Source organism: Beta vulgaris, chromosome 4 (assembly GCF_026745355.1).
Source record: "Beta vulgaris subsp. vulgaris cultivar EL10 chromosome 4, EL10.2, whole genome shotgun sequence".
NCBI lineage: Eukaryota > Viridiplantae > Streptophyta > Magnoliopsida > Caryophyllales > Amaranthaceae > Beta > Beta vulgaris.
In genome coordinates, this window is record NC_079205.1 from 25,114,784 (window position 1) to 25,258,962 (window position 144,179).

Consider the following 144,179-nt stretch of genomic DNA (forward strand, 5'->3'; position numbering starts at 1 on the left):
GTATTTGTTAATTGTACAATAGATTGGATTGTAAATTGTTATTGTTGTCATTGTTTGGTTGTGTTATGATTGAATACTTGAATTAATTTGTTGTTGTTCATGAATTTCCTGTAAACTTAGGAATTTTCTGGGTTTTTTCCGCTCTTGTTCTTCATTTTCAGATTGCATGATTTAGTGACATTTTAGTTCATATGTGGAAAATTAGATGCAAAATGCTACATTTTGTGTGTGTTTGTGTGTTGGGTTCACCTAGAATATCCCATCTCTTTATGCGAAAATTAGCAGCTTTGTTCTTTAGTTAGTCGATTTGTTCCTTATCAAAGTAGAATTTTGTATATGAACTCTTCGAAGTTTACTAAAAAGAGACTAATATCCCTGAAAATATATGGGTTTCGGATGCTTTACGGGCATGCTGGGCACATTATAAGACACTGTTATGTCTTTAGGGTGGCTGGATTGCTAGAAGCCTAGAACTTAACAAGAATTGGCCAAGTGAAGATATTGGGTTTAAACTTGAAAGAGCATAATTGTAAGGGCTTTTGTTATACAAAAATCATTAACAATCTCACCTAAAGTTACCAGTTACTATGACAGACTTGATAGAGAAAATGAGGTGCAAGTCACTAAGATATAAGCGGGTGCAAATCATCTAGATATATAGATTTTTATTAACCTCACTAGTAGATTACATTGCCAAAAATCATCCTACCTTTACAAGGCCACTAGTCAATATGTTAGGAAGGGTAAAAAAAGGGGAATTAGGATTAATTTGTTATTCCTGGCATTATGTCAGCTGGAATTGGAAAAATATGTTAGAAGGAATATGTTTGTTATGTTGCTTGTGAAGGAAGTTGTAATAGCCTATAGATAATCAGCCAAGAGAAGAGAAGGGCAGGATATAGTCTGATAGTAATCTAAGCTCTTGGGTAAGGATTGTAACTGCTAGCTTTATCCGTTTTTCAATACAATATCTATCCCCTTTGTTCTGTTCTTTACTTACTGCCTTAGCTAGCCTTAATTACTAGGTCTCCAGCATACATGAAGTCATCTCTGTATTAGAGTTAAAAGTCATAATGGAAAAAGGAACTAAAACTACCTTCTCTAATAATTTGAAAGTCATAATGGGTCCCCTACAATATTTACAAAATCTTTAGGGTGACAAAGATCTCCTGATTGTAACAACACCTAAAAACAAGTACAGAAATACACACACAATTGACAATATAAGCTTTGTAAATATTGTAGGGGACCCATTTAAAAGCCCTCTGTACCATTTGATTTAAATCAGATGGTTACCATGCCTTCCAGTTAACAACGGGGGTGTATTGGACCATCGTTTGTGGGGATACATCTTAATCTGTTCCCAAACATCAAAGCTCTGAAACATGGTTGACAAACTCATCCTTGCTCCTCTAGTACATGTATTGCTTCCTTTCTTTATAATGGAAATCTTTTTCCTATATTCAGAAATGGGCTATGTTCATGGATTCCTGTGTCATATATCAATTGATTTGTAGCTTATGAATAATGATAAATGTGTTGTAAGTTCACCGTTATTTAACTTCCAAGATAAATAGTTCATTTTGCAGGTGGTCTACTAGAGGAGATCCTTGATGAGTCAAACTTTGAAACTTCAGCAAACATATATATTTTGTTCATATTAGCTTCGATTTTCTTTGGACGCTCAACTATTTCGCATTGATAGTCTTGAATTTTCTTGAGGTGATTAGTTTATATTTTCTATTCTCATATCGTTTGCTCTTTAGAACTTTTGAAATAGGATTGCGAGAGACCAACTTAGTCAATATAAAAGTGCTTTTCTGTGAATGGTGAGGATTTTTTGTTCTGAAATCTGGTTTCTCTAGTGTCCAAAACCTCTGAAACCTTTGTGGTGCAGAAAATACAATGAACACTCTTGTAATGATGAGATTTGTTTTACCTTGGTGAACTACCATACTTAAATGGTGTTGAATCTCTTATATACGAGGTATGGAATCTCATCTTTCTTATATTTTTTTCTTTGGAGATTTATTTTATGAGGATGTTTTTCTCTCCACTTCTGTCTGTTGACTTTTTATTAGCATTTCTACTCATAGACAAAAGCATTGAGTGGACAGTTTTTGTTGAATATTATTGTTCATCTCATAGAGAGAAATCAATGCCTTTAGCCACCATTTAAACTTTGAGCTATCATTGTTGCAAGACTTTTTTTAATACTGGTTGTGGTTGAATGCCAAAATTTCTCCACTTACTTTTTGCAATCGCAACTCTAGTCTTGAATAGTTAGTTTTATTTTTATGTTCTATGATATAATGGAAACTTAGAGCATCATATAACATGTCAAAGGTATGCTTGACAATTTTTTTTAGAAGGAACTCTGAAAATTAGCGTTATTCATCTCTAGATGTAGGATTTGCATGCTTATATTAGTGCGTATTTTAATGATTTGTGGCTTTGAAAGTTTTGCTTTCTTTATGAATTTAATTTTCTTGTAATTTTCTGTCTTTTGTCCACATTTTATTTCCACTTGTGTATGAAGGTTCACATATTTACTGGAAGAAGTCCCTAAATAAATTAGAGGTATGTATGCTTCACTATTTTCATGTTGCTATTTGTGCTTGTTGCTTTTATGTCTCTCCTTGTTCACGAGTGGATGATTAATTATAATGTTTAAATACTTTCAAGTTTATATATATGTATGAATACTTATTTTGTAATTACCTTTATTGTAGTACTATCAAGGCACCCGTCCAACCTATTCTCGGGGGAAAATTGATGAACTTAGGGAGTTGTGGATTACATATGTCGGAGATTAACACGAAGCACAAATGATGAACGAGTTCTAACTTTCTGCCTAATTTTTTTTTACCTTACTCCACTTTTGGACATACATTATATTTTTGGATTTGGATATTGATATCATGTGGATGTGGCTATAGGCTATATTTTATCTTGTTTATGATTTAGATTTATATTGATATGTATATATAGTAGTTTTTTTTAGAAGTTTAGAATTATGAATATTAGTTGAATTATTTTGTGATATAAAGAATTTTGGAAGTTTGGAAAATCATATTCAATTTATTGGTTGTAAGATCTTATGGGTTGAGTATTAGTTATACAACAGATACAAGTATTATACTGTCCTGTAAAAAAAGGAATTGTACTGCGTGCTGCAACGCTTACTGTCAATATATGTGTGAAATGATAATTTGATTATTTTTTTAAAAAAATATCTTAGATAACAGTTATAGGTAATATATGTTATAGGAAAACATAACAGTTATTCAAGATAAGTGTTAAATTTCCTTCTTTCAATTTGTCATATAAATAGCAAACATAACACCTATTTACAAAATATGTTATCTAGCGGTATAACGTGTATTATAAATGATTTTTATGTTTTATCTGGCAAACATAACACTTTCGTCAGGTGTTATGTTTACTTTACATTACATTGACTTGGATAACACCTCAAAACTGTTATGTAAAGCCTTATTTAACAGTTATCTTTGGCCTTTTTTGTAGTAGTGTCCCACAACAATTTCAGATCTTAAAAGAGTGGGTCAAAATACAGATCTATGTCGTTTCCAGGTTGCTTAGGACCCGAAATAAGAAGCGATAACATAATAAATTTACGCTTCATACATAACCAAGGAGGAAGATTATAAATGGTTAATAGAACCGACTAAGTGCTATGTTGGGTACATAGTGTGCCAAATGGATTCATAACATTTGTATAAAGTCCAAGCCTAAGATTTCGAGGTTCTTCACCGAAATCGGAAAACTTTCGGTCGATATTTCTCCATTGCAGAGAATCGGCCGGACGTCTAAGCATCCCATCTTTCTTCCTCTTGTCCGCATGCCACCTTAATAATTTAGCATTATTTTCATCCGAAAATAAACGCCTAAATCTCGGAATGATTGGAAGATACCAATGAACCTTCGCCGGAGTTTCTTTCTCACCCCCTCATCATTCTCCTTTATCTTGTATCTAGACTTTCCACACCTAGGAGACTCACGCAAATCCTTGTGCTCATTTTGATACAACACACAATCATTTTGACAGGCATGTATCTTCTCATATTCCATGCTTAATGGACACAACAATTTCTTGTCTCGTAGGTAGAGTTGGGAATTTCATTCCCTTCAAGTAGCAATTCTTGTAAAGAAGTAAACAACTCACTTAGACTTTTATTTGTCCAACTATGCTTCGATTTCATATTGAAAAATGTGAGGATGCCAAAAAGTTTAGTGAAATTCTTACACCCCGGATACATAGGTTTGTCCGCTGCACTTAGAATACTATCATACATATGCGAACGATCGGTTCCTTCATCCTCTAAATTGTGCAACATCTCGTCTACCCCGTCATTCTCATCATCTACCCCATCATTCTCATTATCATCCTCCCCTTCAACCTCAACCTCGTCATCAATATGATCAACATGCAAATCATCACACAAGTTAGTGGGGCTCATACCCTGATCATAAAACTCTCCATGCCATGTCCACCTAGTATAGTTACTCTCAAACCCACAACGTATCAAATGATCTTTAATTTGATCCACATCATGATACCCCCTTGAGTTATTGTTGTAACACCCCCAAAATCCATACACGTCTACAACTACGTCGCATCGACTATGGGAGTGTTACCACCGCGATGGAACGCAAGGCATAAATAGAAAAACGGTAACTCAAATCATTGTCTCAAAAACTAAAATGCAGCGGAATTAAAAATGTAAATACAACTCGGGAATCATCGACGACCCCTTTTATTCAAACCACAAACCATTTAAGTTCTAGAAAATCCAATAGTACTTAATTCAAAATGCTTAAATTTAAAAACTAAAGACTAGCCCCCGTATGCTTGATATCATGCAGCAGCACCAGCACACCTAGTCTGCTCCCCATTGTAGCGTCAATGGTTCATCACAGGTCAACAAACACATAATAACACACAATCAGCTATGTTGAGTACGTAATGAACCATTGAATACGGATAAGCATAAATAATGCACGCATGAACAATCCTAAGCATGATACTATGTTATGTTACATCCTTTAATCTTTATTTATTTGGCATCGAACGGGCACCGTCATCTTACTAGAATCATACGGGCTACTGAATTCTTAATAGACAACTTGGTCTATTAGATGAAATGCAAATACGGTTTCGTTCCGTCTCACACCCATCACCTTAGTATGCATACCCCCGAGATCGTACGGAACCTTCCGCCTACTTGAGTTATCAAAAATATAAGGACACTACTGTCGTCACAGTAAGCCTACGTAGGAGTGTAGGACGAGTCCTACACTCCCCCTATTGTTCATCACTTGTAGGGAGTCCAACCACAATTTATTGCCATAATTCACTTTTCAATACTGTCTATTCTATTCATAACCACATAGAGTCATTTACATGTTCCCTTAGTCACAGTACTCAAATCGTATCTCTTGTAACACTCTTGTTATACTATGGATCAGATTAATAAGAATACAATGCTCATGTTCATAAAACGATAAAATTACGCAATCCAATGCAACATATCGACTTCAAATTACAAACATATTACCAAACAATCTCAATCAAACGTTCCCTATCATGCTTCTAGGTTCCAATAGAATGAATTGCAACCTAATCATGATACTAATACTTGGAATTAAATTGGTACGCGTACGTACCTTGTAACGGAGAATTTTCGCTGTCTTTGATCGAACGTTCCGCTTATGAAATTGGGACATAACCTGTTAAATAAATATTTTAGTGCTACGTCCTTGATAACAATATCAACTAATACGTAACTAAGACTATAACGATCTAATAATTCGAAATAACCGATAGCTAAACTCCTTGTTCATGAACTTCTGTTACTTTTCTATTCGAATGAGTTTAGTTTCTTTAAGGAGTCAAAGTTAGTGAGCAAACTAAACTTACTTAGTGTAATTAGTCCACTATCTTTACCAAACCAATCATGTCATATGTCCAAAAGTCTTATTTCCGAAAGTCAGGTCTTATGTCCAAAAGTCTTATATCCAAAAGTCAGGTCTTATGTCCAAAAGTCCGGTTCGCATAATAAGATGGTACCTCCAACCAATAACAATAATATAATATTTCTACTTCCCATCTTACTTAATTACAAAGCTAAACCAGATTCTTAACTTAAAATCAGAATAATAAATTAGAACTAATTATATAGTCTAATTAATTACTAATTAACTTGAATTACCAATTAACTAATTACAACTTAACGTAATATGAAACCAGAAAAATATAATTAAACTAATATAATATACTTTATGCATATTAGGTTTTATACCGCTAAACTTGCCGGCGAAAATCACCGGCAACCGACTTCCGGCACTGACGCAACTAGCCTCGAGTATCGAACCACAATCGCGCGCCCACAGCTAAACCTCGTCGCACAACCCTCCCGCACAGCGCCTTCGAGCCACGTCGAAGGTTCGCACCACACAATGTCCGCACAACAGCCTCGCAAGGCTTCGCACACCCTCGTCCGACCCTCGTCGCTGCACTCGAACACACGATGACGCACCGACGGAGCGCTCGAACTCCGCGCTCACACACTCGACGATCTCGTCGGAGCGCCCGAACTCCACGCTCGCTCGCACCCCTAGACTCCCTCAACTTCACTTACTCGCACAGCACTCGCCTCTCACACACTAACCCTCGAACTCCTCACACAAAATCCTCGAACTCCCTCGCTTGCAGCGATGGCGAACCTCACACACACACACAAAGGAATGATGAGGAAGGAGAGAGAGACTGAGAAACCGGCTGGGAGAGAGAAAAGAGAGAAAAAGAAAACAGCTGGGGAGAGGAGAAGAAAGTTAGGGTTTTCTTTTTCTGATTTTTCCCTTCTTCTTTTCCTTTTATACTCCCCTAATTATAAAGTGGCGACCCTAGGTCAAGTGAACTCGGTTTAATCCTTTCTAAACTCCGAAATTTACTAAACCAACTCATATTATTATTATTATTCTATTCTTATTATTCTGTGAATAATACTAAAATACCTTTTTATTAACTTCTTTACATTTTCTTAATTATTACGAAATAACTCCAAAATAAGGAGTATTACAATTGCAATCACAACAAGGACACAAGACTAACTTTGACCCATTCTGCGATTGATGTTCTAATGCAACCTTGATAAATTCATCAACCCTTGTAGAAATATCGCCGAAATTCGATTACCATACATCCAGTTTCGATCCATATACATACACTAGAGACACCAAACAAGAACACAATCGATCACATCATTCAAAGTGGCTTATCAAATGCAGTCATGACCATTTGGGTCCTTATCACTCCAACCTAACCCATCCTTGAGTTTCTCATCTCACTAGTGAATGAACATTTGGTTTTCAATTCTAAGAAAAATCTGGCATCACTTCCCTACAGTTCTCCAAGTACACGATGAACATAATAGTTAAACTATGAACATACATACCTAAAGAACGATTAAGGAATTGAGCGGGATCTTTCTTAGAACCGAAAACTAAATATTCATTCACATCCTAAGTGAGATAAGAAACTCAAAGACAATCCCAAACCGGGGAGTATTCAAGACTTACTCCTAATGAGTAAGCCTCGAACGGGTATCTAGACAAATGATGCACATTGCAATTAAACAACACAAACCAATCCATTCTTTAGATTTAATTGCCCTCCCCACCCCAATAAGGTATGTCCATATAGGTTTGGTTATAATTCAACATATACTTTCCCAATCACATAACCAAACAATTCACATATACTTTCCCAATCATATAACCAAATCTTAGATTTCCCGACTATAACACCCTGGTCCTCAATCACAATTAATAAAAACCTTAATATAATATGCTCATAAATTGACTCGAAATTTCGGCAGCGTTTTCTCAGAAATTTGGACAACCCAAAGTGGGAAACAATTTAAACCTGTTTACAAACTCAAATAAAACATAATATTCTCAATCTCGAAACCTAAACCGTCAACGCTTTCGCGGAAACAACCTCAAGAGAGAATCAAACCCAATGGAACTAATCAGTATTACAAACTAATTTATGAATTCTTCAATCAAAACCTCAACAAGAATAAGATAACCAATACATATTTAAACCCAAGTACAATTTACATTTGAAAGTCTTCGAATATAAAGTTCCTCTATGAATTTCCGTTCTCAGCTTAAACCTCGCGAATCCAACAAGAAACCCGCTCTAGTATGAACTGATCACCATTATACAAAGTATATGGATCATTACAGGTTCAACCCCAAAGGGAAAGAACAACACAAACAAACACAAATACAACACTCGTCAGCAAAAGCTGAGTACCAACACTCACCCTAAGCAAAACAAGAAAGTAACAAAAGATATACTTCAAAAGATAAAAGTAAAACTCAAATTCTCATTATATTTTTATTCGAAGTTTCCCCTTTATAAACTTCTATGTCAATCTATATCCATTCAAAGCCAAAGGATTCGCATCTCAAAACTACATTAATAATACTCAATGTTCATAATCCTAAACTTCCAAAACAAGTTACATGCTCATGATAAGTAAAAGAACTATGTAAATCATGTAGACCAGAATAAAGTCAAATAAAACTACCAAAGGTTTTATCCCTGAAATTGCAAAGTAAGCGAGTGACAAGTTATGAAGGTCATAACATTTGAGTATCTTAACATATTATTAACGATTCATTGAGTCCACGTTCACGAGTAATTCATCTTTGATAATCAAATACAAGACATGGAGTAAATATCAATTATTATTAAGTCTAAAGATCATTCCATTAAACAAGAGTTATCAAATAATCCAAAGATAAAGTCAGAGTGGATCCGGGATCCCCGACCGACCCACTTAATAGCAAATGATAGACACGGGAGTCCCGGCCGGTCTATGATAATGTAAACCCAGGAGCCCCGGCCGGTTTACCAATAATATCAATGGCCAAGAACCTATAGTGTGCACACCCCTCAACTCAAGCTTTTATGTGACCCGGGAGCCCCGACCGACCACGCTAGAGAAGAGGACGGTTGAATATCTTGCCACATGCGGTGCATATCATTCAATCCAATATCTTCCCAATTCGGGCGAAGATAATATAACATAACATCTCTATTTTTGATAGTTAATCCATGTAGTCTTTCATTTTCGATGATTAATATCTTTTCAGAAATCAAGAACAACAAAGATGTAATCTTTCTTTCACAATGATCAAATAACCAATAACCTTCTCGTGTATCATTCAAATCAGACAATATTATCAAGATTCTAGAATCACAAGAGTTAATCAATCTATTAAATAACATTATAGAATCACAATATATATTTCAATCCAAATCAAATCTATACAAATCCATATACGTTCTAAGTAAATGAGAACTAGCCATAATCCATAACATACCCACTCTTGTGAGTCTATTAACCAATATAATTCATATGTTCAACCTCATTAAACATAAAAAAGAACTCGAAACTAATTCTCATAATAGTCGTTAATGTACCTTTCATAGGTTTTTTACTCGTTATTGCGTTGATGATATGTATAGTAAAAAAGACCGAATAATGGATCACATACTATAGTATCTCTAAGTCAACGTGTCATCTCAATTCGAATAGGTAAATATTCTAAAGTCAATCACTCTAATTCAGGGATACATGAATATAAATTCTATGACTTTTCATGCTTATTTTAAGTAAGTCAAGGTATCCAACAATAATATGTTCTACAGTACTATACATAATGAACTTATAACTTATGAGTTCTGAAAATATTCTTTTTACACTCTAGAACTAACAAAATACATCTCTCCATAGAAACTCGTTGAGAGCTTTTAGTAAGGACCACAAAATCTCATCAGGACTAAGTAACTTCTCATAGTCCATCATTACCAATAATATTACACAATAACCCCATAGTTAAACAAAGCTTCATATATAGGGTTTAGTTTTAGTGTAGCAAAATCCTCATGAAATTTGTAATAGAATTCAATTTATCATAGTAGTAAAGAGTTAAATTAATACCAAATTCAGTTTAACTACCCAATCTATCCATCATAATCCAAACACCAATTTCCAATTCCTCACAAGGTAGACATTTTACACTCCGAACATACTATAATCAATCAATTCTTTCAAGTTGATTCAAGATAATATCTCAAAATCTAACAAACCAAATACTTATTGTAATTTAATTTATCAATCATCAAACTTTAACAATTAAGGCCCACAATTTCTATAATATCAAACTAACAACCAACTCAAAGTTGAAGGAAGGAAAAATGTGGCGCAGTTTCAATTTTTCAATCATGATCAAACAAGAACTAATATACCCACTCTTGACTAAAGTTGTCACCAAAACTTAGGCTAACAACTTATATTATCCATCTTAACCCATAACGAAGTTCCAATTCCTCAAAGAATAACATTATACGCTTAGAGAATTACAATACTCAATGAAAACTTTCAAACGATTTAAGGTGATAACTAAAATTTAACTTAATTAAATGCTCTATGAAATTCAATAACTAAAATATGAACATCTTGCACACAAAACCAGATGCTCACCTAGCATTATTAAATACCACTACTCAAAGAAAGATTAATTATATAAAGGTTATACATGCATCCATTTCTTGCTAACACTAGAGGAAAAAAAAAAGAAGGGCTGCGTTTTCTTTAAAACGCAACCCATCTTGTATGAAGGATTGCGGTTTTTGGGCTAACCGCAACCGTAATAGTGAAGGGCTGCAGTTATTTAAAAACTGCAGCCCTCTAAGTAATAAAGGGCTGCGTTTATTTAAAAAACGCAGCCTTTTATTACTTAGAGGGCTGCGATTTTTTAAAAATGCAGCCCTTTAGGTAATAAAGGAATGCATTTTTTAAATAAACGCAACCCTTTATGGGCAGCTTTTTTTTTTAATAACTTTATTTAAAAAAATTGTTGGGACTTTAAGGGTTTCTCACAAACTCATTTCACTCTCCTCATTTCTCTCTCCTCATTTCGCCCTATCTTCTCCCTCCTCTCATCTTCACGCCTAGCTTCTCTCTCCCTCCTCTCATCTTCTCTGTTAACTCTCCTCATAGTTTTGATGCAAATTTGAGTCTTCCTCTTTCGCCGGTCTTCTGCCGTCGTCGTCAAGCGAACCTAGTAAACCCAAGCGAACGAACGCCAAGCGAAGTCGCACAGTCTCGATTAATTTCATTATTAATCTGCAAACTTTTTTGGGAGTGCGTTCGTTTTAACCGGCTATTATTCTTCTGCAAACCCAGATTCCACGCCAAGCGAAAGGTATCGCATCCAGATCTACTCTCTCTCCCTTCTCTTCATCTCCTCGTCTTCACCGGCGTTCGTATCCACCAGCGTCCGTTCGTTTTCACCGGCGTTCGTTCGTCTCCACCGGCGCCGTCGTGTTGGCCATTGTTCGTGTTGCCAGTCCACACCAACATTTCATAAGTTAGGGTTTCAAGATCTAATGCCATTTTCTCATTTTTTTTTTTATTTTTTATTAATTCTATGTATCTCTAATGTATTTTTGTATATTTATTTCTTTTATCCTTTTCATATAAGATTTCAGTTTTTCTTATTAGCTCTATTTTCATTTTTTTTATATTTTGTAATTAAGATTTGTAAAATATTATTTTTATTGAATATATGATGGTTCGAGGTTCAAAATACTTAGAAATTTGATTATGAGAAGTTAACTTCATAATGAAGTAGTTTTTGTTATTATATATAAATGTCAGTTTGTGATTTTGTTATAATTTTATCAGTTTGGAATTGATTTTGTGTCAATTTGACATAAAAAAGCAAAAAAATATATTTCTTTTTATTTATTTTTTTTTGGTCTAAAAGGGTTGCGTTTTTGAACTAAAAACGCAGCCCTTCACTTGAAGAAGGGCTGCGTTTTTGGACAGGGTTGCGTTTTTGAACTAAAAACGCAGCCCTTCACTTGAAGAAGGGTTGCGTTTTTAGTCCAAAAACGCAGCCCTTTTAGACCAAAAGGGTTGTGTTTGTGTGTAAAACCGCAACCCTTCCTTTATGTTGAAGGGCTGCTATGGAAAGGGCTGCTGTCAAAAAACACAGCCCTAAGGGCCTTTTTAACCGCAACCCTTCCTTATTTTTCCACTAGTGTAACACACAAATCAATTAGTCATTAATAATCTTAACAAACAACAATTTATAAATTCAAAACACATATATTAACATTCAACATTTTAAACTTCAACATAATTCACATGAAAGATAAGAACACAGGTAAAAACGATGAGTGTGGCACCTTAAGATAGGTCACAATAGAATGACAGCACCCCACGACAGCGGTGGCGGTGGAGGAGCAGACAACCACGACAGCAAAACCGCCAATTCGCAACAACACCAACAACAACAAATCGAGCAAAGGAGAGAGAGAAATCATAGAGCAGCGCCGCTAGCTTGCGATGATAAACGAAGAAGCTCCGGCGAGTTGCGAAAGACGTTGGCGAAGAACCAGCCAGAAGGGAGAGGCACGAAGTGCGAGAGAGAGATGCGAGGGAGATAGAGAGATGAGGGTTTGAGGTTTGGGCAAAATGAAACACAAGAGAGAAAGATGACGACCTTTTGGTTTGGGGTTTTTCAATGAACCAACATTGAGGGGGTGGCTTTGGTTTATTAACCGACTAAAACAACAAGAGGGGTAGTGTTTATGATTTTCGTGTTTTCTTTTCTATTCACATCTAAAATGCCTACAACACAACTTACTAACTTAGTATTGTAAATGTTTGTAACTATGATAAAGTAACATATAACGATATTATCCTATTGAACTGTAAGTTATTCAAACTCGTTTTCAGAAATATACTAGTAGATTAAACGCTTCTAAAGTATTGTTTAATTAACATATAATATCAAGAATAATAAACTACTAAAATAACGTTAATTAAAATATAAACTTCATATTCCAACATAAATATGATAAGAAGATCTATTATATATAATTTTGGATAATAATGATAATTAAAACACTCTTAAAAATCTGGATTGTTACACCGACCCCCACCCCATATAGGTTTGGTCATAATTCAACATCATAGAGACAATTAAAACAAATCCACAAATCCAAACTAATGGTCAAATTAACATAAATCAGAAAATAACAAAAGGTATAATACATACCTCTGCTCTCAAGGAGCAGCGAAGACAAGCACTCCGACATGAGCTTGGTGAACCGACAAACTGCAATTGAAGTACAATGTAAATGAGTGGCCAAGTGAGAGAATGCATGATTAATGTAAATTAATACATAAAAAATTAAAAAACAACATAACAAATTACATACATTGCCGGTGTTGGAGCATGAGTGTGCGGCAAGTGGGAGAATAAGAGTGCGGCGACACGACCGTAAGGTTTCGTCGACGAAGTGGGCGACAACCGAGAATGAGAGTGAGGACCGCGAATGAGAGAGAGAGCAAGTGAGAGTGCAATCTGAGAACAATGAAAATCGAGTGAGAGGGGTTGAGAATTCGCCGGAGAAGTGAAGGTCGTTGGCAAGAGTGAGGGAGCACCGACGAGCGTGAGCGAGGGTGAGTTTTGTCGCAGGAGAGAGAAAGAGAGAGTGCAGTGTTTTGAGTTTATGTTAGGGCTCGAAAATAATGTCGTTATTGGATGAAAATAATATGTGGCCCAAGAGATATGTGTCGGATGGGTCTAGGGGTCCGACGCAAATCAGCCTTTTGCAACGCACCCTCAATATGAGCAACGCAGATAGTGCTTCAATGTTTTTCACCAGGATGCAGCGATGTGCGTCATACCCTCATGATATGCGACGCATATGGACCATATGCGTCGCACGTCATAAGGGTCTGACGCACATCGCTCGTATCTGGTGTTTGTGCATTGTTGTTTTGCGTCGCACTCTAGTACGCATACCACGCAAATTTGGTTTTTGCGTCGTTCCCCTTGTAGTGTGACGTACTTGGGGGGGCGCAAATCGTCCTTTTTCTACTAGTGCATCTTTAGGGAAAATGGAGACTTATGATCATAACAGTCTCATCACTTAAACTAACAACAAGTTAAAAGAAGTCAACAACTACAATAACCATCTATACTTACTAATATATTAAAAGGCGTTCCTAAGAACATATATGTGCCACTTGTCACCATCCCTCATTCAATAACATTTTATCCACAGTAAAAAAATTAAAGGATTATTGACGTGAAGATTTGAACCCACAACCTCAAGTATGAAAGAAAGAGATTCAACCATTACTACACCATATCATTATTGTTTTTTCAATTAAAATTAATGATGATACATGGATGGAAAAACTTTTGAAATCCATATAATAAATGAGATAACTTTTTTAAATAAGTATAAGATGACTTATTTAACTACTCCTAAATTATTCCCCTCAAAAAAAAAAAAAAAAAAACTACTCCTAAATTATAGTACAGATAAAACCCTGGACTCCGGGCCTAAATACTAGTTAATAATTATTGAAAGTATACAACAGCTACTCCCGCCGAACCAGCCACATTGTGGTGCGTCGAGGAAAATTGCCGGCCACGTTTAGAATTCTGTTTACAACCGAATTCATATAGTAGTGGTACCGTTACAGAAGTAAAGCTGAAAAAGGGGGACTGAAGAATTCAATCGACAAAACAATGGAAAATCGAGAAGATTTGAGATCAATTCTTCCATATCTCCCTCTGAAACTAAATTCATGCACTCTTTCATGGCCAAACCAAGTAATCGAAGCTCTAAAATCGCTCTCTAAAGGACCGAGTCACAGCCGAGTCGCCTCAGGAGAAGTCCTCTTTCTCGCCATTTCTGATCTCAGAAACTCTCTTTCTCTCTCCTCTCATCCCTTCGCTAACTCCGCCGCCGACGGATACGCCCTCTTCTTCGATGAGGTGAATTGTTTTTATGATTTTTGGTGGAAGTTTGAGCAATTTTTAAGCACGAATTTAATGTAAGTTAGTTTACCTACTGGTGTCATTGCTCTTTTTGTTTCTGTGAAATTTTCTTAATTTGATCGTTTTTTGTTGTTGAATGTTGTATTGACATGCATATGTGTTTATGATGCTTCAATTGATCAGGGTTTTTTTTATAGGTAGAGGGGATATTTTTGAATTTATTTGGGAGAAAGTATATATGTGAGATACAATGCTTTACCCAAATCAGAATTGTTCTATATTTTTCTTGTTCAGATTATCAAGAATAGCAGTATATCTAGTGAAATGTAGTATACTTAAATCAATAAAGTAGTATATATACCTATAATCATGTCATATGTTGAGTTTTTAAATACTCCATTTTTTTCAATATTAATATACTACCTTTTGTAATAAGTTTACTATCGTTTTTGCTGAATTTACCACCAAAAATTGTCTGAACTAAAAAATGTAAAGGACAGTTCCGATTTAGGAGTTTCTTGTGACATTCAATAAGAATTTTAGTACTAGTGTTGTCAGGAAGAATATGATATTTTATGACTGAAATTTTACAGTTTTTGAGACATTTAGGCTATGTTCAGTTCACCTGAAATTTTCTGATCTGAACTTATCTGATCTGATCTGATCTGAACTTATTTTTTCTGATCTGATCTGATCTGAACTTATTTTTTCTGATCTGATCTGATCTGAACTTATTTTTTCTGATCTGATCTGATCTGATCTGATCTGAACTTATTTTTTCAACAAGATCTTATCTTTTATAAAATATATTATTACTATTATATTATTACTTTGTAAATCATTATTATGCAATACATTATAAGATATTCTTTATAGTGTTACTATTATTATCATTTTATTTCTATTACAACTTTTATACAACTTTTATTATTAATAATAATTATTATTATTATCATTATTATAAGAACAACAATAATAATTATAATCATAATTATTATTATTACTAAAAATAATTATATAACTCAAGTCATTATTTTATAAGAGCACTTATACAATGTTTCACACTTTCCCTTAAAAAAAAGTTTCACACTTGAGAAGTCGGCAAACTGAACTTTTTTTTTCCATATAAAATAGAACAAGATATACAAACAACTATGACTTGAGCAAAAAATAAATAAATATCGTGCAACTTCAAATAGCTAGAGAGATTTGAAATTCGGTAGGAAGAGGTATACCGAATCTAAATTTATAATTTGTATCTCACACTTAGCTTATTTTGAAATGTAATCCGAACATAGTAGTTTCGTTATCATGAATTTGAGATATCATATTTTATATATTTCTTATTTTTGCGTCAATCTTATGTTCTTAACACGTGGCTTTTAATTTTCTATTATTTAATAACAACAAAATAACTTAAATAATAATAACAATGACATTTATAATGGTAACAAAAGATTAATAATAATTACCAATATTAATAATTAATAAGTACAACAACAACAATAATAATAATTCTTTTGAACAAATGTACTAGTAAATAATAATACCCCTTTGTATTTTTTTTATCTTTGTCACTTAGAATCTTGACACTATTCACAATAAGAGATAATCTTTTAGATTTTTCTCAATATATAAGAAAAAATATAGTCATGTGGGGTCTTGTTTGATTCGTCTCAATGAGTACTTTATTAATATTCAATTATTATAATTTTTATTAATATGTAGGGATGGCAATTGCGCGGGGCGGGTGCGGAGGATGGTACCCCCACACCCGCACCCGCATTAAATTCTCACCCCCATCCCCGCCCCACCACCCATTGCGGGGAAAGATTCCATCCCCATCCCCGCCCCACCACCCATTGCGGGGGGGAATTCTAGACCCACCCCCGCCCCACCTCCGCACCCGCGTCGTACCCGCGTCTTACCCACTTTCATCCCGCAAAAATCCACCAAAAAATCTACCATAAGCCCATATAGTTGTCTACTTCACAAAATCACAATATAATATAGTAAAAGAAAAGTTAAAATACATTAACAAAGGCAAATGTTTTATTACATTTCAAAAGTGTCTTCAAATACGTTAGTAATATATGTATATAAATAGAATTTTAATAATAAATATGCGGGGCGGGGGTGGAGAAGGCGGGGTGGGGCGGGGCGGGTGGGGGTGGGGAGGGGCGGGAGGGGTTGGGGCGGGGCGGGGCGGGGCGGGCGGGGATGGGGCGGGTATAACATAAAATCCACACCGCTCCACCACCCATTGCGGGTACAATTTTAATCCCCATCCCCGCCCCATCCCCGCCAAACTTAGACCCATCCCCGCCCCAATTGGGCGGGGATGAGGCGGGTCTCCTACTTGACCCGCCCCACTGTCATCCCTATTAATATGTAGTGAAAGATATTTAATAATAATAAGTTTTTAAATATAAGCATGATATGATCTGAACTGATCTGATCTGATCTGATCTGATCTGATCTGGTCTGATCTGATCTGATCTGATCTGATCTGATCTGATCTGATCTGATCTGAACTTATTTTTTCTGATCTGATCTGATCTGAACTTATTTTTTCTGATCTGATCTGATCTGATCTGATTAGATCTGAAATAAGCAAAAATAAGGTGAACTGAACATAGCCTTAGGCTATGTTCAGTTCACCTGAAATTTTCTGATCTGAACTTATCTGATCTGATCTGATCTGATCTGAACTTATTTTTTCTGATCTGATCTGATCTGAACTTATATTTTCTGATCTGATCTGATCTGATCTGATCTGATCTGATCTGATCTGATCTGATCTGATCTGAACTTATCTGATCTGAACTTATTTTTTCAACAAGATCTTATCTTTTATAAAATATATTATTACTATTATATTATTACTTTGTAAATCATTATTATGCAATACATTATAAGATCTTCTTTATAGTGTTACTATTATTATCATTTTATTTCTGTTACAACTTCTACACAACTTTTATTAATAATAATAATTATTATTATCATTATTATAAGAACAACAATAATAATTATAATCATAATTATTATTATTACTAAAAATAATTATATAACTCAAGTCATTATTTTATTATAAGAGATTAACAATGTTTCACACTTTCCCTTAAAAAAAAGTTTCACACTTGAGAAGTCGGCAAACTGAACTCTTTTTTTTCCATATAAAATAGAACAAGATATACAAACAACTATGACTTGAGCAATAAATAAATAAATATCGTGCAACTTCAAATAGCTAGAGAGATTTGGAATTCGATAGGAAGAGGTATACCGAATCTAAATTTATAATTTGTATCTCACACTTAGCTTATTTTGAAATGTAGTCCGAACTTAGTAGTTTTGTTGTCATGAATTTGAGATATCATATCTTATTTTTGCGTCAATCTTATGTTCTTAACACGGACTTTTAATTTTCTATTATTTAATAACAACAAAATAACTTAATAAATAATAACAATGACATTTATAATGGTAACAACAAGATTAATAATAATTACCAATATTAATAATTAATAAATACAACAACAACAACAACAATAATAATTCTTTTGAACAAATGTACTAGTAAATAATAATACCCCCTTGTATTTTTTTTATCTTTATCACTTAGAATCTTGATACTATTCACAATTAGAGATAATCTTTTAGATTTTTCTCAATATATAAGAAAAAATATAGTCATGTGGGGTCTTGTTTGATTCGTCTCAATGAGTACTTTATTAATATTCAATTATTATAATTTTTATTAATATGTAGTGAAAGATATTTAATAATAATAAGTTTTTAAATATAAGCATGATATGATCTGAACTGATCTGATCTGATCTGGTCTGATCTGATCTGATCTGATCTGATCTGAACTTATTTTTTCTGATCTGATCTGATCTGAACTTATTTTTTCTGATCTGATCTGATTAGATCTGAAATAAGCAAAAATAAGGTGAACTGAACATAGCCTTAGTAGTAGTATATTATGATTACGAATACCAAAATTAAACTAAGAAGATTTGAATATTACGCTCTTGCCAAAGGCCTCAAAAATATTCTAAGAGGTGGTTTTTTTCCTATTGATTTCACAATTATACTACTAGTCTTCTATGTACGCGAGACGTGCAAAAGCATATAAAATTCTTCGTATATAACAATGATAGAGATATGGTGATCTTGTTTTTTTTGTTTGGTTAAAGCCGGTAGTTGGCTTCCTTTTTTTTTTCTATTTTTTGGTGTCCCTCATGTGTTGCCATATATAATAGCGATTTTGGTTGGTTCTGTTAGATGAGGATCATTGTAGTTTTGAGCTGCAAGTTGTAAAAATTGTAGACCGCCAGTTGTGGGTTTTAAGGCCTTTACACTTACACTGTGAAGGGAAATTGAATGACATTTCACATTTTCAGTTGTTTGAAAATTAATAATTGTGCTAGAGGGTTATCTGGGAAATGTTTAGATATCTGTATGTCACATGTTATTTTAAAATGCTTGCTTACTTGTGGTGCTTCTTTGTGTATATGTGGTAAAGGCAAACGTAAGACTGTTAAGTGTTAATGTAGAGAACCAAATGCTTAATTTATTTAGGGACTGAATAAATAATCCAGTTGTTACTATTTTTGGACAGAAATTGTCTTTGAGTAATCTATGGTGCTACGTGTGAGACAAGTAAAGTATCTATAAAGGGTTGGCCTAAATCTTAGCTAAGGTTGTTGTATGCAGTTTTTGTCTAGGGCTGAAGCAGCGAAATGGTTTGGGGAAGTTGTTCCACTGATGGCTAATTTGTTCTGAGGTTTCCCGCTCTTCTAGAATCTCATTATCAATATGCAGACTTAATCATGGTTGGGGTTGATACTGGTCTTCGCTTGTTGGAACCACAACAACCAGGCATTGTTTTCCTCAGTCAGGTATCTACGATTATTTTATAATCGTAAAAAGTAAAAACGGTTCTAATTTTTTATGCTAAAGCATCGCTCCTACAAAATTAGATCTTTGTTTTCTTTTCAAATGCTCTACTTGACTATTCAAGCCAATCGCAATAGGTTTGACCTCGTACTGTTGTCAGTTATGACAGTGGATCAGCTAGTTGTTAGTGATCCTTGACACTCGGACAGACGGACATGGACACGTACACTTCATTTTGGGCCAAAGTCATTGATTTTTTTTTTTTACAGAATAGCAGAGTCAGACACTTGGACACGTACACGTGTCAGACATGGGTATATGAGTCCAGATAACATAGTTGCTGAGATGTTATTAACATCTTTCCTTGAAATCAATGTGTTATTAGATATTCTCTGTTCTCATTGCAATTTAAACATGGCTCTGTTGAGCTTGTCTCATGCAGGTTTCTTTGACATGCCTATGTTGGTTAGAATGTAAAAGGTTCTCTATTGGGATAATTGTGTTGTTATCATGGTAGAGATGATAAAAATCATAGTGTTTTCTTATAATTTGTGAAGAATAACTTTTTTAATTTTGAGGAGGAAGAAATTAATAAAAGACAAGAAAGTCGTAGTATTGACTTTCTTTTCCATCATCGAGGTTTGTAGTTAGAGAGGACAGGCTAAATTCGAAATAATAGTCCATAAATATCTTGCTAAGCCTTTGACCAAGTGCTCTTTATGGTTCTTTTTGTGCCACTACGTCCAGAATGTCTCACATCTTTGAGGTTAAGACTTAAGTACTATGATGCATAATTGGCAAGCTTAATTACTTCTTCCATTTTGAGAGATTTACATGTAAATTGTATGTGAAGATCTAATATGAATTTTATTCTCTCCAGCACATATCCTCTCTTTGCTGAGAAAATCATGAAGGCATGCTATTTTCCTTGAGTTATATATAGTTGACTTTCATGTTCATGCTAATCATGGCAAAAAGAAATGTATTGGCCATATAGGTAAGCAGATTTGAGTAGATGGTATCTGTTTAAAATGTGAAATTGAAGGCTATATTTAGGTTCTTGAATGAAAAGATTAGTTTTTTGTGTTTTCTTTAATGAATCTTGAATGTTACTTCAAGAAGTTAGTTCGAAAATCCTATGCCTCACACACAAGAAGTTCAATGATATGAAACTATCAACTCCTAACCAAGGGTGATAATAACCGGATTTGCATTCACTGCTTAAACTTGGATTCACTCCTAAAACTTTAATTCCACAAGGAATAGGTTAAACTCAAAAACTTCTCTACTTTATTCAAATGGCCGAAAATCCTTTTTATATTACAAGATTTTCCTAAACCTACTAGAACTAGGAAAGCCTAAAGATAAAAGATATCTTCCTAATAAAGATAACTTAAGCACACGCCTAAACCTAAGATAATTACTACTTAATCACACGCCTAATGCAAGACAAAAACTAAGTATTAAGACTCAATGATAAGGAATTAGACTCCTACTCATAATAGGATTCCTTTATCATTTAAACATTTACTTAAATAAAACCCTAAATTACATAGAATTCTAACAGAACTAGAATACTACATAATATTATTATTCTATCATATCATACTCCCCTTGTAGAAAAAAACTTGTCTCAAGTTTTGTCGTAGCCAACCAATCATCCACGCACGAAATCCATGATCCATTAATTTAAGTTCACGGATGAAAAACAGCAGTAGAATACACAACTCTATTGGACGTGTGTTGCCAAGAATTACCGCCGGACAACAAAAATCAATAGGAGTAGCGTCATATGGTGGTACCCAACGCTTCCTTGGAGCTTTAGTCATACATGGGGCAGCAAAGATCGGACCTTTGGTGGTGGTACAAGCCAAAGATGCAATCTTTAAGTCGTCTTGAATGTCAAAGGATGGATCTTGGGGAGTGGGACAATTCAAAAGATTCATGATGGACGGTAGCTTGATCCGACGAGGGAACTATAGAAACGAAACTATCCAAAGATAACTTACCCTCTTCAATCACGGGTGCAAAGAACAATGCATGTTCTTCCTTAGAAACTTAATCTTCATTAGGGCATTGATATTCTTTGTGACCAAGACCTTGACACTTCAAACAATGAATCCATGTATCTAGGGGATGCAAAATATCATAAATATCTTTCTTAGCCTTTTCAATTCGTTTATAAGCCTCTAAGAACTCAGTCGAGACATTCATGTCCATAATTCTCAAACTGACAAAAAACTGCCCAGAAAATACATCTGAAATATGTACCCGAAAACGCAATCAAAACACCTCGAAAATTTATGAAATTTTTTATCTCGGTAGCCCTATGTGTTTGCAACACTCGACCAAAATTTCATCACAAAATTCCAAGCCAATAGTTTGCAGTTTTAATTCTCCCAACACTGTGCCAGATTAACCCGATTTCTGACCAATTCGAAAGATCAGTCTCGAATATGTATCAAATCAACTAGAAACCTTACGAAATTTTAGGATAGAAAACTAGACAAATAGTAGTCCAATTTAGTATCAAGAATTACCAAAAAATTCGCTCGGAGGTGGGAGAACGAGTCTTTCGAAGTTACCTCAAAAACTGGCTGTTACGGGAGGTTTTCTTCTTGCACGAGTTATAACCTTCCAATTTCAATGAAACACCTTTATGATCCCAGCAGCCACACCAATTTATGTGAAATTGAAGGCTATACTTAGGTTCTTGAATGAAAAGATTAGTTTTTTTGTGTTTTCTTTAATGAATCTTGAATGTTACTTCAAGAAGTTAGTTCGAAAATCCTATGCCTCACGCACAAGAAGTTCAATGATATGAAACTATCAACTCCTAACCAAGGGTGATAATAACTGGATTTGCATTCACTGCTTAAACTTGGATTCACTCCTAAAACTTTAATTCCACAAGGAATAGGTTAAACTCAAAAACTTCTCTACTTTATTCAAATGGCCGAAAATCCTTTTTATATTACAAGATTTTCCTAAACCTACTAGAACTAGGAAAGCCTAAAGATAAAAGATATCTTCCTAATAAAGATAACTTAAGCACACGCCTAAACCTAAGATAATTACTACTTAATCACACGCCTAATGCAAAACAAAAACTAAGTATTAAGACTCAATGATAAGGAATTAGACTCCTACTCATAATAGGATTCCTTTATCATTTAAACATTTACTTAAATAAAACCCTAAATTACATAGAATTCTAACAGAACTAGAATACTACATAATATTATTATTCTATCATATCATAGTTGTCAGTCATCATTCATCAATTGTGAAATTTGTTCATGATGGGAAAATGAATCTACCAAGTAGAATAGGGAATGTGCTAGGGATAAATTTGAGAAATTCATGTTCTCCCAGTGGAGTGTCATGCAGTAGATGTTGGTTTCTTGGCAAAAATTAGGCAATGTGATGGTAATTGTTCAGTCCCAAGTATGACAAAAAATGATATTATAATCGTGGATAATTGTTTGCATTGGACGCTTCACACTTATACAAGGTAGTATTCTGTTCCCACTTCTAAATGTCTATTTAATTTAGCACCTGTACAGCGTTGTTTTTTGTTTTCACTTTCAGATCTCACTCGTATATGTAATGTGAAGAGGTCCTCTAACAGCAAGTTTGCATATTTCTGTATAGGAGCTTATTGCCGCTCTGCTGTCATGTTCCTTCTTTTGCTTGTTTCCGACAGCTAATAGAGTTGCCAAACATCTACCAGTGATCAACTTTGATTGCTTATTTGCGTATGTTATCCCTTTCCTTCCTTTGGTAAATTTTCAAGTGTGTGCATGGAAAGTCAGTGGCAAACTTGAATTGATTGGTTATCCCAATGCATAAAAATTTATGTGTACGTATGGCAGTGGCGGATTCAGAAATTGGACCACGTGGGTTCGAACTTGTTCAAACATAGAGCCAAAACCGGTCGTACTTGCATGCGAAGCGTGCGGCGAAATTTTATTTTTAATACTTATATTCAAAAGCGCTAAAGACACTTATACTGGTTGATTGTATTCTGAGTCGACATTATTTTTCAATTTTAATCTTTCAATGAGATGAAAAAATATGTATTTGCAACTATTATAATTTAAAATTAAGTATTGAAAAGGACATAATCTCACTACATATATTAATCTTCATAATCAACCAATGAATTTAAAACTCTGTTTGTTTGAACTTATATTGATAAATTTTGATAAGTTGTCTTTAGGTAAACAAGTGTTATAAACTCTGAAAACTCTCACTCGTGAAACGAAGAAAAAAAATAGTACTAACAATCAACAAAAAAATAAAATCTAAAATAAATAATTAATCATTCAACAATAATAAAGTCTTTATAATATAGTTTGGCAAATAAATAAATGTTATTGATAATTGATTGCTTAAGCAAGGAAATTCGATAAAAGGTGAAATTAGACGAGTTCATTTTCTATCTATACTAATATATTCAAAGGTGTTCTTAACCAAGGAACGACGCCACGTGACGCTCTCACTTAGATTGTTTTACTATATGTGATCCATATACAACAAGAATAATAAATTTGGTATACATGATTTAATCCCTAACTTTCAGTTTAATACTAGTCTTAAAGCCTTCATAGTAGTTAATGTACTAGTAGTAGGTGGATGGGGAAAATTTCTAAAGAAGGAAAGTTGGAGGATTAGAAAATATTGGGAAAATAGAACCAACAAAGTAATAAAAAAACAAAGAGAGAGAAAAAGAAAGGGGAAAAAAACATGCTAACAAAGTAATAAAAAAACAAAGAGAGAGAAAAAGAAAGGGAAAAAAAACATGCTAACAAAGTAAAAAAAAAAACAAAGAGAGAAAAAGAAAGGAAAAAAAAACATGCTTGTGCTGGGATTTGATCCCGCGATCAAGCATACCCAAGACATGGGTCATGATTTCACGCGGACATCGTCACCACTGAACCACACCATACATAGTGAATATTATTCAGCGCCTAAATATATAACCTCGTTTTCTCTTTCCGGTAAAATTCAGTTTTTCTCACGGATCCACGTGGGTTCAGTTGAACCCACTGAACCCACGCTGGATCCGCCCCTGACGTATGGTGCTCGGACTCGGGTACTCATGTTGGACTTGAGTATGTATTCATGTTTTGGACTTGGCTATTATATGAATATCTTCCATGATTTAACCCACTGGAGTGTTCAAAGTGTCCATATCCACGCTGGACTGTTAATGGTCTGATGCGGGTACATAAGGCGAATTGAAGAGTCCGAGTAACATAGGTATATGTATAATATATGTTGATGACTTTTAAAATTCTATTTAGTTAGCTCCTGCTTGCCTGTTCTCCTCACTCTTGATATCTAATCATAACTTCTATACATTTAGATGAATACTTTTATTTCATGATCAGAACAATTCCCCCTCCCATCATCTGAGTAAGTTAAAACCCTTTCATCAAAGTTACTAGCAATTTGCTAGGTACGACAATTGATAGTTGAGACACTAGCACTTGTTGGATTCTTAATGGTATAGGATGAGGCATGTAAACCATTTTCTTATGATGTAGAAGATTTAACTGGACTTGCCTTCACTATAATCTTCACTTCTTCTGGCTCATAATGGGGGCATAACATCTCTTGCTACAATTTGGTTCATGAAGTATTTTCAGGCTGGGAGCAAGGAGTTAACATATGATTTTACTAGCCTTCATATGCACGCGATGCGTGCGTTAATTTCAAAATTTGTTATTCTATTAGATACTCCATTCGTACTTTATTTATGATTAAACTTAAATGTGAAAAATTCAACAGTTAGATGAATTTAGATATATTAATTCGCTAATGTAAAAAAATAAAAAGGTTGTGAGTGATTGTTAACATTAATTTTTTGTGAATGAATATTGAACAGAATGAACAAAAATAATGAGTTGGTTTAACTGAATTAAAGAGTATCAAAGGTAGTGAATGTTCAGACTTTTCATGTGCACGTTATGTATGCCATCTTTAAGGTATAAATATTTTGTCCATTTAATTTTTGATTAAAGTATTTGATGCATATACCATTTTAAACTTGTTTTGAATGGCAAGTTGGGATGAGAATTTTTAAATGATTTGTTTTTGTAATTTTTTTCATTCTATTAATTAGATCATTAAGGGTATTTTAGTCACTTCAAAAGAGGACACCACACCTCCTCCCTTGGCTTATATAATAGAGATAGATTTAGAGAAGGTGCATGTTAAGAAGCATGACTGCTATGCTTGTGGCTTGAGAGATCTCTTACAAAAAAGACAATATAGAGAAAGTGTGGATTGAGAAATCTTGTGACTCACTAACTTAGTGGGATAAATGATTAAGAGTCTTTGGTACTGGGGTCAAGATAAGTTATCATATGTCACAGTTTGATTCTGATGATAGGTCATGTCTATAATATATTGTCTAAGTCTAATACATTGGTACTCTTAGTTTAGTTTGACCATTTCTGTATATAATGTATTGTCAAGTCTGATAGATTGGTTGTCTTGCAGTGTTTCTTTACTTTATTGTCGTTATCAAGACTCAAGGGGGTGTAATCTGGTAAGATTCTGATGCTGCTTTTGTTGCTAATAAGGTTATTACTCAATCTTATGAGTATCTAAGATGAATTGGTAAGTTGAGTTGTGACCTTGACTCATGAAGGTTTAGAGTTGAGTTATGAGTTGTCTTGGTTCATTATTACTTCTGATCCTACTATGATGTTCGAATCTTTTTGCACTTGACTGTATCCACTTATCAGTCACTTCTTTTCTTAATTGTTCTATCTGTGAAGGCTTGACAAGTTTTTAAAAAATTTCAGGAGTTTGTATGAAAAGTACCATGAAAATCTGGAGCACAAAATCAAGTGCAATGTACATTATTTTGAGAGGATACATTCAAGTAGAGGCGTCAATCTGGGTCACTGGCTGGGTTTGGATTGACCGAAGCTGGATCGGAATGATTTGGGTCGGAATAATCTGGGTGAGAGTGTGTCATGGGTCGGAACTGGGTGGGTCGGGTGAACTTGGGTCGGGTTCAACTAGGTGAGGGGATCTCGGAACTGGGTCGGCTGAGACTGGATCGACCGGTATCTGGGTTGGGTGAATTTGGGTCGGAATGGAATAAGGTGAAGTCGACCCAAATTAGCTTTCGGAATAACTTGGGTTGGAAGAAATCAACTTTCGAAATGACTTGGGTCGGAAGAAATCGGATTTCGAAATGACTTGGGTCGGAAGAAATCGGCTTTCGGAATGACTTGGGTCGGAATAAATTGGCTTTCGAAATGACTTGGATCGGAAGAAATCGGTATCGAAATGACTTGGGTCGGGATAAATCGGGTTTCAGAATAACTTGGGTCGGAATAAATCGGTTGTCGAAATGACTTGGGTCGGAAGAAATCGACTCTAAATAGGACTTGGGCGGCTGAAGCCTTAAACCGGCGGCGTATTAACTTGGGTCGGAACAAATCGGGACTCGAAATAACTTGAGTCGGAATGAATCGTCTCTTAGAACAAGGCAAAATCGGGTGCGATTGGGTTGACTTAAGGCCTTAAGCTTCCTTTCAGAATAACTTTGATGGAGTTTATTTGGGTGTAGTCGTCTTTCGGGCGGACTTGGACTCTTGGAGAGCCTAATGTTTACAAAGAGTTGGTAAAGTAATTGAAACTCAGAACATTTACTTACATTAAAACATGTTGTTAGTGGAATGAGTGTATTAATGAATTCGATAAACTAATTCAAGATAATTAGTACTCTACTTAAGTTAATCATCTTTAAGTTGCATTCATTTGAACCGATAACATCTCATTCAGTGCAACAAATATAGAATAATGTAACTCAATAGATTGGTTCAATACAAAAGTACTCCATTTAAGTTCATTGTCTCTAAGTTGACTTCATATTGAAACTCAAAACAACTACTTCAACAGTATCCTAAGTTTAATTCAAGATAATAACAATATTTACTTAAGTTAATCACTTCAAGTTGAATTCATTTCGGAATCGAAAAACATCTAATTCAGTTGCAATAGATGTAGAACAGTATAACTCAGTAGATTGGTTCAACATAACAATGCTCCATATAAGTTAATCGTCTCTAGGCTAACAACAACAACAACAATAATAGGGAGGTTTGTTAAATTATTGTATCATTTTGCATATTAATAAGATCTTAATTGACTAAACCTTATTGCTTATTAACAAGATATTGATACAAAGCCTGTAAGTATCGATCAAAAAAACCTATGGCTTACACCTCATTGATACAATAACACATCAATATAAGTATATTGTTATACTGTAGTTCACATAAATGAATATAATTAAAACATTTAATTGAGCTAGTAACAGTTGTATAAGTAATATTTCAAGAACAAGAAGTATAGTTCATAAGTGGTCAAAGATTAAAGGTGATGATGATTGATAATGATGAATTGGAGTCGATGATGATCAAAGTTGATAAACACAAAACTATACGAGTATACAATGATCAAAGTCAATAATGTAAGCGAGTAATCACTAATCTACTGAGTTGGTCTTGTATGAGACCACCTACTTTTAATTTCATATTAGGCAACGTCCACAAGCTTAGTATTACGAAGAGAACACATCACCTTTTATAATATAATGTGTAGTTTAATCTTTTTAGTGACCAATTTAATCTACTTAGTGACCCACATAATCCATTCAAGAATTACATTATCAAAAAATGATTAAATATTATAACAATAGTAGGCCTATGATTTAGGATTAGGACATGAACTAAGTTCATTAAAATTAATAATACTAATAACTAATTGAATTTTAAAGTTTATAATTTATATTAATTCCTAATAATAAGTCAATAATCCTGTCAAAAATAATAATAATAAGTTAATAAACTAATTTTTAAAGTTAAAAAAAAACCAATAATACTAGAATGATTAACTTAGAATTCACAAATAAAAATAGTATCGATTTAATCAAAATGACAGAATTAGTTTATAGCCATTGATTTGTGAGAATATCAAAATGGACAAAATCCAACCATTAATCAAAATTGCAATCCATGTGCTTGGTCTAACTCAATGCTCATTGGTTAAAAAGAGTTAGTGATGGACTCCTACTTGAATGAGCAAATCTCAATCCTTTATTAAAGAAAGACCAAATCTAAGCCCTTCATTTATCATTTACTCTTCTAAAAATAAAATAAAAAATTAACCCTAAATTCATAAGAGCAAATCTCAGTTCTTCAATCTTTCATCCAACAGATGAAAACACCCTAGAAGACCAAACCAAGCTCTATTATAGAAACCCCTATTTTTTACCCCCCTCAAACCCTAATAACTTCTCATCTTCTCCTCAGTCGTCACCCCTCTTCACTTTCCCTCTCACTCCGAACGAAGATGACGGCTTGATTTAGCAGCAAATCGAAATTCTCTCTATTTTCTAACTTGATTTTCACTTCATTTTTCTGCATTTGGTCGATTAGTGTTCTAATTGGCAACCTTTTGTTTTGTTAGGTGTTGAAGATGAAGGCTAGACAAGACGATACTTCAAGATTCAAGAACGAGAACAAAGCTTCAAGTTATGTATTTCCCACTTTCCTCCATTTTTGTATGTGAATGTTTGTCTACTTTTTTAGGATTTCGGTTTTAGAATTTTGAATATGTATTTTGTAATATTATATTCGGATTATGATTCAATTAAGCTTGAAATTTTCATGTCCGATTTATGCTTGTTGGTTTGAATTATTAAACGATCTAATTATGCTAATTGTTATAGCTAAGTAGGGTATGAGTTTCATGAAATTCGACATTCCTAAGCTGGAGTTTCCTTGGTTGAAATTTATCTAAAATGTGATGTGAGTCTTGATATTTTGTGGGTTTCTTCTCAAAAAATATCCCAAATTTAATTCGAACCATAATTTTACCCTCTTTTATCTTCTTTTTATAAATTCGTTTTTTCCTTTTTTTTAGTTTTTAAAATTTCAAGTCGAGTTCGTGAGCTAATTCCACTATGTTTGAATTCCTTTTTTCCATAATATTTTAGTTTCTAATGTTTTAATTTTTTTGTCTTCAATTTATGGTTTAGCAGATCTAAAATTGCATAGCAAGGAAATTGCATTTTAAGCCATGTGACGAAATTCTATCAGCGCATAGTCCTGTACCTTTCTTGAATCCCATCTATGTATCAGGTGCTGTTTATGTTTAAGATTTATTATTTATCCACTCTAATACCATCTATAAGCTTACTTAATTGATTCTTAAAAGACTGACTTATATTGGCTAGTAAGACATAACTTTAAGCATTTTGAGAACTTTGGGTGATTTTTGGTGTGCTGTTTGGTGGTTCTTCTGAACATATATAAGGTTGCTACAAGGGCTGTTGAGTTCTTTTGTTTGGCTGCAATTCAGATCTAAAATAAAGCTACTTTAGGGCTGATTTTTAATTGCTAGAGGGTTGCAATTTGGTGCTACTTTGGCTGCAGTTTGTGCTGATTAGGGATTACCTATTTGTAGTTTTTAGAAGCTTTATATGGGCTTTTATTGCTGTTATATTGCTCGTAAAAGTAATTTGATAATGTAGTATTACTGTTTTTGCTTTGATTTGGTTAGCGCCTTTGTAGTTCAATACTTTTATTCTGCTTTTCTAAACTATTAGCAACTACTTAGTATGTTAGAATCAGCTTGCAATTATAGAGTTCAAAGAAGTTTGTCAATAACACCAATTAGATATAATCAGAATGCAAAGCCAAAATATATATATACGCAAAATAGCAAGAATAGTAAATCTTAAAAGTGGACTATAAATGCATGATACAGAAGTAGTAGATGCAAGTTTACTAGCTCTTGTAAACAAGAATGTGTCAATAGACCTTGGCTCAGTTGATGTACATGGAGGACTCATCATGGGGATGACTACAAAGGCATGCTTGCTAACCAACCTAGGTGGCGTGTGACATGGCACATGTCATGAGAGTTCTAGTTCTGTTAGAACTCATATCTTTATTGCTTTCCTAGTTCTACTTGTCTTAGGAATCATGCTTTTGCCTACGTTCTTAAAACGATAGATTTTACATGATTCAAGGAGTCTAGAGAGTATAGGACTTAGGGACTTGTCCTAAGCCTATTAGGGTTTTATTTATGTTTCCTATAAGGATTAGTATGTTAAACTAGTATAAATAAGGTGTATGTAGCTCGAAATTTAATAGAGAATTTTAATAATATTGGCGTGAGTTTAAACTTTGAGTTTTTATACCAATCCTCTTGAGTGTTAGTGGCTTTGCCTTTATACATTCAAAACCCTTAGTTTTATTCCTTGTGGTGGCTGTGCCTGAATCATTGAATAAACTAAGTACTATCCTAGTTCGTGTTTCTTTAATTGTTCGAACATAACTACTTTGATTACACAACTTCCGCACTTGTTATTTGATCTTAGAAGATTAAATACATCATATAAAGACTATGATGATGCTAAGAGGTTTAAGGTAGCTATCCTAAAGCTTATAGGTTATGTTAGCCTATGGTACGAAAATTTGAGGAACAAGAGGTGCAAGGATGGTAAACCTAGCCTACGTTCATGGGAGAAGCTAAAGACTAGAATGAAGAAGCGTTTCCTCCCTTCTGATTTCACACAAGATATGTTTAGAAAGCTTCAAGTTTTGCAACAACATTCTCTAAGTGTGGAGGAATATGTGGTGGAGTTTGAGAGAATAAACATGCTATGTGATGTGGATGAGAAGGCCGAGCATAAAATTGCTCGTTTCATTGCTGGTTTGGACAAGAAGCTAGCCAAGAAGGTTGACCTACAACCCTATTGGAGTTTTGAAGAGGTGGTACAAGTGGCCATGAGGGCTGAGAAGTATGTTAAGGCCAAGAAAGCCTCCACCTTTAAGCCTTTTGTGAAGTAAGGAGATAAGCAAAGTGGCGCCAAGAGAGAGGAAGGAAGTAGCTCCACTACCCCTACTAGATTCGACAAGTTTAAGGGGGATAAATGGAAGTCTTCTACACCTTTAGCCACTGAAGAGAGGCGCATATGCTTCAAGTGTAAAGGCTATGGACACATATTGAAGGATTGCCCTAATAATAGAGTCATGACATTAAGGGACATCCAAGAGATTGATGCTGATTATGCCAAGGGCAATTTTGAAGAAGAGGAGCATGAGGGGGAAAAGGAACATGATGAAGAGGCAGCATATGAAGTAGACTCAGAGGAGGAGCCAGTTTATGAGGGACAACAACTCATAGTGAGGCGTATGCTCCACACACAACCAGCCCCTTTGGACCACACTCAAAGGGATAAAATCTTTTTCACTCATTGCTTGGTAAAACAAAGGGTATGTGATTTGATCATTGACAATGGTAGTTGTGATAATGTAGTGTCTATCACTCTTATTGATAAACTACAATGGCCTACTTCAAACCATCCACGCCCCTACAAACTCAATTGGCTCAGTGATGATAATGGCATCAAAGTGACTAAGCAAGCCATGATTTTGTTTGAAATTGACAAGTTCAAGGATGAGGTTCTATGTGATGTATGCAACATGGATGCTTGTCACATCCTTTTGTGACGACCATGGCAATATGATAGACATGTGAAGTATGATGGCTGTACCAATGTATGCATTGCTACTATGGGAGGTAAGAGGACAGCCTTGAAACCTTTGACTTCCACTCCTCCAAAGAAAGGCGCATTGTTAGTAAGTGCTAAAGAAATTGAGAAGGAATTGGAGGAAGAACATGAAGGATATCTACTAATGGCACGTGAAGTAGAAGGGGAGCAACAAGAGTACAAGGTTCCCAAACACCTTGAGCATGTACTTGATGAGTATAGTGATGTGTTCCCTCAGGACTTACCTCCAGGCTTACCACCAATTCGAGGCATTGAGCATCAAATTGACTTAGTTTCGGGTGGTTCCTTGCCTAACAAAGCTGCTTACAGATGCAATCCTCAAGAGACACAAGAACTACAAAGGCAGATTGAAGAGTTGATGTCTAGGGGATATGTGCGTGAAAGCATGAGCCCATGTGTCGTTCCTGCATTGTTGGTACCTAAGAAGGATGGTACTTGGCGCATGTGCATTGATAGTAGAGATGTTACACATGCCATTAGTATCGTTTCCACTACTTGTTATGAACCTAGGTTGGATGACTTACTTGATGAACTACATGGTTCTACTATTTTCTCCAAGATTGATTTGAGGAGTGGCTACCATCAAATCAGAATGAGAGAAGGAGATGAATGGAAAACAACATTCAAGACTAAGATGGGACTATATGAGTGGCTTGTCATGCCATTTGGACTTACTAATGCACCTAGCACCTTCATGAGATTGATAAATGAGGTGTTAAAACCCTTCTTAGGCAAATGTGTAGTGGTTTACCATGATGATATACTTCTATATAGCAGGAGTAAGGTGGAACATTTAGCTCACTTGAAGGAGGTATTCGAAGTGTTGCGCCAACAAAAGCTATATGGGAAGCTAGAGAAGTGTTATTTCCTAGTTCCTAGTGTTACATTCTCGGGGTACATTGTCTCTAAAGATGGTGTTTCAGTTGATCCATCTAAGGTAGAAGCAATCAAAAGTTGGCCTATTCCTTCTACTATTTTTGAGGTACGTTCCTTCCATGGTCTAGCCTCTTTCTATAGAAGGTTTGTGCGAAATTTCAGCAGCATTGTGGCCCCTATGACCGAGTGTATCAAGCAAGGCAAGTTCATATGGACCAAGGCAGCCCAACAAGCTTTCGACACTATTAAAGACTTGTTGTGCAACACACCTATCCTTGCACTTCTAGATTTCACTCAACCATTTGAAGTAGAATGTGATTATAGTGGTGTTGGGATTGGAGCTGTGCTAATACAAAAGAAACGGCCTATTGCATATTTCAGTGAGAAGTTGGGTGGTGCTAAGCATAATTACTCCACATATGATAAGGAATTCTATGCAATAGTTCGAGCACTTGATCATTGGAGTCACTATCTTCGTCCAAGTCCTTTTGTGCTTCATTCTGATCATGAGGCATTGAAGTATATACATGGACAACAAAAGTTAAACCCTAGACATGCTAAATGAGTTGAGTTTTTGCAATCTTTTAACTTCTCTTCTAAGTACAAGGAAGGCAAGGCTAATGTGGTGGCAGATGCTTTATCTAGAAGGCACTCTTTACTTGGAGTGTTGAATTCAAGACTCCTTGGGTTTGAATTGGTGAAGGAGTATTACAAGGAAGATGAGAAGTTTAGGGAGATCTTAGGCGCATGCTCTAAGGGATCACATGGTTCTCATGTGCTCCATGATGGCTTTATTTTCAAAGGGGAAAGACTATGCATCCCTACTTGTTCTATTCGTGAGCTTTTGGTAAGGGAGGCTCATGGTGGGGGTTTAGCTGGTCACTTTGGCATGAACAAGACTTTGGCTATCCTACAAGAGCATTTTTATTGGCCAAAGATGCAAGGTGATGTTCAAGGGGATATCTCAAGGTGTACTACATGTCAAAAAGCCAAAAGCACTTTTCACCAAGGTTTGTACACTCCTCTACCTATTCCTAATGGTCCTTGGGAAGATGTGGCTATGGATTTCATTGTGGGATTGCCTAGAACACAAAGGGGCAAGGATTCGATCATGGTGGTCATTGATAGGTTCTCTAAGATGGCACACTTTGTCCCTTGTCACAAAACTGATGATGCTTCAAAGGTAGCTGATTTGTATTACAAGGAGGTCATTCGACTACATGGTGTTCCTAAAACCATTGTGAGTGATAGGGGTACTAAGTTTATGAGCTACTTTTGGAAGACACTATGGAAGCTCCTTGGTACAAAGTTATGCTTTAGTACTTCACACCATCCACAAACTGATGGCCAAACTGAAGTGAGTAATAGAACTTTAGGCGCCTTACTTAGAGGGTTGGTAAGTAAGAGTACCAAGGATTGGGATGTGAAGCTTGCATATGCTGAGTTTGCTTACAATCGGTCACCTACTTATGCCACAAGATGCTCTCCATTTGAGGTTGTCTATGGTTCGAACCCTAGGGTGCCTATTGACCTTATTCCATTCCCTAGTGATGAAGTTTATCATGCGTATGCTAAGGAGAAGGCACAAGCCATGCTAAAGCTTCATGCACAAGTCAAGGCCAGAATTGAAGAAGTGAACACCAAATATCAACAACTAGCTAACAAGAATCGAGTACAACACATGTTTAAGGTTGGTTATTTGGTTTGATTGCACTTAAGGAAGGAAAGGTTCCCAGGCCTTCGAAAGAACAAGCTTATGCCACGCTCAGATGGTCCTTTCGAGATTGTAGAGGAGGTTAATGACAATGCCTTCAAGCTTGACTTACCTGGAGACTACAATGTAAGTGCCACTGTGAATGTGGGGGATTTGGCTCCATATGTCCATGATGACGATATGGCTCAATGAGGTCAATTGTTTCTAAAGAAGAGGAGGATGATACAGGAGTAGTGGATGCAATTTTACTAGCTCTTGTAAACAAGAATGTGTCAATAGACCTTGTCTCAATTGATGCACATGGAGGACTCTTCATGGGGATGACTACAAAGGTGGTAGCATGCTTGCTAACCAACCTAGGTGGCGTGTGACATGGCACATGTCATGAGAGTTCTAATTCTGTTAGAACTCATATCTTTATTGCTTTCCTAGTTTTACTTGTCTTAGGAATCATGCTTTTGCCTACGTTCTTAAAACGATTGATTTTACATGATTCAAGGAGTTTAGAGAGTATAGGACTTAGGGACTTGTCCTAAGCCTATTAGGGTTTTATTTATGTTTCCTATAAGGATTAGTATGTTAAACTAGTATAAATAAGGTGTATGTAGCTCGAAATTTAATAGAGAATTTTAATAATATTGGCGTTGAATTTAAACATTGAGTGTTTATACAAATCCTCTTGAGTGTTGGTGGCTTTGCGTTTATACATTCAAAACCCTTAGTTTTATTCCTTGTGGTGGTTGTGCCTGTATCATTGAATAAACTAAGTACTATCCTAGTTCTTGTTTCTTTAATTGTTCGAACATAACTACTTTGATTACACAACTTCCGCACTTGTTATTTGATCGAAGTCGGACGACATGCCTTCAGAATTTCTTTTTTTCTTAAGTTAGGCAAAGTTTTGTGTATATGTCTAATTTTTATTAGAGCATAATGATTTCTTAAATGCAATAATGTATTTGTTGGAACATGAACAAATATAGTTTATTGATGTTATGTATATAAATATATGAGCCAACATGTTATGGCAATAAAGTACCTCTAACTTTCTATTAATTATTCATTGTCCGAAAATGAAATTCAATTTTCAATATACTGGTGAGGTAATATGAAGAATCAATGATGATGAGACTGGCATGATAATAATATTTTTTTAGCGTACAATGGAGAACTTAACAAGAACTTAACAAAAAACAATCGCGTGGAGCTGTAGGGGTTGAATGTTGCGGGTTTCAAATTTAAACGAGGTGGTTATAAATGATAGAGATCATAATTATGTGTTTATGTCTTGATAAATAATATTTGTCCATTATTTTGACCAAAAATAGTTACAAAATATATTTTGTTCAAAAATTATATAAATTGACCAGATTGAGTACACTCATAAACTCATTTACTCATTGCTGGATTGTATTGGGTTGGAATGGTGTTGGGTCGGGTTTAGTTGGGTTGGGTGGTAACTGGGTTGGGTCGAAATTGGGTTGGGTCATAACTGGGTTGGGTCAGAACTGGGTCGGTGATAGCTGGGTTGGGTCATAACTGGGTTGGGTGGTAACTTGGATGGGTGATAACTGGGTGGGTTTAATTGGGTCATTGGCGGGTGAAGTTGGGTGCGGTTTATTTTGGGTCGGAAACAAGTTGGGTCTTGGTCGTTGTTCACGGGTGTAACTGCGTACGGGTCAAACTGGGTCGGCCCAACTCAGGTTGGGTTACCAATTCCCCGGGTTAAACTGGGCACGGGTGAACGCTGGGTCGGAATGGGTCGGCTTTCCAACCGACCACTCTCGGCTCGGAACAGGTTGGGTTCTGGGTCGCATGCGGGTTCACCCGTGGGTCGGCCCAGTTTTTGACACCCCTACATTCAAGTGTACGGGTTGGATATGTTTCATTTGAAAGGAAAGTTCTTGTTCTGGAGAGTAATGCGTCTCTTGTTACTTATCCCACTGCTAATATATGGGCTAAATCTGTAGTTCCTCTCTGCCTGTTTGAGGTAACAAAAATATTGCCTAAAACATATATAACTACTGTATGAAGTTTGAACAATGTATTAGACAATGGAACACTAATTAAAATTTCACATTCCTGTGAAAGGTTTGCTCTTCAGGCTTGATAGAGGACCAGCTTAGAGGGGCTCTGGAAGTTGATTTTGCTAACAAGTATCTGGCTGGTGGTGCTCTGTCTAGGGGTTGTGTTCAGGTGTGGTAAATTACAATATTTGAAGATGTGGATCATAGATGCTCTATTGCTTGTAAATACTTTTTGTGAATGTTTCCGTTCTCTTGTATATTGTGAAGTCCTCCCCTGGATAGTGTCTCTTCCGGGTGTCACTACGGTTTCTTGCCGATCGTCGTTCCCACAACCTTCTTGTACTTAAATTTACGATTTTTTCACCAAATAACCTCGACGAATCAGAAAATTGATCATATACCCTAAATGTTTCAGATATTCACCATACACACGTGACTTTTCGAAAACGTTCACCAAATGCCCTCTTCGTAATTGTCGTTAACTCACCGTTTGCGTTATTTACGATTTTGCCACAATTAACCCCTAATCCTAAAATCAAAATCCTAATCTAAACCCTAATCTAACCCACCCCTCCACCCCAGCCTAAGCCCCCACCCTCGCCTCCCATCCACCCCAAGCCAGCCCCCTCCCTCCCCCCCCCCCCCGCCAGCCCCCCTCCACTCCTCGAATTCCGCGGCAGTCCCCCTCTCCTCCCCCTCAATTTCGGCGGCAGAGGCCTCCCCAACCCCTTTTTCGCGGCAGCCTCCCTCCCCTCCCCATCAATTTTCGCGGCAGACGCCTCCCCCACCCATCCTCCTCGATTCTCCCATTAGAAATTAGGGGTTGGCATGAAGGAGATGGAGACTGGGTTTGTGGAGGTGGAGTCGAAGGTAAACCGTAAGTTTTAGTAATAATCAGATAGTAAAATCTTTAATAAAAGGAATTATGTCTATCTCAGTGACACACACGTCATCATTTACTTTCTTAACCAATACACATTGTACATATAACAAGTAGTTGTTGCGAACAAATATTAAGTCTCTATTGACTTGCAACACAAACATCTCACATGAGACGTGACAAACAATAATAAAGAATAACATAACAGTATCATTAAAGATTTTCAAACATATATTATATATATAGGTATTTAAGAGATAAAACGATCGTTTCAAGTAATTAAATAGTTTTGTCGTAAAATAGGATTTTAGTTCAACACCATCACTAGTGGAAAAAACATCAAGTGCTCCGGTTAAAAACCTTACAAGTGCTCTGTATTTGTCCCGTAGCAGACGACATACGAGCACTTGAGTACTTATCAAGTGCTCCGGTTGAAAATCGGAGCACTTAAATTTACAAGTGCTCCGGTTATCTTAAAAATAGGAGCACTTGTGAATTTTATATATTCAAAATACATCAAGTGCTCCGGTTGTTAAGAGAAAACCGGAGCACTTGTGAATTTAGTGCTCCGGTTTTTTCTAACAACCGGAGCATTTGACGTACATTTTTTTAAAAAAAAAAATTGAGGGAGGGAGGGACTCAAGGTTGACAAAAACCTAACATTGCCAATGAAGATGCAAGTTAAACAAGAAAGATTGTGTCAGAGCAATAGCAATTACAGCTGCCATTATAAATAATATATGGCCATATGAGCCAGAAAGAAGGCAAAACATACATCATTTCATTTCCAAAGTTCCATTTTAATTAGTTAACAGTTAACACATATCTTTTGAAAACAATACATTGATTGCTAAAACTTGTCAATGCTCTCTTCCGCAAACAACAAAGAACCGATAGTGAAATAGAAAGTGGTTCTTCTACGAGAATTGTAGTTTTTCAGGAAAATAAATTCCTATGTCTGATAGCGAAAAGAATTATAACATGAACAACAAGCTCAACAGTAAGAGGAGCCACTAGGAGACGTATCATCTCTAAATTTTGCGTCCATGAGAACGAGAGAAAAAGACTTTTTAACACTACTTACACTGTGGTACACTATCATATCCTGTATAATACCCAGATTTAAGATAGCTTTCCTCGTCATATATCTGCATAAAAATCGACATTTCATTATACCATAATTATACTAGAGAGCACAAAACAATACAAGTAAATAGGATTTCGTCAGCAAGAGAACAAACCCAGTTGCAGTCTCCAAGAACAGAACTAATGTATTATCCAGAATCTCCATGTTCTGCAAAGAGAAAAAAAGACCCCAGAATTAAATAAATTTAGACATAAATTTAATGATAAGGTGATTAGCCGTTTCCATTGCTATTTAACAATCCTAGCCAAGAGCTGAAGGACCTTAATTGTGTTACCCTTTGTGTTTGATTTCAAAAAACATATAACTGTTACCTCTGAGAACTTCAGATTCTGGATGATTTTCCGAACCATGAGAATCAAAAAAGCCACATGATTATGTATCCCAAGGAGTTCAGACAACTCAACATACAACTGCTGCAAGAGAAAAACAAACCATATATTACATCAAGGTATTCTTATATGAAGATGCACTGGTGAATTTTAATTCACATTGTGCACTTGCCTTAGAAGGTATGACGACATGGTCTCCCACGTAAGTTCTCCTAAAGCTTTGAAAGAAACTGAGAAATGCAAGTTCAAGCCTCTGCCTGCTGAGTTCACCGTACCTCTAATAAATGCACACAGATCACAGAATCACATGCATTAAAGAAGTAAAAGAGGACAAGAAACATCAGCTTGATATTCTTCTTATCAACTCAAATCTAACATACACAAAAAAAAAAAAAAAAATTCATTGGGGACACACTCTACATTGTCCTCTCCCTCACAATTCTGCGTTTCACGGACTGTGAGTCTAGCAGAAACGCGGAATAAAGAACAGCCAACAACCACCAGCCTATGTGGGTCTGATTTAAAACTGAGCAATGGTCTGCTATTGAATTTCGGGTCTGCTATTGAATTTAGAGTGGGAAGATTCGTGTTGGGAACCAGGCAACCCCAAATTCCCGATGATGCAATCAACAGAAAACTAGTAAAGAACCATCAAAAGAATAACAAATTCAAATAGATAACACACACACACCTTACTTGGAAACCCGTGAACCAGGAGAAAACCAAGAATAATAGGCTCATAAATCTCTTCAGATCTCACAAGAGCGCCTAAACTATCTCAGAATACTGTCCATATAAAACCTAAATAAGTTAAATTAACTTAAGAAACAATTTGAGATCAGTTAAAACTCCTATAGGCAAGATCCTGATTGGCACAATCGTGTCACCAAATTTCAGCACAGCTGTGACACTATGTCACCAATGCATAGAGTCCAACCACATGGCATGGTTGCATCATTTCTAATAACTAATGTGTTGTTCTTCTCTTCATTTTCTAAGAGACTGCAGATATTTGCAGCTAAGTCTTGGCTACTACTAGAATGACTTACTGCAGTCAAATCAATGTCTCCATGAGGAAGGTAATTTTTCAGAGGCACGGAACCAAAGGGAAAGACCTGGAAAAGATCAAACAAAGCATTGTCACTACTTTCACCACATTGAAACTCTGAAGGCTATGATAAAAGCAAGTTACATCTAGGAAGAGAAAGGCCAGTACAGCAGATTATAACAGACTGTTGTTGACATGCAGCTATGCTATCCTTTTCTAGAGGTTATTTCTAACAGTATTGTCATAATGATTTATAACATATTCTAACAATATCCTCTTGTAATATATAGCCTTAATACTGGAGTTTTTTGCATATTTTTTTACCTGATAACTAAAATTGACTACAACAGCAGCAAATTTTGTCAGTTGAGACCTGAGTTAAGTGTTGGTAATTGGCAACTTTTCAGTATATATATACGGACTAAATAGACTACAATAAACATACTGATTGACAATTTTGATGAAACCTCAATAAACTTGTGTGTTGTTATATGTTGCCTACACCATAGCTATATGTTTGTAATAGTATTTTGTCCAATAACTAATAAACAGATACTTCATCCTTTTTTTAGTACCCGCAATGTTGAAATGTGCACAAGGACCAAGGAGAGGGATAAAAAAGAATCCCCATGTGACAGAGGGGAGAGAGAATATATTGCCAAACATACCAATGTTGCAAGATATAGAGAACCTTTTAACATGGGATACATAAGTATTAAAAAAAATGGAGGAAGTATATTAGGAACTAGAAAGACAACAAGGGTCTGCCATGCACATCGAGAGGCCTAAAAAAGATGCTTCTGAGCTATGATGAAGCAATTAATCTAAAAATTCAAGACATGTCATCACTTGGAAACTTATCTCGACTCCAGTCTCTAGCTATACAAAAGCCTCAACAACAGGAACTTAAGACATCAATGAGAGGAGTAGATATTGTTAAGGGTTTAATTTGCTCTTTATGTAATAGACTAATTTAAAGGGGGGGGGGGAGCATTTTAGGTATGATAGTTAAGAGTAGCTAGAGGAATAAGTTAGAAGATTAGTGGGAAAGACACTCTATAGATAGAATAGTTTGGAAAGGTTATGGAAAGATATTGTTAAGGGTTTAGTTTGTTCTTGGGAGAGATTCAAGCCTCTTGAATGCTTGAAGTTATCTTTTATTTTACCGTCAATTTTCTGATTATAACTCCAAAGTTTATTTCGTTTTCTAATCATCTCTCTTTATCGGTCCTTAAAATGTCAATTCATCACACTTTAAATGGTGGTGGTCTTGAAGGATAGCTTGTCAAAAAAGCAGAAACTGGCTTGCCATATCTTATCAGCAAAATTAATCGTCGACGGTACCGATTTATAGAGATAACATGTTTTAGATGGCCAGCATATGTATGGAAAATAGCGTTAAGAATATGCCACAGTACTAATATGCCAAAGAGGCAACAATAACAATAATACATGTACATAAGATCCAGTATACATCACATTTATTAACTTCAAAATACGTGCTATAAGTTCTGCATCAATCACTTCATTTGATTGGCCACTGCAAGAGTAGAAGAGAGATTATTGAATGCAATGTCTTAAACAAAAAAATAGAATAAAGTCCATACCCAGGATATCCCTTCATTCTCATAATGGAACCCACTATATGCACCAGCCATGCAAGAGTGGTCTTGACTACAGAAACGTTGCTACTAGTTACGTAATCCTGGAGCATCACGCCATCCTAAATCACACAATCAGATCAGTCATTTAACATTAATACTTAGTTATGATATTGAGAGTTGTTCACTAGAAGAATACATTATACCACATATTCTTGTAATACATGGTACATTAAATATTTCAAGTAGGTACTGCAAGCGCGATACTGCAATAAAGAAGATAATTATATTTGCATACCTTAATTAGGTTCATTATAACAATTTTGCAAAATAAGATAAAAATACAGATTTTAAACAAATACCTAATATACCTCGAGTAATTTGAACTTGAAATCAGATGGAGAATCTTGAGGTTCTACAAATTGCAAAGAAACGGACCTAGTTAGTGAGACAACCCCTAAAAACTTCCATTGAAAACCCTAGGAGAGAGAAAATTGAGGTGATTATGATGATGATGAACAGTAAGTGATATAAATCAGAAATATGCAACAATAATTAAAACAACATTAACAACAGGAACTATATATTATATACAAAGATTATTGATACATACATAAAAAAGGTATAGCACGAATTTCCAAGATTTAAAAACGCATCAAAGTATTGAATTATTACCAAAAACTAACTGCCGGAAAGAGAAAGAAAGTTAAGAGGGGACTAAAAATTCAGGAATCACAAAATTTAGGGCTAGATTTATCTTCTAACAATCAAAGTTAAGAGGAGACTTAAATTTAGGGCTAGATTTATCTCAGATTACAATTGAGGAAACAGAAACTCACCATTTTCTCCAAGACTCCGACGACCGACGCACCACTTGTTGAACGGACCGCGGACCGACCACGACGAGGCGACGACCAGCCGACTGAGAGGAGACGAAGTGCGAATGCGCGATCTCCGAGAAAGTGAGAGAGTGACTTGAGTTTGAGAGAGTGAGTTTGAGAAATGAAACGATGTTGAGGAAGTTTTAGGTTTCGTTATTTTTTTGGAGGAAAAACTTGTGCAAGTGTTCGGGTTGATTAACTGGAGCACTTATTCACAAGTGCTCCGGTTGACTAGTCAAACAAAGCACTTGACATCAAGTGCTCCGATGGGATATTCAACCGGAGCACTTGTAAATTTTTTATATTAAAATTTTCACAAGTGCTTGGGTTGATTATTCAACCGAAGCACTTGACAAGTAGCATAAGGAGTTTTTTCCACTAGTGCATTTTGGAAACATCTTTTATAACAACTTAAAGCTAATTTAGTCCTTTGGACCACTATACACTAACCTATCATTGTACATCCTCTTAATCTATTCACATTTGAAGATTTCAAGAATCTTTCACAACTTCAATTGAATAAACAAACAACACATACGAGTACAAGGCACAAAACGAAATCACAATTGAAATCATTCCTACGACTTAATACACATAACATAATCTATATGCTCCTATCCCATACTACCCATTTTAAAATCCTTTTTAAAACATCTTTGAAAATAGGAGCTTCTGGCTTTGATACCAGTTTTGTAACACCCCCAAAATTCATACACGTATACAACTACGTCGCATCGACTTTGGGAGTGTTACCGCCACGATGAAACGCAAGGCATAATAATAAAGAACGTTAACTCAAAACATTGTCTCGAAAACTGAAATGCAGCGGAAATAAAAGTGTAACTACAACTCGGGAATCATCAACGACCCCTTTTATTCAAACCACAAACCACAAACCACTTACGTAAATCTTTAGAAATCTAATAGTACTTAATCAAAATGTTTTAAATTCAAATACTAAAGACTATCCCCCGTATGCTCGATATCATGCAGCAGCACACCTAGTTTTCTCCCCATTGTAGCATCAATGGTTCATCACAGGTCAACAAACACATAATAACACACAATTAGCTATGCTGAGTACATAATGAACCATTGAATACATATAAACATAAACAACGCACTCATGAACAATCCTAAGCATTATACTATAATATGTTACATCCTTTACTCTTTATTTAGTTGGCATCGAACGGGCACCGTCATCTTACTAGAATCATACGGGCTACTGAATCCTTAATAGGCATCTTGGTCTAGTAGATGAAATGCAAATACGGTTTCGTTCCGTCTCACACCCATCACCTTAGTATGCATGCCCCCAAGATCGTACGGAACCTTCCGCCTACTTGAGTTATCAAAATTATAAGGACACTACTATCGTCACAGTAGGCTTGCGTATGAATGTAGAACAAGTCCCACACCCCCTCTTCCATTGTTCATCACTTGTAGGGAGTCCAACTACAAGTTTTTGCCATAATTAACTTTTTAATACTGTCCATTCATTTCATAACAACATAGAATCATTTCACATGTTTTCTTAGTTACAGTATTCAAATCTTTTCTCTTATAACACTCTTGTTACACTATAGATCAGATTAATGTGAATACAATGCTCATGTTCATAATACGATAGAATTACGCATTCCAATGCAACATATCGACTTCAAATCATAAACATATTACCAAACAATCTCAACAATCAAGCGTTCCCTATCATGCTTCTAGGTTTTAATAGAATAAATTGCAACCTAATCATGATACTAGTACTTGGGATTAAACTGGTACGCGTACGTATCTTGTAACGGAGAATTTTCGCTGTTTTTAGTCAAACGTTCCGCTTATGAAATTGGGACCTAAACGGTAAAGTAAATACTTAAGTGCTACGTCCTTGATAACATTATCAACTAATACGTAACTAAAACTATAACGACCTAGTAATTCGAAATAAACGATAGCTAAAATCATTGTTCAAGAACTTCCTTTTCTTTTCTATTCTAATGAATTTAGCGTCTTTTAGGAGTTAATGTTAGTGAACAACTGATTTTAGTTCGTGTAATGGCCCACTACCTTTACCAAATCCAATCAAGTCATACGTACAACCTAGTCTTATGTCCAACCAAGTCTTATGTCCAATCAGGTCTTATGTCCAACCAAGTCTTATGTCCAAAATCAGGTTCGCATAATAAGTTTATACTTACAACTAATAACAATAATATAATTTCTCTACTTCCCTTCTTACTTAATTACAATCCTATCCAGATTCACCACTTAAATCAGCTTAATAAATTAAACTAATTATACGGCCTAATTAGTTACTAATTAACTCGAATTACATATTAATTATTTACAACTTAAATTAATTATAAAAACAGAATATACCATTAAACTAATATAATATATTCTATACATATTAGATTTTATACTGCTAGACTCGCCGGCATCAAACTCTGGCAACAAAATTCCGGCAGCCCTTGCTCGCCACACAGCCACACGCTCGCGCTGCTGCTTCGCACGCCACCACCCACAACCGGTTGCCCTTCTTCGCACGACGCACTCGAGCCACAGGTCGTGCTCGACTCGCACGCACAACCACCTTGTCGCACAAACCGACGCTCGCACAAGCCCCTCAAACTCCCTCGCTCGCACCCTCGAGTCGTCGCACAGACCTCCGAACGCCAACCCAACACCCTCGTCCAATCTTCGTCGCTCGCACTCGCAAATGACTCGCACAAGACGCTCGACTTCTCACCCTCGCTCGCACACCACGACGCACACACTCACACAACCAACCTCGCACAATGTGTCGCTCGTCTCGCACAGCCTGCACCCTCGCTCGCACCGACTCGAGACCCACGCACAACCTTCTCGCACCAGCCGCACACAATCTTGTCGAGGGCGATGAAGGAGGCGACCAAAGAGAAGGAGATAGAGAACAGCGAGGGAGAGGAAAGAGAATTTGAGAGAGAGAGAGAGAGAGGATGAAGGACGACCGAGGGAGAGGGAGAGAAACTTAGGGTTTGTAATTTTTTTTTCCTGATTTTTTTATTCTAATTCTTCTATTTATAGTGTAGCCTATTTAGGTCTAGCTAAACTCGATTTAATCTTATCCGAAATTAACTAAACCGAACCATATTACTATTATTCTATTATTATATTTTGTAAATAATACTAAAATACCTTTTAATTATCTTCTTTATATTTTCCTATTTATAAAGAATTAACTTCGAAAATACGAAGTATTACATTAGGCATTTGTGATATTCATGCTCCAACTTGAGGGAAAATATTGGAATATTATTTTAATAAGGAGTTTAGTTAAGTAATTTAGTATGGATTCCTATCTACAATGCTGTTAGAAATTCTAGTTCAATATGATTTCCTAATATTAGGTTGTATATATATCCTCTACCATTCAATGAGATACGTTGAAGGGTTCTCCCATATTTCAAATCTTAACATGATATTAAGTCACTTTTGATACGACCTCACATCTTCCATGATCATTTTTTTAAAAAAAGACCATCTTAAAATTATCAGAAACATAAAAAAGAACTCCTCAACTTATTTTTTTTTCTTGTTCTTCAAGAACCATACAAGTAGTTTTAGGTAACTGATTTCTTTGTTTCAAAAACAGTACTAATAGCTACCACAGGCTTTCCACGTTTTCGTTTTCTGTTGAACCCTCCAGCTCCAATTTTTGCTTTTGCAAAAAGATCCTTGCTAGTCGCCAAATGACCACTAGCTGTTAGCATTTTTATCATGCCTCTAGTATTTATTCTAATAAAACCCAAAACACGCCACTCTATTCCGCCATTTCAAATTTTTTTTCGAGTAACACGAATTCGACCTCCTACCGCTACTCTTTTTAATTCTCCCCAACAACTAACAATAAAAAAGTCCAACTTAATAAATATATAACGACTTCCTCCAAAATCAGTAGATGTCAACTAGCTTACTTGATTAAAGTCTTGGGAGATGATGCCCAAGATTTAGGATCGAATCTCATCTATATCATTTACCCTTGCGATTTTCTTTACACCGAAAAGAAAAACTTCCTCTAAAATCAAAAGTTATATACTTTTCTTTTGAAATAATAAATCAAATACATTCGGTGTTAGAATCATGTTACTCATGAAGCAATTTCAGCACACAACCATGTTAGCCAGCATAAGCTGATCTTTTAAAGGCAAAAAGTGTCTCAAATTACGACAGGCATCTAGAAGCACCTGCAGTAGCAAATTCGACATTTCAGCTTCACTTGGGTCTATATCAGAGCTGGGTGGTTCACCATCACATTTAAGCATCTTCGTCCAGTTGTAGATGCGCACAGTTAATGTCCAAAGGTATGTAACTGCAGAGTCAGCAACCACTCTCCACTTGGGACTTGAAAGAAGAGAGGAAAGTGTGACTGGGAGATCGACAAGCACATCTTGTGGATCCAGAACGAGGAAAGGCATATATTTGCAACAGCAACCAGAGAGCAGACCCAGAAACTGCAGCGCCTGAGCAGTCAAACAATGAATCTGATTAGTCAAACAAGATACAAGAGACGATAGGCACCCAAGCAGCAAAACATGATTACTAAAGCTCGCTAATTTTCATTTTTAAGTTACCGCATCTGGTAGTCCTGCAAGAGTTGAACAAGTTCTTATGCATAGATGTTCTGTGGACAATGTAAAGCAATCGGCAACTCAAGTGGATGAAAATCGTTTTACTCCGTCAGTAAAGTCTAGTTACTTTTTTTTTTTTTGGCAAATTCAAATCTAGTTTATTGTCAAGATGACGAATAATTTTCAATTCTCATTGCAATTAAAGGAATTAGCAATTCTTTATTGACTATGGAGTAACTCCGTTAAAAAATAGGAGGAACCAGATGGCATCATTACAACACAGCCTATAGGGGTTTCATACTATATAGAGATTCCAATCAGAAGACCATATCTATACAGAGAAGGTCCTAGCGGGCATCTTATTGAAAGCTATTCATTGAAATGTGAAGTTGAGTAACCTAAACTTTGTGCTCTTCCCAAAATTGTTCTACGCAGAAGCGTCCAATTTTCTCGCCTGCCGAGAACTGGTCCACACAGGCTGACTGACGCATCATACAAATACAAAGTGCATACTATGATAAGATAGATTATATAACCAAAAAGCATCTTATTGAATATTTCTCACTAATATACATAGGGTTGTATCCTGAACTTCTACTCCCTCTTTTTTTTTTTTTATTTGTTTTCCCTACTTGGAATCGTGACACTATATACAATTAGAGAGAATCTTCTGAATTCTTTTCAATATATATTGAAAAATATAGTCATGTGCGGCCTTGTTTGATTCGTCGTAATGAGTACTTTATTAATATTCAATTGTTATAATTATTACTAACATGTAATGGAAGATCATTAAGGCCAAAGAAGTGTATAGGCAAAGATGCACAGTTAAAGTAGGAAGACAAAAAAAAAAGAAATATTGTCCTTGTGTTTCTTCGAATTCTATGTTGTACCCCAACCCTTTTTAAAATTCCACACGGTATCCTTAAACCTACTTCTTTTCATGCACAATTCCCCCGCCGTCAACTAGACGTCATTAATATTGTTTACCTTTTGTAATCTAGTGGAATTAGTCTAACTTATACATAGTTGAACTTTTGAAGGCAATATTTAATATGTTAGATTAGTTCCACCAGATTATAAAATGTAAAAGAAGTTAATGACACAGTTAGCGGCATGGGCATTGTGCATTTAAAAAGGTCACTTTTAAGGAATCTCAAAAGGTCGGATTACAACTTAGAAATTGAAGAAACACAAGGTTATCACGAAGAAAAACCCAAAAATATATGTAGGGGGAGCTAGGAGGGGGTGTTGGGACTGGGGTGGTGGGGAGGGGGGCTGCTGCGGGGGGTGGGGAGGAGGGGGGTTGCAATAAAGCCATAGAGGCTATCTAAGTCCATACCACCCAAATTAGAAGCCCACACTGGCTTACCACTAGGCATTGGATATTCCTTCATGATAAAAGGATAGAGAGAGTTCGCAAATAAGTACATGCACCCCAGTGAACGTAGAGCATGGTGCACCCTTTTCTAAACTACGTCGTTTTATCATTTTTGGAGTCTATAATTTTTTAAAATTATTGTTATTTGCTTCATTAAATTTTGCAACTAAGGATTCCTTTTTCAAATTTAAATTTAAAAGGTATATGTTCTTTTACCTTAAGTGTAGATGTTCATTTACTATATGTTCTTTTCCTTATAACCTTTGTTCTTTTACAAATATAAATTTACACGTTCTTTAATTTTAAGTCGTGAGTTCTTTTTCAAAGTAAAAAAGTTGTTGAAAAAAGTTCATGTTCTTTTATATAAATGGTATGTTTTTTTCGGGTGCACAATGAGCATTGTGCGCCCTAGTGCATAATCCACGCTTTGGAGAGAGTTCACATCGTAGTAGTACAGGTTTGTCCCTTTTGGGATATAAGCATCGGCATATAATTTAAACATAATTAATTAGAAGATGAAAGTAATTTCGACAAAATCTTGCAAGCAATTTTTCTTTTACAAATTATTACTCGATGTACTTATTCAATTAATTTGATTTTGATAATAATTTCGCACGCGTAGCGTTGATATAAGACTAATATCTAATATAGGAAACTCTTCGAATAAGAACTGGGTTAGGTGGGGAAGGCTTCACCTTCCTCCCTCACCACCCAAGTCCGAATCTCCTATTCCCCTCTCCCAATGGGATGATATCCCCTTAGAGCCTCAGATAGATAGCTAAGGTGGGGCCCATGTAATGTACTTCCTCCGTCCCTTGATAGATTTATCATTTCTCCAATACACGTTTTGTATCGTTGATATCTTTAATGAGACAATCAGACGAATCAAATAAGAGCCACATGACTGTTTTTTCTTATGAATTGGAAATTTCTTTTGAGGATTTTCTATACCTATGAATAGTTCCCAAATTAGAAATGGGAAATCTATTAAGGGACGCAAATAGTATCAATAAGAAGAAAAAAGTATAGCACTCTTTAACTGTAATTGCATGTCCTACATACACAACAATAGAAGTCAGGGAAAATTATCAGTTCAAAAGAAAGTTGGCATACTGTTGATGGATGTTTTGTTATACAGCCGATTTCCAGAACGTCAATAAGCCATTGTCTCTTCAAACTTCCTTCTGCAGTCTGTAGCACTGCTGTAACTTCAACAAACAACTCCCACAGGCCTGACAACCAGAGTTGAGTAAATACTCCTATACTAGTTAAAATCAAATCATTCATAAAGACAATTAAGCTTCGTCCTGCGGAAACAAAAAGAAAGATCTAATTCCCCCTAACCTTGGGATTTGGTGTTTAATATGTAAGACTTTAGCTTAGCAAGCTCAGAGAAAGGAAGGGAACCAAATTTCACAAGTTGGCTGATTGCCAGCATCTTCTTGAGTTCTATCCCGAAACGTTCGTCCCTTGAGACTACATCGATAGCTGAAATCTGAGTAGAATATAAACAAATAAATTCGTAACTGTAAATTGGATGCAACTTCTGGGAAAAGCTTCATCACCCCATGGAAACAAAGATAGTACAGGTTAGAGGATCAAGTAGGAAATGTACCTGTAAAAGATCCAATAACCAAGCTCTTCTAGCCTTGGCCAAGCATACCATTGATTCATTCCATTCCTGGCAGGAAATCCATTCTTGTTTTGGACAAGCACCATTAGGTTTTGCCGACAACATTGCAAAAAGAATCTCCATACACTTCTCCATGCCAGAAAGGTATTCAGAACTGTCAAGATAAGCTTCATTGAAACACTTAGAGAGTCCTTTCCAACAGGACAGTTGTAAAAACCTTTTCTGCCTAGCATTATAATTTTGGTATGAGGATATAGGAGATGAGAAGAACTCAAAGATGTCTTCCAGTAACATTTGATTTCTTGAACTGGAGAATATTCTTGTTAGGTCAAATAAATGAAAGAGCAGACAAGACTGAAGAATGAGATCAAGTGTCCTAAACTTGAACAAGCTAGTCAATTCATCAAGCAAAGAAAGGAGTGGATCAAATTTATTTGCATGAGCCAGTGAGAAAAGCAGACATTCTTTGAGCAGGCTTCGTTTATCATAATATGCGTCATCATGAGTCTCATATTTCATACAGCGCCTGATAACAGCTGCCCAATCAAGGTTTGGCAATCTAGGAGCTCTTGAAAGACACCTTAGGACAGCAACAATTGTGTTCACATGCGACGGATTCTTGAAAAATGAACAGAGGAAAATTGTCAAAAAAAGCCCATATTAACATTTTAAGCAATTTTTAAAATACAAAGTGTGAAATGACATGGGAAAAAACAGGGAACATTGTTTAACTAATTCTAGTAATGATCTATTCAAATGTGAATACAAAGAGCAACCAGTTGCAGACTTGCAGCTTCGAAGTCAGGATGCATAGTTTTCCATAATTCAAATGTTAGATTTGAATTTATATTTCCTGTTGGACAAAACAAGCCCAACTAGAATATTGGGCATCAGTATTCCCCATATATGGAAATGTTGACAAAAGTCAACTTACATTCGAAGTGAACAATATATATAGAAATATATAAATTAGCAATTGGATCTCTATTGCCTCGTGTTAAAAATGTATATTATAAGCTTTTTGGTATGCATTGGGTTTAGGGGGGAGGGATGATATAGGGAGTACAACATAATTAGGTTAAGCTTGGGGAGTAAGTAAGTTAGCTATATAAGTAGAAGAAATTAGTGATAGGAAAGGGTACGAAGAAAATCATTGAGTTCTTAATCTTCCTCTCTAATCTGCCATATTACAAATGGTATCACATCAGTACTTCTCTAGGAGGTTAAGCTGATTTTTCATCGTCAACCCTAAAAAAAAAGGGAAGATGCAGTTGATTTAGAATCTCACTAGTGAGGGATTTACAGAAATCATGGGGAGAAGTTGTAAGTCATCCGATATGAGCTTCAACTTCCTCTATTTGATTGTGAAAATTTGGACGAATGGATTTAGAAATATGGAAGATTAGTTCCAACTATTCTGGTTCAGCGAAGAATAGAATTTCAAGGCTGCCATTGTTGGATGTGATGGTAACGCGCTTATGTGGTTTTGCTGGGTGCATCAGCGACACCCCTTTCGGCAGTGGGAGGAGCTTAAGCAAATGGTGTTGCGGCCTTTTTCCTTCTACGTTAGAGTTTTCGAGGCAAGTTTAGGTTGAACAATCAACTTGAATGGAGGTGACAGAAATGGTGGAGAATCAGAGGAACCCTTGTCAGTTTTTGCGAAAGAAATCCAAGTCCCCACCTTTGGAGGAAGAGGAGAAATCCGCCAAAATCAGGTGATGGAATTTGCCGGTACTGCTGTTTGCGAATTTAGTGGTGTGGAAAGCCTAGGTCATGGAGGTTCTGGCGATGATGGAATCAATTTTTGAGATGTAATGGAAGGACAAGATATTCTTGGTGGCGCTAGAGGAGGAAGGTCTTTTAGGCATGGAGAGTTTGGTAGTTATGGATCTAGTGGAACACCCGGTGAACTTCCAGATGAACAAAATGGTGTGATGGATCAGTGGCAGAACACATGGCTTCATTGGCCACAATGGAAGAAGAAGAAAAAGGAGAGGAGGAAGAGAAGACAGAGTTTCTGTGGGGTCTGTTGGTGGCCCTGGTGGTCTTACTGGTCGTACTTTCGACCTTTTCGAGAGTAGAAGATTACACAGTGAATCTGGTAGTTCTGCAGGTGGTCCACCGCTTATAGGATATTTCGAGAAAAGTAGTACTGGAGGAAGCAGATCTGGCGGAGCTCCAGGCTTCTTTGAAGATGGTAGATCCAGTGGCGGTTCTGGTGGTTTCTCAACTGAAGTAGCCCTAAGAGAATTATTTGACCAAAAGTGCCGGAGGCACACGGTTCAGTGGTTGTCCAATTTTTTCCAGTGTCGTAGGTTGTACATCTGATGGGGATTCAAGCTTCTTCGCCGGAGGAGACTCAGGTAGTCTAGGTGTTTTCACCGAAAGTCATCGTGGTGGTCGAGGATGTGGAAACGTGCTGAAGAAATTTCCAGAAACACAGAATTGGAAGAGATTAAAGGAGTTTAGGTGGGGAAAGTCAGATCCAGAAGATGCTATTAGTAAAGGAAATGCTGTGATTTTCCAAGAAGCCAATTCACATGCAGAAAAAAGACACATGCTTCCAATAACTCCTTAACAAGACACATTTTGTAATTATCGGAGAGCCCAATTATAAGATTTGTGACTCTGACCCCGAATTATTGCCTTAACTTTTTCAGCCCAATTACCTCACCCAGCTGACAACCCAACCCAGTCCATCTCTTGACAAATTCAATTATCCCAATCACCTTACAAACCATGCCAACCCATTTTCTTACAAACCAGCCAACTTGACTATCCTAATGCTAGGCCTATTTTTCCAGTTCAGTTGTTTCAGCCCAAGTTTTCTACTCCCACAAACCACTGCACCCCAGTATCTAGTGAACCCACTCAATTTTCACAACGAAATCAGCCTTTTCTCCACTCCAATCCTCAGACCTACTACATCATTCTAAACGTAAGTCAGTACACACAACACTTGTCTTTAGTTCCGGAAAATCCACCAAAGTTTCTCTTCATCCATGCGCCATTGTTACTCATACAAAACTTCGCCGTTGAGCAACAGCAATGGCTTCCCACTGACCAGCTGTTCTTCCACAGGTAAGGTGAAGTGGAATCTCACCCATTGTTGCCGACGCCCGGAAGATAAAGCAAATTAATCCCTTAAGGACAAGGTGGAAGCTTGGGTGGTGGGTATTGTTATGCATTGGGTTTAGGGGGAGGGGTAATATAGGGAATATGATATAGTTAGGCAAGCTTAAGGAGTAAGTAAGTCGTTAGCTGATGCGTGGATAAGTAGTATGTTGGTGATGAGTCCTAGTTCTGTTAGGACACCTATGTAGTTTCCTAGTTCTGTTAGGAGACTGTATTTTAATTGCTTTATAACTCTATATTTTAGGTGTTCGAGTGATGAAGGAATCCTATTATATTTAGCAGTCTAATTCCTTTGTCGTTGAGTATTATTAGGAGTTTTTGGTTTATCCTTTAAGTTAGGCATGTAGTTTGGTGATTGATAGGCGTGTAGGCTTAATCTTTAGCTTGTTTTGATTTGTGCTTTATCTTCAAGCTTCTTAGTGCATTAGAGTTAGGACTCTTGTGTTTATATATATTTCGACTATTATGATTAATAAAGTAGAGAATGTTTTGTGAGTTTAACCTATTCCTTGTGAAATTAACGATTTAGGAGAGAATCCAAAGCTTTAGCAGTGAATGCAACCCTAGTTATTACCAAACCTTGGTTACAATTTGATAATTTCATATCCTTGTTACTTAGTTTCTTTAATAATCAACTATCAAACGCGTGATTAAGACTTAAAGAACTCGAACATAGTCCTTAAATAGTGATCAAGAATTGCTTTCTTGGTTCAAAATTCATTCTTTTAATCAAGAACTCAAAGATAGCCTTCAAATTCACATCATTTGGTGTGGCTGCTGGGATCATAAGGGTGTTTTATTGGAATTGGAAGGCTTTCACTCGTGCAAGATGACGGAAAACACAATGAATATCACGACCCTAGCAAAGCAACTTGCGGAACTTATGCGCAGAAGTACATGCAAGCATGATGGAGATGAGGCGTGACATGCTTGATTTGAGGAGTATTAGGACTGATACTTCTACTCATAGTGTGAACAAGCGAAGGAGAAAAGATTGACCTAAAGCTCTCAGACCTGCCTTTCTTTGATGGTGATGAAGACGCCGAAGCATATTTGGATTGGGAGAGGAGGCTAGATCGACTTTTCAACCACAAGCAGCTTAATCATCGTGCTACTCTTATGCTCGCAAGGTATGCATCACTTTGGTTTGATTCTCTTCAATCTAAGTGTGACTCTGAAGGAAAAGAACCACTTGATACGTTGACTAAATTGAAAACTAAGATGAAAAAAAGATTTGTGCCACGAAACCACAAACAAGAGTTGTTCTTGAAATTGAATTCTCTCAAGTAAGGTACCATCACTGTTGAGAAGAATATCAAGGAATTTGAGCGCCTCTATATAGTGTGTGATTGTAGGGATCAAGAGGAGCAAAAGATTACAAAGTTTGTGCTTGGTTTAAGCAAGAACTTGCGCAACTATGTGGAGTTGCAGCCCCTTACTACATTTGATGAGGTGTGTTCTTTGGCGTTTAAATTGGAGAGGCAGCATAAAGGATTGTCTTTTGGTGCGTTCAAGGCCCCTAGGAACGAGACTGATTCAGTTGGTCCGTGCAAGGAAGCCGTGGCTGCCAAGACTACTACACAAGAAGTCATGGATGCAATGAAAGGAGCACTCCCTCTTGGAACGTCCAAGGACCCAGCCATGAAGAAGACCGTGTGTTTCAAGTGTCAAGGGTTCGGACATGTGGCTCGAAATTACCCTAATCGTACCACGGTGTCAAGGGAAGAATACTACAACTTCTTGGTGCAAAACAAGGCGGTTGAGGGTGAGCAAGAACGCAACATGGCATCACAACACGACATGGTTGATATGGCTAGTGTTGAGTTTTGGAGCAACCAAGCCAAGTGTAGTCCGGAAAAAGCTCATGAAGTGTTGGTGTTACAAAGATCCTTGTTGGCGGAACTTCAAGATGAGCAAGAAGATGCGCAAAGACAAAATCTTTTTCACTCAACTTGTTAAGTAAAGGATCAAGCTTGTTCCTTTATCATTGGCAGTGGATCATGTACAAATGCTTGTTCCTTAACTATGGTGGATAAGCTGCAATTGCCTACAAGAAAGCACCCTAGTACTTATAAGCTCAGTTGTTGAATGATGAAGGTGGCGCGTGGGTGAGAAAGCAAGCCTTGGTTAATTTCAGGTTTGTGAATATCATGATGAGATATGGTGTGATGCCATAACTATGACAGCATGTTCCGTACTACTTGAGAGGCCATGTCAAAGTGATCAATTTGTGCTTCATAATGGGAAGACAAATGAGTATTCGGTGCTCTTGGGTACTAGGCGTTTGGTACTCGAACCATTGCCACCAAAACGACATGTTGTCACGCATGAAAAAGGCAAGGGGAAGCAAGATGGGGCTCATGTGTGTTTAAGTTTGTGCCATGGTGAAGTGCTAGAAACCACAAGCAACAAGAAGGAACATTGACAACAATTGCTACAACTATGCAAGGGTATCAAGCTGGATGTAGGGGACAAGGTGTGGTTGTCACTTGTAGGTCAAAGACTTCACGTGAATCACAAGCATGGAGAACCTATTGATAAAGGTCCCTTTGATGTTGTTCAGAATGTTGGCTATGAAACGTTCAAGGTGTTGCTAGGAGATGGCATATGTGGAATGTTTCCTTCATGTGACTTAATTCCATGTTTCGAAGACTAAACTTGAGGACAAGTTTTTCCTACAAGGGGAGTATGATGCATGGATAAGTAGTATATTGGTGATGAGTCCTAGTTCTGTTAGGACACCTATGTAGTTTCCTAGTTCTGTTAGGAGACTATGCATTTTAATTGCTTTATAACTCTATATTTTAGGTGTTTGAATGATGAAGGAATCCTATTATATTTAGGAGTCTGATTCCTTTGTCGTTGAGTATTATTAGGAGTCTTTTTGGTTTATCCTTTAATTTAGGTGTGTGATTTGGTGATTGATAGGCGTGTAGGCTTAATCTTTATCTTATTTTGATTTCTGCTTTACCTTCATTAGTGCATTAGAGTTAGGACTCTTGTGCTTATATATATTTCGACTATTATGATTAATAAAGTAGAGAATGTTTTGTGAGTTTAACCTATTCCTTGTGGAATTAACGTTTTAGGAGAGAATCCAAAGCTTTAGCAGTGAATACAACCCTAGTTATTATCGAACCTTGGTTAGGGATTTGATACTTCCATATCCTTGTTACTTAGTTTCTTTAATAATCAAGTATCAAACGTGTGACTAAGACTTAAAGAACTCAAACATAGTCCTTAAATAGTGATCAAGAATTGCTTTCTTGGTTCAAGATTCATCCAAGATTCATTCTTTTAATCAAGAACTCAAAGATAGCCTTCAAATTCACATCATTAGCTCTATAAATAGAAGAGATTAGTGATAGGAAAGGGTATAGAGAAAATTATTAACAGTTCAATTTAGTTGTTAGCTTTGGGAGTGTGTCCAAGTCACTCAAATACTTTGCAATCTATCTTTATATTGTGTAGTTTCCATTTCCATCAATCAAATATCAGTTTTTACTTTTTAGTTCTTAATCTTCTTCTCTAATCTGCCATAGCAATGTCAGTTCATTACACTTTTCTTAGAATCCTTTACTACTTCATCACTGAAGAAGTATTACTCAATTCCAAACTCCAAAATACAATATAAAGAAAATATACAAAAAGCGCATGCGTGGATTGAGGGTCATGCATTAAGGGGGTAATGGAGATAAAATGAAGATGAATTTGGGTGGTAGTAGAAGAGATGATGTACATAATGTATTTACCCTCAAATTTAGGGTAACGCATCACCTTACCCCCTTAAAACATTACCCCCAAAATGAGGGTAAAAATATTACATAATTCTATCTACCACCACCTTCATCCACCTTTTTTTTATATTACCCCCCTTAAAACACTACCGCCATTTAAGCAAGCCCATAGAATCATAATTCACATCCAAAGGTCATATTTATTCTATATTTTACTGAATTCTAGTGTATTGGTCCTTTTTAACGAAAATGTCACTCAGTTGAAATTTTCAATTGTTTTGCAGTAGCTTAAATTTCAAGATTCTTATTCAACAAAAAAGAAAAAAACAAGCCTCAATAGTAACTTAAGCTAGATAATCCTTCTAATTAGTTTTGATTGGAATTAGCAACACCCGCTGAAATTGGTCATATTGGCATCCAATTTGACATTTGGGATTAATTTAGCCAATCAACTATACTTGAGATTATTCAAATATAATATCCTAAACAAGTTGATGCAAGGTGTTCCAAACACCAATAAACTAGAGCTAACTTTAAAAAATGTGCTTCAAGATCACCCAAAAGTTATACATTTTATTTGTCCTTTATACGTTTCTCTTCTTTATGTGAGATTTTTAGAGAAACATTTCATTTAATTCAAAACGGATGAAGTATTAGGAAATTATGCAAAACTATGTGAAAAGACCTACCTTGGAATAGTCTAAATTCATCAGCCATGATGAGAGCTTTAATATAGTTGCATCCTTTGAAAAGCTTTGACCACTAGGCATAGAGCTTGCTGTTTCAACATTGTCACCTTTTGACCAGCGATGATAGTAAAGAAATGCAATTGCCCATGATCCATATGCTTGCAGTTGTTCGTTAGAAGAATCTTGTGCAACAAGAAATATATCCTGTATTATTATCAATAGATCTTCTGCAAATTGAGAGCTTGACAGTAGAGGGGCATTGATATGAGAGGATTCCTGATATAATAGGGTAATTATATATCAATAACCAGAAACTTAAATTAACAAAATTTGTTTGAGAATGAAATCCTTGTTTCTTTATTTTATCAAGCATACCTTGTTCTCACAATAATTGACTGGAACATATTTAGGAGAATATTGATAAAATGTACTCCCAGTATCAGCACCCATTGCATTTATCACTCCAAGGAAAGCACCAAGATGCACAAGGTGAGGATATGTATCAGAGTATATTTGTTTAAATAAGCCAAGCATGTTTTTAATTCGCTGAACATCTAATGAGACTAATCCTTCATCCAAAATACAAGCCAGCAGAGACCCTGTGCCAACACATGACGCCACCAGGAGATTGTGATGGAAGATATTAGATGTTCTCTTCAATTGGAGTTTGGAAATAAGATCTACATAGCAAAAGAGAATATCGTTTAACTCATTATCATGCATCATTTCCATTCTCCGACAACAAGAAGCAACACTTGGAAGCACCAGACACGCCCCAGTAGAGAGCATCATATTTGAACTTTGACAGCCTTCAGAAGTAGATTCTGAAAGTAGAGAGTCTGCTTCTGCTATCCAGGATCTGAGTAGAAGTTTTATATTGCACATAACATCATATGATCCTGCTCTGGAAAGTGCAGTAACAGACATACCCAAACCCAGGACAAGTCCAGTAACACCCCATATATCATCCCCCACATCCTCATCTCTGTTGAGCATTAATGCAGAATTCATTTTAGTATAATCATCCTCTACACCAGGAACCTTATAATCAGACAGGCTTACTAAAACATCAGAAGAAATTTTAGTAAGTTGCCATATTGTCAAAGATAAAGTCCTGACAATCTTTCCCAAAAATACTTTCTCCTGCAGAATAAAGCTACCCTGATCCAATGCATTGTCAGCATCCATGACCCTTGAAAGAAGATCCTGACACGAATATCCCAAGCCAATACCACATGCCCCTTGAACAAGAATATTTCTGCTGTTACATACCACCTAGCAGAAAAGAGTATGCCTGACAGTATGAGTCATCATACTGAGGTTGATATATCACTAAATTAACACTTTAACATCCAACATATCCATTTGTAACAACCATTTGTAATAATGTTACTGTGCAGCAGTGACACAGATATTACTTGTGGCAATTGGCAATTCCATGTAGCATAACCCTAATACCATAAATGACAGAAAACAAGAGAAAGCAAGACGAAAGAAGTTTAATATGTGAGCCGTAGGTGGAGAAAGAATAATGTTTCAATATATTTCATTTACTTATTTTGTCAAACATGTGTTGCCACACCTGTAGGCCCTTCTGAGAGAGTACAAATCTTCTTACGGCTCTCATTTTTCAACTTCAAAAATTGTGTTTCAGTATTCAATTCAATCAAGTTCTTTTCTGGGCTTAAGAAGCAGACAGATTCAAGCATGTGTTGCCACACCTGTAGGCCCTTCTGAGAGAGTACAAATCTTCTTAAGGCTCTCGTTTTTCAACTTCAAAATATTGTGTTTCAGTATTCAATTCAATCAAGTTCTTTTCTAGGCTTAAGAAGCAGACAGATTCAAGCTTAAGGATATAAATGTGCAAAATATGCATAATATGAGTGTCAAAATATTCAATTCAATTCAAATATGCATAATAAAGCTTAAGAAAGCATAATATGCTTAAGTGTCAAAATATGCAAACCAAACAAAGTTCTTTTGTTGTAAATACTGACTGACACATATTCTTAGAAATAAGAATGCAATACACGCTTTTGCAGTAGCTTTTAGTTTTGACTTAGTCAAAACATTGATAAGAAAAATAGGAGTGTTTGGTTACGCAGTTGTATGAGTAGCTATTAGTGGTAAAATAACTGTTTTAGTAGTTGTCAAAATTAAAATTTGTAGCTTTTGGGGCAGTGTATAGTGGTGTATAACTTTTATACTTCCTCCGTTTCAAAATAGATGTGACATTGTCTATTTATGGGTGTTTCAAAATAGATGATACATTGTTTTTTTTTTTCCTTATTTAGTAACTTTTGCCTTACAATTTTACCATTTTACCCTTACTAACTTGTGTTATGTACATTAATCTACTTCTAATAATCTGATTAATCCTAACCTAAAACTAACGATTCCCACCATTTTTTATGACCCACCCACCCCTTTCTCATAGCCACCACCCATCTCTCTCTCTCCTCAACTCACACCACCCCTTTCTCATAGCCACCACCCATCTCTCTCTCTCCTCAACTCAACCCACCCCTCTCTCTTAGCCACCACCTTCTCTCTCTCTCTGAGACCACCACCGTCACTACTAACCCGACACTACACCAACTCGACACCAGATTCGACCCAACGCCACCACTACCACCTCGATACCACCACCCCACCTAATGCGACCTAATACCACCTCGGCACCACCACGCCACCAGAAGCAACCGAACACAACCAGAGCATGTATTTTCCGCCATTTCTGTCCACCATTTTCGCATGTATTCAACCAGAGCATTGTTTTCTTCGCACACTGCTCTCTGCTCACTCACCATTTAGATTTATTAGGATGAGAGAGAAAATTGAGTGGAATTTCAGAAAGATGATGTATTTTTTCTGGGTTTTGATCAGAAATTTTGATGGAATTTTAGGGTTTTTTGTGGATTTTGATTTGGGAATTTTTCGATAGTGGTGGTGGTTGTTTTTGAGTTTTTCGGGTGGTGGTGGTTGTTTTTGAGTGGTGGTGGTTGTTTTTGAGTTTTTCGGTAGTGGTGGTGGTGACCGGTGGTGGAGGTGTTGTGGTGGATGGCCGGTGGGCGAGTTTGGGGGAGGGTGGTTTTCCGGTGGGCAGGTAGGGAGGGTGGTTTCCGGTGGGCAGGTTTGGGGGAGAGGTTTCTCCCTCCTTTTCACATGGGACCACTAGAATTAATTATACTACCTAAACATACTTATGAAATTTTGCCTAGGAGTCCGTTTTAATCACAATGTCCCATCTATTTTGAAACGGAGGAAGTATTAAAAAGTTTTGACGAGTTATTTGTAAACAGCTACTTTGACAACTTCTTATACCAAACATCAATAGTTTATACCACTACTTTGACACCTACAGCTAACAACTATGAATCAACCACTAAAAGCTACTAGCCCAGCTAACAACTACTCTCCCAGCTAAAAGCTACCACCACAACTACCATTGCCGAACACAACCTAAGTTACAACAGCTATAACCAGAGAATCAACAGAATGGAGCTCTACAGTGGTGGCAGCAGTACTTAGAGGAAATTTTGGAACGATTTCAAACTACATCAAACATTGCATCAACCTAGATCCATTCAAAGTCACCCGAGCATAGATAATATCACGGAAAATTCTGCAGCTAATGTTCAAATAACAACAGATAGTTAGATGAGATAATAATTTCAAATGATTTTGAAGTTTGGATCTTGTAACAAGTAAAACAGGAATTTCAGAAGATAAAGGCTTTAACAACTTATTTCAGTCAATATGATGTTTAATGATAGGCCTTTAGATGGAAGATCTAACAGAAGCAGCAGCAAGAACATAAGATGAGCACTGAAGCTAGTCACAACTTACTATTTGGGTAGTTCTGAACATATAATGATGTGGCACCTCATTTTGATGAGCTTAATATAACAAAAGAGGGCTAATTATAGCTACTTAATCAAGGCCACACTTACTAATTTATGGATACTTCAAGCTGAAATGCAAGCAATGGAGGGACGATGAGCACAAGGAAAGGCTAATTGTACCACCACTGGAAGTTCTTTTATCCTATTGATTATAAAATAGCCATACTATATATTGAGTTTCCTATCTATGTAATGTAGGAAATATTACTGAGGGTGTTGACAGGGTAGGCAGGCAGCTGAACATTTTGTAGAATCTTTTTGTGATTTTCCGATAGCAAGTCCAACATTTCTTTGTCTCATTCATTCAGAGGCAATCATCCGGAATTCAGATTCGTTCTTATTTGACATGCACAATGAGATAGATTATAAAATTCTTGATGTAACTTATAAGATAAATAGCAGGAGCTGATTCAAAGTTCATTAAAAGGTTAGCTTCAAAGTTTTAGTCTGTCTACAGCATGACTACAACGAACAAGGCAATGCACTAAGCATAAGAAAAGTCAACATCAAAGCACGGTGTTTCAAATAAGAAGCTGAAAATGAGAGGGGGGGGGTGAATACGTGATTGCATGAAAAATATACCTCAAGAAGCCCATTCACACATTGCACTTTCTGTAGACGATCTGTTGAATGTAGGCAAGCTGAGATCACACCAACAGCAATTGCAGCTGACCACTGGCGATGCTCATGTTCATACTGGAAAAGCCAGTTCAACAGGAACTTCGAAGCCGTGACTTTGACAGGATGAACTGACGCTGGCAAAATCTAATATGTTTCCAAATGGTAAGTACGGTAGAGTACAGTAGTGATAATCAATATTTATCCTTATCTTTATCAGTGATGAACTTTAGCCACTTAAATAATTAATTGTCAAGAAGCAAATTGGGATAACCCCAAAATAACGGGAAAATATGCACTATGCTTATCATACATAGAGCATGTAATGTAGAATTTACATGCTTGCTTAAGAAATTGGAAAGATTGTGAACCTCTCATTATTTAATTAATTAATTTGACAACCTAGATCATTTATTATTGGGTCCGTAAGGTAGAACTAATAAATGTCATGGAACTTTGCACTTTTACCAGTCTCTATACCTTTATTGTGGATAGAGGTAGTATAAAGGCCAGCTTTAAAAATATCTTTCAATCAGCTGACCTCTTTTTATAGATAAGACTATATGAGGGTCTTACAACCATGTTCCATAACAATGAACACCGGTGGCGGTTCTGGGCCTGTGCGGTTTGGCAACCGCACAGGGCCCTCAAATGGTGTTTTTAAGTTTTTACTACAAATATATTAGCCGAAAAATAATGTGGAGCATTTGGTAGATTACGGGCTTTTAAAGACAGGTGGTATAATGTTCGAATCTTGATGCATTAGTTTTGTATGAAAAATACCTAATTCTAATCCTTGACAACTGGACACAGTCACATAACTATTCTCCAACTCTTTTTCTCCTTCAATGGCACTTTACGAGATATTCAATGCTTTGTCTCCTACTCTCCTTCATAAAATGAATTCCACAACTATTTATATTCGCATTTCCTTAAGTTCTCCAGATTCATCTTCCCTTATTCCAAATTCCAAAACCCAAATTGTTACTTCTATTCCCAAACTTCAGGTTTTGTTTCGGACGCACAAGAAATTTCTATATTTATTTACATTGAAAGTGTGATTAATGATATTGTTTCAAAACAAACAAGGGAATAACTCTTTTAAAGTGATTTCTTTTTTTTTTCTTTTAGATTTATTGTGTAATTTACAATATTTTCATATAATTTACTGAATTTTTTGGTTAAATGATTTGTGTCTTCTTTTAAATACAAGTCAAGGGCCCAAGTTTGAGAATTTGAGCTAGGCACCGATAATGGTAGCCTTGAACACAACATATTTTTGAAATACGAATGGTAGAGCATGTTTTTCCCGACGGAATTCGTTGAAAGAATTCAATGATGCAATATACAATTGGAAGCAAGATATCCTCTCTACAACAATCAAGAGCAGGAACATGAAGCTTATGTTGCTCCACTTAGCTTTTAAAACTTTGGAAAGCAGAGAGACAAAGAGAGAGAGAGAGAGAGAGAGAGAGAGCGAGAACGAGAGAAATATATATATATATATTCAAATCCATCCGATACAAGCAAAGAGTCACTCGGCAATTCAACAGGCGAGTGGCCAATCAGCTTGGCGATTGGGTAGTTCGGAAAGTGGAAGCCACCGAACTCTCACACTTAAAAGGAAAATTGGGCGCCAAGTGGGACGGCCCATACAAAGTGATAGAGATGATCAAACCCGGCACATTCCGACTGGATTTACCCGAAGGGGTACCTTTCCGTTCCTGGAACGCATATAACCTCAAGAAATTCTATGTGTAATATTTGCCACTTGCAATACGGGCATAGGTAGGCACACTAACAACAAAATATAGCCCTTCGGCATATATATATATATATATATATATATATAGAGAGAGAGAGAGAGAAAGAAAGGGGGGGGGGAGGGAGAGATCAATAGAGACACCGAGAGCGCTACAGTGAGAGAGGGAGGGAGAGGTACAATGAGTGAGAGAGAGAGAGAGAGAATGCTTCAGGTATTCCAAGTACAACTTCCTAAAAATAAGGCTTGCATCTAACAAGTTGTAGCAAAGGACTATTAAGACCTTAAGATTTGTCTTGGAGTCCCTTAACAACCAGAAACAAGAGCGGGAGGGGGAGAGATCGATACAAAGAGAGAGATATCGATTGAGAGGGAGAGATCGATACACAAAGAGAAAGATAGCTATAGTGAGAAAGGGAAAGAGAGCTACAGCCACAAAGGGAGCTACAGTCACTCAAAGTGAGAGAGGGAGAGAGAGAAAGATCTGGTACAATGTCCGAGAGAGAGCGCTTCAGTTATTGCAAGTACGTCTTCCTAAAATAAGGCTTGCATCTCACTTGAAGCAAAGGACTATTCAAACCTTAGGATTTGTCTTAGAGACCCTCAACAACCAAGAAACAACTTACCAAATCACCAAAAGAAAATATAAAGTAAAACATAATCAATCGTAACACAATCTTGATAATGTGAGGTTGATCTTTTGCAACCACAAGATTAATGTTTTATATGTTTATCAATTTCAAGTAAGATTTATCTTTCACAAGAGAATATCAAAAAGAACATCCGTCTAGTTCATGTTGTTATCAAGGTGTCAACTTACCATACAAAATGCTCCCATGGCAAGGGCGATATTTTCAGCCACCCTTGGGATAGAATCTTCAGCAGCCTTTATCATACTCTGAAAGCAAGGCAGAGTACCATAACCAAGTGCAAAAGCTTTCCCGGGGGTGGGGGGGGGGGGGGGGGTGGTGGTGGTTGATAATGGTACTAAACTAAAATAAAGAAGCAAAGCCACACCTTCATAATATTATTGGCGGCTTTTGATGTTTTATCCAATGAAGTAGATGAAGCTTTTACATCAAGGACTAATATATACTTATCCATCCAATTTTGCATAAAGGTTTTCCATGAATGCAACGAGAGAAGAGCAATGAAAATACTCCTTGACAGATATATAGATGCAGCAACGTCCTTCAGCATGTTGTAATATTCAGCAAATACATTATCGGCAATCTATATGCACAAAGGTTTACTAAGAATATGAGTAACCATCAGATAAGATTACAATACAATACATTACAATACGTAAGATTAATGAGCTTACTTTTGGTTTTCCCTGATTAGTATTTTTCTGATTGAACTGAAGGTGAAAGAGAGCTGTACCAGGCATCATTCTAACAGTGCAACTTTTAGCTGAGACAGATGATTCAAATTACACAAAAAATTCCAATCCAGAAAACATATGTATTGAATAAGGAGCCAAGAAGAACTGTATTATGGTTTAAGAACACTGTTTACATATTGCAGCAGCTGTTTTCCTATTAGATTTTGCGCTTAACTTGGATCATGTTGCCAAGCAACATGCTCATCTCTACGAAAATAAATACAAAAGCCGGAATAACATTATATTAGATAACAGGTAGAGGAACAAAGAATTGAAAATCAACAGGGCTTTCATAAGAAATAATAAGTAAGAATGGCTTCCAATCTCATTTTGATATGCAGCATCCATTCCATACTTTTACCTGAGCCTAGGTGGTCATCGCCAACCGCCAGGGAAAGGTGTCCACATCCCGTTGGTGAGGCAAATCTCTTTCTCTTTATATTTACTTTATTTCTGTTTTAAGAGCACCACCACAAGAAAATTTTCAAAGGCTTTGTCCTATTGGAAGGGACCAGCTCCATACTGAGGTTATATGTCCTGTGACTCCTGTCATCTCACAAATATCCTCATTCCTCTTCCTTCATATGCTTCCATCAATTGTTATATGCTTCAGCTATCCCAATTTGTTCATATCCTTTTTAATTCCCTCCAAACACATTACTTTGGCCTCCCTCGACTTCCTCAAAAATCCCCAAGCCAATGTGGTTTCCCCTTATCTTACCTCATTTTGAATTTTATCCCTTAGGGTGCTCCCGCACATCTGGGATGAAGACCAAGTGATGCACTAGTTAAGAGGCTTAAAAAGTGGCAAAATCATGAGATATTAAGGGGTCGGAAAAGACCTAAGAAAACGTAAATGAGGATACTGAGAGTAATCTAAGTCTACTTGGAACTCAAAAAAGTACGGCGTCGGGGTGGAGGAAGGGAATCTATGTTGATGACATGATTTGACTTTATATTTGTTTATTTTAATACCTTTTACTTTACTACTTGTGTTTGACAAACAAGTCTCCTTAACACAATTTTGTTTATTCTTCTTTTGAGGTTTTCTCAAATTTCTTCAATTCTTGTATTTTCTCTATACACCCTCATACAGAAACATCTAAAGTTAAATTCGTATATCCTCGTATTTTGGTTATCTCTAGACAACTCGTAGGACTTTTGGTTCTTTATGTTTTCCTTTGTCTTACTCCTCTCACTTCCACTTCCTCAATTTTCTTTGTTTACACTCTTTTTCCTTTATTTCACTTTTTGCATTTGTGGAAGAGTACTTTTATATTGATTAATATTAGCCGACCACAAATCAGTTGTAGGACTAAGGCTTTGTTGTTGGTTGTTATTGAAGGGTGTCTTCACACAACTATCACTCTCATATCCGCTTACTAAGATTCTTCCTATTTAAACCCATTACACAGTAATGCGTGCATTGTGTGAGCACAATGAGAACTCTGCTCCCACTTACAAAATAGAACATTTACGAATACGAATTAGAACATTATACTGTTGAAGTGGAACATTACAAAAATTCACTTACGAAAACGAACATTTTATTGTTAGAAATGGAACATTACAGGCATTCCTTTACGAAAAAGAACATTTTTTGCCGTTGAAGTGGAATATAACCATAATCCAATAACGAAAATGAACGTATTATTGATGAAGTGGAACATTACTAGAATTCAATTACTTAAATAGAACATATGCTTATCAAATATAGAACATATTTCCAGGGAAATGGAACATATTTTTTGGTGGAAAATAAGTTTTAAACATTTTTTAAAATAGAACATTTGCTTATCGAAAATAGAACAATTTTCACGAAAACTAGAACATAATTTTCTACCGAAAGATAAGCTTAAAACGAACATTTGTTGAATAGAACATTTTGTTATTGAAAATAGAACATTTTTTACGAAAAATCAAACATATTTTTTTTTATGAAAAATATGCTTAAAATGAACATTTGTTGAAATAGAACATTTACTCATAGGAAATGAACAGATTTACTAGGTGCATGGAGTGCACCGTGCTTCTCGAAGCACAATAGAATTTTCAATTACAGAGTACCTCACTTAAGAAAGATCATAAAGCCCTTTTATTTACAAAATAGGGGAAGAAAGAAGAGAAAAAATCGTGACTCGACATTTATTAACGACAGGTTAAAGTGGGGACTGGGAAGGGTACCATAGTGATGCAACATGAAAGTAAGTGTGAGAAAAAGAATTAAAGAAACAGAAATTCATCAAACTTCGTATACACTTATACAGATTAATTTGAAGAACATAATTTTATTTATTTTTTGATATTGGAAGTTCTACATGCTTGTTGTCATATCCTGCCGTAAGGTGTTAAATTTTTCACAGCAAAACATACAGAAAAATCAAAGAGAAATACAAAGCATGAGGGAAGAATAAAAAACTTGACTATAAAAGATGATGAAGCATGGAGTAAAAACTCAATCTTTCCATTACGTGACGCACGTCTTGTAACCTATTTTGAACTTCACATTCTGCAAAATGTCATTACATAACTCCCCAATGTCCGTTATGTAACGTTCACTTGCCGCATTAGAACACTTTTTTTCAATTACATCCGTTATACTTCCTCCGTATCAAATTAAATGCAACAATTTGGTTGACACGGACTCCTAGGCAAAATTTCTTAAGGGTTAATTAACAAAAGTGAGGGCAAGTGTTTAGTGTACTTAATCACCACCAAATACCACCACCACATACTACCGCCACCACCACCGAGGCACCACACACCACTGAAACGCCACTATCACCACCACCATCAAACCACTTCCTGCTGCCCCCGAAACTCAGATCCACCGAAACACCAAACGCCACCACCAAATCGAAGAGAGAGAAAGAGATCTGAAGGAGAGAGAACGAAGGAAGATGGAGGTGAGAGAACGACGAGAAAGGAGGTTTTTGATGGATTTCGGCCGGTGGTGGAGGTTTTCGGTGGATTCAAGGTGTATTTCGGTTGGTCGTGGTGGATTTCGGCTGGTGGTCGAGGTTTTAGGTGGCTTTTGACTGGATTTCGGCTGGTGATGAGATCGAAGGTGGTGGTTGAAGGTGATGATGATATTGGTCGTGGACGCCGGCAAGATTGGTGATGTCGGTTGGTGATGAGATCGAAGGTGGTGGTGGCTGCTGATGAGATCGAAGGTGATGGTGGTGGTGGGTGGAGGAGATCGAAGGTCGAAGGTGATGATGATGATGGTGGTGGTGGTGGTGGTGGTGGTGGAGGAGAGAGATGATAGGAGGATGGAGATGGGAGCATGAGGAGAGCTAAATGGTGATGGGTGGTAGAGTGAAGGTGGTAATGAAGGGAGGGAGGGGTTATATTTAGGTTGATTAATTGTGATTATGTGTGTAATTAATTTGATTTGGGTAGTATAATATGTGTTTTAGTTTTTTAATAAGGACATTTGGTAATTTCAGGGGTAAAAATCATACCAAAAATGGAAAGAAAGAAATCGTTGCATTTAATTTGAAACAGCAATTTTTAGAAATTGTTGCATTTAATTTGATACGGAGGAAGTATGTCAAAATTCGCAAAAAGAAGAGAAAAGGAAACATACATTGCGACTAGAAAAGATAATGTGCACACACCAAAAAAGGGAGCTTTCAAGTTGTGTCATGTCTACGTGTTAGCGTTTTTTATGTGGAAAGAATACTTGTTGAACTTGAAGAATTGCTAAGTCAAGGTTAAAATTTTGTTAATGTGGTTCTTTTTCAAAGTTCGCGCCACATTAACCACTATCCTTTCCATTCATCTATTACAAACCGCTTCCTCATCATCACAACACCTAGAACGCGACAACATCTACATCCGTGATTTTCTTCCCTTAGATGAGGAGAAAGAATGAGGCATGAAGAGAGAGAGGAGAGGTAGAGGAGAGTCACATATAAGAGACGGGAATTGAGTGAAGCTGAAGGAGGTGACGACAACCGACAAATCTGGTGCTACGCAATCGATGGCTTTCTGGCACAGTCACAATCGATGACTCTGACCACCATTACTACCTAGTTTCCATATACGATTTTTTTTTTAACAAATTGGGAACTCGATTTGATCTTTAGAATTTAAAGACAATTCATGGAATTAAATTGGGATTTTGATTGTATTTAAATAAAAAACTTAGGTAACATCCAATAAGAAGCCTATAGTAAGTCTGCGCTTTAAGGCATTATCTTGGAAACAATTCATTTGCAACAATAAGGGTAGCCCTAAGGCTTTATTCTTTACATGGGTTGCCCTCCATGGAAGGCTGCCTACAAAAATATAGGTTGTGTGATTGGGGCGTGTTGAGTAATAATACTTAAGTGATCTGTAATTCAGCTGTGGAAAAAATTGAGCATTTTTTGTTCTTTGGGTGCCCTGTCTCATAGAATCCAGTCAGTTTACTTGCAACAGATAGACAACAGATAGACCTGAGACTAGGGAAGGTGCTTTTGCTGATGAAGTGAAGAAAGTTGCTGCTAAGTGTAAAAGCAAGACTAGTCAAGCCAAAATTTATGGCATTCTGTTTGCAGAATGTATTTATCAAATCTATCTTCATAGGAATCATATTGTTTTTAAAGGGTAGTCAGGCCAGCCAAACTAGGTAGCAAAAATGTGTTTACGTATTTAGGCTCCTACTGTGATACAGGTAATACTGGTCAAAAGCAAAGAAAATTGTAGATGGAGTTTATGATGGGAAAGTACTTTGGCCAAAAAACTATTCTTGGAAGAAAATCTAGAATATGAAGCTGGAGAATTTAGAATGAGGTATAAATTGTAAGCCTTGAAGATCTTCTGTTTTCTTCTTCATTCCCTATCTGGAGGACAGCTTATCCTATAGTTCTTTTCAACCATCACTAATTTTTTTTTTTTTTTTGTTATTGCAAGAAAAATGAAGGAACTGAACATGGAAGCACTTTATAATCTAAACGTCCCGAATATCAAGGTAATGAAATGATCCTCAAAACACATGAGTATTTTATGGCTTCGATGAAGAACAAATTTACCGATCTTCTCAAAGAACTCCAACACAAAACAGAAACTTAAGTGCCACAAATGAAGCAAAAAGACTTCCAAAGGTTTAGATTCACCATCAGCGATACTATATGAAAGCTTCTTCAAAACTGTAACATATCAAAATAAGATGCATCTGCATTCCTACACTTCAGTGGCCCTAATCGAGAAAGTAAGAACTAATTAACGCCAAGCAAAATCAAGTCTGAGAATATTGAGAGTTAACCTGTAGATTATACTGCTTGTTTGCATATATGGAAGAATGAGAGGAACAACTCTTCACAAAGACAGTGTTTAGTTTGAATTAGAATAGGAGTTTCAATGAATCAACACCATATGTTTGGTTCTTTTCAAACAAATGGAATTTAAATGTTTCTATAAAAAGCATATCCATAAACATAAAAGCTCCTAGTGTCTTCAATAAATATGTCATATTCAAGCATCATTATTTGTTACCTGAAGAGAAAACGGCACGAGGAACTACATCTAAAAGCTTCTCAATTTTGTTTCTGGGGGCTCTGGTAAACTTGACCAACCTTTGCCTTGTACTTTTCACAAATAATAAAAAAATCAGTAAAGTAGTAAATGGGTTCAATAAAAAAAAATACGAAACTTAACTGATTCAAAACCTATGCTCATATGCTATAATCTTGGTCTCAAGTTCTTCAATCAGCCGGAGAACGTGAACATCAGTCTCTTGAATCAACAACTTGATAGCCTTATCTCTGAAATCTGGGATACTCCTTTCAATTTGCGATACCTGCTTAAATGAATTATCAGGACGGGATTAAGTAGATAGCAAAAGGGAGGATACCTCAAACTAAGTAACTAGAAGTGAAGGAATAACATAGAGAGCATACCATCGGAGAAGACACACTAACCTCAAAATTATTTAAAGCCTCAAGAGCAGTTACCCGGGCCTTTCTCCAAAGGGGATTAACAACAGAGCTATTAAAATTTGCAATGTCCCATAAAATCCGTAAGATGGTAATTGAGGCTTCAGCATATGATTTGGCATCCATAGCACCCCATCTCAACAATAAACATAAGCTGCACAGAGGTTAGCAAAGAACACGAAACTGAGAAATGTTTTTACAGTTCTCTCAGTTCATTGGTCCTAGGCCATCAGGGAAAACCATTCCTCACAATATAAGTTACAAGGCTCAAAAGACAAGGCACTCTCCAGTTTAACCTCTTTTTCAGACCTTCAGATACAGCTAAATGGACCATGAACCATGCGACACATGACACGGGTCAAAGGCACGTTATGAAGAACAAATCACCTAGGTCTTGGAGACAATGGAGTTTCTAACTTGTCTGTTGCTAAACAAAAGTTCTAAAGTTGTATTACATGGCTTATTGATAGCCTTGTTAGTTATTTTAGCTAGTACCTTCTGATTACTTTACTTAGGTTTTTCTTCTATTAGATTATTTTTCCAGAAATTATTTATTCTAAACTTGTATAAATATTTCTTCATCTTTCTAATTTTTTCCTCAACTTTTTAGAACTTTTCAGAACTTCATCTCAACTTTCAGAAACTTTTCTTAATATTTTTAAACACTCCAGAACATTTTTAATTAATCTGAACTTTTGAAACTTCTATATTTTTCTCAGCTTTTCTGCATTAGGGCTTAAATTCACACTAAATGGAAGTTAGTTTTGATTTCACCCTCAAATTAACAAACATTTAAGCAACATCCCTAAACAAACTTTCCCGGTCCCTTCGTTTATAAACATCCTGCTGAAATTTACATACAAACTTGTTTCTCCTTTCATCAAATGTCCAATTACTTCCTAATCTTCATAAAGAGGTAATGTAAAGTGGAAACATAAGGCAGTGTAAATTGATTTAGTTAGCTTGTGGCATCAGACAAAAAAAAAGCACCAAAAGTTGAGAATACTTGCATAACAAAGTTAAAAATAAAACCGACATTCAAGCAGAGCAAGCTTACCTATGAGCAATTATGGGATCCGTGGAATAATCCGCTCCATATTTTTCAATGACATCCCATGCTGTATAAAAATCTATGGGGCATGTACCAATTTAATTCACAATCAGAAGCTTCGATCGAGATGGATAGATTAAATATAAAAAAAATCATATAATATTGTAACCACCTTCGCGAATAGAAGAACTTAAAGGTCAGACATAAGACAATGCGCTGAGAATACTTTGACATTTCACATAATAGCATTGAGAATGTTCCTTGCAATTTGCAATTATTAGCCTTTGTGCATTTATCTTGTTTTACACTTCCACAAAGTTAGAAACAAGATCCTATTTTGGAGACCGTTCAAGTACATTAATTTTAGATAAGTGCCAACCTAATTTTGACAGACTCTTGTTGAGGACTAGTGTGCAATAAACCTGCCATACCATATGCATCGCCACACCCCTTTGAAGTTTGAACCAGACTACAACATATAATCCCATGTTGCAGATAAGGTCAAAGTGCATTGAAAAGCTTGTAGTGCACTAAATTTATCACTAGCCAGTAGCCACAACTAGGTGTTCTTGTTGACACCTAACATCATTCTGGCACTGAACACCATATACAGATGTTCCTCCACTCAATCCTTCTCTCTCCTAAAGTACGATCTACGGATAGCTTCTGGATTAGGGCTGGTCACGAACAGAACTGTTCATGAACAGTTCGGCTCATCAATTGTTCGATTCGTTTCTAAACGAGCCGAACTCAAGCCCAAAAAAAATGTTCGATTACTTAACAAGTTGAACTCGAACTATGTAGTATTTGGTTCGTTAGCTCGCAAACAGTTCGAATATAAAACAATCAGTAATAAAAATATGCTTCGATATCGTATGACCTATGAAGTATATAGTCAATACATCTGTCAATGTTCATACAGTCTAGATGATATATTAGTACTCTGCCTTTCTTAGTTCCCGAAAGTCCCAATAAGTCTGCAATTGCCATAATAAAACACTTCCCCATGCTTAAGGCTCAATTAAAAGTTCGGTTCGTTCGTTTTTTTGAGCCAAGCTCGAATACGAGCTCGAGCTTCAATAACAGCTTGCGAACTGAGCTCCAGCTCACTTTTACAGTTCGGGCCCAAACTCGAGCCTTACAAATTAAAGTGTTATCAATCCGAGCATTGATATGGTTCGGCTCGGCTCGTATCCAGCCCTATTCTGGATGTAAACTCACCTCTCCAACCCTTGTCTCAATTCCAAATGCACAACAAGTCAGCATTGACGTTTTCCATGGTGGAGTGTTAAAGTACACCTGCTAGAACAAGTTTGTCAACTTGGTTTGAGATCAAGTATTCAACTAATTTTGCATGAATCTGGTCATATATGGGTCAAAATGTCAGGTTCAGGATCCTTAATTTTGCGTGGGCACCAGACAGGTTTTCAAGTCTCCTCAATCATGCTAAAGGACCAAGACTACAAAACTTAAAGTAATTCCATTCTATATATGTTCTTATAAGAAAATTCACAAATAACAGTCAAATTAAACACACTGAGACTTGAAAGTAAAGGGCATGAAGGGAGAAGTGTCACAGGATTGGTCTAAGATAGGCCATTAAGTTTCACAAGAATCAATATATCAGAAACAAACTCATTACCCCAATTTCTGTAGCACCATGTAAGATTTGTAATCAATGTAACATTTGCTTGTGAAAACGTTGCTTACCAACTACATCAGCTTCACAAAGGTAACCAAGGCTTTGAAATCCCAGAGCTCGAATTATAGAAACGGTGCATTCAATGCATGCCTGTTAATTCAAATGTAAAAAATAGAACACTAATCTGAGGAACCGGAAACAGAGGGGGTTGTGAAAGGAGGAGGAGAGTAAGAGCAAAGAAAATTATGTAAAGAAAGCAAGAAAATATGCATACTTCTACAGACAAAATCAGCTGAACACCCCTTTCCGGATTTCTTCTGCAGATATCCCGAAGCGAAGCAGCAAGACTTATAGCAATAGTTTGGTCAAATCTGAACTCAATAAAACACTCCGGCAGCAGGAAATTCTGTAGATCATTAAGAAGAGAACAAAATTATCAAAAAGTGCCAGATCTTGAAGCACAACCTACAGCAGAAAACAGGAGAAACTTCACACGATTGTCTTGATCAATTTTCTGAACACGACTATTATCTAAAGTGCCGAGAAACACACATCAATAGATTCAAACGATTGTCTTGATCAATATTCTTAGTAGGCTCTAATTTTGGTGGATACGTCAATAGATTCAAACGATTGTCTTGATCAATATTCTCAACACGACTATTATAAGTGTCGAGAAAATTCGGGTATTTTGACTGTTTTCCCAGAAACTACATCTAAGCTTTCAAAGTGCCAAACAAAAACAATTAGAGAATAAAACTAATTCAGTTCGAGGGAGGAAGTTTTGTTGAAAAGTATGCGAGGAAAAATGAAAGAAATTCTCAACTTAAAAGGGAAATAGGGCACATTGCCCATAGACCATAAGCTTGTATATCTTTATGGGTTGACTGCAAAAAAAAAATTGTAAGCCTAGATGTTTGCAAAATTCAAACTCTGTTTGTGATGCTCTCTCTCTCTCTCTCTCACTCTCACTCTCTCTCTCTCTCTCTCTCTCTTTCTCTCTCTCTCTCTCTCTCTCTCTCTCTCTCTCTCTCTCTTTCTCTCTCTCTCTATCCTCTTCCCCTCCCCTCTCTTTGACCTCTAATTTGCGACGAAGCCAAGTTAACATGTATTTCTCTCGCAAACACTTTTAAGCGATAAGGGGGATACGTTCATTGGATCGGGTTTAAATTTAAATGGAAAACAAGAACCCCAAGTTAATTTTTGAACTTTGAACATTTCTTTTCCCAGGATGAGATTAGGTTCCCGGTTCCAAACCCTAGATCTGTAATTTCTTTTCAGCAACTTCACTGACCTTTTTCATTCCCTTTCTATCATCTCCTCCTATCGATCTGCACACCTGATTTTCAACACTTTAAGGTACTTGACTCAACACCTTATCCAGGTGTCGTGCATCATGTCAAACAGACAAGCGACACCTGAGATCCATTTACGTGCCAAAGCAATATAGAGAAAAAGTATGTTTCCTGTGGAGTCAGTCACTTGCATTGCTGACTATGCTGTTCGTTTATGCTCTACGATTTGACGAAAAGTCCGACTAAACTAGCATATGAAAGCTTAAAAACATGGACCCCTTTATACAAACTGCATACTTTTAAGTCAGAAGCTACAACAACAAGATTAAACACAAATGAGCAAAGATAGATATCACTCTTACACGCAAACTTCCAAAGATCCTGTCATTCATCTTCCAAGCATTACAAAGCAAACGAAGTGCAGTTGCATACAAGACCCTGCAGAAGTAAACCATCAGGACAGATGTGCCTTGACCTTTTTGAGGAAGCAAAGAACATAACAGCAGTATCGGCTAAGTGATAGCTGCCTAATTGTAGTGACCAAGTATACAAAGAACTGTAACATGATAATCATGCCTACGCCTATACCATCGGAGATATAACCTCACAGCAAAGGTATGAAAGACATCCAAAAGAAGCTAACATATCCAAGAAACTAGGTGGAGGAAAGATACCTGAAATGTCTGTCCTCTTTTTTGTTTAATTCTTATATGTATTACTGAAAGTGTGGGTATCTTGATAGGGCATTATATCTCGAGTAAATTATTGAGGTTCGAATTACAATAAATGGGAGGCCAACATAATTATCCCTAAAGATATTAGAACGAAGTTACTTGAGTCATCTGGATAAGTTCATTTCCCAAGGACATATAAGCATGACTATAATTATTATTTCATCTATTTTTGGTATAAATCCATGAGCACAGAGACGTTCAATAAATTTCACTTAGATTTTAGGCACAGGAAATTAATTGTCATAAAAGCAACAAATACGCTTACGGATTTGAATCTTTTTGAAGCATTGGCAGGATGGTTTGGAATATCAAAGGTAGCATCGCAGAATTTGAAGCAAGTGAAGATAGCATCCCCAAAAGATTCAACTGCAAGTGTTCAGAAAATTCCAGAAGGTCCTTGTTACTGTTGCATCTATCTCTTCTCCATCATCCATAAGTTTATAAAAAAAAAAAAATCTTTATCTGAAACTCATTGCAGGAATTTGAGAAAGAACTGAAAGATATTCTCAGCTTCTCGCCAAACCAGCTAAAATAGAGCATGACACTCACCAACAAATCATTACTGCATTTGCTGTAACACCTTACAAAATTGCAGTAATACAAAACAGCCAGCAACAGAGGAACACCAAGTGTGGGGTCCATAATATTGAGAAAAGCTAATATTTCTATAGCATAGCTTCCCAAAGATTCATGTACAACCAGACTTCCAGCAAGTGCACCCAGTAGCAAAGGTATCTCTACATGCATCAAACAACAAGAGGATATTATCATATTTGCAAAGTGGTCATGACTTGACACTCTTAAATTCAAGCCAAGCACTTTACCAGATGACATGACTTCTTGCGATGATGAGATCACGTCGCCAGACTTGTGCCTTTCTGCAATTGCCAAAGCATATTTTCCTAGCTGAGATAACCAAGATTTTGATCCACTATCCATAATAATATCATTTCCATTGGCTGAATAAATGTTAAGAAAGAAAGAACAGGGAGATAAATCCTGCAAGAAGGGGCCAAAAACAATTAGTATCAAATGCATGAAGTAATTTCAGCTAAATGGCAGATCTCATCAAAGAATGCACAAACATTAGTCTTTCCTCCAACATCATGCCCATATATATTTTTATATTGCTTCAAATAGCATCATTCAACATAATGACAAAACTCATACATTCATGGCAAGGATTCAATCATATACGGAAGAAAAAATTTCATTAACCCCAAAAAAAAGGGTGTGAAAGGACCATGGTGAACCATGTCAAGATGATAAGAGACATAAAAAAAAAAGAATAGAAAAGACACTCACCAACCCAAGTATCCTCTCACAAGCAATCCCCACTCCTACATCGTATCTCACTAAGGTACAAAGAGGTGATATGATCTAAGATATAAACTTCAAGATCTTATAGTATGAAAAGACGAACAGTGAAGACATGACCAAGCATCCGATGACCTTTCATCAAAGGGAGCTCAACTAGAGCATTCTCTAGACAGAATTTCACCAGAAATGCCAAATAGCAACCAGCGCTGTTCCTTAGGTTTAAACACAAGCTCATGAATTATATAGGTGGCCTCTCATGTGCTCCTCCCTCCAGAAAAGGGGAAATATTTTATTACTTAGGCTTTAGTGTTTTCACCTTATAAATGGTTGAGGGGTAAAATCATTTAAAAATTTATACAAAGGCCAATATGTTCAGACAAGGACCAGAAAATTTAGATTAGTGAAGATAAACGACACAAGGTTCAGATAAGGTGCCCAGGCTCCATTCACAACTATAGAAGTTCAAACAATGATTAAAACGAATTTAGATAAGGGCCAAGAAATTTAATTCAGTTCAAATCATAGTCTTCCATGTAATCCTCTACCCATGTCCCATTCAAAGATCAACATAGATGAGTTGTAACTTATAGGGGCTTGATATACTCAGGCACTTGCTGTACATATTGAGTGCTTGGTGGCTTGTAATGGGAGATATCCAGCTTTGTGACACCAAAAGTTTAAAGGCCCGCCATAAACCAAAACAAAACAAAAAAGAAACAAATCAGAAGGTCAAGTCTGACCTGCACTTCTTACTTGCTTGCCAAAATAAATTTCATTAGCATGAAGTGATTGTTCCCCAAGAAACCCACAGCCAATATCTTGCAACTTCACAAATCTGAGAACTCCTTTGTTTGTCTCGATGACCAACCCCCACTTACCTGCCACATATATTGGTCAATTGCTGGTTAAGATCATGACCATCACCAGCAACAGGAGCAGAAGGAGAATTCAATACCCAAAGAACACATAACCAACAATTACGCTTGAAAACCTTTGGGGAAATCACTTTCTTATACTATACATGATAAATTTACTATCTTAATCAAAATTCATGAGGATCCACCCCCAATTATTGGCACATGTCTATGCAATAACCTCTTTCGTGAAAGGACTTTAATTACGCTTGAAAACCTTTGGGGAAATCACTTTCTTATACTATACATGATAAATTTACTATCTTAATCAAAATTCATGAGGATCCACCCCCAATTATTGGCACATGTCTATGCAATAACCTCTTTCGTGAAAGGACTTTATCTCCTGTTCCGTGCCATTCCAATATTCTAATGCTTTATTCCACATGGAAGGGTAACATTGCCATTTGACGAGAAACTTGTGATCAAACAAAGAAGAACATAAACCTTCTTTCCCTTCCTTAATAAGTAGAATAAACATGCATGCACAAAACACCACAGGGTCAACCATACACAAAAAGGGGGTTGAAGACAAAAAAGAAACTCATACCCAAGTTAGCATGTACCACTTTATCTACAAAATATCGAAAAACAAGTACTACTGCACAGCTAATACTTGACCATTACTTCACCACAGCCTAAAAGAAGGAAATTGAACTTATCAAGCTCCACCCAAAATAAATAAATAATTAACTTAAAAACTATTGGTTACCCTCTTTCCATGTGCACCACAAAAATAAGACCATTCATGATCTCTATATTAGCCAAGCACATGATGCCTTTTGTTTTGATATCCTTCTATGTATGGGTAACGGTTGATCATCCAGGATAGAAATTCATTATCTATTGCAAAAGAATATTAAGGATGGAATCTTTTCCAAGGAGATGAACTATTGACGTCTTCATCATATCAAGTCCATCTGATTATTACCACTGCTTACTTTCATTGATTAAGGGTTGTATGGTATGGGGGTTTCAAGAGAGTTAAAGGTAATCCCAACCCTTGTTTCCCTTAGATGTTGTTTGTTAGAGCCTTAGAGGTACTTCTAGTTTCCCTTACCCCTCTTAATTCCCCCAAATACCTCTCTATATTGCTTCCCCTCAGAATTCAGATGTTGTTTGTTAGAGGTATTTCTGATTTTCCTTCCCCTCTTAATTCCCCCACATACCTCTCTATATTGATTCCCCAAACCACCCCCCCCCCCCCCCCCCCCCCCTCCGGTTTCCCAAACCCACAAACTCCTCTAAGGCTCTAACCCATAGCCATCCTTAACCACCATTCATAACCACCATCCAAACCCTAAATACACCAAGACCAACCACCATAAACACCGAACACCCGTCACCACCCCCCTTCCAGCAGCCACCTTATACCGAACACCTACTTCCAGCAGTCACCTTCATAATCCAACACCCGCACCAGCAACAAGTACCACCTCCAGCAGCCACCTCCATAACCCAACATTCCTAACACCACCAACCACTTTCCCCTTTACTGCTAAAACCAACCACATACCTCTTATTTTCTATACCTATACTGGAAGGAGGTAGAAGAAGCAGTCTAACAAGAGCATTAAAGTAAATGCAAATCCCAGCTTTGAGCCTCGTGGAATTGGAACTGTGACAGAAAGTGGTTAAGCCCAAAGAATAATCTGCCAAATAGTACAAAGACGATCGTGGATTTGGAGAGAGGATGGACGACTAAGAGACAAAGAGAGTGGTACTAAACTTTGTAATCAATAGGAGATGGGTAACGATTAGCAAAGCATTGAGAGAAGTATCGAGTAGTATCTAGTGGGATGGTGGCAGTGAATCTAGACCTCTTGAAAGTCTGCAGTTGTATTTGAGATTTCTCTAGTCATGAATACAATCTATCCTTAGTTCCTCATAATCTATTGTGCTATCTTAAAAGTCCCTAGCATTTCCACTGCCCAAAACATGACCAGAGCACCATCACTCAAAAACCACAGTACTGCCTAATCCTGAACCACTATGACTTAGCATCCACCGCAACCCCACCACAACCTGAGTAGAGCAAACTGCAACCACCACAAATTACCTCCAAGAATACAGCCACCATATGAAAAAGAGGGAGGATAGAGAAAGAAAGATGGAATGAAATAAGACAAACCAAAATCCAACAAATATGTGTTGTTTTTAACTGTCTAATTAAACCCTACAAACTCCAGAGAGTTATGACAGTCAAATATTGACCATAAGAATCTATGTAAGTGGCTCCCTGGTGGAACAATAATGGTAATGTTGTGATAGGTGGTTTTGTAACAGTGGTGGAAGAGTTTGATAGGTTGCAGTCTCAGGTCTATTTGAGTAAGGAGCGTGGCATGGTAGAGCTCAGGATTTGAATAGTTGTGAATTTTGTTGGAAGGGGGAAACGGAGCTAGGAGAGATGAGGTTTTGGGGCTTTTCATTCCTATCCCTACCAAAACACAAAAGAAATATGAGAGTTTTAGATTCTTTTGCTTTCATTTTCCGCATTTGATTCCTTCCCCTTTTCCTTGTATAAACAAATAGGTCCCTCGGTGAAAAGCAGGCTTTGGCAAAGAGAAGTTCTATGATACTGTCATTGTATGCCTTGCTCTATTGCACTCGTACCTTTCTATTGAATCCATAAGTTTACCAAAACATTCCACTTGATTATTCTAGCTAAAGATATAAGATAGCTTACCACCTTTCGTCCCTCATACCCCTACCCAACCCCAAAACACAAGGAAAGAGTTCTTAGTTTAAGTGATATCCTATATATATACCTGGAAGTTTCATTCTCCTGCTCATCTTTCCTCTCTTCACTTCTACTTAGGCACCCCTTAAGATCTCACGTAAAAATGATAAGCGCCATCAACGAATAAAACATGAACCATAATGGTGATAGGAATACATTGTGTAGCTATAACAAAACGAATTTGAGCAAAAAAATGCCAGCATGTTTGATAGCATTATCAATGATATTGCAACCAGGACAATACTTAAATGAGTCAAACCAAACATCAACCTAGGAACTCAGTCAAAAAACGAGAAGAGGCAGAAAACTACCTGAAGACATAAATGCTTCCAAAGCCTAAGGATGATACTTTCAGGCTTACTAACAAGCAAAGATCCCCTATGAACAGATTTGTCATCCCCCGATGGCGTCGAATGACTTACAATAAGCTTTTCCAACATCAAAAGAAATTGAGATGCTGCTTGTTTTACAGATTTTGAAGGAGACGACATCAAGCTGATGATAGGAAAAAGGAACAGAGACACTTCACTTGGATCACATGCAACTCCAGCCACAGCATACTCTGCAAATAGGAATCGCCATTATGAACTAAATAACTGATAGAGATGGCACTTAGTTAGAGCGAGATATAACAGGGAAACAGAAAGCCATACAATGAATATTTAGAAGGGCAAGAAGTTGAAATTTTCACATTCACATATACAAATTTAAAGTATTGAAGGACGGCAACTGTTTCATTTCTTGTGGGGGATACCGAATCTCACTTTACGAAAAATAAAGTAACAACAATGTAACAATCTACAACTTTTGTCGAACTCCTTGCATTGTACTCAACTGGACAAGTCACTCCACTCAACAACGATCAAATATGATAATATGCAAAACAAGACAGTGAGAGAGAGAGAGAGAGAGTGGATATTATTTAGTAGTCAGAGCATACCCCCTTCTCGATTTTAAGAGATGAAGAGCAGTAGGAAGAAAATCTTATTTAGTAAAAGATAATAAACATTAGAAAGCTTGTCTTGGACAAAAGCACAAAAGTAAGTAAAATAATCAACACAAAAACACCAGTTTACACAAGTTTACTTTTCATTCTTGAGAGGAATTTACAAAAGATTACTTATATCAAAATCTGCTTGTATGTCGGCGAAAATCTCAATACAAGATGGAAGCTTGTTGTTATTGAAAAGGGTGACATATATTGTTAAGGTTGAGGTAGATGTAGATCCTTGTTCAAAAAAAGAATATGTATTTCACAAACATAGACACAAAAAATAGAAACAAATCAGAAATTTAAGTCACAACTGGTACTATGCAAAAACAAACAAGGAAACAAAGCCTTTCACCAAAAATTAGTAAGCACAATGATTCAATCTACTAGCTCGTGAGATGGCTAATGATATCATGTTCTCACCATCTTGAATTCTCCACCTCAGACACAATGCTAGAAGGTCAAGGACATATAACTTTTCATCTTCAAGTTCCAAATGAGTGAGAAGAACAATGAGGGATAACATAGGAGAGGAAAGTTGAGGGACATAGCAGAGTTCAAACTCTTTCTGGGTACTCAGAAGTCTCCTTGATAATTCAAGGACAGGCTTGCTCTCGATACTACGCTTTTCAAACTCCAGGCATAATGTGAGAAGAGCATCCACCAGTTTGACCCCAACCAATTGAACTTCAGTAACCTATCACATACAACTTCAATATCAGAATACCATATAAGATATAATGCTTCTTTCTCCTAAATTAATTACAACTCTTACTCTTCTGAAAGAGATCTGTTTAAAGTCAACAGATGATAGTTAGAAGACAAGGACTCTCCTGTAAGACCATAAAAGAGATATGACGATGCAAGATATGCAGCAATTCTTCTGCTCTCTCCCCAACCCCCAAAACCTACTCCCTCATGGCACCACTGTTCATCAAACCCCTTGCTTATGCTATAAGGCACTGAACTTTGGTGATCAGAAATGAAAAGAAACTGTAAGTGATTTCTCTGCTCCCTGTTCTCTACAATAAAAAAGGCAAAGAAAATGTATGCTGGCACGAGTCTTCTTTTACCATGATCTGACCTATTCTTTCACCTTTTTCTGTTCTTTGTTTTGGTTCTTCTAGTAACAAACATTTAATAGAAGAAAGATTTCAACATAAGTGGTTAACACCCGAGATAGGGATATATGTTTAGACAACAGAAGCAGGAAGGAAGAACAGTTCCATTCATCCTCATCCTCTTCATCACGAGGAAGCTTAGACCAGAAAACTGAAAACTTAAATATAATAAAGAATGGACTAGAGGAAGTTAAACTGAAGGAGGAGAGAGGAGAAAGGAAAACATACGGATCCCGTCTTCATCAAATGTCGCAAAACTACAGTGTATGCATCCACTAGAAACTCAGCAAAGATGACAACTTTCCCGAGATCCTGTACAAAACAAAAAAAAAAGACAAGAAACCAATTGCAATTCTCTCAGGCAAAAACTTCTCCAGTTCACCTCCAGACAAGATTAAATCTCAAATACCTTTAATGCTGTAAGGAACTTCAAGCCCCATCAGTCTACTTACCTCCGCACCACTAAGGTTAAAACATTTTAAACAGCCAATCAGCATCTCAAAAAGAGAATTCGCCTCTTGATGTAAGGAGCAACATAGAGACGTCAATGAATATATCACAAGGCTCAAGAATGATGACAATGATGAATCTGAACAGCAACCTCTCAGAACAGAAAAGGTCAAGAAGGGCCTTAAGTAGACACAGACTTCACCAATTCCAAATTGCTTTCCATGCACCACAAACAATACAGTTTGTTTCACTAGCTCAGTTTGTGCCTCTAACCGACAAGTTAAAACCTGGAAAACAAAAAAAAGTCAGAATCTTCTAATTTTTAGCTGAAGTACGCAGTTCTAGAAGTTGAAGTATCTAGCCAGAAGTTCACCGAGTGAAAACATGGAAGATACACTTAAATCTAAGTAAGACAAACATTGAATAAGAAAAAGGCAGCAACTGTAGAACTCCCTATCTATGAAGTTTTAGGAATGGGTCATCCCCTCATGCCTCTATCCTTGCTAAAAGATCACTATTTGAGCTGCATATGCGATGCTAGAGTGCTTTCTACGGAAGCTCTAAAAGCCAGGTGAACGCTGATTTCATTCCATTTATATTAATTATTACACATCAAGATTAGTATGATTAAAGACAAAGGTGACACAGTTACAGAAAAGGTAATTGGAGCCCAGTTTTGAAGGTCCGATTTGAAAAGCCATGATATTTGGCTCACAATTTTCAACACTAGAACTCCAGCCTTTTGCTAATTAAAGTCCTTTTTAGGTGTTTTTCTTCCTCTAGTGAAGCTTTAAGTTCAATTTTATGAGACTGTTTAGCTGGAGCTAAGTTTTAGTAACTGAGTGTCACTTTGTTTATTGATTATTTAGCTATTTGCCTATTTCCATAAGTTCTAAATCATGACTTGATGTATTGCTGTTGATTTAAAGGTATTTTGGTTTCAATATCATCATGTAAATAGTGGTATCTATAAGATCAAAGAATTTCATCTTCGAAATTAAAAATTGACATAGTAGGGGGTGTTTGGTTTTAATACTATATTGTTCATAGTGCTATCTATTAGATCAAAGAATTAATGGTGGAACAAAGGCATTCAACTACATACATGGGCCAGTGATGGGTTCAAACTTGCATGAAAGACGTCATGTGCTACCTCATGGAAAGAAAACCCCTATTCCTTTTACCTTTGCGAAGTTAGGTAAAGAAGGGGAAAAGTCTCAAATTTTGAGATCCTGGTAAACTTTAACTAGAAGAAAGGAGAGATTTTGTAAGGAAGACTCATATATTACTCATCAAAAGTTTAGAAGGAATTAATCACCTACGCCATATATATAGTAAAGCATAAACAACCATAATATGGTGAAACGGTTTCACCATGGCTATGGCTTAGTATTGGAGAGCTAAGAATAAAAGTAAGTTGACAATCTTAAGCACTACGAACAAAAAACACGGATCACGTAAATTATGCTATAAACCCATGGGAGAGTTCACATTAATATACGAGGCTGGGTCTTCTTGGAGATCAAATCCTTTGAAGCCTACAACCAGCCTTAGACCAGCAAAATATTTACTGCCACCCTATGTAAACACTAGCGAGCTTGTGCTGCGTGGGAACTAGTGTCCACGCATGAAGGTAACTGAAGTTGCTACATCGTTTGATATTACATGGGTGTTTCGGCCCCTTCTTGGGTAAAATTTTACCCTATGATTCCTAAAAATGATCTACCAGTCAGTCCAAGCTTCCAAAGTTTCACGATGTTGGAAATTGAGATTAGTTTATTTAGTGAGAAAATGGAGTGAAATGCATTTCTAAGAAGGAAATGTTTTTGAGATTGAAATGAATTGGTTTTTTGGTTAACCTAAAATGCTTAGGAGTACATGGCATTTATAGGAGGGCACCAACCTTTCACAATCTAGGATGCATGCACTAAACACCTAGATACATTGTTCAAGAATAATCTAGTATCTCTCTTAATTTGGTTCATGTGCACAAGGATACAATGTACTAGATAACTCATGAACTTAGGACTAAATGGTAAATGCTAGAAATTTCTGGAAACTATAGGAAAAGTCTCACTATTCAACACTCCTCCATGAGACTTTTGGCCATGAGTGCGTGCTTGAGTCTTAGGATTTCGATTCTATTTCTTTGTAGAGCTTTGGTGAAAATATCATCAAAGTTGGCTTAACGAATGGCGTGAAACTTGATCTTCATATGTTTTTCTTAGGCTATTTTGGAAAAATAAGCTGAAATACAGGTGAAACTAATAAGATAGTTGAAAGGAGCTGAAGTGATAAGGTAGCTGAAAATTTCAGCACCTTAAATTGAGATGCTATATTTATAGCAACTCGATTTCAGTCAATTTTTGAGCTTAAATTTTATTTAAGCTCTTAACACGACTATTTATTTTAACTTTTAGAACCTACTCATTTAAGGTGACTTAAATATGTTGCCAAAGAGAGCCTTAGTGATAGCAATTGCTGACATGTAGTCAACAAGAACTTGTGTTGAATTGTCTTGTTTGTGACCATATCAGTAAGTATCTTCCTTAGCCAATGATTGACTCTGGCGCTTGCACCACATACTCAACTTAAGTTGTAGATTAAGCGAAAACTCCTCACTTCTTAGACATCCATGAAAACAACCCTGATCCAAGTGTGAAAGCATAGCTAGAGTTACTTTTCATGTCATCGACAGAACCTCCCCAATCATTGTCAGAATATGCTCGAATATGCTGTGCGTTTCGATTCCGGACATGGCTTGAACATTACACTAAAATCTGATGCTCCTTTGAGGTATCTCATAATTCTCTTGATTGTTCCCATCTGAATCTCACTTGGTTCATTCATGAATCTTAAAAGTAGGTTGGCGGCATGCCAGCGTATATCAAGTCTTGGCCTTGTTGCAGTTAAATAGAGTAAACTACCTACAATGCTTTCGTACCGCCTTGCATCTGCCTTTTTCTCTCCATCTTATTTCGAAATATGCTCACAAGCTGCCAACGGTGCTGCTGCTTCGCAATTGTGCATCTCAAATTTTTTTAGTTTGCCCTGAGCATACTTAGCTTGAGAAATGAATATCCCATCCTGAGATTGGTGAACCTCCATTCGAAATAAAATAGTTCATAAGACCTAAGTCAGTCATCTGGAACTTCTTCTTCTCCTCCTTGAAAGCAACGATCATGTCGGGATTGTGACAGAGATCATCAACATAGAGTGAAACTAACACAAATTGTCTCCTCTTTTCTTCACATAAAGTTTATGCTCATTCTTGCTTCTTGTGAAGCCTTTTTCAATGAAATACGAATCAATCTTTGTGCACCAAATTGCTTTAAGCCATAAAAAGCTTTCTTCAATTTCTATAGTACATTCTATTTGCCCTTGAAAACGAACCCTTTTGGTTCATGGACAAAGATTTCTTCTTCGATCTCTCCAATTAGAAAGGCTAACTTCAAGTCAAGCTGATAAATCTTCTAAATGTTCTCAAGTGCTAGAGTGATCAAAGTTTTAATTGTATCCAGTCTGGCGATAGGAGCGAAAGAATCTTCCTAATCGATTCCAAATTTACAGCTTCTTGTGCATAACCCTTGACGACAAATCTGGCTTTGTAATTGTTAAAAATGCCATCGGGATTTAATTTGGCCTTATAAACCAACTTGACACCAATCACTTTCCTATCTTGAGGTGGCTCCAGGAAAAAAAAAAGCAGTCGCGCTCGCGTTCACGACAACGGTCACGTTGTCGCGAGAACGGCTTGTAACGGGGAAATAGAACGTCTTGCGGCCAACGCGACGTGAATTTTTTAAAAAAATTCACATAAATATGTTTCAACCTTATTTGCATTTTTTTAGTTTATGAAGCATTATTACAACATAATATAATCAAATATCATGTTTCATCAACTATATAATTAAATCATAGAAAGAATTTGGCCAATGTTTCAAAAAAACGGATGAAACGAGGATAAAAGCGTTCTAACGCGGCGAGTTCGCGTTACGAAACGGACAACGCGGCGAGAAATATGTGAATTTTATTATGGCGTTCCGTAACGGGATTTCGCAGAACGGCAAATCCAAAATCCATTACAGAACGGTCGTTCTATAACTGAACAGGAGAGTTTTAATTCCCTGGGTGGATCAACAAGCTCCCAAGCACGCTGATCATATTAATGTCATTCTCCATTGCTTTCTGCCATTCATTGTTCTTAAAAGCTTCCTCATAATTATTCCGCAAACCGGTTGCGAAATAACATGATTCGCAAAATTCAAATCCAAATGAACAATCGAACAGTTTTAATAACGGTTTTTTCACCAAATGCCCCCGAGTTTTCATGAAATTCACCGGGTACCCCCGCACTTTTGAAAATACACGGGGTACCCCTCAGTTTCAACATAATACACCCGGATACCCTTAATGACTAACGGCGTTAACTGCCGTTAGTCATTAACCCTTTTTTGTTGTTTTCAACCCTAATTAACCACTAACCTAACCCTAATCCTAACTCTAAACCCTAACCCTAAACCAACACCACCCTCCCCACCACCCCATCCACCAACCACCCTCACCACCACCTCAGCAAACCCCCCTCCGCAACTCCACCCTACCCAACAGACCCCCTCCCCCAACCACCGGTCACCCCCCTCCCCACCCCCCGCAACCCTTCCCTAACCCCCTCGCAGTCGTCCACCCCACCAATCCCCCACTGGAATTTCGCTCCCCTCCCCCCACCCCCGACGAGTCTCTCACTCCCCTCCCCTCACCCTCGTTCAGTTTCGATCCCCTCCCTGCACCCCCGCCGAGTTTCAATTTTTCTGGGATTGAATCGGCACTTCCAGTGAGCAGCTGCAATGAGTGAAGGAGCGAAAATTGACGGAGGTTGGGGGGAGGGGATCGAAACTCGACGAGGGTGGGGGGAGGGAGTAAAACAGGGGAGTAAAACTCGTCGGAGGTGAGGGGATCGAAATTCCAGTGGGGGCTCGGTGGGGTGGGCGGCTGCGAGGGGGTTAAGGAAGGGGATGCGGGGGGTGGGGAGGAGGGCGGCCGGTGGTTGGGGGAGGGGGGTGTGCTGGGGTGGTGGGTAGGGTGGGGTTGGGGAGGAGGGTGGTGGCTGGATGGGGTGGTGGGGAGGGTTAGGGTTTAGAGTTAGTATTAGGGTTAGGTTAGTGGTTAATTAGGGTTGAAAACAACAAAATAAGGGTTAATGACTAACGGCAGTCAATAACTCTGTTAGTCATTAAAGGTATAGGGACTCTAGTCAATGTCGTGGTAGAACTATCGCTAGGGCCTGGTGTGTTTGGTTGAAGTCCGATCAGCAAATAGATTGAAGTATTGATAGCTTCTGCCTAAAAAAATTTCGACAAATTTTCTCAAACAACATAAAAGGAGCGATCTCCATTACTGTTCTGTTTTTTCCCTGAAACTAGCCAATTGTGAGCTGATTGCAACACCCATATCTTCATAAAATTTATTAAACTCCGAGGATGTATATTCCTCTTATTCTCTTCATTTTGCAACCTGTTTGGGTCTCCATAAGAGCCTTGAACTTTTTTAGCACATGAAACCCATCTGATTTTTCTCGCATAAAATATACCCAAGACATACGAGTATAATCATCAATGAACAAAATGAAGTACCTATTCTCACTTAGAGAAGGTGTTATGTGGCGACCGCAAACATCGGTATGAACAAGCTCCAATTTCTCCTTTACTTCCAATTACTTAATGTGGGAAAAGGCTGGCGATGTTGTTTGCCAAGTTGACATAATCAGCACAGATCTTGAGTGCAAACAATGAGGAAATATCACGCACTAAATTCTTTTAATAAAGAAGATTAAGTGCACCAACATTGAAGTGCCCATATCTCTTATGCCAAAGCCAAGTATCATCACATTGTGCTCTTTTGGTACGTTCTACAGATGCATCCCTGATTTAAAAAAATGCTTTTTGCGCATTTTAATTTTAGCAATTCACCTTTTTTGTAGATCATAAATACTGCAATACTCATCCTTGAAGAACACTGAATAGCCATGAAGCATCATTTGTGGTATGCTCAACAAATTCTCATTAAGATCAGGTATTAAAAGAACATCATCAATAAATTTAGTACATTCCTTTGTTTGAATGGTGATGGTTCCCTTTCCTTGTGTCTCCAAAAAAGCACCAACTCCCACACGAACAATGGTCTTCTCTAAAGTATCCAGGTGAGTGAACAGTTTTGCATCTTGTGTCATATGGCTTGTACAACCACTATCGATGAGCCATTTTTGCTTGTTGCTTGAAATCTCACTTTAGCGTACATGAAATAGATGATCCAGAACACATTTAGCTTATTGAGAGGTCCTAGGTTGCACATAGACGGATACGGGTATGGGTGCGGATTCGGGTAAAAGGACAGAAAACGACAAGATTTTGAAATTTTAGGAATGGGTAGAGTACTCATACAGGTACTGGTATGGGTACGTGACCTAGAAGTACTCATGCTACATTGGTTTTACTTATGAACCTTGTTTGGCCTTCGTTCTGCAATCCTTCTCAACATGACCAAACCTCTTGCAGAAATTGCATTCTTGTCTCCCTTTAAACCACCAATCTTTCTCCAAATGATCATTCTCACCACAAGTTCCCATAAGGAGAAATTTTCAACCTATGGATGGACTTTTGTTCTCCAGCTTTTTGTTCTCACCTCCTTTGAAATATGGTGGCTTTGTTTTGTGTTTAGATTGCAAAGCACCCTCATTAGGGCTCTCATCACTCTTGATGAATTTTTCCTCATGTGCCAAATAACTCAATAGGGGTGAGTGTACTCAACTCCCCCTACGGGCGCGTTTGGTTCACAAAGGGGAAAGGGGAAGGGTTTAAGAAAGCAAAATAAGAATGGAAAGTCAAACACTTAGATTTACTAGGTTATTTGTTTAAAAATATATACGGGAAACCCTAGTATATTAAACCATCACCACCACACTTTCTCTTGCATATTAAACCACCTTGTTACCACCCCCTTCCCCTCTTCTCTCGCCGCCCCCCCCCCCCTTCCTCTTTTTCGTCGCCACCACCCCTTCCCCCTCTTTCGCTGCCACCTTCCAACGCCCTTACTCTCTTGGTGGGTTCCGAGTGGCGTGGGTTTCCTAAGGTGGATGGTTTTTCCGGTGGGTCATGGTTAGTTTTGGGGGTGGTTAGGCGATTTACAAGCTTGTGGTATGGATTTCTGGAGGTAATGGAAGTTCACGCTGGATGGTGGTGGGTTTTCAGGTGAGGGGTAGATTTTCGAGGGGTGTGGATTTTCAGGTGAGGATTTTGGCGTTTGGGAGTCGATTTCCGAGTGAGGGTTTTCGAGGGGTGTGGATTATAAGGTGATGGTGTTGGCGGTTGGCACGCAGGTGCTGTTGGTCATGGTGATGGGGGTGATGTACAGCCAGCAAAAGTTAACCCAGCCCCAAAACCCGACCCAAACCAAACCCAAAATAAGTGGGTTTGGGTTAAAGTTTTCGACCAGTTTAACTAAATGGGTCGACGTGAACACGACCTGAAAACTAAACGGGTTATGTTCAGGTTGAAAATTTCAACCCGAAAATAACCCGTCTAACCGATTTAAATCAATTTTTTTAGTTGCATCATTTGGTTTTGTGACACTATTCATCAACCAACCTCGTTAAACTACCGCATTATTATATAAGAAAAAACCTAATCAAGTGGGGATCTTGTTAAATTCATCTTAATGTGAGGATTCCAAATATCAATTTCTTATAATTTTTACTTATACCCAATAAGAGATATTAACGTTCAAAGAATCGTCTCGACAAATGTGAAAAAGCAAATGTTGCGACTAAAAAAATACAGAGGTAGGATAATTGAAAATAGAAGTCATTGGTGGAGCTTCAAGTACTAAAGAAATGGAAAAAGAGACATGGATACTATACAAAAGGAATTAATAAATTATTGGTAAAAGTTATTGGAGCTCAATGCCCCTAATAAATTTTTTTTTTCTTACATATTCTCACCATAGAGAACTTTCCCACCTATTCTTGAACCTCGAGATTTAAAATAAAAAAATTAGGTTAAACGGGTCAGGTTTAGGTCAGCCCATTTATAAACAGATCGTGTTCGGGTTGGAATTTTTGACCTGTTTAGGTAAACGGTTCGGGTTTGGGGATGCTGACCCGTTTATGTAAATAGGTCGACCTGGATTTGACCCGACCCAACCAGATTGCTAGCCCTCGGGTGACGGTAATTAGTATTAGTGGTTTCGTCAAGCGGAGGTGGAGAGGTCAAGAAGGTGGTCAATGGTGTTTGTAGGAAAAGGTAAGTGAAACCTTGGGGTAGGATAGAATGGATGTCGAGGAGTTTGGGGGTAAGCATAGGGTAAAGGGAACCATTGAATGGACTAAACAAATAAGTAAATAAATCAAGTAAGTTCATTCCCTTACCCTTTTCTAAAACCCTCACACCAAACGCCCCCTAAATTCTCCAATCATAATGGCAATGGCAATAGTATTGTTCAAGCACCATGAAAACGATTGTTTGATTGCTTGTTGTTTCCCCATAAATGTTCATCTAGTTTACAAGCTCCATGAATGTGGATGAATACTCCTTGATGTTGTCATCATCTCTGAAATTTGCACAGTATCTTCTTAATTTGTTAAGCCTCGCAAGCTTCACTTTCTCTGACCCATGAAATTCCTCCAAGAGAATGTTCCAGGCCTCTTTTACAGATGAAGCTCCTATTACTTTTGGTGTGATGTAGTCTGAAACAGCACTATAGATGTATAAAGAGCTCTAGCATCTTTCATCTAAACTGACTTTATTTTTGTACTTGTGCGGCGGGAATTTTTGGTTCTTTGTATGATCCTTGTACTCTAGGGTGAAAGCTTGTCTCCGCAATCTCCCATAAATCACATGATTTTAGATATAGCTTCATTTTTTGACAGTCCAATAAGGCAATATTCATAATTATCTCCCGCAAAGTTTGGACTGCAGGGAGAGAAACATTGAAGACATCAAGATGTTGATGTGATTTGTTATGAATTAGTTAGGCTCTTAAGATCCTTAAGGGCTCTGGTACCATATGTTAGATATTAAGATTAGTTTATTACTTTATTTAGTGAGAAAATGGAGTGAATTGTATGTCTGAGAAGGAAATGTTTTTGAGATTGAAATGGATTTGTTTTTATGATTCACCCGGAATGCTTAGGACTTAGGATTGAATTGTAGTTGTATAACTTTCCCACAGTTGGTCAAATGCTCCATAATAATAACCACAACAGAACAACAACATGAGCAACAAATGAGCAAGTAGAAAAAGAAAACAGTGAGATGCATCAACTCACCTTAACAAAAGGATGATTCTCCGGAGCATGAACAAAATGATTAGAAACAAAAGTATGAGTTCGAAACCCGAAACGAGCAAGAAAGCCAATTCCTTTAACAAAGACATTAACAAAGCGAGGCGAACAATCTTCAAGAGCAGAATGAAGCTGAAGAAGGGCAAAAGAGATGTCCACTTTGAAGTCCTTAACAAGTCGGCATAATTCACGCACTGATTGATCGACCACAGCAGAGGAAGGAGAGTGAAGACACTCATGAATGGCTTCTTCAGCTGCTGAATCGGAATTAAGGTTTAATAATGTACCGAGTTTATCGAAAATTTGTATGACTGCGAAGCGTTGCAGTGAGGGCTGGGGTACCTTAGTTCGCACCAGTAAGGGAGTGAATACATCCATTGGGACTTGGGAGGTGGTAGAACAAGAAATGGGGCGCATATATGACAAATTGTAATGTGTAGACTAGAGACACTTTCGAGATCAATTTTTGGCGCCGGTGCTTGTTGGTTATTCACTTATTTGATTGTCGGACTCGGGGAAGAGGGAAGAGGGAAGAGGGAGAGAAAGAGTTGGAGAAGCGGTTTTAGAAGGGTTTTCTTTTCCCTATATACTCAAAATTTATGGGATATTCCTAATTTAAAAAATATATATACTTCCTCCGTTTTGTTAGATGTTACACTTTCTATTTTAGGAAGTTTTAAAATAGATGTTACACTTTTATTTTGGGTAACAACTTCTCTCTATCTCTCTCCTATCACATGTTCACATGGGACTCTTTTGTTTTTCATTCTCTCTATCTCTCTCCTCTCCAAAAAATTACGTAGGAGTCCGTGATTTGAAAAGTGTAACATGTAATAAAAAACGGAGGAAGTATATATATTAGGTACTCCTAAGGTTTGTAAACGATGTACGAAATGCCAATAATGAGAAACCAGCGTCAGATAACCGCTAACCTTGATCTTTTATGCAAGAAACTAGTATTAAGATCCGTGCATAAGCACGGGAGTATTTATTGTTTTATTGCATATTTAAAGGAAGTCACATAATAACATTGACTTAACTTCACATAGTACACAAAAATCATAAAACATAAAGTATGAGTAGTGATGAACAAAAATTACAAATGAAATTTCTAAATCAATTTATATGTTTGCGAACACTTCCTTGTAAACTAAATTTGGCGTATTTGCACGCAAACAATGTTCTTCATCCAACAAAAGGATCTTGAGACTTTTTTTTGCTCGTAACTCTGGAAACGACAACATAAAATTGTCCATGGCTAAAAACATGTATATACATACCTACATGAGACAGAGTTTGTCCTTGACTTTTGTTTATATTCACAGCAAAACAAATCATTAATTAAAGTAGTCGTCTGTGAAATCTGATAGGGAATTCAGTGAAGTCAAACGGGATTAGTGTCATTCTTGGAGTAAATTTTTTTTTCTCAAACATTGCTTTCGAAAATAACAATAACTTTTCGTGCATCGTGCATATTGCACGAGAAATGTTTTGTCTTATAAATTGAAGATTGCAAGAAGTTTGTGCTAAAAATCATGGTGGTGAATATTAACTTGTGATTTAAGATTTCATAATCATGTATTGAGATTGTTTTAGAAACTGACTTATAATTCGTGTGTTTAGTAGATGATGTAATTAATGCCATGGTGGATCACATGACCCACCTATATTTTGAAGCATATGCATCTGACTTGATCTCGAAATTAATCATAAGTTTGTTTAATTTATGGGTTTGGTTAATATTGAGGATTATTAAGATCTTTAAGGGCTTAATTTGCTCTAATCAAGGTGGTAATAAGCTTAACTAGCTCGGTTTTCCTTAAAACTCTACTTAAGCATCTTAATTAGGTTAATCTTTTGCTAATCTCCTTTTAAGCAAGATTAATTAGTACTAATGATACCTTAATCATCATTAGGTATTGATAATCAAGTTTAGTATGTGATTAACTAGCCTAATTACATGTTTAAGTTAAACTAATCATGTTTAGAGCTAAACTAGCTTATTTCTCTTGTAATCCGATTTGTATTAAGCTTAAGGAGGAGTATTTTGCTGCAATTCCAAGCCACCTCAAGCTTGTAGCTGAACTTAGGGAAGTGTAGAAGACCATGTGAAGTTCACATGGGCTAAAGAAGCCATAGCAAATGAGAAGAAGAGACTTCAAAGTAAGGAAAGCTATTCTGCCCAGTTACACGTTCAGCAGCCCATCCTTTCTTCTGTTTTGGGCAAGGCTTTTTACTTCTCCAATTGGCTTGAGCTTTTGAGGATATTTACTTTAAGATATGTATTTTAATGTCCAATTGGTAGTTTTTCTGTTTTCCCTCGTCCAATAGGGTAGCTTAGCTAATCATTAGAAGTGTGCTGTAACAGTTTTAGTTTTTGTTTCTCTTATTTTATTGTCCTAGTTGTCATAGCAAATGACGTCCAAATGAGCTGAATTTTGGACATGTTGTAGCCATATAAGTTTACTTTGTAATCCTTTTGGAACTAGATCAATTGAATTAAAAGTGAAACTTTTATGCCCAAAATACTAAGCTGTGTGCATAGTGTTTATTTCGGTCAGTTTTGACCTCTATCAAACCTTTGCTAATTTGATCATCTAAACGTTGATTTGGTGATTGAATCACAAAGTAGACTCAAACTAGAAGCTCATTGTTATAGTTTGGTCTTGATTGGTTGTACTTTGGCTTGTGGAAAGTTGGTGGTTGTTCGAACTATTCGAACTGGTTTGATACATGTTTCTTACCTTTGTTCTTTCTTAACTTGAATGCTCTTGGTGTCTAAATCTTTATGCATCATATTTTTTTAAAAAGTTGATAGAAATAGTATTTGCTCTGTCTATTGCTTCCCATAGAGTCTCAAATAAAATCACAATTCGCACCACCAATAACACTCAGTCATACGCCGGTTTCAGCAACCACTTATGGAAGTCTTATTCTACCTTTTTGTACCACCGATGCATCATATTTGTCCACCCAGTGGTAGCTGCCCACTTAGTCATGATTTTAATTTTACACTGGTACAACTGCATGGGGAGTTTTTTCTTTTATAAATTTAAGATTTTATGTTATTTCCCCTAAAATCAGGGTTCATCTATCAAATAGATGATCTAAAAGTTAGGAATAAAAAAAATAAGTATATACATAAATGTAAATTTTAATTTGCTATTAGATCCGTGCAAATTGCACGGGAAATTTTGTTCCATAAATTTAAGATTTCATGTTGTTTTTCCTAAATCATTGTATAAGTAGTATCTTGTGATTTAAAGTTTTATAATCATGTATTTATTTACTTTGAGAATTGCTTATGACCCATGTGTTTAGCAGTTGATGTAGTTAATATTATTGTGTACCTTTTTTGCCATTCACTTGGCATAAATTTTTTCTGTTGATTTTGTAATTTGTTGATGGGTTTTTGTTAATTTGCAAGGAGGTAATGTATCCTAATGAGTTTTAATTGATACAATTAGAATTTTAGATAGGTGTGGTGAATAACTTCAAGTTGTGTTACTAATGTACCCATTGGCTTGAAATTAGCTAATCTTTAGTTTTATATTTGAAAACTCGTGTTTTGAGTATCTTGTATTAGTTCGTCTTTAATTTTATTATGTTTTTTTAATGAAAATACATTTTTTTATGAATATGGTTTGAATCTCGGAAAATTGGATCTGAGTATTACTTCTAGAGTGAAATTAAACTTTTTATGAAATTTTAAATTCATGCATTGATTATTGATTGACATTTTGTTGTAGACGATGGTGACTCATCAGCTGTAAAATCCTGGATTCGCCACTAAATGTGTTATACAATTTTGACTTATGACTTATTTCGAATAATAAGTATAATACTCTCTCATATTATTTTCTTAATATATACTTAATTATTTGACTGATCACCTAACTTTATTTAACTTAATAGTTGCCTATTTTTTCTCTTGTTGAGACTCAAAGAGTTCCCTAGTAATATCGTTTAACTGACATGGCATATATGTGGCAAAGAAATCAAGCTGCATGAAAAATGTCTTATGTTTTTTTTCTTTCAAAATGCTCTGTGATCACGCATTAACATATGATAGATCCTAATAATTTTTTAATTTCGATAAATGAATTATTCAGAAAAAAAGATATATTTTCAAAAATAAATGTTGATATGTAAACCCCAACTCGCTAAAACACATACTCAAATTATATTATCTTACTGATTGTTTCCTTTTTAGTCAATAAGCAATACGTCAATTATATCATATATGCAAATTATTTCCTTCATTGACGGAAGCTACATAAGCAAGTTATGATTATTTTTTTGCATAATTTGGAACTTGGCTTTGCTCAATAAACGAAGTTCAATCTATATGATGATACATCCTTCACTGGCTTTGCTCATTATATCTTAAAGATTGAACTTCGTATACACATCCTTCCAGAATTGAATTCTCCCGTTAAGTAGTACATTTTGATTTTCGAATATTATAGTATAATTTATCATTAACTAACATGGTACGTCCCAATCATCATATAAATTATAACATAATTTTGGATAATATAAAGATCCTTGACACTGAAAAGGCAAGATCGCGTGTATATATTAAAAGTATTATTTTGTTTGATTTAGTTTAATATGACATAAATAGGAAGCTATATGCTTTCCTAATGCCTCATATGGATAAAGGCCAATTTATAATCAATTTTGCTCCTAATTTTGAAATATTATTATACTTTATTTATGAAAAAATGATAAATATCTTAGAATATCGTATACAATGTACCGATTAAATTATACTCGGTTGTTTTGACATTATTCTATCATGACTTCAAAATAATTATTTTGTTCTATGTAATACAAATAATTTACCCAAATGATCTCTTTATGTCTCTCCTACTTTATCTACAGTTTCCGCCAATCTCTATAATTATACGAAACATATAGAATATATGTAGGAAAATCGACATATATGTGGTAAATTATTCCTTCCTTGCTAGCTATCAAAAGAATTTGAAAACCTTTCACGTTATTTTGTCAATATAAGCTTCCCTTTTTCCTAATATGACGTTAAGATATTTATTTTGACAATAGTTCATTTAGTATTCCACATAATGCTGCAAGAAGAGAAAAGTTTATGGTTAATATGTCGAACCATTTATTAGATTCTCTAACACTATAGTTTAACCTATCTAATGAAAAAATATTGGCTTAACTCATTGCTGTAATCCCCCATAATTTTAAAGGATTATATATATATATATATATATATATATATATATATATATATATATATTTGTATTTAAACATAATCTAGTTTTAAAAATGATTTGACTATTTAAAAAGGTTGACTATTTTAAAAGTCAAAGGAAATTATTTTAAGGATTTAATAAAGTTAAAAATATTTTAATTAAAGCATGTTTTGATAAAAGTTTTAAATACTAATTTCTATTGGAAAAGAAGTCTAATGGGCTTGAGGAACCCAATAAGGATAAGGAGTCATATTGATGATAAAAGTTTTAATTTGTTTATCCTATTCATCATCAATTATCATTAAGTCCAATCTTCTTTTTCCTAAGCCCAAAAGGGAAGCTCCTTATAAATATCTTAATACCCAATTAATTTATTCCACACAAAGATTTATTTTTCTCTCTCCTCTCACCAAATCTCACGCCACTTTCTATTCTCTCTCTCCTCATGGTTTTCTTTCCCTCCCTTCACTCGTTTTTTTCTCTCACCCGAATCTGATTGGCCAGATTTCTCATAGTTTCATTTGTTTTTAGCCAAAACTTCCTTCTTAAAAATTGTAGATCTCGAAAAGTTATTGAATTTAGGCTCACGAATCACCCAATTCCAATTCTTATTCTATCAGTTATGGCCTCTGCAAGTTTCGAAATTTTGTTGTCATACATATTTCACTCGCGATTTCGGTATTTCTCTCTTTTTCTTCCTTTTTCCTTTTGATTCTTTTCCTCGTTTTCTTATATATTGATTTCTATATATGGATTTAATATTTCTTAATTTTATTTTGATAAATTATTGTTTAAAGATTGTATCTTTAATTATTTCAAATTATATGTTTCATATTGTTAAGCAAAAGAATTTCAGATTTAATATTTTATGTTCAAGATGAAATTTAAATATTAAAGTCTTGATTTTTGACGTTTTAAAAGCCTATTTTACTAGTACCATATTTTAGGGTTTGAAATATATAATCTTTGGTGTCAAAAAGAATTTTAGAAAAGGTTTTGACACATTTTTAAGTGAAGTTTTATTGCTGTAAATTTATTGTTAAATTCTTATACCAATGTTTTGTATTTGTTAGGCGGAGATTATTCCCTAGGCAACTTTTAGAGTAGAAAAGTGATCTTTCAATTTATCTACACAAGGTACGTACATACCTGTGTGCTTTGTGATTAGTATCATGATCTAAGGAGAAAGAATTTTAGTATCATGTATAGGAACTTATTATGTTCATATATGATTTCTAGGATTTGATTGTTACATGTGTTTATGCCTGTGTGCAAGCATGTGATTTGAGATTCCTTATAATTACTAGATTGTATGTTTGTATGGAATATTTGATACAAGCATGAAAATGAATTTTTTTTTATTAATTCGCATGAGTAATTAATATATGTTATAGAGATTGAATCATTTATTCATGTATTCCCTGACAAGTATTATTTTTACTATCTTATGAGGATTGTGGGCCTTATTTGGTAAGTTGATAAATTATGCCTTTGTAAAGGTAAGTTTGATTGTTGGCTAGGTTCAACAAATAAGAAAGTTGAGATTAAAAGAAAGTAAGTCTTGGATTGTAAGTTGAGATTAAAAGAAAGTAAGTCTTGGATTATAAGTTGTGATCACTTATGAAATCCTAAGATAAAAGAAGTTTAGTTGTGCTTGGTTGATTTGTATTTATGTGATTGCTTGTATGTGTGTCATCACAAGTGATAACATGTAAATAACGTAAAGTGTAACGAGAATAGTTATAGACTTTAGACTGGTGCACGTCTAGAGTTGGACATTAGGAGTTAGGGTACATGGTGAGCGAGCCATGGCTTTTTACAAGAGATGGATTGATCACCATTCCTTTTTCAAGTTAGCAAAAGTTCATCGATATCGCATGTCATTTTTGGAATACGTGGTAGCTCCCGTAGTTCGTCTTCGTAGGTGAAGGCACTAGTAGATAAGACAACTCAAGTCCCATAAATATTCCATTAAAGTAATAAAAAGATGTTTAGAGTTTAGTTCAGTTAAAGTTATCTGCAGATTGTTATATGATTATTATATTATTATTTATCCCTGCATGTTATATATTAGTATCATGTTAGGAATGCTTATGTTTTAGTATGTAGTACTCAGCTTTGCTGATTACATGCTTTGTTTGTGTGTGTGATCATGACTTTGCCTTATTGATCTTGTGATGATCCATTTTGGTGAGCAGATTCAGTACAACATTGACATTACAGGTTCGCAGATGTGCATCATTGGGAATCTGGAATGGAGAAAATGTGTAACTAGTATAGTTTACTTTCTGCATTATTAAGAACATATTTTATTACGTTTATTTGAGTTGATGAAATCAGATTTGTTGACCCTTGAGTTTTGAAGCTGACCTAACCACAAAAGACATAGTATATTTTATGTATGTTGTTGCAAGGTAATTCATGCTCGAGCTAAGAGAATACTTGATTGAAGATTAAAGCGGAGAATTAATCAAGATCGAAGTAAAGATGTTCGAGAGATGAAGAATCAAGCATGGAATGAAGATTAGAATACATTAGGGTATTTATTAATCTTCTTGTTAAGGTTGAGTAAAAGCTTTATTAAGTTCGTGGTGAATTCTCAAAGGAACTTGGTTCTGTTCCCATTGAAAGGAACATACCTGACACTATAGGAACAAGGCTAAGGAACAAGACTTAAAACTAATTTAGGAACTTCTAAGTGACTATTGTTGTGCGCCTAAGATAATTGTGTGCCCAATATAGTTGTTAGAGTTATTAGGGATATTTTGACTAAGATCCATTATTTTAGGAAGTTAGTTTAAGTTTGTTAGGAAAAGATTTTAAAAAGATTTTCTGTTTTTAAATTAACTGATTTTCAAATATTATCTTTTTAAAATATATATTTTATCTTTTATATTTTATTTAAAAGATTTAGTTTTCGAAAATTTAATATTTCCGGTTTTTAAAATGTTTCGGATTTTTAAATTATAAAAACTGTTTTCCGGTTTTGTAAAAGATTTTGAAAAAGATATTTTTCCTAAAAACTAGCTAAAGTATTTTATTTATTTATTTCCTAAAATCTAGATTGCACGCCTAAAGTTTACTGCTACACGTTTTATGTAGTTAGTGGATTTAGTGGCTTAAGTTAATTATCCTCCAAGTATTTATTTAATTAAATAAGTTTAATTATTCTCCAAGTTTTGCAAAAACCACGTAATGTGTTACTGCTTCTATTAGTGAAGTAGTGGATTAGTGGATGCTTTACATGACATGAATAATTAATTTAATTTAATTAAATTAAAAATCATGGAGAACATGTGATAATGGTCTAAGTTAGTGGAGAATCATGTCTTGTCTTAATTGTCTATAAATAGGCGCCTAATTCATTTAGCAAAATTGTGTCTGACTTAGTTAATTTGTCTTAAGTTATCTAAAGTGTCAGTGCCTTTTCCTTAAGAGAATTCATACTTACATTAATCGAGTTTTATTACTCTTCCATTTTTTATAAAGTGTATTTTTGAGAAAAAGGGTTTGAGTGAACTCTTGTAAGTGTGAGAAAGCTTTGAGTGAAGCAAGAGAAAGAGAAAGAGAAAGAGAAAGGAACTTCGAGTGAAGTTTGAGAGAAAACGTCAGTTGTTGGGAACTGTCGTTGGGAACTTGAGTTGAGTGACTTAAGTTGAGAATCGAGAGAAAAGTAATAGGTTGTAATCAGAGTTGTTTTGGCCTATTATAGTGGAAAGTTGTTTAAAATCCCTTGTGGTCGAGGTTGTTTCTTCCTACTAGGCCTAGGAAGTTTTTCCTCGTAAAATCTCTCGTGTTCCCATTGTTTGTTCCCAAGTTTACTTTTAATTCCGCAAAAAGTATAGCTTATTCTCTCACTATAATTCACCCCCCCTCTTATAGTGCTCATATTATACAACAATTGGTATCAGAGCGGGAACTCTAATATTCAGGAAACCCTGTTGAGTTCAAGATCTTGAAAAATATGAATACTAGAGAGAAACTGGAAGAAGGGTACTCTACGCAGAGGCCACCAATGTTCAATGGTAAGTTTTACACTTACTGGAAGAACAGAATGGAGATCTTTATCAAAGCCGACAATTACCAGGTATGGAGAGTCATAGAGGTAGGTGATTTTGAAGTCACTACCACTAATGACAAAAATGAGGTAATTCCTAAATCTATATCTGATTTTGATAAAGCTGATTTCGAAAAGATGGAAATTAATGCTCTTGCTATAAAACTGCTTCATTGTGGTCTTGGACCTCATGAACACAATCGTGTCATGGGATGTAAAACCGCAAAACAAATTTGGGATCTTCTTGAAGTCACTCATGAAGGTACGAGTGAAGTTAAGAGATCAAAAATAGATCTTTTGATGAACCAATATGAACTTTTTCAAATGAAATCAAAAGAGTCTATCCAAGACATGTTTACACGCTTTACTAATATTATTAATGAGCTAACATCTCTTGGTAAAGTGATTACATCTGAGGAACAGGTACGAAAGGTCCTAAGGAGCCTTCCTAGGGATCGTTGGATGGCTAAGGTAACTGCCTTACAGGAAACTAAGGACTTTACTAAGTTCAATTTGGAACAACTTGCTGGTTCCCTCATGACTCATGAGTTGCAATTGGACAATGAGAATGGAGACATGTCCAAGCAAAAATCGATTGCCTTAAAAGCTGATGAAGATGAAGACTCAGAAACGATGAAGAAGAATCCGCTCTCATGGTCCGAAAATTCAAAAGAATGTTTAGGAACATGAAGAATGGGATTACAAAGGTAAGAATAAGAAATATTCTAACAAACTTGTTTGTCATAAGTGTGGCAGTTCTGAGCACTTCATCAAGGATTGTCCCCAATGGGAACAAGAAAAAGGCAAAGGAAGGGAACAGCAGAGATAGGAACAAGGAATACAAAAACTCCTATACTCGATCTGACATGAAGAAAGCTATGGTTGCTGCATGGGGAGACTCTGACTCCGAAGAAGAAGATGATCCTCAACCAAATGAGGAGACTGCAAACTTCTGTCTTATGGCTCTTGACAATTCCGAATCTGATGAAGAGATTGAATCTCTTGAGGCAAGTCTAGACACCATCAAAACTCGTCTTAATTCTTTAAGTAAAGAAAAATTATTTGAGTTTATTGTTGACGCTGTAAATGATTGCAAAGATGAGACCATTAAACTAAAACAATGTCAACATGCTTTAAGTGTAGCAAAGGAACATACCTCTTGGCTTAAAAGTGTTCGAATTGATATTGAGAAAAGATTTTTCGAATTGTTTGACAAAAATCTTAAATTAAAAGAGGATTTCGAAAATCTTAAAAATGAGAACTACTTGTTAGGTCTTGAGTTATCACAACTAAAAGAGTTTGTTCCTGAAGTAAGTTCATTTGACATTAAATCAGTTCCCTTGCAAAGTTTCAAATCTGAAATAAACGAATTAAAAATCATGTTTCATTTTTGGAAATTGAAAATAATGAACTTGTAGGGGAACTGCACCAAATGAGAAATGAAAAGAAAATGCTACCTATTCCAAACTGGATTAAGAACCCTCAAACAAAACGAACTGAAGGTCTTGGTTTTAATTACAAAAGAAATTTGAAAAACCTAAAAAGAGAGTTGATTTACCAAGTGATAAAGTTTGTATGTTTTGTGGGAACACTGGTCATTTTAGGAACTCTTGTCCTAAAAGACTTGGTCGCATAATGAGAACTTGGAAACAAGTAGAGTAATTTGGAAAAAGAAATCTATTGTTCCTGAAGGAAAGGAACCCAAGAAAGATTGGGTTCCTAACTCTAACAATTAGTTTTCTTGCAGGTTGGAGTGAGGGGGAACAACACATGGTACCTAGACAGTGGTTGTTCTAAGCATATGACTGGAGATAAATCAAGATTTCTCTCACTCTCAGCCTATATGGTGGAAGTGTGACTTTTGGTGACAACAAGAAAGGTAACATAGTTGCCATGGGCAAAGTTGGTAAGTCATCGTCACATTCCATAGATAATGTGTTTCTAGTTGATGGATTAAAGCATAACTTGTTAAGTATTTCCCAATTCTGTGATAGAGGGAACTGTGTGAAGTTTAATAGTGAAAAATGTTTATTGTCAACAATAGCACAAAGGATATCATTTTGGAAGGAACAAGGAAAGGGAACACATATGTTGTGGATCTCAACCTTGTTCCCAAAAACAAATTCACATGCCTTAGTGTTATTGATGATGATTCATTTTTATGGCACAAGCGTCTAGGTCATGCTAGCTTTTCCTTGCTTGACAAACTGCGTTCTAAAGAACTAGTTTTAGGTTTACCCTCTACTAAGTTTCATTTAGATCATGTTGTGATGCATGCGCAAAAGGAAGCATGTTAGGTCCTCTTTCAAGTCCAAGAATGTGGTGAGTACCACAAGACCTTTAGAGTTAATACATATGGATTTATGTGGACCTATGAGGATACAAAGTAGGAGTGGAAAGAAATATGTGTTAGTAATTGTAGATGACTTCTCTAGATTTACTTGGGTTATTTTTCTTTCTAGCAAGGACGAGACTTATGATGAGTTCCTTGTCTTTGCAAAGAAAGTCAAAATTTGAGTGGTCATAAGTTATTCACCTTAGATCCGACCATGGAAAGAGTTTGAAAATTTAAGTTCGATGACTTTAGCAGAGACAAGGATTAGATCACAATTTCTCCCCTAGAACACCTCAACAAAATGGTGTTGTTGAAAGGAAGAATAGAACACTAGAAGAGATGGCTAGGACTATGTTGATAGCTAGTGGTCTTCCTAAAAACTTTTGGGCAGAAGCTGTGAATACTGCTTGTCACATTATAAATCGAGCCATGGTAAGACCTTTATTAAATAAAACCCCTATGAGCTGTATTTTGGTAAAAAGCCCAATATTACATATTTCAGAACATTTGGATGTAAATGTTTTGTTCATAATAATGGGAAAAAATATTGGAAAATTTGATGCTAGAAGTGAAGAAGCTGTATTCTTAGGATATTCTTCTAGTAGCAAGGCTTATAGAGTGTATAATAAAAGGTCTATGTGTGTAGAAGAAAGTGTGCATGTTATTTTTGATGAAACAGATAAATTTGATGCAAGCACACAGGTTGAAGATGACTTCGAAATAGGATTGCAAAAGATCTAAGTCTTATTGATGAGACTTTGGAAGACGAAGTCATGGGAACAAAGCCAAGGGAACAACATCCTGTTCCTGTTCCCAAATGAGGAAGAAGAAGAACTAAGTGATGATGCACTAGTGAATGAATCCACTATTGTTGAACCTGGTTCCCAAGTACAGGGAAATGAAGATGATCAAGGAAACCAAGTTTCCATCCAGGATTTCCAACCAAAGCCTTGGAAAACTCATCGTTCCCATCCTGTGGAACTAATAATCAGTGACATAAATAAGGGAACTCAAACGAGATCTCAATTGAAAAACTTTTGTGCTTTTCATGCTTTTCTTTCTATGTTGGAACCTAGGAATCATGAAGAAGCTCTCACTGATGCTGATTGGATCGTAGCAATGCAGGATGAACTTCATCAATTTGAAAGAAACAAAGTTTGGCACCTTGAACCTAAGCCTAAACATAACAAGGTTATTGGTTTAAAGTGGGTGTTTCGAAACAAATTAGATGAGTTCGGAACTATATAAGAAACAAGGCCAGGTTAGTTGTGAAAGGATACAATCAACAGGAAGGCATTGATTATGAAGAAACTTTTGCTCCAGTTGCAAGACTGGAAGCAATTAGAATTTCATAGCATTTGTTGCCTTCATGGGTTTCAAATTGTATCAAATGGATGTAAAATGTGCTTTTCTAAATGGTTATCTTAATGAGGAGGTATTTGTAGAACAACCTCCAGGTTATGAAATAAAGAATTTCCTAATCATGTCTTTAAGCTTGACAAAGCTCTTTATGGGTTAAAGCAAGCTCCAAGAGCATGGTATGAAAGACTTTCTAAGTTCCTTCTTGAAAATGAGTTTAAAAGAGGAAAATTGGATCGAACCTTGTTTTTAAAATCAAAAGGAAAACATTTATTAGTTGTTCAAATATATGTTGATGATATTATATTTGGTGCCACTAATGAATCTTTGTGCAAGGACTTTGCTAATCTCATGAGTAAAGAATTTGAAATGAGTATGATGGGTGAGCTCAACTTCTTCTTGGGGTTGCAAATCAAGCAAACAGAAGAAGGAATCTACATCCATCAACAAAAGTACATAAAGGAACTATTGAAAAAGTATGGTTTGGAAGCATCCAAAGTAAATCATACACCTATGGGAATTCAACCAGATTGGATGAAGATTCTATAGGAACAAAGTGTGGATCAAACCAAGTATCGAGGTATGATTGGCTCATTACTATATCTAACTGCAAGTCGTCCTGATATTGCTTTCAGTGTAGGGTTATGTGCAAGGTTTCAAGCCAATCCAAAGGAATCTCATCTCACAGCTGTGAAGAGAATCCTAAGATACCTCAAGGGAACAGATGATTTAAGCCTATTCTATTCGAGAAGTGATACCTTTGAATTGAAAGGATTTGCGGATGCTGACTATGCAGGAGATCTGGTCAATAGAAGAGTACATCAGGTATGGTTCAGTTCCTTAGTCATAGTTTAGTTTCTTGGAGCACCAAGAAGCAAAACACAGTTGCTTTATCTACAGCAGAGGCTGAATATGTTGCAGCAGCAGCATGTTGTTCCCAAATGCTATGGATAAAACAACAACTACGTGACTATGGAATTACTTTGAATGTGTTCCCATCTATTGTGATAATACTAGTGCTATTAGTATTTCTAAAGATCCCGTGCATCATTCAAGAGTCAAACACATCCATATTAGGCATCACTTTCTGAAAGATAATGTTGAAAAGGGTCTTATTAAAATGGAATTCTGTGAGACTGAACGTCAAATTGCAGACATTCTTGACAAAGCCCTTAAATAGAGATAGGTTTGAGAAATTGAGACTTGAACTTGGCTTAATCAAGTTGAAATGATTGCTACATATTCCCCTTTGTGTTAATTCTTTGGCATTATGTCTGGATGTGCATTTTCGATGTTTTATTTGCTTAAATACATCACAATCTTATATGATTATTTCATATGTATAAGTAAAAATGTCTGAAAACTGCTCACCAATGTCCAATAATATTCCCCTTATTGTTCATAAGACAATTCTATGCCTTAAGTGATGACAAAGGATTAAAAGAATTAATGGAGTTCCAAAGTAGCAAAATTTCATTGTTTCCATTCATTGTTCCCAAACGCTGTTCCCAGCGTATTCGATTTATTTTTTTCTTTTCAAAATTCGAAAAACCAAAAATATTCGTTCAGATTTTATTTCCAAAAATCTGATTTTTCCTTATATCTCTCAAGTTAGTTGAAGATATTTTTAAATTAGATAGAAATTTTTTTTTTTATAAAACGTGTAAATACACGGTTTTATATTATTATTCTTCCTTAAACCAAAACAAAAAAATTTTTTCCTTCCTTCTCATAAAACCGAAAATCACTCCACAAAATATGTATACCAAAAACATTTCTCACTCTCTCTCCTCCCACAAAGCCGAAAAACCCTCTCCTCCTCCACTAAAATTGAATCACCACACCCATGGATATTTCTCCCAATTCTTCATCTAGAATTCTAAGGAAAAGGAAGAAAATGGAAGAATCGGTTGAAATGGAGGTTGAAGAAGCTCATGCAACAAGTGAGGGGGAATCGGATGTTCCCGAGAGAGGAACAACCGGTTCTCGAAAAAATTCCACAACATCAGGTATGTGCATGGACTTTTTATTGATGTTTCTTGGTGCAAAAGAGTAAATTTTCTCAATTGCTCAATATGATTAAGTTTCAAGGTGGGAGAAATCTTTTTGTAAATGTTATGGAAATAGTTTGATTCCTAAATTGATGGACGAATTTTGTGAAAACTTTTCCATGGATAGAAGAAGGAAATTGTTCCACTTGGTAAAGGGAACTCAAATAGATTTTAATGCTAAAATTTTGGGTAAACTGCTTGGTGTTCCCGTGAGAGGAATGATGTTTATTTCAAGAAACAACGTGGTTCATATCCATTTTCGGACATTTCTTTTGATCAATTGATTGTTAAGTATGGTGGTCAAAAGGGAAAAACATTTCTTGATCATAATCTCCTTTCTCCCTACCACAAAATTTTGTTTCACATCCTCAAGAAAGCTTTATTGCCTCGTCTTTCCAAACGTGCTCAAGTTAGCATGTTGGATTATATTTATATCCATTGTTTAGCCTCTCACAAACACATAAACTTTCCCTCTTTAATGATTCAACACTTGAGTCATTGCATTGAAAATGGATTTGTTGTTGGCTATGGGGCCTTAATCACCGAAATATTGTTAAAGTTCAATATAAAAATTTCGGGAACTCAAACCATAGGTGTGTCCACGGGAAATATGCTAAATGTGCGTGCCTTGAATAACTTGAATGTTTGTGTTGTAAATGGTGAAGTAATCAAGGGAAGGGCTAACTGTAACACCCCGATAATTCTCTCTTTCTAGAAAATACTTTTATAACAAATCTAGAGAATTACCCAGGCATTATCGCCCGTGTGAAAACGTTTCGGCTTACTCAGAATTTTGCAGCGGAAAACCAATTACTAAAAAAAATCAACTTTATTAAACTTATGAAATAAATGACAACTGTTTCGAAACTAAAGCACACCAACTAAAAATCTCAAACTTAAAGTAAAGATGTCCCTACGAAAACAACTTCAACTATACTAAGTATAAGCCTCTCCATTCCAGATTCCCAATGCAATGCATCTGCAAACCTGTAATGTCAATGCAATACTGACTCTGCTCACCAGAAGGATCATCACAGGATCAATAGGCAAAGCCATGATCACACACACAAACACGCACGTAATCAGCAAAGCTGAGTACTACATATCAGGCATAAATAATTCTAAACATGATATTACAACATAAATAACAATAAGCATATAACAAACTGCAGACGACTCTTACTGAACTAGACTCTAAACTTTTATTTCTTCTTTTAAATGGAATAGTTATGGGACGAGTTGTCTATACTGAAGTAGGAGATATGGGAGCTACCACATATTCCAATTGACCTGCGATATCGAGGAACCTTTGAGCTAAAAAAGGAAAGGTGATCAATCCAATCCTAGGAAAATACATATCATGGCGGACTATGTATCCCAACCCTTAGTGTCCAACTCTAGACGTGCACCAGTCTAAAGTCTATAACCTATCTCGTTTCACTTTACGTTGCATTCATTTTAATACTTGTGTTGACACCAACCAAGCACACAACACATATAACTAATAATCACATAAGATCACAAAAACTCCTTTTTATCTTAGAATTAACAAGTTCACAACTTATCATTCAAGACTCTTTTAACTTCTTTTATTCTTTGCTAACTTGCCTGTTGAACCTAGCCAACAGTAAACTGTACCTTTATCTAGGTATAACTCATAATTACCAAATAAGATCCACGGTTCTTATAAGATAAATAAATAATCTCAAAGAATCTATGTAACACATGATTCCAATTTACTTACATTAATTCACTCACGAATTAATACCAAAACTAAACTTATCTGCTTGCATCAAACTTCCATACAAACAACCATACTCATACATATTCTTAGTTTACATGTAGCACACAGGCAAGTAACATGTAAAGCAATTTCAGTAAATCATATATATGAACAACAAGGTCCTATACATGATACTACAAAATAAAAACATCCCTAAAGCATGTTTCTAACCATATAGCACGTAGACTATGTACGTACCTTGTATAAACGCAACGGTAGGCCACTTTTATGTTCTAAAAGTCCCCTACTATAAATTATCCGCCTACAACAATTAAATAATCAAGTAAATACTTGAACTAAAAAAAAATACAGCAACTTTAAAACGCCCCAAACCTTTTTAAACGTCTTTAGAAATCGTTTTTATAATTTAAACCCTCGTTATTTTTAATCCCTAGTATAGTACAACTATTCTAGTGATTAAAAATCATTAAAAACCTTAAAAATACTAACTTTCTGAATTTCCAGCATTTATAAAATTTTCTAAACCTTCTGAAAATATTTTAAATGCATATAAAAATCGTATTCTAATCAAAATTCATATTCATACTTTAAATATACGGTTTCTAGTGTTTTAAAACCCTAAAAACCATATCTTTCATGATTAAAACTAAAAATAATAAATCTGAAATTTTTTTCTTTTATACATATGAGAACCGAAACTAAATTCTTCATAATAAATAATAACTCAAATCATAATCATGTAAATAGTAATAAAATAACAATAAAATTAGGACTTTAATGGAATCTTAAAGGAGAAGTAAAGAAAAACAACCGAAATTGGAGGAGGAAGGGCAGCGCCGGACTGAAGGACAGCAGCAAGGACCGGCGGCAGCAGGTTTTGGCTTCAAGAAATTATTCGTGACGTTTCTTGTTCAACAAGAAACGTTACTTAGCGAAGAAGAAACGATTTTTGAGAGCAAAATAGGAACTCACGCACAAAGAGAGAGGAGAGAGAAAATGTCGAGTGAGGGGAGAGAGAAAATTCAGAGGTACGTGCAAGGGAGGAGAGAGAAAATAGAATGTAGGGCAAAATAATTGGGTTTTTAGGATATTTAAATAGGCTAATCCTTTTGGGCTTAGGAAAAGAAATTTCAATAATCAAAACTTTGATGACTAACAAGATGGGCTTATTAGGACTTTAGTCATCAAATTATCTTTTCCCTTTTTATTACTTTTGGGCTTTCGATTCCATTAAGTTTTCTTTTTAAATATGCTTTTAATAATTAAACTTTTACTTAAAACATGCTTAATTAAAATATTACAAGTTTTGTTAAGCCATGCAAAATATTTTTAGTTGACTTTCAAAAATAGTCAACCCTTTTTAAAAGTCAAACCATTTCCAAACTCATTTGGATTTAAATATAACTACATAAATACCTTAATATATTTATGAAAATCTTTTAAAAATGTGGGGGATTACAGTCTACCCCCCTTAAAAGAAGTTTCGTCCCGAAACTTAACACAAAACCCTCGTGCTTTCGAAAGTTTGAACTCATCATTTCGGAAATCTTTGAAGAAGGGTAGTGCATCTCGTGCACTTTCCCATTTTTAAAACACTTGTGTCACTTATGAACACTTTTCTTATGCGGAGACTCTACTTCTTTTGCACTAACATGTGCAAATTGCCTAACATAGGCATACATATACATGGAAATCTCATAAAAATAGACAAAAAGCACGAAATTTATCGCATTCTACCCCCCTTAAAGAAAACGAGTTACGCCCTCGTAACTCACCTCAAGGAATAGGTCTGGATACTTTTTCTTCATATCCTCTTCGGCTTCCCACGTTGCCTCTTCTGACTCGTGGTTAGACCAAAGAACTTTGACAATATGAACATCCTTGTTACGCGTACTACGCACTTTCCTGTCGAGAATCTTGACAGGTCTTTCTTCATAAGTGAGGCTACTATCTATCTGGACTCGTTCAGGCTCTAACACGTGGCGCTCATCAGGGATATAGCGCTTCAATTGGGATATATGAAACACATCATGCATCTTTTCAAATTCCATTGGCAATGCCAATCTATAAGCTTCTACTTTCCCAATGCGCTCCAAAATCTCATATGGGCCTACATATTTAGCACTCAGCTTGCCCTTTTTCCCAAATCTCATAACGCCTTTGGTGGGTGATACTTTCAGGAATACTTTATCACCTACATCGAACTCGTCTTCGCGCCGTTTTAAGTCTGCATAACTCTTCTGCCTATCTTGCGCAGCTTGAATTCGAGCCTGAATCAATCGAACGTTCTTGACGGTCTCCTCAATGAATTCCGTCCCCAAAACGACATTCTCACTATAGTCATTCCAGCAAATGGGACTTCTACACTTCCGTCCATATAACGCCTCAAAAGGTGTCATCTTTATACTCGCATGGTAACTATTATTGTAAGAGAACTCAATCAAATCTAATTGGTCCTCCCAACTTCCTTGAAAATCTATCCTCCAAGTATTTATTTAATTAAATAAGTTTAATTATTCTCCAAGTTTTGCAAAAACCACGTAATGTGTTACTGCTTCTATTAAGTGAAGTAGTGGATTAGTGGATGCTTTACATGACATGAAATAATTAATTTAATTAATTAATTAAACATCATGGAGAACATGTGATAATGGTCTAAGTTAGTGGAGAACATGTCTTGTCTTAATTGTCTATAAATAGGCGCCTAATTCATTTAAGCAAAATTGTGTCTGACTTAGTTAATTTGTCCTAAGTTATCTAAAGTGTCAGTGCCTTTTCCTTAAGAGAATTCATACTTACATTAATCGAGTTTATTACTCTTCCATTATTTTATAAAGTGTATTTATGAAAAAAGGGTTTGAGTGAACTCTTGTAAGTGTGAGAAAGCTTTGAGTGAAGCAAGAGAAAGAGAAAGAGAAAGAGAAAGGAACTTCGAGTGAAGTTTGAGAGAAAACGTCAGTTGTTGGGAACTGTCGTTGGGAACTTGAGTTGAGTAACTTAAGTTGAGAATCGAGAGAAAAGTAATAGGTTGTAATCATAGTTGCTTTGGCCTATTATAGTGGAAAGTGGTTTAAAATCCCTTGTGGTCGAGGTTGTTTCTTCCTACTAGGCCTAGGAAGTTTTTCCTCGTAAAATCTCTCGTGTTCCCATCATTTGTTCCCAAGTTTACTTTTAATTCCGCAAAAAGTATAGCTTATTCTCTCACTATAATTCACCCCCCCTCTTATAGTGCTCATATTATACAACAAGATTGTTTAAGTTCTTAACACTTGTTTATTTATTTATTGAGTTTTAATAAAATTAAAGTTTAGTTAATTGTTTTTTCGCTGCAAAATTCTGAATAAGCCGATACGTTATCACACGGGTGATAATGCTTTGGTAATTCTCTAAGTTTTATATTATAAAGGGATTTTTGAAAAGAGAGAATTATCGGGGTGTTACAATTGCTTTATTAAGAGCTGAGGTTCAGATAAAATGACAACTTGCAATATTACTTGCACTCGTTAATGCAACCATTACCGTTTCCGAATTTCGTAGTCTTTCTCAACCTTTTTTTTGTCATATAGTATCAATCAACCCATATGATGTCCATGTAAACCTCATTGACTGAACATCGCGCATGTTATCTAAAATAAAAAATATTCGTGACAATTAATTGTTGTTGAACTACCACTTATTGCTTTTGCAATCCTTGTTGTATTATACCTTTGTAAATATAAATATTATATCTAAGAAAATTCTACAAATCAAGTTTGGAATTATGAATGTTTTAACTTATATAGTATGATTAATAGGATTACTTAAATGTTTCAATAATATAATCATCGATTTTATTATATTTGAAATAAACCTACCTTTTTGACCTTATTAATCATTATTAAACCTTAATCGAATTCATTTGAACAATATTATCCGAATTGATAAAACCTTATTTTATTAGTACGATGAACTGTATTTTTAACTTATTTTTGCTGAACTGACTTTTTTCGAACTTACCCAGAGTTATTAATTTTTATTAGATTTTATGTGAACTTATATGAATTTGACTGAATTTATTAAAATTTTGTTTTTAATACGGAAAAAAATAAACAGAATGGTATTGTATCGTACTTACTGTGTACCACTTTGGTTGTGCTTTTATTTAAGTTCGTCGAACCATTTATTAGATTATCTAACACTCTAGTTCAACCTATCTAATGAAAAACTATTCGCTTTACCCATTTCTTCATTAAGAGGTTCAGATAACATGACAATTTGCCCTATTACTCGCACTCGTTAATGCAGCCATTACCGCTCCCGAATTCCTTAGTCGTGCTTAACCCCTCTCTTTTGCGATATAGTATCAATTAATCCATTTGATGTTGCTGTGCACATCATTGACTGGACATTGCGCATGTTATCCAAAATAAAAGATATTTGTGACAATTAATTGTTGTTGAACTAACACTCATAGCTTTTGGATTCCTTGAGACATTTATTTGTTACAAATTTCAATAATTTTAGTCTCTTTTTACTTGATATATTTCTTTATTAAGTAATCATGAGCCACCAAAAATTACCAATACTACCTATTATTTTTTTTCATCTATCTTCTTACCTATAACTCCGAAAAGAGGAGAAAGTTTGATGCAACATGTTATCAAGAATTAAAAATGCAAAAATGTTATATTAAAAAGAAAGATATCAAAAAGTAAAGTGTGTAGAATAAAAAAATAAATATATTAGAACTATTGGTATTATAATCTAAACATTATATTTAAGGAAATTTGACACATCAAGTTTGGATTTATGATTGTTTAAACTTATATAGTATGATTAATAGGATTGCGTGAATGTCTAAATAATATAATCAATCGTTTTTTTACATTTGAAAATAGACCTACCTTTTTGACTTATTAATCATTATTAGACCTTAACCTAATGTATTTGAACAAATCTAAATTTGTTAGACCTTATTTTATGAGTAAATCAAACTTTATTTTCTACTTATTTTTGTTAAACTAACTATATCTGTACTTACCCGAGCATGCTAATTGTTATTAGATTTTATGTGAACTTATATGAATTTGACTGAATTTATTGGACTTTTTTTGTTTTTAATAAGGACTAGAAAAACAAACAAATTAGTATTGTATCGTATAGTGTATCACTTTGGTTGTTCTTTTATTTCAGTTTGTAGAAACATTTATTAGATTCTCTAAAACTATAGTTCAACCTATATATCTAATCAAAACGTATTCGCTTAACCCATTGCTTCATTCAAAGATTCAGATAAAATGACAATTTATACTAATACTGGCACTCCTTCATGTAACCGTTTCCGCTCCCGAATTTCATAGGCTCGCTCAACCCTTCTCTTTTGTGATATAATATCAATTAACCTATCTGATGTTGGTGTACACTTCATTGACTGAACATCACGCGTGTTATCTAAAGTAAAAGATATGTGTGACAATTAATTGTTGTAGAACTAACTCTTTTACTTTTTGCAATCCTTGTTGTATTGTAACTTTGTAAATCTAAATATCATATTTAAGGAAATTCAACACATCTAGTTTGGATTTATGATTAAAGCCCTTTCTAAAATTTCAGCAACTTATAAAATTATAAAACTCTCTTTAAATGCTTAAATTCATAATTTAAATCAATCTCATAGTTGTAACACGCTACTATGATTTTCCAATACTTAACACCCTAAAAATCCATGCTTTGATAATTAAAAACTCAATCTAAAAATAGTAATCAAATCTAAAATTTTATTCTTTTAATACATAATATATATAATCTAAGATTGATCATTAAAATAGTAAATTAAAGTTATTAATCATGATTAATACTGAAATAAAACATAAAACATGATCTTTAACTAAAACTTGGGAAGGAAGAAAAGAATTTAACCAACGAATCAAAGAACCAAGAAGAAGAAGGCGCCGGAAAAGGTACAGCAGCACCAATAGCCGTGGCGCATAAGGAAAAACGGTGGTTGAAGAGGCCTGGTGACGTTTCTTGGCGAAGAAGAAAGCGTTACTTGAAGAAGAAGAAAGAAAACTTGAAAGGAAAAGAAAACCATGAGGAGAGAAAAAGGTTAGGGGCCGACAACTTTGAATAATGAGGAGAGAGAATAATTATTTTTGTGTGGTAAAATAATTGGGTTTAAGTATTTATAAAGAGGCTTTTCCTTTTTGGCTTAGGAAAAGGAGATTGGGTTTAAATAAGGTTGATGATGAATAGGATTGATGAATTAGAACTCCTAACATCAATAGAAATCCTTTTCCTAATCCACTTAGTATTTGGATTCCTCAAGCCCATTTAAACTTCTTTTCCAAATCCAATTAGTATTTCAAACATTTTTTAAAGCATGCCTAAACAAAATATTTTAACTTCCTTAAATCCTTAAAATAATTCCTTTGACTTTCAAAATAGTCCACCTTCTTTAAATAAATCAATCATTTCAAAATAAATTATGTTTAAATATAAATATGTAAATACTAAAATATATTTGCAAAATCCATAAAATATAGGTGTTCTAGGGGTAAATAGTTGTGATTCAAACCATGCTCTCTACAGAATTCAATGAAACTTGAATTATCAAACTCAAAATCATGGTTACATCTTACCACAACCAACTAATGGTTTAACTAGTTACATTTTTCACTATAACTAACTCATTTAATTGTTTCCTCTTTTCGGTGCAAAAAGATAACCCATGTAAACCTTGAAAAATCATCAACCATAACACAAACAAACCTCTGACCATTTCGAATTTGTACATGCATGGACCACATAATTCAATATGTATAAGTTTGAAAGGTCTACTGGTACTCATGACACTTTTTGGTTTGAAAGAGGATTTTATATGTTTCCCCTTTGTACATTCTGAGTAAACTTTATCAATCTCGTACTTAATGTTTGGGAGTCTAATCCCTAAGTCACGAGATTTAAGTTTATTCAAAAGTGTCAAGCTAGCATATCCAAACTTCTTATGCTTAACTCATTGATTTGACTCAGAATTAACTCTCAAACAAAATGACTTATTCTTTGGAATTTTATCTAGTAAAGTTAGATATCATCTTCTGGTTCCTTCACAGACAAGTTCATTTTTTTTTTTGTGAATTAACTATGTGACAAAGGTCAACTTGATACTCAACTCGATTGCCTTTTTCACATAATTGAGAAATGCTCAAAAGATTATGTTGCAAGTTGTCAACATAATACACATTATCAATAGCTTCTGAAAGTGATTTACTAATTTTACCTATGCCAATAATAGAACCTTTACTATTGTCTCCAATGGTAACACTTCCACCATCATAAGTTGTGAGTAAGAGAAATTGTTTCTTATCCTCGAACATGTGTCTGAGCAACCACTATCCAAATACCATAAGTTACTACCTCTCACTTTAGTCTGCAAGAAATAATCAAATATTAGAGTTAGGAACTCAAACTTTCTTGAGTCCCTTTCCACAAACAATTGACTCTAGTTGATCCTTTCTCACCCAAACTTGCTTAACGTGTTTGTTTTTCCTTCAACAATTTTCTTCCTAGCTGGAAAATTATAAATCTTCTATCCATTCATACCACTTTGATATCACACATGCATGTTGACAAGTCTCTATTTCATACATGTTATTTGCACTTGTATATTACTTATATGTATAAGTTTTGAGATTTATAGTAGGTTTTCTTGTGATATTTTAACGTTATAAGGGTTAAGTTACTTAAGTAATAAAGTTATTTTAACATATGAAAAATGTGCTCAAAAAATTACTTGCTTGATTTTAGCACTACTTATACATGCTAATTTGGTTTATTTAATATTTATAATAGTGGTATGTGTTTACTATGCAAATACTTTATTTTTAGAGCTTATTTATTTATTATCCTATTGGTTTGTTTTGTAGGAAAATTAGAAGGAGAAAAAAAGAAACAAAAGAAACAAAAGAAAGAAAGTAAAAAAAACAAGAGTCATATAATTGGAGCCCATCAGAAGAAAATAAAGAAGAAATAAAAGAAAGGTAAAAGGTTTTGCTGGCCCAAAAGACCAACACATTGATGGCTAGCCACGAAGATAAAAAAGAAGGAAACCTTAAGCATGGCACGAGAAGTATAAGAGTGGATTACAGGGGCGGCCACACAGCAGAGAGGAAACATTAGAATAAAGGGACGCACTACAGAGGAGGAGACAAAGAACGAGAGCCGATGCGAGAGCAAGGTGAACGTTCATCTGATTCTTCATATGAATTTGGAGTTTCTTTCTCCCTTCTTTTAGTTCATGTTATTAAATTCGTTATTGTTCTTCTAGTGTGAACACTATGGCAACTACAAAAGGAGGGGTGAATTGTAGTTAAGGGGAAATTTTCGAATTTATAATGCAGAAAAGAAATAACTTTAACACTTAAGAGAAAAGACACACGGATTTTTTACAAGGAAAACTTCCTAGGCCCAATAAGAAGAAAAACCTTGACCCCAAGATATTTTAACTCAACTTTCTTTAATGAATTAGGCCAAAAGAATCTCTCTTTACAACCTAACAAGGACCTTCTCTAATCCTGTAGGAACTTGTTCCCAGTCACCCAGTTTCCCTTAAACTAATGACACTCACTTTGACTTCTCTAGAATTCTTCTCTTTTCTCTCGTTCTTTTTCTCCTTTTTTATCTCAAGGATATTCTCTGAATTTTCTCTCACCCAAACACTTAGAATATTACAAGGAATAGTGAAGAAGAAAAATATAGAAAAACTTTCTAAGTAATAATCAACTTTAAGAGCGAGAAAGTTATATTTTTTCTTCGACAATTCTTCTTCTTTTAAAGTTGTTGAAGTCGACCGTTTTCTTCTTGAATCTTACTCCTCCATGATCTCCTAGATGTGTGCTTGTAAGATCGTGTGAATCGTGGCCCTAAATTGGATGCGCAACAAGTGTAGCAATGATCATGGCAGCTCCCACTATCCCTTATGGCGCGAAAATCTAGCCGGTAGTTACTTTGTTCTTGGCCGATTAGTTATGAAGCTTGGAGAACTCATAGGAAGTAGTTCCTACTTTTGCGCGCCACTTCAACCAACAAGATTATTGATGACTGGTATACTCCCACGCATGTTTTAACTGCATTTTAACAAAAACAACAACAAGATCTAATAACTAAGAATCTTTAATAAAAGATTCTAAGTTAATAGAACATTAAATATACCTTATAATTTCAAGTGAACAAAAATAATATCTTGACTTAGATTTATAAAATCTTTTCCCTTAAAGATACATAAAATAAATATGACAATATGTTTGGTATTTTATTTTTTTCGAAAATAACATAATATTGTTACCTAAGTATTTGACATCATCAAAACATGAAATACAACAGGTATTACTATGTTTACTTTCAGATTTTTGTTTTCAATTAGTTTAGTTTCAATGTCTAGATAAATTTCTCTATGCTAGGACTAGATGTAGTCTTTTATGTTTTTGTCAATGATTTGAACTAAGTTGTTTTGATTGATTTATTTTTATTGCAATTTCATAATCTTGGTTTGTTTTCATATAATTGACTTGGCCAGTTAATTATATGTTTAAGATATTGGATTATTACCGGAAGTGAAATTTCAATATTAGTTCATGGGATTACCACACGTCAGGTAGTATAATTTTAGGAATATTTACACATTTGGGGTGGTCTTTTATATGAATTTCTTGTTCGTAATGGGTTTACATTAATTGTTACGACCACAGAAGTAGGTGTAAGATTAGTATAAATACACGTTTTCTACCTTAGAAGAGGAGATAATATATCATAGGAAATCCGATTATTGCAATACAATAACTTTTAATCTGACAACTAGTTTAGTTTCATTGTAGAAGGTAATTGGCGAAATCTAATTCCTAGAACTATCTCTCTCATATTTCGTTATACCTATTATCCGACCCTTTTAGAGTTAGAATTAGTTTAGTTCTTATTTTTAGTAGTTTAGTTTATCACCATCATTCACTATTTTTGAATCGTCTAAATAATATTACTGTCTCTTAATTTGATAGTCAATTATACCTCCTTGTGGGAAACGATATCTTGCTTACCCTATATTTACTTTAGCTGACCTGGACATTTGTGGCATTTTAGGGTACTTTTAGGACCGACCAAGTTTTAGTGCCGTTGCCGGGGAGGCAATAGTTTAATATCATACTAGAGGGATTTAAATACTAGTTTAGACTTTATTTTCTTGTCAGCACTTGTTTTATATTTCTTAAAAATTTTTCCCTCTCATAAACATTTTGTTAGAGCTATCTTAGTGTTCTTGAGTTATTAGTATTGGATTTTTTTTTCAATAATTAGTTTCTTTTCCTAATCCATACTAGTTGTGTTTCTTAATTGTTTAGCATAGAAGTTGCTGCATTTTTGGTCTTTTCTTTTTGCTCCCAAAGTTATTAATTTATGCTCAAACTTTTTGATATTTATTAGTGTATGCCACATACTAATCGTTCTTTGTTTCCTTTGATCCAGAGTTTGAAAGAATAACTCGTGCACTAAGAAAACAAAAGAGGTTTGAGCAAATACAAAAGCTGCCAGATTTTGATTTAATTTGGAGTACATCCTTTCCGAAGAATCTAATAGTAAACTAGTAGCGATGGCGGATGACAACAATGAAAAGCCATTACGCGACTACGTAATGTCGGATGCTAGTAGTGCACCCTCATGTACTGTAAGGCCTACTATTTTAGCTAATAATTTTGAGCTTCGCCCCACTTTAATTCCACTAGTGGAAGAAACCTTATATGTAACTTAGTATCAGATGCAGTTTTTGTAAAACCGCAACCGAAAATCAACCAGAGAATGGGAGGAAAATTTGGCAAAAAAAATCTAATGCGGTCCACTAAAAACCGCATCAGATTACAAAAACTGATGCCGTTTTTTTAAATCTGATGCGGTTTGATGGACCGCATCAGAATTTCGTAATTTTTTTTAGCGTGGCCCATGTTCATGCGTAGCCCATTTTCATGCGTGGCCAATATTCATTTAACAAACCCTCATAACCCTCTTCCCCCTCATAACTCATTCTCTCCCCTCTCCTCTCACAAACCCTAAAATCCGCCTACTCCCTCTCAATTCTCATCAATTGCTCGCCTCTTCCCTCTCATCAACTCCCTCACCTCTTCCCCCTCTCATAAATTCCCTCTCATCAAAAATTCATCATCAACAACCTGCTTTTACCATTTTCGTTTTTTACACTGCCGTTTACACCGTCGATTTCATCATCCTCGACCGCCGCGAACCATCTTTGATCTCACTGCTCCTCAGTTGCTCGTCGCTATTAGTAGCCTTCTCCTCCGTTGCAACGTCGCTGTCAGCAACCACCGCCGCTAGATCTAGGGTTTGGTTTATTTTTTTGTTTTTAACTTTCATTTTCGTCCCACTTTCGTTTCTAATTAGGTTAGTTTTAAATTTATAATTTCATTTCTGAATGTTTAGTTATTTTTATCTAGATTGTAATTTTGTACTTTTTTAGATCTTAGGGTTTCAATTTAATATTTTTGTTTTCATTTTCCTTTTTATTTTTCATTTTAAAATTCTGTATATAATTTCCATTTTGTAGTTTTTCATATAATTTTGTATAAGTTTATAAGTTTCACTTTGGATTTTTTCGTATAATTTTGTATAATTTTTTTTTGAAAAATACTGTGTATAACTTTATAAGTTTCATTTTGTATTTGTTCGTATAATTTTGTATAAGTTTATAAGTTTCATTTTGGATTTTTTTCGTATAATTTTGTATAATTTTTTTGTAAAATTCTGTGTATAAGTTTCATTTTTGTATAATTTTATCTTGATTGTATTTTTGGTTGTGTATTCAAGACTGGATGTTGAGATTGATTATATGCTGAGCTGTCACTGTGTACAACACTTTTTTTTAAGACCCCTCCCCAATTTCTGATGCGGTCCTGTTCAAAACCGCATCAGATTCTTAGAATCTGATGCAGTTTTGGACCAGATCCGTATATTTCTTAATGCTGCTGCGAGCCCATTTGATGCGGACCAAAATCGCATCAGTAAGCCCGGTTTTGACCGCATCAAATGGGCTTTTTTCTACTAGTGTTCAAATAATTCAACCAGACCAATTTAGTGGCGTAGATAATGAAGACCCTAATGAACATGTAACCACTTTTCTTGAAAAATGTGATATTGCTAAGTTAAATGGAGTGAATGACGATGTTATTCAACTTGGTTTGTTTTTGTTTTCAATCAAAGATAAAGCTAAAACGTGGTTAAAATATAATTCACCTAATTCATTTACAACATGGGCTACATTATCTCAAGCTTTTCTTAGTAAATATTTTCCTCTTGGAAAAATTGCAAACTTTATAACAACATAACTAGTTTAATACAGAATGATGGGGAGTCTTTATATGAGGCTTGGAAAAGGTTTAAACATTTACAACGTCAACATCCTCATCATGGTATCCCAGATTGGTTGCTTGTGCAGACATGGCCCAAAACACTACAGACAATTGCTAACATGGCCCAATATACTCAACAACATAACACTAGAAATGATGTTAAAAGTATAAATGAAATTGACTTAAGTGGTGTTAAATCTCAACTGCAAGAAAATGCTCAACAAATTGCTATGTTGACCACTTTAGTGTCTAAAATTATTGTTGGTAATGAGTCTAAAGCTAGAGTATGTGGTATATGTTCTGAGTTTTCTCATGCAACTAATGCTTGTCCTACTTTAAAAACTGAAGGTGTAAATGCTATAGGAGGCTACTCTAATCAATCTCAAAGAAAATATGATCCTTATTCACATACTTATAATGGAGGTTGGAAAGATCACCCAAATTTTTGGCATGGAACTAGACCACAATCTTCACAAACTAGTCAATCTAGGCAATTTGGTCAGCAAAAAACCCTCCACCCCAATCTGCTAGCCCATCATTAGAAGACCTAGTTAAGCAATTAACTACTCAAATAGGCCAAGTTCGCATCCATGGAATTGATTATCAAAAGAAAACGGATAATCACCTTCATCACATAGATACTCAAATAGGACAAATTTGTACTTCTCTAAGTAATCTAGAAACTCAAATTTCAAGTAAACTACCATCTCAACCACTTCCTAACCCAAAAGATAATTCCAAAGTTCTGACCCTTAGGAGTGGGAGAGAGTTCAGTGAACCTAAGGTAAAGAGGCGAGAGATTGAAAAAGAGATAGAGGTTAAACCCGAGGATGAACTTAATATAGTAGGAGGAAATGGAGAGACAAAGAGTATAATAGATCATGAAGGAAAGGGTAATCTTTATTCTAAAATTGATGCTTCTTGTTTTAAAGATGTGCCCCCTTTCCCTTCCAGATTTGGTAAAGCTAAGAAAGAGGCTCTTGACAATGAAATTCTTGAGACTTTTAGGGAAGTTGAAGTCAATATTCCTTTTGCTTGATGTTATTAAACAGGTTCCCCGTTATGCAAAGATTCTTAAGGAACTTTGCACTAACAAAAGATAATTTCGTCCTTCTGAAAAGGTGAGTATGGGGAAGAATATTTTAGCTGTAATTCAAAAGAAGCTCCCCCCTAAATGTAAAGATCCTGACATGTTTTCTATTCCTTGCAAAATTGGTAATTCGAAATCTGAAAGATAAATGTTAGATTTAGGAGCTTCGATTAATGGGATGCCCAAATCTGTCTATGATACTTTAAATGTGGGATCTTTGTCTACAACGGATGGGGTTATTCAGTTAGCTAATAGGTCGAATGCATTTCCCATTGGAGTTTTAGAAGATGCATTGGTTCAAGTAAATGAATTAGTCTTTCCGGCTGATTTTTATGTTCTTGATACGGGTGATAGAACCGATAATGTTCCTTTACTGTTGGGAAGACCTTTCTTGAAACTTCTAAGACTAAAATTAATGTTAATCGGGGTAATTTTCCAATGGAATTTGATGGTGAAATAATTAAATTCAAAATATTCGATGCCATATGAGATACCTAAGTGATGTCAATAATGTTAGTTCTATTAATTCCTTTGATGCTTTTGACTGGATGGCTCAAGAAGTTTTTGATCAGTGATGTGAACAAATTGTTTGAGCCTGATGATTTTACTGATAGCAAGAAAACTAAAATGTCTGCTTCTTTAGTAGACATGTCTAATCTAACAAGTCTTGATTCGCAAAATGATAAAAAAGATAATTTTGATCTTTCTTTGCCATTTTCTGTACCTAAACTAATCCCTTCTATTGTTAAAGCACCTCGATTAGAGTTGAAACCACTACCCTCGCATACTAAATATGTTTATTTAGGTGAAAATGAAACTCTACATGTGATTATCTCCAATGCTCTAAATCAATCAAGAAGATAAATTGGTAAATGTGCTAAAAGACCACAAGGAGGCTATAGGATGGACTTTCGCTGACATAAAAGGAATTAGTCCCACCTTATGCATGCATAGAATTTTTCTTGAAAAATATGCTAAACCCACTAAAGAAGCTCAACGTAGGTTAAACCCCTCCACGATGGAGGTAGTTAAAAAGGAAATCCTTAAGTGGTTAGATGCCAATGTGATTTATTCTATTTCTGTTTCTCAATGGGTAAGTCCTGTTCATGTGGTCCCTAAAAAGAGTGGAATAACTGTTGTTGAAAATACTAAAGGAGAGCTTGTTCCAACTAAAGTGTCAAATGGATGGAGGGTATGCATTGACTACCCGAATCTTAATCAAGCTACTAGAAAAGATCATTTCCCTTTGCCCTTTATTGATCAAATGCTAGAAAAACTTGCTGGTCAATCGTTCTTCTGCTTTCTTGATGGCTATTCTGGTATACTCAAGTACCCATCGCCCCGGACGACCACGATAAAACCACATTTACCTACCCTTTTGGTACATTTGCCTTTAGGAGAATGGCTTTCGGATTATGCAATGCCCCTGGAACTTTTCAGCGTTGTATGATGAGTATCTTCTCTGATTTGATTGAACAAGATATGGAAGTGTTTATGAACGATTTTACTGTTTTTGGTGATTCCTTTGATAGATGCCTCTAGGGTTTATCTCGTCTGAAAAGATGTATTGAAACTCACCTTGTGTTGAATTTTGAAAAATGTCATTTTATGGTAGAATGAGGTGTAATACTTGGACATATTATAAGTGCTAAAGGTTTAGAGGTTGATAAAGCTAAAATAGATGTCATTAGTTCATTGCCATATCCTATATGTGATCGTGAAGTTAGATCATTTTTAGGGCATGCTGGCTTCTATAGACGCTTTATTAAGAATTTCTCAAAAATTACATCTCCCCAGTGTGTTTTGCTTGCTAAAGATGCCACATTTGACTTTCATGAGGAATGTAAAAAGGCTTTTGATAAGTTGAAAGAAAGATTGACTAGTGCACCCGTGATTCGACCACCTGATTGGACCTTACCCTTTGAAATCATGTGTGACGCTAGTGATAAGACCATAGGTGTCGTTTTAGGTCAAAATAAAGATAAAGAATTTTATGTGATCCATTATGCTTCTAAATCACTTGATTCTGCTCAGTGTAATTATACTGTCACTACAAAAAAAATTGGTTATAGAGGCACGTTGTTTGGCCGACTTGCCTCTAAAATCCCCTTTTAGCATCGCATAAACATGGTTGCCCCTAAATTATATGGTGTTTAGCGTCAAGTATATTCTGGTGCCTCTAAAGATACATTTCAGCATCAGATGAATGTTGGTTGCCTCTAAAACCATCTTTTTAGCATCATATGAATATTGGTTGTCTCTATATCCATATTTTTAGCATCACATGAATTTAATTGTCTCTAAAGCCATTTTTTTTTAGCATCAGCTATAGTTAGTTGTCTCTAAAGCCATTTATTTAGCGTCACATGACTTTAGTTGTCTCTAAAGCCATTTATTTAGCGTCACATGACTTTAGTTGTCTCTAAAGCCATTTTCTTCTAGCATCAACTGTTGTTAGTTGTCTCTAAAGCCATGTATTTAGTGTCACATGAATTTAGTTGTCTCTAAAGCCATTTTTTTAGCATCAATTGTAGTTAGTTGTCTCTAAAGCCATGTATTTAGCGTCATATGAATTTAGTTGTCTCGATAGCCATTTTTTTAAGCATCACATAGATTATTGTTGCATCTAAAGATATTTTTTAGTGCAACTTGAATTGTGGTTGCAGCAGAACTAACTTTTTCTAACATTTGTACTTTATGTGTTCTGTCGCGACCTTCCTTTTTTGATACGAGCTTTGCTCAAGTGACATTATGAGCTCAACATATATTGTTGCAACAAATAATTTTTTGACTTTTGGAAAACCACACGTCCATCTTTGAGGGCTTGAGCAATAGATAAAGCAAACAAAATGCTGAAATCCAATTGAATTTGTAAATTGAAGGACATGGTCTGCCAATGTAATACTAAAATGAGCACAAACTACTCCTACAAAGCATGTGTGCATATGCACCTTCAAGTGATCGAATTATACTGCCTACACCAACAAGCTGGGTCAAACTGAAGCAAAACATTTGTCAGTTGCAAACAGAACAGCAACAAATACAGAGGGAAAAATTCATTTGATGTGTTGTACTTCTGTGGCACGAATGGATTGGCAAACTTTTCGGCACTGGTCTAGCATGGGGCACCATGGTCCTCCTTAAGTGCTTCAGGGCCTTCTCGTCCTCCATCTTAAACATGAAAGAGAAATGTCAGTAGGGTGACAAGAACTACAAGTATTTTTGCACACACATCGTCACCAAATATGGCAAAACATCACTTCCAAACTGAGAAGCATAATTCTACTACACTTACAGGGTCTTGCAAATTTTGATTAACTTTTGGCAATCTCTGGAGCACAATGGGTAGCAATCTTGATAGGGCAAGTGGAACCATGCCAGCAATATATTCTAGGGCAGAATGGACTCTAACCAAAACGCGGTCCTTCCTTGCAATGCCATATGGCGACTTCAGTGATTCTACAAATTTCTTTGGCGGTATGAAGTTGCATACAAGCATATCCAAGCATGCATCAACATATTCACCACTTGAGGCAGCCTGCAGCATGTGAAGTGAGACAACAGTAACAAGGCCTCACAAAACCATGGTCCAAATCAGATCACGTACTAGGGATATAATTAGTTCCATCAAAGCCTCCATGACATCAGGATCATAGCTCCACATGTTCATGCTAAAGATATGTACCAACGCATAACTCATTATCGTGTAATTACATTTAAAAAATATACTTCGGAACCAACAGGTTTTAGCAGATAAATTAAATGCAAAGTTTTCAATGCCTGAATAACAAAGCATGTGAATTGCAAAGCTCAAGGGGTTCAAGGCAATATAATGGCACCAGCTAAGATGTTTTCTCTCTCCCATAATGTCATGCTATGCATTCTTAAAACTTTCAACGAACATATGCTGCATCCCACACATATTATAGCCATAATTTTGTGCCAATCTCTATTTAAAATAATGATAAGGAGCGAAAAATATTTACTGGTCTAGCATGGGGCACCATGGTCCTCCTTAAATCTCCCAAACCACTTTCCACGGAGTGAGCCACTAGTTATCACCAGTAGGCACCAAGAAGTCCCACTCTATAACTGTAGAGTTCAGTAAACCAGTAGCAGCAGAATCCAAATCCTACTTACTGCACACTAATTTTTGGTGTAGCATCGTCGACAACCTGCTGAAACAAAAACCATAACTGTCATCACTAGTAATCTAGTCCAGGAACCAAGGCAACACACTGTTTAAGTATATCATTTTGACCACAAACACCTGTAGGGGAGCAGCTACCAAGGCCATACAGCAGACTGAAGTTCTTCATAAAGCAGAAGACTTTCCGCACATCTGGAGAATATGCGTGGGCAGTAGCATAGGTCACAAGGGTACACCAAGCCAGGTCACAACATGATCTAGGTGACGATAGAATAACCTGCATAATGCTAATTAACAAGCCAGATTCGCCATCCATATTAGAGGCACGAGACAAAGACATAACCACTATCAATTTCAACAAGAGAGAATTGGCAGACTTGACTCCTTTCAAACAAAGACAATTCATGAACCTCGCACTTGAATTCAAAAGTAGTACAATATTTAAATCCAATAACCACTAACAAAACCATAATCCTTAGAACACAATAACCATTATTATTGGAAAAAAACCAATATATGAACTTGAACACATAATATATAAAAACCAGTATATGAACTTGAACTTGAACTTGAACTTGAACAGCAGCAGATCAACAGCAGCAGAATAACAGAAGCCTAACAGCAGCAGTAGAACAACAGCAGCATAGCAGCAGCAGCAGATCAACAGCAGTAGAACAACAGAAGCCTAACACCAGCAGCAGAACAACAGCAGCATAGCAGCAGCAGCAGAATAACCATTATTATAGAGTCACCAATGAATTTTTTTAAAAAAAGAAAAGATAAGGAGAAACCTGGGTCCGCCTTTAATACTGATATCTAAAAATTATCTTTAATCTTCAGCATCATTGTGTTTTTTCTCAACTTTTGAATTAGCTCTTCCTCATCCTCTTCATCGGTCCACTGTCATAAGTATTAATACAGAAGTTAATATTTGTAATTGTTAATAATGCACATGTGTTAATCTGTTTTGCATTAAATTAAAGGTATAATCTATGACATACCGCATCCATATTGAGATCGGATGTAACACCCCGATAATTCTCTCTTTCTAGAAAATACTTTTATAACAACCTTAGAGAATTACCCAGGCATTATCGCCCGTGTGATAACGTTTCGGCTTACTCAGAATTTTGCAGCGGAAATAATTTACTAAAAACCAACTTTATTGAACTTATGAAATAAGAAACCAATAACAATGTTTGAAACTGAAACACACCAACTTAAAACTAATGTCTGAAAACATAAACTCCTAGAAAAACAACTTAAATGGTTCTAGTAATACAAGAGCCTCTCCATTCCAGATTCCCCAATGATATGCATCTTCGAACCTGTAATGTCAATGCCGTATCAACTCTGCTCCCCCGAAGGATCACCACAGGATCAATAGGCAAAGCCATGATCACAAACACAGACAAGCCGTAATCAGCAAAGCTGAGTACTACATATCAGACATACATAACCCTAAACATGATACTCAAAAATATACTTGCAGGAATAAATAATAATAAAACATATAATAAGATAAACTCTTACTGAACTAGACTCTAAACTTTTATTTCTTCTTTAAATGGAATAGTTAGGGACGAGTTGTCTATACTGAAATAGGAAATATGGGAGCTACACATATTCCAAATGACCTGCGATATCGAGGAACCTTTGGACTAAAGGAAAGGTGATCAATCCAATCCTAGGAAAATACATGGCACGCTCACCTTGTATCCCAACCCTTAGTGTCCAACTCTAGACGTGCACCAATCTAAAGTCTATAACCTATTCTCGTTTCACTTTACGTTGTATACATTTTATATACTTGTGTTGACACCAACCAAGCACATAACACATAACTAATAATCACATAATCATCACAAAACTCCTTTTATCTTAGAATTAACAAGTTACAACTTATCAATAAAGACTCCTTTAACTTCTTTTATTCTTTACTAACTTGCCCGTTGACCACACTAGCCAACAAGTAAACTGTACCTTTATATAAGTATAACTCATATTTACCAAATAAGATCCACGGTTCTTACAAGATAAATAATTAATACTCAAGAATCTATGTAACACATGATTCAATCTAATTATATTAATTCACTCACGAATTAATACTTAAACTGGACTATCTGCTTGCATCAAACTTCCATACAAACATTAAATACTATAAATACTACTAATTTACATGTAGCACGCAGGCAAATAACATGTAAAACAATATCCAGTATATCATGAAGACAGGAGTCCTATACATGATACTAAATAATAAAACATCCTTAAAGCATGTTTCTAATCATATAGCACGTAGACTATGTACGTACCTTGTATAAACAAATTTGTAGGCCACTTTTACGCTCTAAAAGTCTCCCACTACGAATTCTCTGCCTAGAAAATAAAATAATGAAATAAATGTCTCGTACTAAAAATTTACAGAAACTTTAAAAACGCCCCAAACCCTTTTAAACGTCTTTAAAATCGTTTTTATGTATTAAACTTTCGTTATTTTTAATCCCTAGTATAGTATAACTATTCTAGTGATTAAAAATCATTAAAAACCCTTAAAATACATACTTTTTGAAATTTCAGCACTTATAAAAATTTATAAATCTTATGAAAATATATTTAATATATATAAATTATACACTAAACAAATCTCATGCTTTATACTTTTTAAATATAGTTTCTAGTGATTAAAAACCCTAAAAACTTACTTCTAATAAAAACTGAAAATAATAAATCTGAAAATTTATTATTTTTACATATATGACAGCCGAAATATATTTTGCATATAAAACCATATTTAAACATAAACATGCTAATAGATAATAAAATAATATAAAAACTAATACTTTAATGGAATCTTAGAGGAGAAGAAAAGAAAAACAACCACAACAAGGAGGAAGGGAAGGGCACCGGCAGCAGTGACCGCAACAAAGGGACCGGCGACAGAGATTTTCAGCATTGAAAAGGTTTGTGATGTTTCTTGTTCGACAAGAAACGTTACTTAGCGAAGAAGAAACAAGCTTTTGAGGGAAAAATATGAAAGCCACGCTCAAAGAGGAGAGAGAAAGTGAAAGGCCGGGTGAGTAGAGCTGGCGAAATATTACCCAACCCGCCAACCCGACCCGAACCCAACCCATTAATAAATGGGTCGACCTGACCCAACCCGTTTAATTAAATGGGTTGGGTCAGGTTGAAAATTCCAACCTGATTTTGACCCACCTAACCCATTTATGAAAAACCATAAAGTAATAAAGTAAAAACCTAACTCTACTTAAAAGGTTAGAGATTTCAGATTTCCACCTAAATGAACATTTGTGTTGATTTTGAACAATATTATCATATGGTTATATAATGACTTAATTTTAGTTTGCTGTCTACAATTATTTGCAAATAAATTGTGTTCTTTTCATTTTTTTTTTCTAGAAAAAATACGAAAAAAATTTAAACGGGTCGACCTGAAGGTTGACCCGTTTATCATAAAGTTGGGTTGGGTTGTAAATCTCAACCCGTTTAAGTTAACAGGTCAGGTTGGGTCAAGGAGTTCTCAACCCACCAACCCGCCAACCCAACCTGATCTTGACCCAACCCGACCCATTGCCAGCCCTACGGGTGAGAGAGAAAGAAAGAGAAATTACGTGCAAGGGAGGAGAGAGAAAGTAGAGTGTAGGGTAAAATTTTGGGTTTTTAGGATATTTAAATAGAGGCTAATCCTTTTGGGCTTAGGAAAAGAGATTTCAATAATTAAAACTTTGATGACTAACAAGATGGGCTTATTAGGACTTTAGTCATCAAATAATCCTTTCCCTTTTTATTACTTTTGGGCTTTCGATTCCATTAAGCTTTCTTTTCAAATATGCTTTTAATAATTAAAACTCTTATTAAAACATGCTTAATTAAAATATTACAAATTTTATTAAGCTATGAAAAATATTTTTAGTTGACTTTTAAAATAGTCAACCCTTTTTAAAAGTCAAATCATTTTCTAAACTCATTTGGATTTAAATATAACTACATAAATACTTTAATATATTTATGAAAATCCTTTAAAATTGTGGGGGATTACATCGGACATGTTGTATCCAGCCAAATTCATGAAGGCTTCTAGGGCGCGTTCCATAAGTCTAGATTTCTTTTCGAGGCCTCTCACTGTATTACTTAGATCTTCGTTCTTCTCCTTAACCTCGTTTGCTTCCTTCTTTGCCTCACTAGCTTCATTTTTGGATGCTTCAGCCTCTTTGTGAAACTTTTCTCCTTCACTAAATGACCCAAATAATGATGTCACTGAGGGACTTATCCCTTTTTGTCGATCACGTGCACTTGGCTTGCGTTTTGGCTTAATTGTTGCATAGATTTCTTCATCAGTCATTTTTGTTTTTGAAGTGTTTCGTTGCTCAACTAGCTGCTTAATTTCATTCTGCAGTAACGGGAGAAGATCTTGTCAAGTAGGAATATACTTTCAAATACACAAAAAAAAAATCCAGTTTGAATAATCGTTACCATGGTGTCCTGTGCCGATTGAGTTACAGATGTTTTGTCGCTTCTGGTATGAGTCTCCTCGTACAATTCCAATAATCCTGGCATTACCTTGTCACGTTCAAACTGAAGGAATGGCAAACAATAAACCTAAGTAACTATTCCAAAAATTAGGACAGGAATGGTGAAAGAACACGCGTTACCATATCTTGTGCTTTTTGTGCAAAACTTTTTGTTCCTCTCGTATGTCCGACATCAAGGTATGACCTATTCTCAATGTTTCTGCCACTCTTTTTCTATTAAATTCAAATATAAACAAATTACAATTGTGTGAAATGATAAAAATTGAAAATAAATATAGAAAACTATGCAATGTACGAGGGTGCATTAACCTGAAAGTCTGGAGTGCCAAAGTATGATACAAGCCACTCCCAGTCTTTTGCGTCAACACTTGGGGGCCTATTATCTTCTTTCAGTCTATCGTCATCATTTTCTAAAGTGTCATAATATTCTCTCTTCAAACGTGCACGAAAATTCCGATACTTCTTGTTCAAAGATGTCATGATATACTTCCTCTTATCTTTTCTTTTCTTTTCACGTTCCTCTTGATCTTTAACATCATCCAGCCCAATATCAAATTTGTCCTGCACATGAAAAATGTTATAATTAGAAAATAAAGTTCGTAAAAGATATTGAAGAATTATCAATGCTTGTGGAAGTATTGTTCTACCAAAATGAGCTTCCACATCTTCTCCTTATTCTCTTGTGGAACTTGTGAAAATTCTTCAATACAATAAAGTGGCGCATTCAGAGGATCTCTGACGAGGGAACCACAGTTCCTTGACAACTTAGCTCTGTTGACACCTATTGGTTGACCACTGACATCAAAATCTACCTTTATCTTCTCACCGGGTCTCATTTTAGCCAGTTGTAAATTTCTTGTAGGACCTCTTGGTGTTTTGGTTTTATATGACTTCTTCGTTTTTCCCTTTCCTGACATGTGTTAATTTGAATAAAAATAAATATTGTCTTAAAAAAATAGGCATAGGGTATGTCTTTAAATAAATGAGCCACACCATACCTGTTTCATTAGATGCCTCCTTTTCTCATGTTAGCATGCTTTCGCCTTTCTTCTCCATCGAGCCTTCTGACCCAAATTTCAATTTTCCGTCAAAAAACACACTTTACATGTTCAAATCAATTCTCTTGGAAGCTAACACATTCATCAATCAAAAAAAGGGAAAGAAGAGGCAATGGCTCTTTAAACACACCTTCTTGGTCAATTGCTTTTTGGGATTCCCTTGCATTGATTCCATCACTTTCTCGCTCATGAAATTCACTATCTCCCACATCAGCCTTCCCAATTTCATCGGACTCTTTCATTTCTGTAAAGAAATTAAACAATCTCAGACACTATAATGCCTAGAAGTACATAAGTTCATTTATCATAGGTATTCTGTTATTAAATCCTATATTTATACATATGGACTAGTATACCTTCATCGAAGTCCATCTTGTCTTGAACTTCCGCCTCCTGTTGACTAGTGATCGCTGTATTGCAGTGATTTCGCAACTAAGATATTAGAATAAAACTAAATCTAATGACTTTCATAAATGGAATGAGTGTGGTTTAAAAGGTGAACCTTTCTGTAAGACTTTGAGGGCTGCTGTTAGCTGCACAGTTCCCCCTTTGTTTCCTTTCCCTTGCACGTTTTTTCTCTGCGTCAACAAACAGCCGATTGCACCCGGTAAAATGAAGTTCCTTTTCGTCCCCTTATTCGCACAGTCCTTCTTATGTGCCTGCCATTTTCAAATAGCAAAATATAGATGCATCTAACATAAAGGATCATCTACTGGATGCAGAAAACAAGTGTATCAAAAAATGTATGCAGCTACAAATGTATGCAGTTACAAGTGTATAAAAAATGTATGCAGTTACAAGTGTATCAACCTTTTATGCAGTTACAAATGTACCAAACCTACTAATTTTTCTAACTTCTTCATAGATCATCTAACTAAGCAACGCACAAAGAACTATTGAAGAAGCACATATAACTCTGCTACTTTTGAAAAGAGATAATTCTCTGCAGAATATGTAGACTTCTATGTTTTGACATTTCAGCTTAAGAAACTAGCTGAACATGAGTGTACCACGTAGCAAGTAAGTTTTCTACTAGTGATTTGACTGTACATACATATATTCCTATGATTTGACTGACTTATGTAATGTGCAAGTTTTCCTCGAATTTTTTTATTATTTTGAGTATGTACCAGTTAGCTCATAGCTCTAAGTATGCCCAGTTGGTAAGATCGCCTATGTTTATTTGGGGTTATGTTCAGGTGCCTCATATATTGCCATGGCTATGTTTATACATTATTATTTCTTGTTTGCACTTTTAGCAATAGTCTGTTGTCCATGCACCTGTGTCCAGTTTTAGGATAGTGTCCCAACCTCCCTGCCACTGCACACATTCACTGCTCACTGCCCTCACCCATCTGCCACTCCCCATTCTCCCCACTGCACTCACTGCCTACTGCCTGCACTTCCCACCTGCCACTCCCCACCCCCTCCCTACCCTGCCACAACTAATCCCCACCCCTCCCTACCCTCCCTACCATGCCAAATTGGACATAATACAAATCCCCACCCCTCCATTCACTGATCTTTTGTTTTGGCTTATATTGGACATAATACAAATGTTTAGTGTCTTTTAAAACTTAGATGGTTATGGAGCTTTATAAGGAATATGTAAGAAAAGAATAAAGCCTCTATTTAGTGAGTGAACTGATGAAGGCCAAAGGCAGGCTTAATTTAAGATAGCTCTTCCTTGAAACCTTTGATATCAAGCTAAATTAAAAATAATAGTGACTTGAAGCATATGAAACCATTCTTTCTGTCAAGAAATTTTTTGGTCAAGTGGCTGATGTATTAGTTAATAAACGAGCCCAATGTAAAAAGGACTTGCACATTGGTTCTCTGAAAGAGACTAAATCATTGCAAGGATATGTTTAAAACCAAGAAGGTTTCAGGTCCGATTCTTTTAATCTAGGAGATTTATATAATGTCTGATTAATGTTTATGTCATATTAATTGGAGCCTCATTGTTTTCACAGGAAGGAGCCTCATTGTAGAAATTGGGATAGTGACATGTATATGTACATACAGAAAATGCTAAAAGAGTCAAAATTCATCTGGGTAGCAAACATATAGTTAATACTCTTCCATGGGGTCAGGACTCAGGAGGGACAATTTGACTCTTATGTCATGCATGTGTACTTAGCTAGTAATCATGTAACCCTGAGTTAGAGTTATAGCAAGTTCTATAACAATTACATAATTACCATTTTCCTGCCACTCCCCACCCCCTCACTACCCTCCCTACCATGCCACAACTAATCCCCACCCCTCCCTGCCCTCTCATAGCCACTCCCCACTCCCTCACTACCCTCCCTACCCTACCACAACTAATCCCCACCCCTCCATGCCCTCTCACAGCTACTCCCCACCCCCTCAATACCCTCCCTACCCTGTCCTCCCTTCCTTGTCACACATAATAAGAACATATCAAAAGCCATTTGCAATACTAAGAGCACATATGCAACCTCAACCAGTAAAAAGAAATTTCAAAATCTAACTCAACATACCTTCCTTTTCTTGTTTGCAATAGTGGCTTCCTCGTCATTTCCATCATCAGAAAGATCATCCTCCGGTGAGTAGTCATTATCTTGATCTAAGGTAGCTTTACTCTTGATCCTGCTCACCTCCTTCTTCTCCTTCGTGCTATCCACTAGACTACTCATGCTAGCCATAATGCGCTTCGCACCTATATTCTCCAGCTTTGTCTTGTTAGCTTCAATCCTTTGAAGTCTCAGCTTCTCGTACTCATTTGTTGGACCTTCAACATTTTTCCTGGATGTCTTTCCACTTGGTTTGGAGATTTTCATGAAAAACTCCCAACACCGAAGAAAAACACGCTAAACAAAAAACATTATCATTACTTACTCAAACAAACAGACAAATTATAATAACTACCATAAAAATTTCAATAGCACGAAAAAGAATGGAAAAAACATCTAAGTTGATATTCCATAAATTTCAAACAAACAGACAAATTATAATAACTACCATAAAAATTTCAATACAAAAGGTTTAACAACTCTATCAATATAAATGGAATTATTAAATCCCTATAATGGATCAATTTAAAAAAAAAGGCCAAACACATTAAACTTTCGTTGTTTCCCCAATGCTATCTTGGACAAGTATTTCAGGAACATCGTAGAAGTTCCTTGGGTTTGCCTTCACTACAACCTTCCAATTTGGCTTCGCAACGTCCTGAACATAGTACACTTGCCCAACTTGTGAAGCTAAAACGTAGGGATCATTTCCCAACACTTTTCCAATATCGACACTGATGAATTCAAAGCAATCTTTAGTTATTCCTCGCCCATGACTATGAACATCTCACCAATCACACATGAACAAAGTGACACGATTTCTTCCTATGTACTGTACTTCAATGACTTCGCTTAGCAGACCGTAATATTCAAGATCATTTTCCCCCAACACAACAATCCCACTGTTTTGTGTCTCTCTTTCCATTTCACTGTCCTTTGTGCGGAACATAGAACCATTTACCATGTAGCAGTTCACAGTCGCTATAGCACGGTCTAGGCCATCCGCTAAGGCCTGTAAATGTTCAGTCACAGCAGGATGCTTTTCTTGAGCTAAAGAAGTCACCTGCACCAAACATTATTCCAACTTATATACGTAAATAGGTAGACATAAGATGACCTATGAGGGAGGCAAATTTCTCGTTATTTTAACTTACTCGATGTTTGAACCATTGAATGAACTTGCGCTTCCTAGCGATTGTCATCTTTGTTGTGTTTGAAACTTCACGCTCATACTCACTAGTGCATAATAGGACAATAATGGTGAATTACAAACTTAGCATATATGTAGATGGTTTGATTGCAGAACTCTAAAACTTACTCAATGAATGGCTTCACTTCTTCATAATTATTGAGCACATAAAAATGGAGATCCTCCCATTCTTGTGTTGTTAATGATCGAGGTGTGACTTTCCCGACCGTCGACCACTTGTCTTAAAAATGGGTAATCGATCGTCAGCATCACCATGATCATCACAGTCATAGACTCTATCTTCCTTATTGAATTGTTCAATATCCTCCATGTATCTTGAACAAAATGTCAGACACTCCTCTAGAAGATAGCCTTCTGCTATCGACCCTTCTGGGTGCCCTTTGTTACGAATGTACCTCTTCAGTTTACATAAATACCTACACAAGAGGAACAACTAAACTAAGCAAGCAGTCAGAAGATAATAAATTTTGATGTTTTTATCTTCCAAACTATATTAAGCTACATACCTCTCAATAGGGTACATCCAACGATATTGAACGGGTCCCGCAATCATTGCTTCTTTTGCAAGGTGTACCGACAGGTGAATCATAATCACAAAGAAAGCCGATGGGAAAATCTTTTCTAGCTCGCATAGGATGACGACTATTTCGTTGTCCATTATTTCTAAGTCTTTCACATTCAATGTCTTAGAGCACAACTCCTTGAAAAATGAGCTCAATTTAATAGTGGTGTGGACAGTGACTTCGGCCAATCACGTATAGCAAGAGGAAGAAGATGCTCCATAATGACATGGTAGTCATGGCTTTTCAAACCTGCCAATTTGCGCTCTCTCAGCAATGAATTTCGGGAGATATTTGAAGCATAGCCATCAGGGAACTTGACACTCGTCAGGAAGGTACATAGCTTCTTTTTTTTCCTCCAAGGATAACGTGTAAGGAGCCGGGGGAATCTCCCAACTACCATCTCTCGTTCTTTAGCATGCTAGGACTTTCTAATTTTCATTTCCTTCAAATCATGTCGTGCATTCAGATTGTCCTTACTTTTCTCTTTATGTTAAGCAACGTAGCAAGTAAGGTCTCACAAACATTCTTCTCAATGTGCATCACATCTAAATTATGACGCACTAGAAGACTACTCCAATACGGCAACTCATAGAAAATGCTCTTTTTTCTCCATATTGCTTTGCATTTGTTCTTTTGATCTTTGCGTCGATTTCTCTTCCTAGTAGGAGTCTCAAGGGACGTAACACATTCAACATCCACTAATTGTTCAAGCACTTCCTCACCTGTTAACTCCTTTGGCTTTGGTCTAATCTCATGTGTGCCGTCAAAGATGCCCCACCGTACCTCCATTCATGATCAATGGGTAGAACTCGGCGATGACACATGTAACAGTACTTCCCCATTTCTTAGCCATTCTGAAGATGTGTCACTGTTGCAAGTAGGACAACCTTTTTCTCCTCCCGTACTCCATCCAGAGAGATCACCATAAGCAGGATAGTCACTATCAGTCCATAACAAAGAAGCGAACAACCTAAACTTCTCTTTTTTTGAGGCATCATACGTCTACACACCAACATTCCAAAGTAACTTAAGTTCCTCAATTAGAGGTTGGAGATACACATCAATATTCTTCTTAAGTCCCTTAGGGCCTGGAATGAGCGTGGACAAAATCAGAGAATGTTGTTTCATGCAAAGCCATGGTGGCAAATTATATGGTATTAGAACCACTGGCCATGTGCTATGGGGAATATATCCATTCCTGAAGGGACTGAAGCCGTCACTTGCTAAACCAAGGCGAACATTTCGTGTTTCAGAGGCAAAAGATTGATATTTATCGTCAAATGATTTCCAAGCTTTTGAATCGGCTGGATGTGTCATTACCCCATCGTCACTCTGACGTTCATCTGAATGCCATCTCATACTAGCGACAGTTTTAGATGACATAAACATTCTCTGAAGCCTGGGTATTAAAGGGAAATACCTCATTGTCTGACATGGAAGCTTTTTGGGATTAGGTTCTGTAGTGGGATTTCCATTCCCTTGTTCCTTTTTTTTCCATCTTGATGCATGACACTTTATACATTCATCCGCATTAGCATGCTCTTTCCAAAATAGCATGCAATTATTGGGACAAGCATCAATCTTGATGGAGTTAAGAGACAACTTCTTCACCGTCTTTTGAGCTTCGTAGAAGGATTCTGGCAAAGTGTTATTCTCCGGCAATGCTTCCTTGAAAAGATCAAGAATCATAGAAAGACTTTTATCTGTTATCCCCTCTAAGCACTTTATGTGAAATAACTTAAGCAGAAAGGACAACTTTGAAAAGTTTTTACAGCCTGGATATAACGGCAACTCAAGGTCTTCCATTAATTTATAAAATGTTTTGGCTTCTTCCCTTGGATCTCCTCGAATACCAACATTAGCCTTTGCATCCACAGCTTCTCCAACCTCAGCATCTACTTCTTGTGTCGCCATTCTAAATGCTTCATACAACATGTCACTCATATAATTATGCTCTATATTTTGATGCGAGTCATCTAAAGCATTTGCATCAACTTGGCATTCAAAGCTTTCACCATGTCGTACCCAACGTGTGTAACTCTTAACAATCCCAAACTTTAGCAGATCTAATTCTATTTCCGACCTGGTTTTCCTCCTCTCATTGTTGCATTTCACACAAGAACATGGCACAACTTGGTTTCCTTTTCCTTGTGTAAAAGCAAACTCTAAGAACTTCTTCACACCAGTTCTATACTTGGGGTCATTTTTCTTGCATAAAATCCAGTCACGATTATATGATTCCATATTGTCCTACCTTTGATCCAAGTAGATGAATAATTTAGTCATGATTATAAATAAAGCATCAATTTCAGTCAGTTAAATTGCAGCTTCGTAACAAATTAAATCTGAATTTTCTAATTTCCTTTATTTTTTTGTGCTTTTTCTCTATTTATTTCTCTATCCTCCAGCAGTGGCCTATACGATTAAAAAGTGTAGAACAAGAGACGACATTGGAGTTCAAAACTTCTATACATGACAATTGAATAATAACTAAGTGTCATGACAGGTTAGAGGTCCATATAAATGAATCAAGGCAGCTTCAGAAAGGCATTTGGAGTTATACACAGCTAGAAACTTCTAATTATACTGACGAAGTATCATGTTGTAACTTGCAAAGATCAGCCAAGCCACATAATGATGAAAATTGAACAAGTAAAAAGCGTAACTCTCAATTTCTGCATACCTGAATATTAAGACGGTGCAATTCAGGGTGTTTTCAGCAAACTCTTTCTTCGAATTCAGTAGCAATGAATATTGAACACTCTGAAATAAAATTTATAATTTCGACAAATTAGGAATTTCAATTATCTTGTGCGTGATATATATTAGATAAAATTACGTTAAGTAATTGAAATGGCTTCTAGTTGGTATATATTAGATAAAATTACATGAAAACATGAATATTGAACACTCTCAATTTCTGCATACCTGAATATTAAGACGGTGCAATTCAGGGTGTTTTCAGCAAACTCCTTCTTCGAATTCAGTAGCAATGAATATTGAACACTCTGAAATAAAATTTATAATTTCGAAAAATTAGGCATTTCAATTATCTTGTGCGTGATTTTGTATAATTGAATGAATTATACAAGCAAACTATCAACAATAGTAACACTTACCGCCAAAATAAGGAGGGAAATCGCCAATTGCTTTTTCAATTAATTTCACTTCAAATTTCTCGCTAATAATTCCCTCCTTTTTTTGGAAGATCTGAATGATTCTTTGAGATTGCATAGTAGATTTTTTGGGTGTTGAATTGGCCTTTTTTTTGTGCGTGATATGCGAAGAAGATAGGGGAAGAAGGAGATAGTTGGTTAAGTTCCTAATTTTGAGTTTTTTATTTTTTTTTATTCAATGGATTATTTTATTATTTTAAATTTTTTTAAGGGGATGGATTACTTTTATTACTTTTTACTTCTTTAAGTCACAAATTATCTTAATTAAGGTGCATCTGAGTTTTTTATTTCAATTCTCCAATTTTTTAATACCTCGGTTTAAGAAATACGTGTCTCTCAAGACCTCTGTACATTAGCTCAAAACACCTGAATTGAACTGAACTGCATATATCACTAAAAGTATTTTTGGATAAGAGAAGAAAATTGAGAGCTGAACTGAACTGAAATTTAGTTGAAGTAATAATTGTTGTTTTTTTATTTATTAGATAGTGGTTTTTTTTCCAAATTTTATTGAAATTATAATTATTATATAAGATTGAATAATCATGATTTAAAGTTCTTATAATCATATAATGTAATAAAAATATATGTTAAAACCAGTTTAAGACTCGTGCGTTCAATGACTGATGTAGCTGATCGATGTCATGTTTAAACGATTATGAGAACTTTATTATTACCTTCCTTACATACACAAATATATCCTACTCTACTCTAGTCATTTGATATCAATGATCAAACTTTACTGATTTCATAGTGTTATAATTGGTATTTTTGTTTTAAGCCACCTTTGATTTGTAAGTAAATTTGTAATTCAGAATGGGAAGCGGGTAACATATAGTCTCCGCATTCGGGGACACCGTAGCTCTTCCCCTTTCGTTATATAATAGAGATATGTTGTACTTTAATTCTTGAATGATATATATTTTACATAAACCTTTTTACCTTGATAATTAATCGCTGCTATATAATAGAAAAAGATACGTCCAATTTTATTAATGTAAATGTTTTATTATATATAGGAACACTATAAAAAAGTAATAATTTAATTATTATTTTAAATAGAGATAAAGTTTCCTGATTGTTTGAGTGATTTACATGATTTTTATAACGTGATTTGTAAAGTTTCTTTTAAGTGATTTGTGAGTGAGTGTTCTAAATAAATGAAATCGAATCACCAATATTATGACTATCAACAAATTTCCTCCAACACCGAAAATAATTCACCACAACAACAGCCAAATTAAATACTCAAATATATATCTCCAATTCTTAATTCCAACGCCTTGAAATTAATTACGTAGTACGTAGATGTGAACTAACACCATAATAATCGCTCATTATAATCAAAATCTTCCAATTACCCTTGACCCTCGGATTTACTATCCTCGTATGATTAGGCCAACTACACTGGGCTACCACCAACAACCTCCATCTTTGAATGAACCTAATTTGGTGCATAAAGATAGAAGACATGACAATAATATAAGGGAATCTATCATGAACCAAGAACCACGCACCATGTCAGGGGTCTGGTGCATAATCTTAAGCTCCTCAAAGGCTATATAATAGGCGGTAATTATTCAAACCACAATCAAAACAACAGAGAAGTTTAAATGGAGCCAGTACAATGATGAAGATTTATGCACAAGTTAATTGGTTAACTTTCACTCATGACTCAATCAAGGGTATCGATCAATTTAATAGGGTAAGACATTTCATGTGTCGATAAATTAGTTTGGTGAGTTAATATATTCTTCATAACAGAGTTATTGGCAACTTATGCTCATAATAAATATAAATCAATAATTGAGTCTTTTTTGTTAAGAAGTTATCAGTGATGACATGCATGTTATTTGCTTCAAATAGAAAATTCTGAAAATATTTAATTATTGCCAATATTATGACTACGTGTGATCGTGCAGAAATTTATCTTAGGGCCTTGTCTCCCCAACTTATTTTCAGTTCAGTTCAGTTCAGTTCAGCTCCAAGTAGTTCAGTTCAGTTCAGTGCAACTCAGCTCCAATCAGTTCAGTTCAGTTCAGCTCCAATCTTTTATAACCATTTTGTTAAATATTATTATTATTGTTTTTGTTGTTGTTTCTATATATTATTTTGTTTATTGCAGATTTACTCATTATTATTACTATTATTATTATTATTAGGATGAACATGGTTTAGGTCAAAAGCACACATAAACTCACGTTTTTTTATCTCATAAACCAATAAAATCGCGTCAAAACGGTTTATATATGATGCAACTATCATTATTATCATTAATTATTATTACTATTATTATTAATATTATTTATTTATAACTATCATTTAAAAATATCCAAAATACTATTATTATTCATTATTATTATTTATCATTATAATTATGGTTTAAAATTTATATTATTATTGTTTGAATATTATTTATATATTTATTACATTTAATTTAATTCAATTTTAATTCAATTCAGTTCAGTTCAGTTCAGTTCAGCTGTTTTATACCGAAGAGAACATGTCCTTTATTTCATAAGGAATAATAAATGAATATTTTTTTCCCGAGACGAAATATCTGTTGTATAAAGAAGAAAATATGAAAATTCTCTAAAATCTTAGATATTATTTACGGAATAATTTCAGAATTTTTCAAAGCCAAAAATCAAAGATATAATTAAGATAACGTAAGGAGGGAAATTTTTTTAATTCTGAAATAGATTCCCGCCTTAACGAAACAAACCTGCTAATAACCTCTCCCCTTCCCTTTGCCAAACCAACTATATGACCCCTTAATTAATTCCCATTAAACCCTAATTCCCATCCTCTTTTGCGGTTCATCCTTCCCCTCCCTTTCGCAGCTCCAATCTTCGGTCCTCTACAATACCAATCTCCACCCTTTTCCGGTAGACCTAACCCGAAAACACCAAAAAATGGTAGATCTAACACCATTAAAAATAGCTTATGAAATTGAAGAGGATCCACAAAGAAAGGCATGGCTGAAACTTTGTTTCGACCTTATCAGTGAAAGAAAATTCCTAGATTTTTTTCTTTCTTTGAGGGGAAACAAAGCAACAACGCCATTCATGAGTCCATATGCCGAAACAGCCTTCGACACAGTCATGAGAACTATTGCAGAAGAGGTTGCAGAAGGCAGGCAAATTGTTTGTGCCCTTCCAGCAAAGGGGAGCGAATTGGTCAACGAAAAGGAACGGAAGAAAGCAAGGGTTTCATCCCCGAAAATTGCGGTTGGAAGTAAGGGGAAGGAGAAGATGGTTGATGATTCTGAAGGTATAAAATAGTTTTTTTGGTTCAATTTAGTTAATAATAATTTTTTTTTCAAATCAGAAGGTCTAATCACGTCCCTTTAATTCTGGTATTATGTTGTTGTTGTTGTTG

General features: G+C 35.7%; 2 protein-coding genes, 1 long non-coding RNA gene, 1 other non-coding gene and 1 pseudogene across 6 annotated transcripts; 2 read left to right on the plus strand and 3 right to left on the minus strand.

The window, feature by feature from the left end:
* The first annotated feature begins 1,999 nt into the window (after positions 1-1,999).
* Positions 2,000-3,068, plus strand: LOC125496915 (uncharacterized). The gene is made up of 2 exons (XR_007273325.2): positions 2,000-2,580; positions 2,733-3,068. It is a non-coding gene; the product is annotated as an uncharacterized LOC125496915 (long non-coding RNA).
* Positions 3,069-14,468: 11,400 nt separating this feature from the next.
* Positions 14,469-26,781, plus strand: LOC104907661 (poly(ADP-ribose) glycohydrolase 1-like; annotated as a pseudogene).
* Positions 26,782-46,823: 20,042 nt separating this feature from the next.
* LOC104907662 (protein RST1) lies at positions 46,824-93,846 on the minus strand. Of its 3 annotated transcripts, none has more exons than XM_010696622.4 (25): positions 93,290-93,846; positions 83,970-84,254; positions 83,746-83,829; positions 82,820-83,093; positions 81,717-81,967; positions 77,256-77,430; positions 76,981-77,168; positions 76,697-76,797; positions 76,060-76,135; positions 74,677-74,808; positions 74,471-74,552; positions 72,767-72,839; positions 71,695-71,863; positions 71,443-71,573; positions 71,270-71,361; positions 65,729-65,817; positions 65,422-65,637; positions 65,225-65,302; positions 62,607-62,789; positions 58,495-59,394; positions 58,120-58,395; positions 50,541-51,176; positions 50,270-50,420; positions 50,039-50,157; positions 46,824-47,436 (listed from the first exon to the last, which is right to left on the minus strand). In XM_010696622.4, the coding sequence occupies exons 1-25, from the start codon at positions 93,719-93,721 to the stop codon at positions 47,077-47,079; spliced, it is 5,553 nt and encodes a 1,850-aa protein (XP_010694924.1). In that variant the 5' UTR covers positions 93,722-93,846; the 3' UTR covers positions 46,824-47,076. The 3 variants fall into 3 exon arrangements, with proteins under 3 accessions (XP_010694924.1, XP_048498931.1, XP_048498933.1); XM_048642974.2 differs by having other exon boundaries at positions 50,039-50,184; XM_048642976.2 differs by lacking the exon at positions 93,290-93,846 and having other exon boundaries at positions 50,039-50,184; positions 83,927-84,037.
* A 28,569-nt stretch (positions 93,847-122,415) lies between these two features.
* LOC125497135 (small nucleolar RNA R71) lies at positions 122,416-122,522 on the minus strand. Its single transcript, XR_007273779.1, has one exon. It is a non-coding gene; the product is annotated as a small nucleolar RNA R71 (small nucleolar RNA).
* A 16,102-nt stretch (positions 122,523-138,624) lies between these two features.
* On the minus strand, positions 138,625-139,866 carry LOC125496576 (uncharacterized). Its single transcript, XM_048642080.1, has one exon. It carries the CDS (start codon positions 139,864-139,866, stop codon positions 138,625-138,627), a length of 1,242 nt encoding a protein of 413 aa, XP_048498037.1.
* Between the last annotated feature and the right edge of the window lie 4,313 nt (positions 139,867-144,179).

Bases quoted from the DNA above. Each gene is read 5' to 3' on its own strand.
- LOC104907662 (XM_048642974.2), bottom strand. From the start codon at position 93,721: ATGCGCCCCATTTCTTGTTCTACCACCTCCCAAGTCCCAATGGATGTA. The intron at 77,169-77,255 runs GTAAAGTGCTTG...TGATGCATGTAG, and splicing joins GCAAGAAGTCATGTCATCTG to AGATACCTTTGCTACTGGGT. The intron at 76,136-76,696 runs GTAAGCGTATTT...TTACTTCTGCAG, and splicing joins CTTCAAAAAGATTCAAATCC to GGTCTTGTATGCAACTGCAC.
- LOC125496576 (XM_048642080.1), bottom strand. From the start codon at position 139,866: ATGGAATCATATAATCGTGACTGGATTTTATGCAAGAAAAATGACCCC.